At 47.8% G+C, this 143,613-nt stretch overlaps 2 protein-coding genes across 2 annotated transcripts; both read left to right on the top strand.

Annotated features, from left to right (window-relative positions):
- The first annotated feature begins 28,561 nt into the window (after window positions 1-28,561).
- On the top strand, window positions 28,562-120,500 carry LOC118086837 (immunoglobulin superfamily member 21). The gene is made up of 7 exons (XM_088670997.1): window positions 28,562-28,759; window positions 45,267-45,388; window positions 84,045-84,163; window positions 101,285-101,400; window positions 104,641-105,112; window positions 119,834-119,919; window positions 120,486-120,500. The coding sequence occupies exons 1-7, from the start codon at window positions 28,562-28,564 to the stop codon at window positions 120,498-120,500; spliced, it is 1,128 nt and encodes a 375-aa protein (XP_088527123.1).
- Window positions 120,501-123,160: 2,660 nt separating this feature from the next.
- LOC148685247 (immunoglobulin superfamily member 21-like) lies at window positions 123,161-129,982 on the top strand. The gene is made up of 3 exons (XM_088671533.1): window positions 123,161-125,063; window positions 128,070-128,108; window positions 129,621-129,982. Exons 1-3 carry the CDS (start codon window positions 124,892-124,894, stop codon window positions 129,692-129,694), a joined length of 285 nt encoding a protein of 94 aa, XP_088527659.1. The 5' UTR covers window positions 123,161-124,891; the 3' UTR covers window positions 129,695-129,982.
- The last annotated feature ends 13,631 nt before the right edge of the window (window positions 129,983-143,613 follow it).

Genomic DNA, 143,613 nt, shown 5'->3' with positions numbered 1-143,613 from the left:
AAACCAAATCCAGCCCTGACGTGGGCTATGGGGAGCTAAGCTGAGGAGGTACGGTATTGTGTTGCAGTAGGTGAACCGCCCTGTGACCCCCCAGGTATAGGGCGGTATATAAATAAAATAAATAAAATAAGAGCCTCTAGGTCAGTGTTTCCCAACCAGTGTGCCTCCAGATGTTTTGGGACTACAACTCCCATCATCCCTAGCTAGCAAGACCAGTGGTCAGGAATGATGGGAGTTGTAGTCCCAAAACATCTGGAGGCACACTGGTTGGGAAACACTGCTCTAGGTGAGGCCCAAAAGGGGTCCATCCAGCCTAGCATCCTGTTCTCACAGCGGCCAAATTATTTCCTTGTCCTCCAAGCCTTGGCCACCAAGGAATTTATGTGTTGTTGTTGTTGTTTTTCAGATAAGGGTAAACTCCACACATTTTTATACTAAAGCGACAGCCGCAGATCTTTTGTGGTTTTCATTCTGGGGGGCAACTGAGGTTCCGGCACCCGGCAGCATCGCCGTCGAGAGCTCCTGAGAGAGAGAGCAGAAACCTTTCAAGGTGGTCCTCGCCTTCTCACCTGTCTTCTTCCATCTTTCCTTGTGTCTCAGGTTACCTGACGGTCAGCATCGAGCCGCTCCCACCTGTGGTCGTTGGGGATGCTGTCACTTTGAAATGCAACTTCAAGACGGATGGCAGGATGCGGGAAATCGTGTGGTACCGGGTAAGCGAGCCAATCCTCCTTCATCCCCACGCCCCACCCCCACCCCAAAAGTCCCTTTGAGCTGTTGTTTCGGTTTGTTTTGTGAGAGTTTCCATCATTATTTACTCGCTCTGTTTCTACCTCGCCTCTAAGGAGCTCAGGGTGGAAAATGTAGCTCTCCCTCCTTCCCATTTTGCCCTCCCAGCAACCCTGTGAAGTAGGTTAGGCTGAGAGTGAGTGACTGGCCCCCAAGATCACACCCGGAAAGCTACACCTTTCATTTGTTTCCTTGTTTCGTAAAATTTACCCACTGCTCATGGGCGTACCCAGCGCGGGGCAGGAGGGGGCAGCTGCCCCCCTAGAAGCAGGGCCGGCGCATGAGAGCGGCGCTGCCGGCGGGGCTGGTGGGCAGAGGCGGAGCCCAGCCCCCTCCTCTGAATGCAGGATCCCGCTGACGCCGATCCTGTTGCTGAACTGCGTTCAGAGTAGGGGAAAAGAAGAAAGGAGAATGCTTCTGGGCATGCGGGACACCTTAAAAAACCACCACATTAGTGCCGCTTGGCAGAGCGGGCGCTAAGAAGCTTGCCCTCTTGTGCGCTGTTCCCTGGGAGCAAGTCCCCTTGAACTCAGCAGCTCCTGCTGCTGCCGCCGGCGGCCCCCTCACCCAGCAGCCATCGCGCTCTGGCTCCTCCCCCGCCCTGCCGTGCACGCTTCCTCCCTTCCCTCCCATGCCTTGGCCCCGCCCCTTGCCCCCCCAGTTTTGATCCTGGGTACGCCCCTGCCACTGCTTGATTGTAAAACAGGTGAACAAACAAACTCCCAAGAAGTTCACACAAGGGATAAAAACGTAAAATTATCAATAAAAATGGACAACAAATAATTTAAAACTTTCAGAATATGGCGAAGACGCCTGCTTGTTGTCAATAGGCAGGGAGTTCCCAAGTGTAGGTGCTGCCATACATATTTTAATTATGTATCTTGTGTGTTTTTTTTAGTGTGTTTAATGCTGTGAACAGCCCTGAGATCTGCAGATATAGGATGGCATACAAATTTTAATAATAATTAAGAGCCTTGGGATCCCTTCCAACCACAGGGCGTTGTGTATATTCAACATTTAATTGGAGCTGTTGAAGTTAATGGGCCTAGCTAACAAAAGCCTGTTAATTTAAAGGGATTCGCTCCTGAATATAAACTGAGTTAGTGGGACATTGCTTTCAAAGAAACATGCCTAGGATCTTTAGAAGGTTTTTAAGAGTGCAGTGCATCTTCCAGCTTGAAAGACTGGTGACTGGGAGTGGCCACCGAGACCATACGTTGGCTCCCAGTACGTTTCCGAACACAATTCAAAGTGTTGGTGCTGACCTTTAAAACCCTAAACAGCCTCGGCCCAGTAGACCTGAAGGAGCGTCTCCACCCCCATCATTCAGCCCAGACATGGAGGTCCAGCTCCGAGAGCCATCTGGTGATTCCCTCAATGCGAGAAGTGAGGCTACAGGGAACCATGCAGAGGGCCTTCTCAGTGGTGGCACCCACACTGTGGAAGGCCCTCCCATCAGATGTCAAGGAAATAAACAACTATCTGACTTTCAGAAGACATCTGAAGGGAGCCCTACTTTTTAATGTTTGATGTTTTATTGTGTTTTTAATCTTCTGTTGGGAGACACCCAGAGTGGCTGGGGAAACGCGGCCAGATGGGTAGGGGTAGAAATAATAAATAATAATAATAATAGTTGTTGTTGTTGTTGTTGTTGAACTCCAGCAACCTGACATTTTGTGGGGTGGTCCCAAAGTTGACATATTTAGGTACACAGCGGAGAGATGGAACGATCAACAGCTGAAGGGGTGGTGGTGGAACTGACCCAACGCACAGAAAGAAAAAGAGAGTAGGAGCTTGTGCATTAGCAGTCTGTGTCAAACGCCATTTAGTTTCAGGTCACCTGGGCAGCTGCAGGAGCCGTAGGTCCATTTATCTAGAAACCCATTAAGTCTTTTCTGGGGGTGGGGGGAAATGACAGGAGTTTAACCCTGCCCGAGAAGCTGATTGTCTTCCCTCTCCGACTGCTGCTCTCTCCACTCGCTCTGGGCCAACCTGCCCGTGGAAGACGGGAGAAAATTATCGGATATCTTGGGTTGGTTTGCCCCTGGTAGTGCTTCTATTTTAAAAGGAATGGGGGGGAGGAGAGAGACCTCTGCTCTTCCGCAATCTGGATTTGTATTTATTTTGGCCTCAGAAGTCTGCATCAGACTTGGAAGTGTGCATAAAAATGAGGTCACTATATTTGGGGTGGGGGGTTGTGTGTGTGGATTTTCAAGGGCAAGAGCAGTGATTCGAATGCAAGCTGCCGTGTTTTCTGATATCATCTCCCCAACTTGTTTTTCATTAAAAATAAAATAAAATAGTTTGCTTATTGCAATATGTATCGACTATACTTTCATAGACATACAGGAAGATGGCCTGCAGCATACAAAATCTAAAGATGTAAACATGGATGAATACTGGTTGGTTAAAATGGAATCAAAGAACAGTAGATCTGGAAGGGATCCCAAGGGTCATCTAGTCCAACCCTGTGCAGTGTGGTTGCTTTCGTTTGTTGTTATCCCACCTTTTCCCCAGATGGGTAGTCAAGGTAGCTTACACAAAATAAAGCACAGATCAAGTTCAGAAGGCTAAAAGCATCTAAAAGATAATATACATAGGTCATGTTTCCCTATCACTCACTATGCGAAAATTCGCTTATCAGAAGACGAGGAATTTGTACCCCAAACTTTGCTATACACACTGCAGATTCAGCATTTTTTACTTCTTTGTTTGCCTTTTGCTGGTTGGCTGAGGAACCTTAGCGATCTGAATTTTAGCAAGGTTTCAGAGGGTTTCTTCTTCCTCTTTTTGTGGCTCAAAATTCTGTAGGAACATATTGGAAATTTCCCCATAGGAATCAATGGAAATCTCCAACTTGTTATGTGAATGCTCACCTAATGATCAATTTCTAGGGAATGCATTGTGTTCGGAAAGCAAGACCTGCGTGTAGTTAAAAAGTAATTAGTGTATAATAGAATTGAGACAATATAAAAATGGGCCTACGTCAATCAAACAATGCTACTCCAGCAAAAAGAAACCTCCCAGCAGTATGAAGTAGGCAATAAAGGGGAGTGTCATAAATTATAGGCTCACCAAAAAAATTCCTCCTAAGCTCCCAGAACAGGCGACTAGCAGAGCCTGTACTGCATATGGGGGGACAGAGGGCATAGGATGACCAGCCTCATATAACTAAAATGCTTAAGTCTAATTAATGCACAAAAGGGTTAATGCCATAGAGTAAGCTGTCCTGCCAGGCTTAGCTAGGTCACTCCCCCTCACCTTGCTAGGGAGGAAATCAAGCCTATTGTTTCCCTCAGGCTACAATGTGAACTCTGACATGTAAAGAGATCTGAGCTAGTTGCTCCAAGCTCAGACCATATGGCTCTCTGCAAGCCATCCTTGTGTTCCTATACAATAAATTTAGGAAGTTCCCCACTTTGGAACTATCCTAAGTCTTACTGCCTGTGTTTTCCGACTGCTGTATGTAAAAGCACACAAATCTGACCTTTGAAGAGTTTGCAAGTAAATCATTTTTAACTTGCCAAACGCGGGGTCTTTCTCTATGCTAGGGGAGGTGGGAAACATTGGGAGGAACTTGGAAGGGCATATTGGAAGGGCGCTGGGAGGGTCGGAGTGAAGAGTTTGGGGGAGGAGCAGGCTTAAATAGCCATGCTCCCCATGCCAATTGGCTCAAATGAGCCACCTGACCACAGCAACTCCTCCCCTGGACCTAACCAACTTGAGTCTCCTTGGGGAGTTGGGGTGCAGCAAAACCCTCCCCCCATTGATGGGTGGGAGAAGCATTTCAAATCTTGAAAATTCAGTGGCCGTCTTTGATGATGATGATGAAGTGTGTGTGCGTGTGTGTGTGTGTAAATAACTTGCTTGACATCCCAAATTGATTTCCCCTGCTTCTTTTTTTGCGGCGCCCTCTTAGATCCAGCCAACAGGCCCCAATCTGCCTTGTAAGCAGCAAAAATGAATTGGGGATTCAATTCATTATCGTGCACGATAAAAATAAATAAATCCAGAGTGACTCGCCCACTGGTGAGGGCATCCCCTTTTCCTTCGGTTCTTTCCCCCACGCCAAGCCGATTTCAATGTCAGACACCCGAGGGGATTTAAGATAAACAATCATATGATGTGGGTGTTGAGTTTGAGGGGGAGAGATAAATCCCCCCCCCCCGCACATTGAACACACAGCAACATTTAAGATTCCCCGGCAATTCTCTGTTGGCCTTGTCTGACCCGGACGAGGAGCGAATCAGCTCTGATGGGAAGTGAAGGGCCTGGCTGGTGCGATGGTGCAGTTTGGCTTGTCGCTGCTGTCAAGAGGTTGAAAGCCGTGGAGAGGTCTTTGTGGGGCTGTTTGCAGGATGCGGGGGGTGGGCGGTCATGGCAGCAGCGGCTGATTTCCCCCAAGTCGCCTTGTGCAGCCAACACAGAGACCACAGAATCATAATTCTCCTCCAGCTCTTCCAAAGATCAGCACATAAAACAGCAACCTACAGGTGTCCACCCACCGGCCTCCTCTTGGCAGAGATCAGTGGGCATCATCCCCATGGCAGTTTTACGACGAGGAGAGTGGAGCAAACTAAGAGCGAGGGGATTAACCTAGAGGGTGCTAAATGGCGATTGGACAAATCCATGGAGGAGAGGGCTATTGGTGACTACCAGCCATGATGGCTATACGTTGCCTCCATGGTTTGGAGGCTTTAAGCCAGGCGTCCCCAGACTTCGGCCCTCCAGATGTTTTGGACTACAATTCCCATCATCCCTGACCACTGGTCCTGTTAGCTAGGGATCATGGGAGCTGTAGGCCAAAACATCTGGAGGGCCGCAGTTTGGGGGTGCCTGCTTTAAGCTTTTGAATCCCAGTTGCTGGAAATGACAGAAGCAGACCCTCTGAGTGTCCCTGTTTTCCAGGACAGTCCTGGATTTGCAGAAGCCGTCCGGCTTTCTGATTTTATCCCAAAATGCTCCGTTTTTCAGTAATAATAATATTATAATCATAATTTATTATTTATATCCCGCCCATCTGGCGGGATTTCCCCAGCCACTCTGGGCAGCTCCCAACAGAATAATAATAATAATAATAATAATAATAATAATAATAATAATAATATAATGACAAAACATCAAACATTAAAAGCTTCCCTAAACAGGGCTGCCTTCAGATGTCTTCTACAAGTCAGGTCATTGTTTATTGTTTATTTCCTTGACATCTAGTGGGAGGGTGTTCCACAGGGCGCGGGCGCCACTACCGAGACGTCCCTCTGTCTGGTTATAATAATAATAATATTATAATAATTTATTATTTGTACCCCGCCCACCTGGCTGAGTCTCCCCAGCTACTCTGGGGTTCCCTGTAACTTCACTTGTCTCAGGGAGGGAACCGCCAGAAGGCCCTCGGAGCTGGCTCTCCATGTCCGGGCTGAATGATGGGGGTGGAGACGCTCCTTCAGGTATACTGGGCTGAGGGCATCTATAGGATGTCCTTATTTTCATGGGAGAAATGTAGGAGGGTATGGAGTTATGTGACACTCCCCACAAAAAGCAAAGGAGAGAAGTAACTATACAACCTTTAGAAGACACCTGAAGGGAATTTTCTTTAATGTTTAATGTTTTATTATGTTTTTGTATATGTTGGAAGCCACCCAGAGTGGCTCGGGCAACCCAGTCAGATGAGGGGGGGTATAAATATTATTATTATTATTATTATTATTATTATTATTTAGGATGTCCATATTTACAACAGAGAAATGTTGGCAGGTATGCAGGAGGGGAGAAGGCTCTTGTGCTCAGGCCCTATTTGAGGGTTTCCCACAGGCAACTGTTCAGCCACTGTGTGAAGCAGATCTTCCACTAGATGGGCTGTTGGCCCGTTCTTACGCTCTCATGCCTACTTTGAGGAGAACTAACAATCGGAGACAATCGGAAGTTTCCAAACTGAAAGAAATTGAAAGAAAAAAATCCCCCGTCCTTCCAAGTTCTTCTACACCATTGTAGTATCATCTCCGTGTCTCGATTTCCCTATGTTGCATTTTTATGACAAATGAGCACAGGCCTAATTATCCACTCTACTTCTGGTAAAACTCACAGCTCATCCCCCTTCCCCCCAATCCCATAAGACTCATTGATCATTCCAATTATCCTCATTAGCACTTCCTCCATGTCTTCGTTATCTTCCGATAACAGCATCTAACTCCCTGGCACCCCCATTTTTTTTGCAGTCCTCCGGAACAGAACACCACAGGGGTCTCTTTTCATCCTGGGTCTATTCGTTAGCACATCCCATTTGAGAGAAGTTAGCAGACTTTCTTTGAACCTGAAGCCGAGAGCTTGCTCCAAAGCCATAAAATAGTTGTATGAGATCTGCAGCGTGTAGCCTTTGGAAATCCCAGTTTCGTGAGGCAGGCACTCGGAAACCATTTGCGGGTCTTGACTTCATGTTGCTGTCAAGGATGACCACCACTGGGATGGGAGATTTGGGGTTTATTTATGGCATTTGTACCTCCTCTTCAGCCAAACGTGCTTTCATTGCCATAGATATGCTTAGAGGGTTCATCTTAAGAACCTGGGAAGAGTTGGTTGAATCAGGCCAAAGGTTCTTCTCAACCAACATCTTGCTCTCACATTGGCCAACCAGAAGCCCCAGTGGTAAGCCCCAAAGCAGGATCTGAGCACATGATAACTCTCCCCTCTTGTGGTGAGGTTGGGCTGGGGGTATGGGGAAAAGGCTCCAGGCTTCGAACCCTGGAGAGCTGCTGCCAGTCAATCAACCAATCAATCTCCTTTATTGGCATAGAAAGTGTGTGTCGTGTACATGGATCAAAACACAACACTGACAATGAGTCATAGTAGGAGACACTTTAGGATAAAACGGTCCAGATGTCGTGAAATACAAAGGTGGCTCTTAGGACCTATGGTGATGAAGTTTCGTGGCGTCACTCAAAAATCTTGCCACAGTTATTCAGTAGAAAGGGCATCCTGGAATAGTCGGTGTGATGGGTAAAAAAGGTAAAGGACCCCTGGACGGTTAAGTCCAGTCAAAGGCAACTATGGGGTTGCGACGCTCATCTCGCTTTCAGGCCGAGGGAGCCGGCGTTTGTCCACAGACAGCTTTCTGGGTCATGTGGCCAGCAGGACTAAACCGATTCTGGTGCAATAGAACACCGTGATGGAAACCAGAGCACACGGAAATGCTGTTTACCTTCCTGCTGCAGTGATACCTATTTATATACTTGTACTGGCATGCTTTCGAACTGCTAGGTTGGCAGGAGCTGGGACAGCAACGGGAGCTCACCCTGTCATGGGGATTCAGACTGCTGACCTTCTGATCGGCAAGCCCAAGAGGCTCAGTGGTTTAGACCACAGTGCCACCTGCACCCCTCCTTCAATAAAGGGTCCAAATACTTATCACATATTTTTGCATAATATGGGCCATAAAATAAAACATGTATGAATAAAACCTGTTTTATGCCACAAGGGCAGTACCTTTCAGAATACAGTGGTACCTCGCAAGACGAGTGCTCTTCAAGATGAATTTTTCGCAAGACGAATGCGTATTGTGATCTGATAGTGACTCGCAAGACGAATTCGTTTTGCGAAAAATTCATCTTGCGAATCGCGGTTTCCCATAGGAATGCACTGAAATTTAATTAATGCATTCCTATGGGCAAAAAAAGAAATTTCAATGCATTCCTATGGGAAACCGCAATTTGCAAGATTAATTTTTCGCAAAACGAATTGACTCGCGGAACGAATTAAATTCGTCTTGCGAGGCACCACTGTATAGGATTTTCGAGGGTATGGAGTTATGTGACCCCCAGAGCCAAGGAGAGAAGTAACCATTCAACCTTTAGAAGACATCTGAAGGCAGCCCTATATAGGGAAGTGTTTTATTTTTTTAATGTTTAATGTTTTATTATGTGTGTATATACGTTGGAAGCCACCCAGAGTTGCTGGGGCAACCTAGTCAGATGAGTGAGGTATAAATAATAAAATTATTATTGTGGAACAGGAGCTCCCTGTTTTCGTTGGAGAAATGTTGGACGGTATGCCGTCATTCTAATATCTTCAGGTGCCAGGAGAAAATGCTTTCCTTCAAGCAGCACTTTGGCTGATTAAACAATATTGCAATTTAAAGAAGGGCAGGAATTTCCAGATGAAGGGCAATAGATTGATCGATATATTGGTAGCTTGGTAGGCAAGTAGGTAGGTAGGTACGTAGGTAGAATCCCTTAATTGGTTCTCCAAACCCTTAAGGTCGGGCTGTTTCTCTGATTCCAGACCCTTTTCCATTTGGAGCCAGCCTGCTTAACATACACCGGGATGTGTGTGTCGTTTTCTTTTGTGCACAGAGAAATCTCTCGCTCTCTCAATCTCCCCTCTCCCTCCCTGCCGTCTTCTCTCTTGATTTGCCGTACATCTCTGGCGTGCAAGCTGGATTGTAAAGGCAGCCAACCGTGGAAGCAGAATCAGGCGCGTTACAAAGAGATTAGGAGTCGGTCTTGCCGATGGGAGTGTGTAGCACAGGAAATAGTTGCCCATTAAAAGTTTTTTTTTTTAAAAAAAATCAAATAAAAAAACCTGACCCTGTGTGGAGCTATGACTAGGAATGCTAATGATGATGATAATTAGGGCTGCAGTGCTTAATAGATTAATCGGGCTGGTTAATTAATTAAAATTCTCTTCGGATTGCATTAAAAGGGGGGGGAAGGAAACAGGGACTCACCAATCAAGCAGATCTTCTTGAAAAAAATAAAATAAAATGCCAAACCCTGCAGGTTGTTATTTAAATATTTATTTGGCTATGCAAGGCTTTAACTGGCACTTGGCACACTGACCTCTGAGCAGTTCACATAAAGCAATACACAAAATATTCGTAAGAAATGCTGATGAAATCGACAAGCTTCAGAAAGGGTTTGAAATGATTGAAATCCAGTTTTAAACAATGGGTGTATCCAGTCTTCCTCAGGCTGGGTACATGCTTCCCTCATTTAAATTAATGGTGGTCAGTAAAAATCTATTCATTTCTCCGAATCTAGTCTGAGTATGAATAATGTTGAATACAACCGCACACAAACACACACAAATTAATGGAAGTGTTGGCAAAAACCCAAAGGTTGTAGGCATGTTATTCTTCCCTCTCTCACATTGCTTAGAACTCAGGGTCATCCAATGAAGCTGAATCTTGGCAGGTAAAAAGAAAGGGCTTCTTCAGGCACTACATAGCCTATGGAACTCACTGCCACAGGACCGGGGACGGCCACCAACTTGGATGGCTTCCAAAGAGAATTGGAGGAGAGGGATGTTGAAGGCTGCTAGCCATGATAGTTACAATGAATGCCAGTTTCTAGGAATCACAACCGAGGAGAGCGCTGTCCTGTTTCTGAGCTTCCCACTGGGGTTTCTGGTTGGTTATTGGAGAACAGTAGGCTGGTTGAAAGAGACCTTTGGCTTGATCCAGCAGGTTCTGCCGTTGTTCATAGATAAGGAAAATCCAGAGTTTTGCTGCAGATCTTACTGAGGGGGAAAAACAACCTTTTCCTGAGGGTCAGTCATGCCACATCTGCTCACCCTCATAGAGAGGGTGCTCAGCAAGAGATAATGGAGAGGCTATAGAGCAGGCATCCCCAGACTTCGGCCCTCCAGATGTTTTGGACTACAATTCCCATAATCCCTGACCACTGGTCCTGTTAGCTAGGGATCATGGGAGCTGTAGGCCAAAACATCTGGAGGGCCGAAGTTTGGGGATGCCTGCTATAGAGCAGGTATGGGATCTTTGGCCCTCCAGATGTTGCTGAACTACAACTCCCATCAGCTCCTGCAAGTGCGACCAATGGCCAGGGGCGATGGGAGTTGTAGTCCAGCAACATCTGGAGGGTCAGAGGTTGCACAACCCTGAATTAACATCTAAAAGCAGAGGTCTCTTCCGCGCACCTGCAAAGCTGCAGTGGTCAGAGATGAAGGGGATTGGAATTCAGCAACCCTCGACCCAGGCCCTGCCTCTCAGTCTAACCTACTTCACAGGGTTCATGCTGGGATTAAAGGGGGGGGACTGCGTAAGCCACCGCTTTGAGGTCCTTAGGGGGAAAGTGGGATATAAGAGCAATACAATTTAAAAGTGCAAATTTCAAACGGTGCTTCGGTTCGCATATGGGGAGAAGAAGAAAGAACAGAGCAGTTTCTCATTAAAACGGGAGCAAAATCAGATTTCTCCTTCCTTCCAAGCTAGTGGGGTAAATAGAGGACATGGTGGTCTCTCAAGTAACTGGCTTTGAGCAGTTCAGGGGCTTTTTGCACACATGTATACACATTGCACACCTCCCCCTCCAATCCAAAAATAAAAAATCACCGACCCTACATGCACATCCCCCTCGGTCCGTTTTCCAGTCCACTGCAGGCCTGCTCAGTAATATTGGATTAGCCCACTTTCCCCGAAAAGCTGATTTTCAATTTGCATAATCCTTCTTCCCGTTTGGAAGAGCATTGCGGTATCGCTGTGATAAGATGAGGTGGATGAATTGGGGGGGTTTACAAATTACTCTCTCCAGGCTGAGTGGTGATGGGCTGGGCAAGATGAGAGAAAGGTGGGATTAGCTATTTTTATCATTGCTTCTTTTCTTTTTTTTTAACGGAAAGGTTCAAGGAACATCTCCCAATAGAATCATAGAGTTGGAAGAGACCACAAGGGCCATCCAGTCCAACCCCCTGCCAAGCAAGAAACACCATCAAAGCATTCCTGACAGATGGCTGTCAAGCCTCCGCTTAAAGACCTCCAAAGAAGGAGACTCCTTGGCAGCAAATTCCACTGTCAAACAGCTCTTACTGTCAGGAAGTTCTTCCTAATGTTTAGGTGGAATCTTCTTTCTTGTAATTTGAATCCATTGCTCCGTGTCCGCTTCTCTGGAGCAGCAGAAAACAACCTTTCACCCTCTTTTTATATATTTGAACACGGCTATCATATCACCCCTTAACCTTCTCTTCTCCAGGCTAAACATACTCAGCCGTTCCTCATAAGGCATTGTTTCCAGGCCTTTGACCATTTTGGTTGGCCTCCTCTGGACACGTTCCAGCTTGTCAGTATCCTTCTTGAACTGTGGTGCCCAGAACTGGACACAGTATTCCAGGTGAGGTCTGACCAGACCATACAGTGGTACTATTACTTCCCTTGATCTAGATTCTATACTCCTATTGATGCAGCCCAGAATTGCATTGGCTTTTTTAGCTGCTGCATCACACTGTTGACTCATGTCAAGTTTGTGCTCTACCAAGACTCCTAGATCCTTTTCACATGTACTGCTCTCAAGCCAGGTGTCACCCATCCTGTATTTGTGTCTTTCATTTTTTCCCCCCTAGCGTAGTACTTTACATTTCTCCTTGTTAAAATTCATCTCGTTTGCTTTGGCCCAGTTCTCTAATCTGTTAAGGTCTTTCTGAAGTGTGATCCTGTCCACTGGGGTATTAGCCACCCCTCCCAATTTGGTGTCATCTGCAAACTTGCTCAGGATGCCCTCAAGCCCATCATCCAAGTCATTGATAAAGATGTTGAATAAGACTGGGCCCAAGACAGAACCCTGTGGCACCCCACTAGTCACTACTCTCCAGGATGAAGAGGAGCCATTGATGAGCACCCTTTGGGTTCGGTCAGTTTGCCTTCTCACTGGAGAAGAGATTTTCAAGAGGGAACTTGAAATGGGTAACCCAAAATGATCAAGGGGGGGTGGAGTGATGCGTTCGGGGCATTTTAGTTGTGAGAGGCAACATGATAGAAGTTTTATCAAATTATGCATGGCACAAAGAAAATGGATGGTGGAAAGCTTGGGACTCATGGATATCCAATGAAGATTGCAAGGCTCAGGACAGACAGAAGAAAGTCCTCCTTAGCTATGTAGTGCATAGTTAAACTGTGGAACTCTCTCCCACATGAAGCGGCGATAGCCACCAACCTGGATGGCTTTAAAAGAGGGTTGTACAAATTCGTGGAGGAGAAGGCTATCAATGGCTGGTAGCCACAATGGTCATGCTCTGCCTCTACAGTTGAAGGTATCTGTCTTGCCAGTTATCTTCCAGTTCGACTACTGCAATGCGCTCTACGTGGGGCTACCTTTGAAGGTGACCCGGAAACTACAACTAATGCAGAATGTGGCAGCTAGACTGGTGACTTGGAGCGGCCGCCGAGACCACATAACACCGGTCCTGAAAGACCTACATTGGCTCCCAGTATGTTTCCGAGCACAATTCAAAGTGTTGGTGCTGACCTTTAAAGCCCTAAACGGCCCCGGTCCAGTATACCTGAAGGAGCATCTCCACCCCCATCATTCAGCCCAGACACGGACACTGAGGTCCAGCTTTGAGGGCCTTCTGGTGGTTCCCTCCCTGTGAGAAGTGAGGTTACAGGGAACCAGACAGAGGGCCTTCTCGGTAGTGACACCTGCCCTGTGGAACGCCCTCCCATCAGATGTCAAGGAAATAAACAACTATCTCACTTTTAATGTTTGATATTCTATCACTTTTTAAATTATTATTATTAATATTCTGTTGGGAGCTGCCCAGAGTGGCTGGGGAAACCTAGGCAGATGGGTGGGGTATTAATAATAATAATCATCATCATCATCAATGCTTCTAAATGCCACTTTCTGGAAACCGCAGGAAGGGTGGTCTTGTGTTTTGAATCCTGCTTGTGAGCTTCTCTTTGGGGGCATCTGGTTGGCCACTTTGAGAACAGGATGCTGAACTACATGGGACCCCAGTGGCCTGATCCAGCAGGCTCTTATTAGGTTCTCATAACCATTAATGATTCTAGCCAATCCTGAATTGCACCGCTCTCTTTGTGAGAGCAGGGGGGTCGCCATTGGTCCACGCTTTGCACACTGATTTATTAGAGTTCTAAAATCTTAGGGGATGGAGGAGAAATTTCAATTTAGTTCACATTTCAGGGGAAAGCTACCTACTGTTCACTTTCCAAAATAATCTGAAACGCAGCCCCCTTTCAAAGCTTGCACTCCTTCTGATTTTGCAATGAGGTTCTCCTGCCAAGCCGTGTGTACAGAAATTCATATACTAGGGGAAAGGGTGCGTGAAAAAATGCACACAGAAAGACACACCGAAGATACAAGTTTCCATCTCCTCCTCTTCAAAGCTGAGCGGTGCTGCCTGCTGAAATGTTTGGGAGATACCGAGACTGTGGAAATTATATTTATACGATCTGTAAATGATTCTGACAGGCCTTGTTGGTGAGAGGAGAGGAACAGGTGTGTGGAATAGCTGCATGCCTGGTGACACTTTCTCTTCTTCTTCTCCCCCCTGAAGGGAGGAGAGGACCCACTTTTTCTCAGTCAGAGATGGGGAGCATCTGGGGCCCACCAGATATTGTTTGGCCTGGGATCCCAGCAGCTCCAGTGCCAGCAAGGCCAATGGCATCAGGGTTTAATGATGGGAATTTTAGTTCAGCAATATCTGGAGGCACCAGATATCCCCACTTTAAAAGAAGGTAGAGCTGTGGTGGAGGTAGCTGGGGGCAACAAAGGCAAGTGATGGTCCAGTTTAGGGATGGTGAACCCATGGTCCTCCCAGATGCCCTCAGGCTGGTATCTTGTGATTCTGTAGAGCTCAGGAGAAGGGGGGTAGGTCAATTGTTAGGGCACCTGCTTTGCACGCAGAAGGTCCCTGGTTCAATCCCCAATGGTAACATCTCTAGGTAGGGCTGGGAGACGACCCAGCCTGATAGCCCAGAGAGATACTACCAGTCAATGTGGATGATATTACCATCAATGGACCTTCCTACGCTCCTGTTGAAACCAGTCCTATGTTCAAAACTATGAGGACCAGAAGCTTGCTTTGTTTTAAGAAGAAGGGGACCATAGCTCAGTGACAGAGACCTGTTTTGTTCCAAGATAGCTGACGCCAGTCCGTGTCAACAACACTGAGCTAGATGGTCCATTGGTCCTCCTTAGTATGAGGCAGCTTCCTATCTTTCTAAGGCTATGTAACACCTTAGGGGCTTGACATGCTGTGAAACTGTTCTCCCACTCCTGATCGCTGGATAGCTCAGTAGGTTGAAGCATGGTATTGATAACACCAAGGTCACAAGTTCCATCCCCATATGGGACGGCTGCATGTTCCTGCATTGCAGGGGGTTGGTCTAGATCAGAGTTTCCCAAACTTGGGGCTCCATCTGTTTTTGGACTACAATTCCCATCATCCCTGACCACTGGTCCTGCTACCTAGGGATGGTGGGAGTTGTAGTCCAAAAACAGCTGGATACCCAAGTTTGGGAAACCCTGGTCTAGATGAGCCTGAGAGTCCCTTCGAACTCTTGTTGTTGTTTAGTCGTTTAGTCGTGTCCGACTCTTCGTGACCCCATGGACCATAGCACGCCAGGCACTCCTGTCTTGCACTGCCTCCCGCAGTTTGGTCAAACTCATGTTCGTAGCTTCGAGAACACTGTCCAACCATCTCGTCCTCTGTCGTCCCCTTCTCCTTGTGCCCTCCATCTTTCCCAACATCAGGGTCTTTTCCAAGGATTCTTCTCTTCTCATGAGGTGGCCAAAGTATTGGAGCCTCAGCTTCACGATCTGTCCTTCCAGGGAGCACTCAGGGCTGATTTCCTTAAGAATGGATAGGTTTGATCTTCTAGCAGTCCATGGGACTCTCAAGAGTCTCCTCCAGCACCATAATTCAAAAGCATCAATTCTTCGACGATCAGCCTTCTTTATGGTCCAGCTCTCACTTCCATACATCACTACTGGGAAAACCATAGCTTTAACTATACGGACCTTTGTCGGCAAAGTGATGTCTCTGCTTTTTAAGATGCTGTCTAGGTTTGTCATTGCTTTTCTCCCAAGAAGCAGGCGTCTTTTAATTTCGTGACTGCTGTCACCATCTGCAGTGATCAAGGAGCCCAAGAAAGTAAAATCTCTCACTGCCTCCATTTCTTCCCCTTCTATTTGCCAGGAGGTGATGGGACCAGTGGCCATGATCTTGGTTTTTTTGATGTTGAGCTTCAGACCATATTTTGCGCTCTCCTCTTTCACCCTCATTAAAAGGTTCTTTAATTCCTCCTCGCTTTCTGCCATCAAGGTTGTGTCATCTGCATATCTGAGGTTGTTGATATTTCTTCCGGCAATCTTAATTCCGGCTTGGGATTCATCTAGTCCAGCCTTTCGCATGATGAATTCTGCATATAAGTTAAATAAGCAGGGAGACAATATACAACCTTGTCGTACTCCTTTCCCAATTTTGAACCAATCAGTTGTTCCATATCCAGTTCTAACTGTAGCTTCTTGTCCCACATAGAGATTTCTCAGGAGACAGATGAGGTGATCAGGCACTCCCATTTCTTTAAGAACTTGCCATAGTTTGCTGTGGTCGACACAGTCGAAGGCTTTTGCATAGTCAATGAAGCAGAAGTAGACGTTTTTCTGGAACTCTCTAGCTTTCTCCATAATCCAGCGCATGTTTGTTATTTGGTCTCTGGTTCCTCTGCCCCTTCGAAATCCAGCTTGCACTTCTGGGAGTTCTCGGTCCACATACTGCCTAAGCCTGCCTTGTAGAATTTTAAGCATAACCTTGCTAGCGTGTGAAATGAGCGCAATTGTGCGGTAGTTGGAGCATTCTTTGGCACTGCCCTTCTTTGGAATTGGGATGTAGACTGATCTTCTCCAATCCTCTGGCCATTGCTGAGTTTTCCAAACTTGCTGGCATATTGGGTGTAGCACCTTAACAGCATCATCTTTTAAAATTTTAAATAGTTCAGCTGGAATATCATCACTTCCACTGGCCTTGTTATTAGCAGTGCTTTCTAAGGCCCATTTGACTTCACTCTCCAAGATGTCTGGCTCAAGGTCAGCAACCACACTACCTGGGGTGTACGAGACCTCCATATCTTTCTGGTATAATTCCTCTGTGTATTCCTGCCACCTCTTCTTGATGTCTTCTGCTTCTGTTAGGTCCTTACCACTTTTGTCCTTGATTATGGTAATCTTTGTACGAAATGTTCCTTTCATATCTCCAATTTTCTTGAACAGATCTCTGGTTTTCCCCATTCTATTGTTTTCCTCTATTTCTTTGCATTGCTCATTTAAGAAGACCCTCTTGTCTCTCCTTGCTGTTTTTTGGAAATCTGCATTCAGTTTCCTGTATCTTTCCCTATCTCCCTTGCATTTTGCTTGCCTCCTCTCCTCCGCTATTTGTAAGGCCTCGTTGGATAGCCATTTTGCTTTCTTGCATTTCCTTTTCCTTGGGATGGTTTTCGTTGCTGCCTCCTGTATAATGTTACGAGCCTCCATCCATAGTTCTTCAGGCACTCTGTCCACCAAATCTAAATCCTTAAACCTGTTCCTCACTTCCACTGTGTATTCATAAGGGATTTGATTCAGATTGTATCTTACTGGCCCAGTGCTTTTTCCTACTTTCTTCAGTTTAAGCTGGAATTTTGCTATAAGAAGCTGATGATCTGAGTTACAGTCAGCTCCAGGTCTTGTTTTTGCTGACTGTATAGAGCTTCTCCATCTTTGGCTGCAGAGAATATAATCAATCTGATTTCGATGCTGCCCATTTGGTGATATCCATGTGTAGAGTCGTCTCTTGTGTTGTTGGAAGAGAGTGTTTGTGATGACCAGCTTGTTCTCTTGACAGAACTCTATTAGCCTTTGCCCTGCTTCATTTTGAACTCCAAGGCCAAACTTGCCAGTTGTTCCTTTTATCTCTTGATTCCCTACTTTAGCATTCCAATCCCCTGTAATGAGAAGAACATCCTTCTTTGGTGTCATTTCTAGAAGTTGTTGTAGGTCTTCATAGAATTGGTCAATTTCACTTTCTTCAGCACCGGTAGTTGGTGCATAAACTTGGATTACTGTGATGTTAAAAGGTCTGCCTTGGATTCGTATCGAGATCATTCTGTCATTTTTGAGATTGCATCCCATTACAGCTTTTGCCACTCTTTTGTTGACTATGAGGGCCACTCCATTTCTGCTACAGGATTCTTGCCCACAGTAGTAGATATGATAGTCACCCGAACTGAATTCGCCCATTCCCTTCCATTTTAGTTCACTGATGCCCAGGATGTCGATATTTATTCTTGTCATCTCATTTTTGACCACATCCAGCTTACCTCCACTTCGAACTCTACAATACTACAATTCTGTGAGTTGTACAGACCGCAGAGGAGGCAGGGATATTCACCTGATGCCCATTACTCAATTTGTTACCCCGCGTCAAACTCATCTGAGCATGCTCCGTGGCTACCATAACTGTACACACCTCAGACATACAGATAGCACTGATATTTCTCCACCGTCTTCAGTGCTTTTCAAGATGGGGTGAGCAGAACTGGTTCCACCGAGCTCGGAGATGGTGGCAGCTGGAGGTTGCTATGGAGACCCCACCCCAGAAAGGTGGTTGCTTTCTTTTCTTAAAAAACAAAACAAAAAACATTAATACATTCTGTTCCCTGCTTGCAATGTCCTTTTCTTCTCAGCTGGTCTTATCAGGCAAAGCCAGAGATGAAGAGAGGGAATAAGCAGAGCTGCTGTTGCTGGCTGCATGACGTCTCCCTTGGTGTGGTTCTGGGGAGCGATAAAAAGAACAATGAAAGCTTGTGACTCAGGGATATTTTGGAGAGAGAGAGGCAGCCATTTCAGTGGACGGAAACCAGAGCAGAAAGGAACAGCCAGGATGCATCTCAGGTCTATTACTCTGGGGTTTCAAGATTGGCTTCTGCAATAACCCACACACCAACGTCTACAACCCTCCCTTCCCTGAAATGCTGTGTTGTTCAGAGTCAGACCAATGGTCCATCCAGCTCAGTGTTGTCCAAGTAGCTCTCCAGGATTCCAGGCAGAGGATCTTCTCCAGCCCTGCCTGGAGATGCTGCTGGGGACTGAATTTGGGACCTCCTGCATGCAAAGCAGGTGCTCTACCACCATAGCTGCCAAGTTTTCCCTTTTCTCGCGAGGAAGCCTATTCAGCATAAGGGAAAATCCCTGTAAAAAAGGGATAACTTGGCAGCTATGTCTACCACTGAGCCTTCCTATGGTTTGCCTGTGTTCTGTGTAAACCACTCTGAAATGTTTATGATTAAGTGGTACCGGTATATAAGTAATGTAGAACAAACGGAACCTTTTTTTTTTTAAAGGATGCTCTGCCCATGCTCAGGAGCAGCAATGCTTCTGGATAACAATGGCTGGAATCTGCAGAAGGGAAGGTGGTGGTTGTGCTCGGCTCCTGCTTTGGGGCTTTTCTTGGGGGCAACTGGTTGGCCCCTATGAGAACAAGAGGCTGGACTAGATGGGCCACGATTGGCCTAAACCAAGAGGCATTTCTTAGGTTCTTGTGTCCAGACTGTAGCAGCCAAACAAAGTGCCCGCCCCTCCCTCCCTCCCTCCCTCCCTCCCTCCCTCCCTCCTTCCTTCCTTCCTTCCTTCCTTCCTTCCTTCCTTCCTTCCTTCCTTCCTTCCTTCCTTCCTTCCTTTCATCTATCACCTTTCTTTCTGTCTTTCTGTCTTTCTGTCTTTCTGTCTTTCTTTCTTTCAGAATGTTGAGGGTGGCAGGAGAGGATATATTGTTTATTAATATCCTTCCTAACTTGTGCTAGCAAGTTTCTTCACTGAGCAGAGTGCATTCCCCTTCTTGCGCACAGCAGAAATCTGGTTGCAAACTCGTGTGAGTTTCTTAACACAACAAGCAATTCAATCTGGCTTGTCCAGCTTGAGATATGTCCTATCATTCCTGATAAGACCCCTTTTGAATCCCTCCTAAAAGAATTAAGGCACCACAGTCTTATTCATAAGTAACAAAAAGTAGTTTTGCTCCCGATCAGGCAGAGCACAGTGTGATCCCTGAAGGCAGGCTTTAGGCTTAAAGTTACAGACATGTACAAACCAGTTTACCTCATATGGGAGATAACCTGGGGAGACTGCTGCGGCAGCCAGCAGTACAGTCCAGGTGATACAGGAAGCAGGCAGGACGAACAGGACGGTCAAAAAGAGGGAAGGTAGCAGCGTGACTTGGCCTTTTACCAGGTCCCACCCACTAGTCACATGCAAGGAAGGATGCTCCAGGCCAGGAGGAACAGGAAGTTTTGACTGGCTGGACCAAACATTCCCTTGCATGTCCACTCTAGGAAAACAAGGAATGTTGTACTTGACTGTTCCCAGTGGATTACATCCCTTTCTTTCTTTCTTTCTTTCTTTCTTTCTTTCTTTCTTTCTTTCTTTCTTTCTTTCTTTCTTTCTTCTATCTATCTATCTATCTATCTATCTAATCTTCTACCATCTATCTATCTATCTATCTATCTATCTATCTATCTATCTATCTATCATCTATCATCTATCTATCTATCATCTTTTTGTAAACCACTTTTTTTCTATCAAGTGGTTTATAAATTTTATGAAATCCATCAGTCTGTCTATCCTTCCTGTCTGCCTCCCCATCTTATCTAGCAATCTATCTAGTCTATCCTCTTTTCTTTATTGGTCCAATGAGAAGAGCAATGCCAGATTCTTTTTCTTTTAGAAAATGGTTTTCTTTCTTTCTTAAAAAAAATAAAATCCTTTGTAGTCTGGGAAGCGAGATATTCCATTATCACGGTCTCACTGGCTTTCTGAGGCTTGCAGAAATCTCTCCTTATTCCCGGGAGAGTTGCGGGCGAGGGGGGGGGATGGGGCGGTCTATCAGTTCTTCCTGCACAGGCCCATCTAACAACTCTCTCACCTTTCGCACAAGGGAGATGGCGTCTGCCGCTGCATCTTCATGATAGCATCCGCCGGTGAGATGAGCTGTTCTTCATCTTGCAGTTTCTGCTTCTATGGAATGGGAGAGACGCTATCCGATGGTTCAGCCCCTGGGGAAATAGGGAGAGCATTCCCCTGGCGTGCCAGTTGCTTCCAGCAGCAGCTCTCTCAAGCCTGAACCCCCAGAGATACTTGGGTTTTCGAGTTTCCCTGCTACTGATATCACAGGCCACTGCAGAGGGAAGTCGGGGATTATGGAAAGTGATCTTGGAATGAGGAAAGTTGGTCTTTTTTAAAGGAAGTATCCTGCTCTTGATGGGGTTACACCCCCCTCTGAAGGAACAGGTACGCAGCTTGGGGCTACATGTGGATCCATGGCTGTCTCTTGAGGCTTAGGTGGTATGAAGTGCCTTCCATCAGCTTTGTCTAGTGGCCAAGCAGTGGCCCTACATGGACAAGGATAGCCTGCTATCTAAGCTCTGGTAACCTCTAGGTTAGATTTGCAACATGTTATACGCAGGGCTGCCTCTGAAGATGGTTCGGAAACTCCAGCTGGTGCAGAATTCAGTGGCCAGGTTGCTCACCGGGGCTAGATGGTTTGACCAGGTTGCACCAATCCTGGCCCATTGGCACTGGCTATCAGTTAGTTTCTGGGCCCAATTCAAAGTGCTGGTTTTTAGGTACGAACAGCTCGTGACTACAATACCCCCTCTCCTCATAGGAACTAACCCAGACCTGCGATCATCTTCTGAGGCCCTTATTCATGCGCCTCCTCCATGAGAGGTCAAGAGGGCAGCAACCTGAGAATGGGCCTTTTCTGTGGTGGCTCCCCGTTTGTGGGATGCTCTCCCTAGGAAGGCTTGCCGGGCACCTTCATTTCGTCGTACCTTTAGGCACCAGGCGAAAACATTCAACTTCAACCAGGCCTTTTTGCCTGATTCAACAATCCCAGGCATGTCAAACCTGCGGCCCTCCAGATGTTTTGGCCTACAACTCCCATGATCCCTAGCTAGCAGGACCAGTGGTTGGGGAAGATGGGAATTGTAGTCCAAAACATCTGGAGGGCCGCAGGTTTGACATGCCTGCATAGCCTTTAAACGTTTCTGTGTGGATGGGGTATTTCGTGTGTGTGTGTGATCATGATATATTGTATAATAATAATATAAAAACGAACAATTTAGCATCAAGAACAAACTTGGCCTCCTCCCTCATAACCCTAGATAATTTTGAACAAGTTAAAACGCGTAAGTCCTAAACCCCATGCATTGAAATGCCTGCACTAAAAGAAAGTCCTTCTTTACGCAGTGCGCAGATAAAACTGTGGAACTGTGGCTTTAAAGTAAGATCAGACCAATTCATGGAGCTGAAGGCTACTAATGGCTACAAGCCATGATGGCTGTGCTCTGCCTCCAAGGTTGGGGGCAGCAATGCTTCCAAAGACCAGTTGCTGGGAACCACAGGTAGGGAGAGTGCTCTTGCGGTCAGGTCCTGCATATGGGCTTCCCAGAAGGGACATCTGTTTGGCCCCTCTGAGAACAGGATGCTGAACTAGATGGGCCACTGGCCTGGTCCAGCAGGCTCCCCTTATGTTATTATGTTCCTATGGCTATATATATATATACAGTATGTCAGGCTGAAATCCGGATCAGGCCGTTGGGACTTTTCCCCTGCAGCCCTCCATGACTCAGATGTTCTTTTTATCAGGGCACATTTGCGAAGCTGATGGATGGGTCCTCTCTTGCCTTTGGTGTGGGCGGTAACGTATCACATGCCACCTCCACGGCGGCCAGAGTCTGACAGGCAACAAATATGGCAGGGGGGATTTGTGTGCGAGTCTGACAACGGCCATTCCTTACCTGTTTACAAGGGATGGATACATCATCCGTCAGCATGAGGGAGTGGGAGAAGCCTTTGCTGCACTGTTTGGCTCAGTAGGCACCACAGTGGGGTCTGAACTTCCTAGACGATGGAAGGGACGAGGGATTTGACAGGGTGGGTGACCTGTCCACGGTCAAACTTGTTGTGGACTTACAGATTGCTCTGGGGAAGTGGGGTGTCTGTGATACCACAAAATGATGTGTTTTGCTTGTATATTTATTTATTTACTTGCCTGTGATTCCTGCATTGCCGAGGGTTGGACTAGAAGACCCTTTGTGTCCCTTCCAACCCTATAATTCCATGATTACATTATCTCTATTAGAGCAGTGTTTCCCAACCAGTGTGCCTCCAGATGTTTTGGGACTACAACTCCCATCATTCCTGACCACTGGTCTTGCTAGCTAGGGATGATGGGAGTTGTAGTCCCAAAACACCTGGAGGCACACTGGTTGGGAAACACTGCATTAGAGTTCCTCACTACCATGGTAGAGGTTAAAGTGTGAGCCATGCAATACTCAAATATCTCCCAAGGCTCTTTTGGGTTAACAGCATAGGATTTTATTTCCCCACTAGCTGGCCCTGCCACACGTTGCTGTGGGTTATTTGTGTGATTTCCCCTACCCTGTGCCGATCCATGACGTATCCCTGTGATTCCCCCACTCCTCCCCTCACCCCCCCTCGGCTTATCCCTGTGAATCCCCCAACTCTGTCCTGATCCATGACCTATTATGCCCCCTCTTCCCCCCACCCCCGGCTTATCCCTGTGATTTTCCCCCTCTCCTCCCCCTAACCCCCCACTTACCCCTGTGATTTCCCTCCTCTCCTCCGTCCAACCCCCCTGTTATCCCTGTGACCTGTTCATTTTGCACACAATCATTTCCCCAATGCGCGTGTTCTGTAAAATTTTTGCCCTGTCCCAACCCTGACTCCCCTACCCACGTGTGTTATGTGAAATAACATTTATTCTACCCGAAGGCACGGCCCTGTAAAAGGCCCATATTCAGTTGATTCTATGCTGCAGCTTATTTGCCCCCCCCCATCTCCCACCCAGGCAGGCCCCTAAATCCACTCAGCCTTGTTTGCAAAGCTGAGGCGAGATACTGTGGAGAGGGCAGGTTTCATCCCCGTGTCTCCCCCCACCGTGTTCTGACCCATTACCTATCCCTGCCCCCTATTCACCACCCCACCCCACCCCCAGGCAGGCCCCTACCTCCACTTGGCAATGTTGGGCCTTGTTGCTGCAAAAGGCCTGTTTTCAGTTGGTTGCTGTGGAATTTTGTGATGTCATCTGGTGGTGCGGCTTTGGAGGCAGCAGTGGGCGATCTGCCTTTCTATTGGATGCTGCTGGAGTCTTCAGAGCTTCTGCTGGTGACATCTAATTTGGGTGCCACTTGTTTGTGTTTAATCATTATTTTAGGTATGAAAGGTTTGCTTTTTTGGGAAAAAAATTATGCCAGATCCCGCACTGATGGGCATGGAACGTTGTGGCCAAATTTGTTACATTACAGTTCAGCGGTTACGGAGAAAGGCTGTTACATCTGTGTGCAATGCCTACATTTTTATATATATAGAAGATTTGTTCCATTCATGATGAGCATAAGAAGAGCTGGTTGAGTCAGGCCAAAGGGCCATCTAGTCTAACATCCTGTTTTCACAGTGGCCAACCAGATGCCCATGGAAATCCTCATAACAATCTTGTAGGTTAGGCTGAGAGACAGTGGCTGGCACAGGGTCACCCAGTCTAGTGAGCTTCATGAACCCCAGTCTCTCTCAGATCTTAGTCCAGCACTCTAACTACTCCCCTACAATAGTTCTCTGATACATCCCATCCTAGGACTCCTTGGTAATGTGCATGTGTGTGTCAGGGGGTGTCTTTTCTAGCAAAGAACTAAGTGCCTGAGCAATGGGGAGCCATTTACACACGGGGGGTCCATCCAGCAATGAGAAGACAAAGGCAAGGTCGAGGTAATGCAATCCCAGATAGCAGGGCCTTCAGAGAGCTCCCCGGAGGTGCAGGTGTTCAACAAAGGAAGCTGCTTTTTACTGATTTCAAGGTTCACTTCCTGGAATCTCCAAGTCGAACTGCGAGAGGCACCTTATCTGAAACCTTGGGGACCTGCTGCCAGTCAGGGTAGACAGTACTGAGCTAAGAGGACCCCTGGTCTGACTTGGTAGAAGGCAGCTTCCTCTTGTGGTCATAGATGGCTTCCATTTCATAGAACCATAGAACTGTAGGGTTGGAAGGGACCCCAAAGGTCATCCTGTCCAACCCCTGCCATTGGGGAATTGTAGCTAGAGAATCCCAGAAAGGTGGCTTTCCACCCTCTTCTTAAAAACCTCCAGTGAAAGAGAGTCCATCGCCTTCTGTGGTAGTCTGTTTCACTGTTGAACAGCTCTTACCACCAGAAAGCTCTTCCTAAGGTTTAGTTGGAATCTCCTTTCTTGTCATTTGAATCCATTGGTTGGGATCCTACCCTCTGGGGCTGCAGAAGTCAAGCTTGCTCCATCTTCCATGGAACAGCCCTTCATATATTAATGGTTGGCTACCATATCATCTCTTAAGTCTTCTCTTCTCCATGCGAAACATACCCAGTTCCCTCAACCATTCCACCTAAGGCTTGGTTTCCAGACCCTTGGCCATCTTGATCGCCCTCCTCTGCACACATTCCAGCTTGTCAATATCCTTCTTAAATTGTGGCACCCAAAACTGGACACAGAACTCCAGGTGTGGGCAGAATAGAACAGTACCATTTCTTCCCTGGATTGGGAGACTTCTGTTGATGCAGCCTAAAAATGTATTCGCTTTAGGAAATCGCTCTCTTCTTTTTCTGACAATGTGAAAAGCATGTGATGGTTCATCAGTCGGTGCCAAGGATGGAACCAGCTTGAAATCCATACCCCGTCAGCCAACCTTCTGCTCTGCCTCTCTCCCTCCACAGACCCCCCCCCTTTGGCAGTGATGGCTCCCCAGCCCCGGCAAGGGGTGTGTGGGGACCGTGCCAGTGGCACAGCCTCCTTTCTCCTTGGTGCAGCTGTGCCCAAAGTCACCCTTCTCCTCGTCCTCTCGCCCACGCTCTTTGTCTCTTTTTTGACATTTGGGGGGAGGCAGGAAGTTGTGGGATTCTGCCAAGTGCGTTGGGATGGCAGAGCTTTTGTAAGCCTCCTTCACAGTCCAGGTGGCTGGATGCCTTTAAAAGAGGATTGGACAAATTCATGAAGGCTATCGATGGCTACTAGCCATGATGACTATGGTCTGACTCTGCGGTTGGGGCCAGTGATGCTTCTGTGCACCAGTTGCTGGAAACGGCAGGAAGGGAGAGTGTTCTTGTGCTTGTGGGCTTCCCTTTGGAGCATATAGTTGGCCACTGTGAGAACAGGAAGCTGGTCTGGATTGGCTGCTAGCCTGATCCAGCAGAGACTTTCCATGTTCTTAGGTTTAGGTCCAATCCTGCCCCAGGTTTCATCCTTACACCTTTGTTCTCATTTCCTCTCGTGCTTTGTCTTCGTTCCAGGCTGGTTTGGAGCTCTTGCTTATTTACCACCATCTATTTACCTGCTTATTTAGCGCCGTGAACGTCAGGGTCTTGCAGGGGCTGGAAATACCGAGTCGGTGAGCAAATGGCTGTTTAACATCATCAGCAGGCATTTCGCTTGTAATCATTCTTCGCAAGCAGCTGTTTCAACAGCTGAGCGAGCAGGAGGATGAGCCATGTAAGAAAGTAGGAAGCTGCCTTCCCCCAAGTGAGACCAATGGTCCATCTAGCCCCCTAACCAACATAGCCAGTGGCAAGGAGGATGGGAGCTGGAATCCGGCCACAACTGGAAGTCTACAGGTTCCCTGCCCCTGCCTTAAAAGGAGAAAGAGTTGTGATGGAAGTCAGTGGCGTAGCATGGGGGGGGCACAGAGAAGCGGTTGCCCCAAGCACAAAATTGTTAGGGGGCACAGAATTTCAACACCCAGTGCTGCCTCAATACGCCTTCGCACAGTTGTCACTTGGCTCTGTTGAAAACAGATTTGCTATGTGAACCAGGAAGTGCCCTCTCCGGATGACCAGATGACTCTTCTTTTCTTATCTCTGTGGCTGGGTGATCACCTGGGCGATGGCCATTAGGCAATTGAATGCACATGCGTCCATTTCCCTCTCTCCCACCCGCCCCCTCCTCACGGCCCTGGGCACCAGCAACCCACGCTACACCACTGATGGAGGCAGCAAGGGGCAGTAAAGGCAAGTGATGGTTTGGTCGGGGAATGCAGACTCCAACTCCCACCAGCCCCAAGCCAACATGGTCAATTAGTAAGGGAGAGTGGGAGTTGGGGTCCAGCAATTATTGGAGCTGCTGTATCAAAAGAAGGCAGAGTTTCAATGGAGGCAGCCAATGGCAATAAAGGCAAGTGGCGGTCTACTTCAGTTCCCACCAGCTCCCACCAGTTGGAGTCCAAGAGATTTGAAGGGCACCCTCTTGTGGAAGGCTGTGTTGGGACTTCCTACCCTTCCTTAGATGCCACACCATTGAGCTTGTGATGTGACTGTAGTTTTACTGCTGAATTGGCAGCATGCTGCCCAAGAAACATGGAGCCATTGAGCTGTTAGCTGGCTTCAGATGGCAGCTGGATTGAGAAGTTCACCGGAGACCTGATCGGTGTGGCTGCCAGCGGGGCTTTGCCAGTTTGCAGGGATGGAAGGAAATTTATTCTCTCGTGGTGCCAGGAGAGCAAAACAAAACTCCTCCTTCAACTTTCTGCCCAGGCTCCTGCAAACATGTTGATACAGAGCAAACCAGGCAGTGGTGAGGTCTTGGCTTGGCAGTGTGGCTAGCACTGTGAGGACAATATGATGAGCATGGAGAGGAGAGTATTGCACATTTTTAGCTCTGGAGACCCTGCAGGGAGGGACTTTTAGTGGAGAGGCTGTGGCAGGAGGGGATGTTTTGCATATATCAGGGTCTCCTCTCTGTGACTTTTAATGAGACCTGGTGGGTAAAAGGAACACGGGTGTCACTGAGGCTCTGGTTGATTTATTTATTATTTTTTGTTCCTTCAGTTTCCCCGGAGACCGCCTAAAATCCATTGTGAAAACCTGCATTTCTATAAGTGGCATACATGTGCCACTTATAACAGTATGCACCCCCAAGACATGTTGTTATTAAGTGACCCACAAGTTAGTTTGAACCTGTGCTACTGGTCTTTGGTTTTCTGGAGAAATTGTGAATGAAATGAAGCTCCGCTATTCTCCTGCTTTATGCTTTCATCCTCTTGCCAGTCTCAATTGGTTTTTCTGTAAGGGCAATATGCCGTCCTCTCTTGTACCAAGCATTTGTTTGCCCCTTTTAAATCCTTCTAGAATGTGGCTATGAGCATACAGTCGTACCTTGGATCCTGAACGCCTTGGTACTCGGATATTTTGTCTCCCAAACGCCGCAAACCCGGAAGTAAGTGTTCCAGTTTGCGAATGTTCTTTGGAACCCGAACATCTGACGGGGCTTCTGATTGGCTGCAGGAGCTTCTGGAGCCAATCAGAAGCTCCACTTTGGTTTCCAAACATTTTGGAAGTCGAACGGACTTCCGGAATGGATTCCGTTCGACTCCCGAGGTACAACTGTACTTCCTGCTACTAAGACAAATCCAGTTAATGGTGAAGAAAGCCTCTTGAGGGTCATGGCAAAGGGAGAGGTGGCAAGGCCTGGAGAGAGTTTTGAGGGCCAGATCAGGAGGTCATGAGGGCCGCATCTGGGTCACAGACCTGAGGTTGGTGTGGCATAGTGGTTAGAGTGTTGAACCAGGACCCGGAAGACTGGGGTTGTAGTCTCTCCATGTAGCTCGCTGAGAGAGTGTGGGCCAGTTGACATATCTCTCAGCTTAACCGACCTCACAGGGCTGTTGTGAGGATGAAATGAGGAAGTATGCCACCTTGAGTTCCTTGAAGGAGAAAGACAGGATCCAAATGCCATGTATAAATATTTCTTTTGCATTAGCAACAATAAGATCGCCACTGGTATGGGGCAATGCGGTTCCTTGGCGGCACTTTTCACGGGATGTTGGATGTCTTTCACCCCCCAGAATGCTCTGGGAATCCAGCTTGCTGAACCTCCTCTATATGCAAAGCTGGTTGTGTGTGCGTGGGGGCGGGGGCGTAAAGATCTTGTAGACTAATTAGCAGCCGTCCCTGGTGGCAATGATGCTCTTTCCGCCACCGCGGCTGTCAGCTCAATCCTCGTCCGGAGGAAAGCACTGTGCTCCGATGAGTGAAAAACCCGTCACCCGGGACAGGCTTGGGGTTGATGAATTACAGATGCTCGCCGCACTTCCCCAAGCCAGCCTGATTGACTCTGACAAGCCGGAGTCCCTGCTGGGGTCCCGCCTGCCACTTCCCGTTAAGAAAATGAGACGTTAAAACCCTGCCCGGCAACTTCCCGGGATGTCTGGGGGCAGAGGGGAACGGGGGGGCAGTCACGCCAAGGGTGGCTTGAGAGGAGCCATCTCTAATTCAGCCGGGCAGCAGGATCCTCGCCCACCCTTGTGTCCCCTGGAAAGCCAAGGCGATTGGGAGGGTGAGTGTTTACAGTGCCATGGCTTTGTGAAAGTTTTGGGATGATTGGCAGGTAGGTAGGCTGGCTGGCTGGCTGGTTTCCTTCAAGGGCAGTAGGGAGAGAACTGGAACATCACAAGAGCCTGCAGGATCAGGCCAATGACCCATCTAGTGCAGCATCCTGGTTTCACAGTGGCCAAACAAAGGCCTGCGGGAGATCCCCAAGCAGAATTCGAGCACAAGAGCCCTCTCTTCTTCTGTGGTGTCCAACAACTGGTATTCAGAAGCATTGCTGTCTCTGATGGGGGAGGCAGAGCAGAGCCATAATGCCTAGGAGCCATCTAAATTGGTGGTCGGTCCTGTGGGAGGGAGGGAGTTCCACGGTTTAACTCCTTTATTTTATCTGTCCAGCATTCGGCTTCATTGCATGCCCACAAGTTCTAGCTAGCATCATGAGAGAGGGAGAAAAACCTTTCTCTCTCCATTTTCTCTATTCCATAATTTCATATACTTCTGGCATGTCACCTCTGACTCACTTTTACTCTAAGCTAAGAAGCCCCAATCAAGGGACGCGGGTGGCGCTGTGGGTTAAACCACTGAGCCTAGGGCTTGCCAATCAGAAGGTCGGCGGTTCAAATCCCTGCGACGGGGTGAGCTCCTGTTGCTCGGTCCCAGCTTCTGCCAACCTAGCAATTTCGAAAGCATGTCAAAGTGCAAGTAGATAAATAGGTACCACTCCAAGCGGGAACGTAAATGGCAATTCCGTGCACTACTCTGGTTCGCCAGAAGTGGCTTAGACATGCTGGCCACATGACCCAGAAGCTCTCTCAGCCAATAAAGCGAGATGAGTGCCGCAACCCCAGAGTCGTCCGCCACTGGACCTAATGGTCAGGGGTCCCTTTACCTTTTAAGGAGCCCCAAACGCAGCAACCTTCCTTCCTAGAGGAGTCCCTCCATTCCTTTGTACAATTCCACAATATCCCTTTTGAGAGGAGGCCACCAGAACTGCACACAGCATTATGCCAAGTGAGGTCACACCATAGCTTTGAAAAACTAAGCCTCCTGGTGTGTATTTTACTCTAGGAGGTCAGAATTGAGTTTACACTTCCGGAGTTAATGCCAAATACATTACTTCTGGGAAATGAGGCACCACAGCTGCTAGAGGGCTGTCAAAATTGATTGATGTCCCGGACTTTTTAGACTCATCTTCCCATGTACTACCTGAAACCAAAGGGGCACATTGATTCCCCCCCCCAACCAGGTCTCTTAACCCATTATACAAACTTGAGTACTGTAGAAAAGCAACTTTTGTCACCCCTGCTTTTGTCTCTGGCCCCTCCTCCCATTGGCATGCGGCCCCTGGAAGGCTGGCAATCAGGAAATGCAGTTCTCAGGTTGGAAGAAAGCTTCCCTTGCTTCTAGCTCACGCTTTGCATTGCAGGGGTTGCGCTAGATGACCCATTGGGGCCCCTTCCAATTCTGCCTTTCCACATTTCTCCTGCAGCAGGGATAGTCAGTGAGCGGAAAGGTAGGATGCTGCGTTTTCTCCTTAATTATTTCTGCTGAGAGATGGAAACAGCTTGCTCCTGGAAAAACAAATTGAATGCTCTATTTGTTCCTAGGAAGCCTGTTTGCCGGAGTCAGTGGGGAGGCAGTGAAAGGAGGTTCTCCCTCTCTCCCCCCCCCACCCCCGGCAGTTCCCCCAATTTTATTTACTTATTTATTTATTGCATAGCAACCGCTGTAAATGCACATGGCTCTCTTTTCAGGCGAGATCTCCATCCAAGTCCTGTCAAGGTAGCAGAGTCCAGAGGCATTCCTGTTCCATGAAAGGGGGTGGGTGTTGTGTTTCCCCCCCAGGGAGGATTTAGCTGACTTTTACCTAGAACCACTTTCAGCTTTGAACTCAAGGGGTGGGGATCCTGAGAGGTGGGTCCATCTCTTCAGATGAAAACATGGTACACATGCAGACTTCTCAGGAGAAGAGACCACAATTCAGTGGCTTAGAGTACCTGCATGCAGAAAGTCCCGGGTTTAATCCCCAATTTCATCTCCAGATAGGATGGGGAGCTATCTGCTCCTTGAAACCCTGGAGGGCCTCTGCCAGTCAGTGTAGACAATACTGAGCTGGAAGAACCAAAGATCTGACTTGGTAGAAAGTCGTTACCAAATAAATAGTATTATTTTTAAAAAAGAAAATCATTTCTGATGTTCCTACAGCGAACACCTGCACATCCTCGGAGCTCTCCGAGGCCCTGAAGAGTCAGACCCTACTACCAGCGATTGCATAAACCAGTTTTACACACCCCGATCATAGCATACTAGAATTACAGAGTTGGAAGGCACCTCAGAGGTCTTCTAGATCAAGTCTCTGCAAAGCAGGAGTCACAGCTGAATAATCCCTGACTGATGGCCCATCCAAGCAGCGTTAGAACACCTCCCATGAAGGCTGATCAGTCCTTCATGCAGGTGAACAAGAGGGATGTTCAAAGCTCAAGGGCACATTTCCAGCCAGGCAGAAACACACAAGGAGAGTGCACATCAGGGGCAGGAGGGGGTGTGGCCTGGGGAGAAGGGGTGTGCTGAGCAAAGTCATGGGGGCCAAATGGAGAGGCCTGGAGGACTCCATTTGCCCACCAACCCTACAGCTCCTCATCCCTGGTCTAGAGGACCACGTCATATGCCCAGCTCACCAGCTTCAGGAGTCAGCCCTGGCAGAGCAGGCTTCCACATTGCCTTAAAACGTCTTGGTAATTGCCCATGATAGGAAAGATAGTTGGAGGGGAGCTTGTGTTGTCTAAAACTCTTTGCTTAAGGATGATCTATTTCCTGAAAGTCGCTCGGTTGTTCAAGCAGATGTTAAGAACACGGAATGGGAAACTGATCATATGGCTCCATCACGGGTAATTTGGATGGGGAGGGTGCAAGGTTTTGTTTTTCACTTACAGAAAACTCCTAACACAGCAGCAAATCCTGCCCTAAGATCCCAAATTAATTATCATACATTTAAAGGAGATTTTCACTCCAACCCCCCCCCCAAAAAAAACCAGTAACTGTACTTTGTTAACAGTGTTCAGGATTGCAGCTCTCTTGTTCTCACAGTGGCCAACCAAATGCCTGTGGGAAACTACTACTACTACTACTACTACTACTACTACTACTAGTAGTTGTTGTAATAATAATAATAATAATAATAATAATAATAATAATACCCCATCCATCCGGCCGGGCCTCCCCAGCCACTCTGGGCGGCTTCCAACAGAAATATTAAAATACACTAATTTCTTAAAGATTAAAAGCTTCCCTAAACAGGGTTGCCTTCAGATGTCCTCTAAAAGTCTGGTAGTTGTTTTTCTCTTTGACATCTGGCAAGCAGGATTCAGGCACAAGAGCAACTCTCCCTGTCTGTGGTTTCCGGCAACTGGTATTCAGAAGCATTACTGCTAGCCAAAGATAGCTTTCTTCTCCATGAATTTTTCTCATCCTCTTTTAAAGCCATCCCAGTTAGTCACCATCACTGCCTCCTTTGGGAGTGAGTTCCATAGTTTAACTATGGACTGCGTCAAGATGCCCTTTATTTTATCAGTCCACCCTGCAGCGTCAATGGATGCCCACATTCCAGCATTATGAGAGAGGTGGGGATGGGACCTTTTGTTCTCCATTTTCTCCATGCCAGGCTTAATTTCATAAACTTCTACCACGTTGCCTCTTACCTGCCCATTCTCCAGTCCCAAATGCTGCAACGTTTCTTCATAGGAGTGACCCATTGTGGACTCTCCATCCTTGGAGGTTTTTAAGCAGAGGTTGGATGGCCATTTGTCATGGATGCTTTAGCTGAGAATCCTGCATTGCAGATGGTTGGACCTCGGGGGTCCCTTCCAACTCTACACAGAGTCACCCAAGGTGGTACAGGTCACAGGGGAGGAGCTAGACAAAGAATGATCCAAGAAGTCCTCAGTGGCAGAACAGGCGGAAGATACCAAACAGTATGTTACCACGGCTGTGAAGGCGGATGAAGCCTGCAGCAGATAAGAATCTACAGGTCGTCATGATGCCATTGGAATAGAGCGGGGGTCGGCAACCTAAGACCCATGGGCCACAAGCGGCCCACGGGGGTTGTTTAACCGGTCCACAAGCTGCCCCCGAACCAAGCCGCCCCTCTTGGTGAGCCCCCACGTGCTGCGCTAAAATGGCACAGCGCGGTGTGGGGACTCACTTTCATGGCACCGAAAATCGCGTCTGCGCAGACGCCGAAAATCGTGGGCGGGCAGGCAATCTGGCCCATGGAGGGATCTTCGCTGGAGTGAACTGGCCCAGGCGAGGTAAACCTTGCCGACCCCTGGACTAGAGCCTTACCGCGAAGACTGTGTGTTGGTCAGCGTGCACTGATCTACACACAAAACAAATTCATTCATGCACAGGCATCTTTCAAAAACCCGTCCCAAACCCAAAACCCGTGTTTATGGAAGACAATCTTACTCGGCTACGAGTGATCACCAAAGAAGAAGAAGACAATTCTATGATTCTATGATCATGTGTTTTATGATCCTGACCCTCATCCTTATTTCTTACACACACACACACACACACCCTTACACCTCCCTTTTCAGATGGTGACACACTGGACATCAGAAGGGTCCAACAGGATCAGATAAACAGTTCATCTACTCCAGTGTCTTGTTCCTCACAGCGCCCAACAGCTTTAATCCAGTAGCCCTTCACCATCAGAATATTGTTACCCATTTCGTCTTTTAGCCCCAGCTGAGGTGCTGAGTCACCGTACGGCATCTCAAAGCGCTTGGCTGTACATGTACAGTGGTACCTCCAGTTACAAACTTAATTCGTTCCAGAGGTCCGTTCTTAACCCGAAACTGTCCTTAACCTGAGGCGTGCTTTCTCTAATGGGGCCTCCCGCTGCCGCCACGCCGCTGCCGCACGACTGCTGCTCGCATCCTGGGGCAAAGTTTGCTACCAGGAGCATCTACTTCCGAGTTAGCGGAGCTCGTTTCCCGCAGTGTTCATAAGGAGGATGGTACGTAACCTGAGGTTCGACTGTACTACCTGGCAAGCCAGGTGTCCCCCATCTTATATGTGTGCATCCGGTTATTCCTGCCTAAGTGTAAACATGCTCAACCGTTCCTCCTAAGATTTGATTTCCAGACCGTTGATCATCTTGGTTGCCCTCCTCTGCACACCTTCCAGCTTATCAATATCCTTCTTAAACTGGGGTGCCCAGAACTGGACACAGTATTCCAGGCCTAAATAAGGCAGAATAGATGATGTATATTCATAAACCCACACACAAAGACACTGAGATACTATTAGAGCTGATAATGCCAAGGTTTCACATTCGATCCCCTTATGGGACAGCGGCGTATTCCTGCATTGCAGGGAGTTGGACTAGATAATTCTAAGGGTCTCTTCCAACTATGATTCTATAAACATAAGTATAGGTGTAGATATAGATATAGATACAGATATAAACCCTCATGCCCTTGGAAACAGAGCAGGAAGCTGAAACCTTGTCTAGAAAACATCTGAGAATTTAAGATTTTTCTTCTGTTATCCTTTTGGATGCTCTCCTGTTATTCTCTCTGTGGATTTGTGTACCTCTTTACTTCCCAGAACTTGAGTTTTTTCCATGTGTCGTTCCATGCCAAAGGGCATAGTTGCAGACACCTGTTTGTTTGTTTTTGCACCGTTGAAAGGGACCCATCACATTTGAAGGGCCTAGCCGGAAGACGGGTAGATAATTTGAGCTGGCGTGAAATCCGTTTTCATGTTTGCCACTTCTCTCAGGTGGGTGCTGCCAATTAAAGGATTTTCAGCGGTGTTCGGGGAAAGAAATGTCCTCGGCGCACCATCTCCCCCCCCACACACACTCCAGTTTCATATTTTTTGATCGAGACGTCAGTTTCATGGCTAGCATATGTCAATTGTGACACCAAGCCAGGAGCTGACAACTATCAAAACTGACAAAGCCCCTCCACCCCCACCCTTCATTCCCTAGAACCAAGAGAGGATCTGTCCATCAGCTCACATTGGACGTCATACAGAAATTGTAGGCAGGATGGAGAAATCTGTCCCTTCTCCCCTTCCTTCTAAAAAAAAGAGAGAAGGGTGTTTTTGTTGTACAAATGCAGCAATTGACTGTTTGCAAGTTACAAGAGGATGTCCCTGTAATTTGGGATAGCTGCAGCCTGTTGTGGATTTGACCTCAGGTGAAGTTTCCCCATCCCCTGAAACCTCCCAAATTCTGACCATTTAGTCTGTAATGAGAGCTGAGCTGAAAGAGGAGCAATGATTGCAAAAACAAATTGAACCCACCCCCTCCCCCTGCAAACATGGGCAAAAGCAGGCATTCCCAAACTTCGGCCCTCCAGATGTTTTGGTCTACAATTCCCATCATCCCTGACCACTGGTCCTGTTAGCTAGGGATCATGGGAGTTGTAAGCCAAAACTTCTGGAGGGCTGCAGTTTGGGGATGCCTGGGCAAAAGTATCAAAAAATTGGCAATATGGCCACCCATTCCGAGTGAGGGCAGGAAGCTTTGCCCTTTCTCTGAATTAGCTTCATGGTGTTGCCTCCCAACCTGACGTGATTGGCTGGTATGGCACCAATACCCAATTTGCAGGATGCCTGATTGGCTTAGCTCACACAGGAGAAGAGAAAGGGGGGGTAATGTTACTGCGTTAGCAGATGGTCAAGGCACTGCAATATAAACAGGCCTAATTCCTCTTCAGAAGAACGAATGTTCCCTGCTACCCTTGGGAGGTACAGTCCAGCATCCAGTTCTTGCAGAGGCCAACCAGATGCCCCAAAGGGAAACCCACAAGCAGGTTCCAAGCACAAGAGCCCTCTCCTCTCTTGGGGTTCCCAGCAATTGGTATTCAGGAGCATTACTGAATCCAGCTGTGGAGGCAGATCAGAGCCATCATAGCTTGTAGCCATCAATAGCCTTAAAAAGGCATCCCCAAACTGTGCCCATCCAGATGTTTTGGCCTACAACTCCCATGATCCCTAGCTAGGTAACAGGACCAGTGGTCGGGGAAGATGGGAGTTGTAGTCCAAAACATCTGGAGGGCCGAAGTTTGGGGGTGCCTGCCTTAAACCCTCCGTGAATTTCATAGCTGTCAAGTTCTCCCTTTTTTAAAGGGAAATTCCCTTATGCTGAATGGGCTTCCTCGCGAGAAAAGGGAAAACTTGACATCTATAAAGGTAAAGGGACCCCTGACCATTAGGTCCAGTCGTGACCGACTCTGGGGTTGCGTGCTCATCTCGCATTATTGGCCGAGGGAGCCGGCGTACAGCTTCCAGGTCATGTGGCCAGCATGACAAAGCTGCTTCTGGCAAACCAGAGCAGCACATGGTCATGTGGCCAGCATGACAAAGCCGCTTCTGGCAAACCAGAGCAGCACATGGAAACACCGTTTACCTTCCCGCTGTAGCGGTTCCTATTTATCTACTTGCATTTTGACGTGCTTTCGAACTGCTAGGTTGGCAGGAGCTGGGACCAAGCAACGGGAGCTCACCCCGTCACAGGGATTCGAACCGCCGACCTTCTGATCAGCAAGCCCTAGGCTCAGTGGTTTAACCACAGCGCCACCTGGGTCCCTATGACATGGATGCGGTTTGCATCTGGGGCAGCTTCCTATGTTCATTTGGGAGAAATGATCCTTAGCGGTTTCTCCAGTTTGGGTTTGGGAAATTTGGAAAGCCATTTATAAGAACATTAAAAGATCCCAGTTGGATAAAGGCAAGGGCCCATCTAGCTCAGCATCCTGTTCTCACAGTGGCCATCTAGATACACCGTAGAAAGCCTGCGAACAAGATTTGAGCACAAATGCACTCTCTCCGTTTGGGGTTTCCAGCAACTGGTACTCAGGAGAATTGCTGCCTCTGACAATTAAGGCAGAGCACAGGCATTGCGACGGGCAGCCATTGATAGCTTCATCCTCCATGAAGCTGCCTCAACCTCTTTTAAAGTCATCCAAGTCAATGGCCATCACTCTCTCCTGTGGGAGGGAGTTCCAGAATTTAACTATTCACTGCATAATGAAGGACTTTCTTTTATCTGTCCTGAATCTTCCAGCATAGCTCAGTTGGTTAGAGCATGGTGCTGGTGACGCCAAGGTTGCGGGTTCGATCCCTGTATGGGACAGCTGCATATTCCTGCATTGCAGGGGGTTGGACTCGATGATCCTCAGGGTCCCTTTCAACTCCACAATTCTATGAACCTTCAAAACCCAACATGGTTGATCTTGGGGGCCACTTTGCTTTGTTCTCGCCATTGGTTTCTGATCTAAAGCCCCCATTTATTTGATATTCTTCCAGGCTTCTTGGAAGAGTTTTTAAATAAGGAAATCAAGAGCAACAATTAATAATATACCCGATGATATTAAGGAGCTGCTGATATGGTCTGTGTCCTTGAAAACGTCCACCATGCATCCCTACAAAGTGTGAAGGGATTTACGACCTGGATAATTCCCCCTCCAGTTCTTTATCTTGTGTATGTGAGAGTGTGTATTTTCTTTGCAATAAAACCTTGGCTGAGCAAATAAATTTGAGGAGACAGTTTTACTGACAGCTCCTCTCCCTCCCTCCTCACCCCGTTCTCCCCCCCCTCCCCAAATTCCTCTTGGTTCCTGCGCAATAAAAAAAAATTGGAGTGAAATTTCAGCAAGGAGGGACGACGCAGGGTGCATTTGAAGAGCTAGATGAAGGCCTGGCTCTCTGCTGTGTGGAAGGTGTTCAGGAAGGGTGTTTGCAAGAATTGGGTCTTCCACCTCTGAACTCTCCAGTCCAGTCCAGTCCAGGCTCTGATCCACAGAAGGAGAAGAATTATAAGGTGACTCCAGCGCTGTAGTCAACCGGTGCTGATTGCCAAAGGAATTGACCTGAAATTCTCTTTTTTTTAAAGAAAATGGTTCTTTGAAGCATGTTTAAAAATGAAAATGGTGACTTCTGATTTATTTTTCTGGCTGCCATGACAACCGACATCTGCATAATAAATTTCATAGTATCACAGAATTGTAGGGGGGGGGGTTTACCCCCGAGGGTCGTCTCATATAATGCAGGAATCTCAACTAAAGCATCCTTGACAGATGGCCAGCTTAAAAAACCTCCAAGGAGGGAGAGTCTGCCACCTTCCAAAGGAGTCCTTTCCACTGTTCACCAGCTCTTACCATCCACAACTTCCTTTGAATGTTTAGTCGGAATCTCCTTTCTTGCCATTTGAATCCTTTGTTTCGGGTCCTGTCCTCTGCAGAAGCAGCAGAGGCGTAGCGTGGGGGGGTGCAGTGGGTGCCATGGCACCAGGTGCAATTTTGAGAGGGGGCACAACAAGGCGCCCCCACAGCAGGCTCCTTCATCGGAGCCTGGCTCCGCGCCAGAAGGAGCTGAGCCCTGGCTGCAGTGCTTGTGCCTGGTGCAGCTCCGCCTCCTGGGTCAGGCCTAAGAGCAGGAGGAGAGTGGGCATCAGCTTCCGCACCCCTCTCTTACTCTGAACTGCGGAACCCAGAAGGGCCCTGACCGCCTCTAGGGCACACCCTGCATGCCCGCCCCAGGCAGCGCTGGCATACACTGCACCACTGAGAAGCAGGAAGAAAGATTGCTCCATCCTCCAAGTTGTGGGACTGTTCAGGGAGGCAGGAAGCAGGAGAGGATATATTGTTTATTAATATCCTTCCTAATTTGCACTAGCACATTCCTTTACTTAGCAAAGTGTCACATTCCCCTTTTTATTTTTTTTAAAAGCAATTTATTAGATTTTCCAAATAAACACAATAAACACATTAAACAAAACAAACATTCAAAAACAAATACAACACACACAATTATCTTTTTAACAATTCTTCCCAAATCTCTAATTCCCAATGCTCTGCTGAGCTTTGACTTCCCTCCCTCCCCTCATTTGGTTTTCTTTCCAACTCTTGTCTCGCAGTTCCTCATTTCTTATTTAAAGTCATTTCGTAGGATTTATTTCAGTCCTGCAAGTGTCTTTGAACTTCTACGGTTCTTTTCCATATGGTCTACAAATTTACTCCAGTCCTTTTGGAACTTTGTCTCCCCCTGGTTCCGAATCCTGCTAGTCAGTCTTTCTAGTTCCGCATAGTCTATCATTTTTGTCTGCCACTCTTCAATCGTCGGTAAATCCTGAGTTTTCCATTTTTGGGCTAATAAAGTCCTAGCCGTGGTTGTCGCATACAAAAATATTATGTAGTCCTCCTTTGCAATCTCCTGTCCAACAAGTCCTAATAAAAAAGCTTCATTTTTGGGGGGAAAGTATACTTAAAGATCTTTTTCATTTCATTGTATATCATTTCCCAAAATCTTTTAACTTTTTCGCATTTCCACCACATATGATAAAACTCTCCACCCCACATTCCCTTTTTTTAAATGCACAGCGGATAACTGGTTGCAGGCTAGTGTAGGCCTCTCACTATCATGCAATTCAGTATTGAATTGTATGTACCCGGTAAGTTCCCCTTTATCCCTCTTAAAAGAATGAACACACCACAATCTTGTGTAAAGTATGTAAAAGTAAAGTATATAAAACTTCTTATATAAGTTTACTCACACATTCAGTTCACAGGTGGATCCCTGAAGGCATACTTAGTTACAAAGTATATACATGTGGATCTACCCCATATGGGGATAATCCCAGTGCCCTCTGTTGACTCACCTATTATTGGAAGCCAACAGAGCATCTCTTGCTAAAAAGCTGCTCCAACGACAAAGGAAGTCAAAGAGAGGGGTGTGTGCAGCGTGCCTTGTCCTTTTGGATTACCTGGACAGGTAAGGTCACTCCTATCTCTAGCCACATGCAAAGGAAGTATGTCCCAGCCAGGAGGAAACAGGAAGCTTGTGACTGGCTGGACCAAACATTCCCCCGCATGTCCACTCTAAGAAAACAAGGAATGTTGTACTTGAATGCTACTTATGTATCACACCCCACACAAATAGTTACAGGTGGTTATTAGTGGTGTGCAGTGAAATTTTTCATAGGGGAACAGTTATGGCTAGAGGCACCAGCTTTGGAAGGCAATGGGGGGCGCGATGTTGTGTGCATGAGTTTCGTGCCTCCCTCCTTAAGCCCGGCAGAACCTTCCTGGGCTTTGAGAAGGAAGCACCAGGTCTCTGACAGGATGCTGGAGCCCTCTCACCTCCTTCCGAGAAGCCAGGAGGGCTTTGGGAAGGTGGCGGGAGGGATCTTGGATCCCATCAGAGCAGAGTTTTCCAAACTCTGTGTTGCGACACATTAGTGTCCCAGCTGCAGTGTGTAGGCGTGTCAAGCAAACGCCCCCTGTTCTCCTCCCAGGGCTGGAAAGGGGTTAGTTCAACTTCTGCTTTCTTAGTGAAACTGAATTATTGTGCCGCGAAATGATGCATGTCCAAAAAGTGTGTCGCCAACATGAAAAGTTTGGAAAGCTCTGCATCAGAGCATCGCACCTCCCTCCCTAAGCCAAGCGGAAGCTTCCTGGGCTTTGGGAATGAAGCTCCAGGGAAACATTTAAAGGACTAGTCTAGTCCCCCTAGTCCACTCACCGCACAGCACTGGTGGCTATCATATTGCCTATCATATTTACAGCACTGTTGTTCCAACTTTAACAGTTATGACTCACCAAAGTATCCTGGGAACTATAGTTTGTTGAGGGTGTTGAGAGTTGTTTGGAGACCCTCTGTTATTTCCAGTGTCCCCTGGGAAGAGGGGTTGATTTTAAGCGAAGCCCCTCTGGGATTTGTAGCTTTGTAACGGGAATAGGGGTGTTCTAACAACTCTCAGCATCCTTTGCAAACTACAGTTACCAGGATTATTTAGGGGGAAGCCAGGAGTGGCATAAAGTTAACCCCCATTCCTCACCTCCTTCCTCCTCTCCCATCACGTGCCAATAATGCCGTCTCTCCACGTATTTATTTATTTATTCCCCAGACATTGCTTCTGGAGTTTATTAGCACCATCTGCATTTTCACATTTCCCTTGGAAGAGACATTTTGACACTGCCTCCAGGTGCGTTATTTCATTAGCAGATTCGCGCCTTGTCGTGCATTATCTCCAAGACGAGGCGCAACTTGGATGGGAGCAGCCTCGGTGGAGGAGAGAGGAACGTTTGATCCAGGGGCCCTAATGAAATAGGTGGATCTCTCTCTCTCTCTCTCTCTCTCTCTCTCTCTCTTTCTCCCCCCCCCCTGCTGGGGAAACCAGGATATTCCATGGCAGCCGCAGAGAACATTTTCTCCATTCTCTCTGGTTAGGAAGGCCTTCTGGACCAGGCCAATGGCCCATCTAGTCCTGCATCCTGTTCCCACAGGGGCCACCCAGATGCCCCGATGGGAAGCCTACAAGCAGGACCCGAGCACAAGAGCACTTTGCCCTCTTGCAGTATCTATCAACTGCCATCCAGAAGCATTCCAGCTGCTGACCCAGGAGGTAGAGCACAGCCATCAGGACTCGTAGCCATCCATAGCCTCTTTGGATTTGCCTAGTCCTCTTTTCAAAAACAGTCTGAGCTGGTGACCATCACTGCCTCCTAGAATCCTAGAGTTGGAAGAGACCACAAGGGCCATCCAGTCCAACCCCCTGCCAAGCAGGAACAAACTGCTCTTTGGTCTCCATCACCCATCAGCCCCATGGAGTTGTAGTCAAAACTATCTAGGTGGCTGGGGAAAGCCTTATGACCTTGGCCTCTACTGCACAAGAGCCCTGCTGCTGGATGGAGCCAATGGCCCATCTAGTCCAACATCCTCTTGTCATGGAAATTCCACTCAATATTGAACCAGAGCAGAACTCCAGTGTGTGTATAGTTAGCAGAGTAAAAACTTAAACATGTTTCAGGATCCCCCCAAATAGACCACAGGCTATTGTATTTCATCCAGCAGAGCTTTACTGCTACTGAAGGCAAATGAGCATAATGGTCACAAATCCAATACGTTCAGGGTTGGCTCTGTCCATAAGAAATCCAGTTGCAGCAGACTTAACTTAAACTTACAATAACTTACAATAAGTCTAAATCTGAATGCTAAGCATACTGTGTACAGAACGCCACACCAGAAGGAAGAGAGATAGAAAGAGAAAGTGAAACCCAGGCTCCGTCTGGCCTTACTTTTATAGTCAGCGTGACCTTGACTGAAAGCGAGAAGAGACCCAGTTCAAGCCAGCTGTACTCAGCTTCTCTGAAGGAATAACCCAAACATCATGAACCTTCTGCTTGCTTCTTTCACACAGAGAAGCTTCCAGAACCCTCTGGAATTTAATAGAATAGGAAAGGACCTGAACACAACAGCTAATCTCCCTTCCTGCAGCTTTCAGCCAGTGGGATTCAGGAACAAGGCTACGTTCAACAAGGGCAGGGAGAACATAGCCATCCTGACTAGTCAGCATTGGTATCCCTCTCTTCCATGAATTCGTCCAATCCTCTTTGGAAGCCACCTAGGTTGGTAGCCATCTCTGCCTCCTGTGGGAGTGAATGCCATAGCTTAACTCTGTGCTCCTTTTCTTTTCTGCCCTGAGCAACATTAAGCTTCATTGGACAGCCATGAATTATGCCTCCTGTGGAGTTGAGCCATTGGGTCCATTGGGCTTGGTATTGCAGACCCTCCAAGTGCCCCTATTTTCAAGGGACAGTCCTGGATTGACAGCAGCCGTCCCAGTTTCTGATCTGATCTGATCCCAGAATGCCCCACCTTTCCTTAGGACGCCCCTATTTTCATCGGAGAAATGTTGGAGGGTATGGAATTATCTGACCCCAGAGCCAAGGAGATAAGTAACTATGCAACCTTGAGAAGACATCTGAGGGCAGCCCTGTATGGGAAAGTTTTTTTTAATGTTTAATGATTTATTATGTTTTTATATATGATGGAATCTACCTATGTCCATCTGGGGCGACGCAGTCAAATGTGCATAGTATAAATCAGCAGTGGCCAACTTCCAAGAGACTGTGATCTACTCACAGAGTTAAAAACAACTGGGAGTGATCTACCCCCTTTTTGGGTGGTTCAGGTCAAAGTTGTTGAGCTTCTTTAGGGAAGAGGAAAGCAACATTGAACTTTTTTTTAAGAAAGGAAAGCCCTGTTTTTCATGGTTCAGGTCATTTTAGGGGTGCAGGGCAAAGATGTTGAGCTTTTTTAGGGGAGCCAAAGTTTTTTAGCTTCTTTGGGGGGAGCCACTGATCTACCGATGATCTACCACAGACCTCCAGTGATCTACCGGTAGATCATGATCTACCTGTTCGACATGCCTGGTATAAATGATAAAATGATGATGATGATGATGGAATAAGATGTCTCTATTTTCATCGAAGAAATGTGGGAGTGTATGGAGTTGTCTGTTCTGACTGGCCAAAGGTTTCCAAGTTTCCAGGCCTGGAATTCTGGCCTGCATGGCTGGAAACTGGGCCAAACCACCTCTGTTCCATACCCTTCCCACATTTCTCCGATGAAAATAGGGACGTCCCATTCCGTAATGATAATTTTTCTATCTATACCTCACACATCTGACTGGGTTGCCCCAGCCACTCTGGGTGGCTTCCAACATGCATCAAAAGACGAAGAAGAAGAAGAATTTGGATTTGATATCCCGCTTTATCACTACCCTAAGGAGTCTCAAAGCGGCTAACATTCTCCTTTCCCTTCCTCCCCCACAACAAACACTCTGTGAGGTGGGTGGGGCTGAGAGACTTCAGAGAAGTGAGACTAGCCCAAGGTCACCCAGCAGCTGCATGTGGAGGAGCGGAGACGCGAACCCGGTCCCCCAGATTATGAGTCTACCGCTCTTAACCACTACACCACACTGGCTCTCCAGGATTGCCTTCAGACAACTTTGGGGGTTGGATAACTCCATACCCTCCAACATTTCTCCAATGAAAATAGGGATATCATAAGGAATTAGGGACATTCCAGGATCAAATCAGAAACTGGGGTGGCTTCTCTAAATCAGGGACGTCCTCGGGAAAATAGGGACACTTGGAGGGTCTGCAGTTCAGTGCGAACAGAATGGAGGGACTGTGAGAGTAGATTAGATCTGTAGCTAGCTTGCCCTCAGAATCCATCACAAGGTTATGGGGTGTGTGCATGTGTTTCACAAGATAATGTAAGAGTGGGGGGGGGGAAGAAATGCAACCCTGCAAAATGTGTGCTCAAATGTGCAGGAGATAAATAACCAAGCAAGATCTGAAGCCTTGGCTGGCCCCCCCCCCCGATGCTTGCTAAGACTTTAAAAGCTACGGCCTGATCTTCAGAGCTCGGCGGTGGCCCAACCTCGTTCCCTCGTCTTCCTCCAGGCCCTCCGGCATGTTTTCTGGTTTCATCTCCCCCGCTGCCGGTCTTTGAATGGCGATTGCTGAAGCTTGCGGATCAAAGTGGGCTGCTTTCTTTCCTAGTGTTTTTTTTCCCCCTTCCCTTTTTCAAATATATATCTTTTCTTCTTCTTCTCTTTTTTAGAGGGGAAAAATATTCCCTGGGTAATTCTTTTTTCTCGCCGCGTTTGTACTAATTTATCTTTAAACATGCCCTAACTGCAGCTAAGCAGAGAAGGAGAGGGAGAATAATGTTTTCTAATCTTTTGGCTGAAGGGTGGAAACAGGGAGGGGAGGGCGACGTTGAAGTATCTGGCTGGTCTGAGAGAAAGAGAGAGAAATAAGAATTAAATGTGGTGGCTGTTTTGTTGTTAATATTATTTATCACATTTATATTCCACCTCTCCCCCCCCCAAAGGAGCTCAAGATGATGCTTCTCCCCCTCCCCATTTAATCCTCAAAACAGCCCTGTGAGGTAGGTTTGGCTGAGAGGCAGTGGCTCCCACCAAGGTCCCTGCAGTGAGCTTTGTGACTGGGGGGGGGGTTCAAACCCTGGTCTCCTAGGTCCTCATTTAATCCCTGTGGGCTAGGTTAGGCTGAGAGAGAGTGACTTGTACCCAAGGCTGCAAAGTAAGCTTCAACGCCAGCAGGGATTTGAACCCTGGTCTCCCATGTCCCACTCGGGTACTCTAATCACTAGTCTCTGCAGTCAGTCTGAGAGTCCTTACCTTCCATGCCATCACCCTGGCATGTTTTCCAGCTGCTCCTCTGCAGGGAGGAAGATGGGATAGATAAGGGGTCTGGCTGCATAGCCATATCAGCAGTTGGGTAACTGATTCCTGGAAGGGAGGGAGGGAGGGAGGGAGGGAGGGAGGGAGGGAGGGAGGGAGGGAGGGAGGGAAGAAGTGAGTTGGACTAGATGACCCTTGGGGGCTCCAACTCTAAGCTTCCACGATTCATCAAATAACTCGCCCTGTTTCCGAAGAGTTTCGTTAGAAGCCTGTTAGTTACTTTCCCATTCTGGACCGCCTCCAACTGCGTTCTGTTCCCCTTGGCAGGTGACGGACGGTGGCACCATCAAACAGAAGATCTTCACCTTTGACGCAATGTTCTCCACCAACCAGTCGCACATGGAGAACTACCGTAAGAGGGAGGACCTGGTGTACCAGTCCACGGTGCGGTAAGTCGCTGTCAATGTCATTTAGAACCATAGAATCATAGAGTCGGAAGAGACCACAAGGGCCATCCAGTCCAACCCCCTGCCAAGCAGGAAACACCATCAAAGCATTCTTGACACCATCAAAGCATTCTTAAAGACCTCCAAAGAAGGAGACTCCACCACACTTCTTGGCAGCAAATTCCACTGTCGAACAGCTCTTACTAGGAGTGGATGGCGGGCAGCGCCACATATCTCGCCTCCGGGCACTGAAGTCACTGCTTCTTCCTGAGGTCCAGGAAGGAAGTCTGTGCTGCGTCGGCACATTGGCCTAGTGTCTAGTTCGGTCTGCTGACGTGTCCACACTGCGTTGACCACCCCACTGCCCAGCCCCTCTCCCTCCCGGTGAGCAGCAGAGCCCAGACAGTGCCCTAGCGGCAAATTTGTGATAGTCACAGCCATGTTCCCTCCGATCCACGCCCCCTTCTAAGATTATACGATAATTGTGCAAGTATAAAATACCAATAAATAGGCTGCATTGCAACAATCTGGGGAGATCTCCATGTGTTGCCTTTCTTTTCGCTAATACAGTGGTACCTCTACTTACAAATAACTCTACTTACGAATTTTTCTACTTACAAATGGAGCTCCATCCGCCATCTTGGACGCAGTTTAGATAGGATTTTTTCTACTTACGAATTTTTAGATAGGGTTGCTTCGACTTACGAATTTTTTCTCCCAATGCATTCCTATGGGATTCGACGTACAATTTTTTTTGACTTACAAATGTGTGTTCGGAACGCATTAAATTCATAAGTAGAGGTACCACTGTATTTTATTCTTCTTCCCATAGAGAAAGTTGTGTTTGTTACTCAGCAATTATATTCCAGTTCAACAAAACCAGCGACTCCCCGCTCACCGTCATCAATGTTTATAACTCAAATTGCATACAGTTTCGGTTTAAGGTTCCGTTTTATCTAATTTCCTCCTCTCTAACATGTTTCTTAATATATTCTGCTGTTTTCTTACACTTCAAACCCCACTGTGGCCTTTGCATATGGTAAATAACTTTTTATATAAACTAGAAATGGTTTTCGGTCTTCTTTAAAGGATTCTAAATTTGTATCTTTTATCAGTGGAGTCAGTTTTGCCCTCTCTGCGTATTCCAAGATTTTCATCAACCTTTGAGAGGATTCTCTCCTCCTTCTATTTCTGTGCATAGGGAATCCTTGCCACTATAGTCACATACATACTGTAAATACCCTTGAGGCTTCCTTTGGGATTTCGCTGTCTAATATCCCCAGCAGGAAGGATCCTGGGATCTTGGGGAAAGTCACTTGAAAATGTTTCTTAATTTCATTATATCTCATGTCCGTAAAGGCCTTTGGCTTCCTGCAGGCCCATCCCATATGATAGAATGACTGCTCATAGTCCTTACATTTCCAACATTTGTTTGATACATGTACATTTGTGTGCATTTGAGCTAACTTCTCAAAATACAGGACAGAACTTGCACACCATTCTCTTGAAACGTGTTTTTGGTGATTCCTAAATGTTCTGTAGCTCTGGAGCATACAGAACAGCAACTCCTTTGTGTTCCTCCACTGCCCCTTCTCCTGAGGCGACCCTAGGAGCCGATCTTCACTCCTACATTATGTAACTGGGATATTTGGGGGCCTTTCAGCCCCAAAGATTCCCAAAGAGGCTCACAGGAATAAGCAGATGCATGCAAATACAGTAACACAAACACAATGATACAGGGTCAAAACCTTTTAACGGCATTAAAAACCAGGCATATCTGTGTTCCTGTCTAAAAGGCGCAGAACATCCTCTACCAAAAAGAAAGTTAAGGGAAGACAAAAAACCAAACCATTTAAGCAGCATCTTTTCCTTATAAGAAGCGTTTCCACCTCCATCACTCTGCCTGGACACTGAGGTCCAGCGCCGAGGGCCTTCTGGCAGTTCCCTCGCTGTGAGAAGCCAAGTTACGGGGAACCAGGCAGAGGGCCTTCTCGGTAGTGGCACCCGCCCTGTGGAATGCCCTCCCACCAGATGTCAAAAAGAAAAACAACTACCAGACTTTTAGAGGACATCTGAAGGCAGCCCTGTTTAGGGAAGCTTTCAATCTTTAAGAAATTAGTGTACTTTAATGTTTCTGTTGGAAGCCGCCCAGAGTGGCTGGGGAAACCCAGCCAGATGGGCGGGGTTTAAATAAAAAAATTATTATTATTATTATTATTATTATTATTATTATTATTATTATTATTATTAATGTCCCAGACAGGGGGTGGGTGGGTTGGAAAAACTTGCCTTGATGGTTCCAGCAGACTCTCCCCTGTAGCCTCCTTTCCCTCTGATTGGATCCAGTCAACACAAAAGTGTGGAGGGACTTCTTGTTCTCAGTGGCTTAGAAGCTCCACTTGGGTGCTCTCAAATGCTGGAGACGGGGACCTTGCGGCAAAAATAGGAATGGGTCTTTGACACCCTCTTTCCCCAGGATGAGACACCTCTGAGGCTTTGTGGGCAGCACCAATGACCGCTTCTGTCCATTTCACCAGGATGCTCCCTGGAGTGGTCATCATTGTCCAAGGGCAATGATGCTGCGGTGGTGAAGGGCCCCCCGTGCTCATTCTGCATGCATTTCAGCGCTAATTGAATTGTTGCAGGCTACAGTTCTTTGCCTCTCACGGCCATTTGACCTGGCTGTTATACACCCGACAAGTGAAATTAGCGCTTCGTGCATTTGATGAAGTGGACTTGAGTCCAGGAGAGCTTGTGCTAGATGTCTTTGTCTTTAGGGTGCTACAAACTCCACATTAGCAGGATACCTTTATTCACAGCTGTCAACCCTCCCTTTTTTGCGGGAAACTCCCTTATTCCAAGCCACAGCTGTCAACCTTCCCTTTTTTTGCAGGAAACTCCCTTATTCCAGCGCCGTTTCCCGCTGCTATCCTGGATTGTTAGATATACCGTAGACTAGGCACAGGCAACCTTGGCTCTCAAGATGTTTTGGAACTACAACTCCCATGATCCCTAACTAACAGGGCCAGTGGTCAGGGATCATGGGAGTTGCAGTTCCAAAACATCTCGAGAGCCAAGGTTGCCTATGCCGGCCGTAGACTGTCCCCGGGACAGGTGAGGCTGCTGATCCCTTATTTTCAATTCTGAAAGTTGACAGCTATGCCTTTATTAGGCCAACACAACGGTTTAGAAGAGTGTGCAAACTTGGGTGAAGCTTTCACCCTGCTTTGTGATGTTACTGAAACCCTTTGGATTCCCCCCCTCATAGGACATCACTTTTTAAGGTGCTCTGATATATTTTAGCCAGACTCTGTATATTCTAGAACAGAGCTGAATGGAGAAGCTTCAATTTAATGAAGTCCTTCCTTGGAGTCTTACAGGCACTCCCCCATGGGGTGATTTTTTTTTGGGGGGGGGGGGTGACCCAGATTATTTATGATCCCTGATTGGCTAGGATCACCCATGTGACCTTATGGCAGTGTTGGGAAAACTGTGGCCCTCCAAGTTCCTCATCCCCGAACTACAGTAGACCATCACTAGACCATCACTGCCCCTAGCTTCCTCCATCACTACCCTGTCTTCTTTTGAGGCAGGTCTGAGGAATTTGTGGCCCTCCAGCTGTTACTGAACTACAACACCCATCATCATCCCTGACCACTGGCTAGGATTGATGGGACTGGGAAGCCCAGTAAGATCTGGAGAGTGACAAGTCCCCCACCCCTGGACTAGACCAGCAGTTACCTTTACTGCTTCCAGCTAACTCCATCACAACTCTGCAGAGATGAGTAACCTATGGTACCCAATGTTGCTGGACTACAACTCTCATCTCTCCTATCATTCCCTATATTGGGTGGGGCTGATGGGAGTTGGAGTCCATCAATACCTGGAGGGCCACAATTTCCTCATCCCTGAACTAGGCCATCACTTGCCTTTGCTGCCCCTACTCTACCTTTAATGCAAGCATCCCCAAACTTCGGCCCTCCAGATGTTTTGGACTACAATTCCCATCATCCCTCACCACTGGTCGTGTTAGCTAGGGGTCATGGGAGTTGGAGGCCAAAACATCTGGAGGGCCGCAGTTTGGGGATGCCTGCTTTAATGCAGTGATGGGGGACCACTGGCCATTCATTCTTGGACAGATGTGAGCTGAAGTCCATATACTTCTGGAGGGCCACTCTTTACTGCCTTAGAAAAGCATTGCTCTTATTCCAAATGGGCTATAATGTAACATCAGCAAGTGGCAAAATTTGATTGCTTACAAAGCACTGCAGCGTTCGTGTGGTCCCTGATTGCTCTGAGCCTGCTCGAGAAGGGATGAAATGGTGAATGGCGGCTGCTGTAGCCACAGCAAAAATAATTGGGGGGGGGGTCCTGTTCATCAGGGGTGCTGTAAACAGAGCTGTGATTAAAAGTTAAGGGATCACTTCTTCCGAGCTGAAAAATGAACCTGGAGAAGGTTCATCTTCATGGATCACACCAAGCGCAGGTATAATATATTGTTGTGAAACAATTTCATCGTTCACCCAAATTGCTGAGTGCCTCCACAATGGCAGAGCCCACATCTCTGAGGATTTTGGTTATATGAAGAAGAGCATCAGTGGATCAGACCAAGACCCCATCTGGTCTAGTGGCTTGCAAGGATAAGATGGAGCGGATATAGAAAAGTTCTCCCCCCACCTCCGGTAGCATTGGAACTTGTGGACATCCAATGTCGGAAGATTCGGGACAGATAAAAGGAAGGGCTGCTTCACGCAGCACAGGGTTAAACTGTGGGACTCCCTGCCACAGGAAGCACTGATGGCCACCAACGCAGGTGGAGGATTAGACAAATTCACGGAGAGGGATATCAATGGCTAGGAGGCATGGTGGACAGGCTCTGCGTCCACAGTCTGTGGCAGCAATTCTTATACATGCCAGAAACCATTGGAGGGGAGAGTGCACTTGGGTTCAAATCCTGCTTGCAGGCTTTCCACAGTCATCTGGGTGACCACTGTGAGAACAGGATGCTCCTTCCTAGGGTAATGCCCCATGGATTCCTCTTTCTAGGTCAGGGTGTGTGTGGCAGATTCACCCCCACTCAAGGGTGGGAGCAGTATTGCCACAGGACCAAGAGGGGTTTTCAGACCCAGAATGGGGAATGACCACCCTCCCAAATATCTCTCTCTGACCCTCAGATCTTTCTCTTTCTCTCTGCTGGTAGCCTCTAGACCAAGGTTCTTAGAATCCTAGAATTGTAGAGTTGGAAGAGACCCCAAGGGTCATCTAATCTAACCCCTTCAATCCAGGAAACACCTGTTTCATTCTTTCATTCTTACTTTATTCATATCCATCTCACCCTGTAAGTCCACCGTCTGCTTAAAAATAAATAAATGAAAATGAGGGGAGGTTTCTGTTTTGGAAATGAAGATGTCAAAACGCTCTGTAAGACCACGGAAATTCTGTTTCACACATACGGTCCAGCCTGGGGACAGGAGATAGGAGTGCTTCCATTATGGAGGGAAGGAGAAGAGAGATTTGAAATAAAAAATAATGGCAAGGGAAGGGAGCGAAAGTGACAATGATATTTGGGGTTGGGGTAGGGGGGAGTTGTCAGCCCAGCAACCCAAAAACCGTTGCATAAAGGCAAGAGCAGTTTGATGTGAAAACAGCCTGCACGCTGTTCCCGATTGGCTGGAGAGGCGTAAGGGATAAGGCACCCACATTTACATATAAATGAAGATATTTACAAATTAATGCATTTCAAGCAAGAGGAAGTCCCGCCACTTCAAGACGCCAGAGCGACAAGGCCTGCCGTGTCGCAGGGGAAGTGGAGAATGAGGCGAGGAAGATTTACCAGAGAGAAAAATGCAATCTTTTCTCAATTAAACAAAAAAAAAATGGGCAAGATTTATGCCAGAGGGCAGCTCCTTAAGAGGTTTCAGGCAGGCTGGTCAGTCGTAAACTCCCTCAGAAGATTAAGGTATTTTGTCAGGGTTCAGCTCTTGTCAGAGGTCAGACGAGCAAAGAGTTCGAGAACCTATGTGTGCAGGAAGTTCTTCTTCATGCAGGGCATAAAGTAGTTAATGCTTCTGAACACCAGTTTTTGGAAAATGCAGGAGGGGAGAGTTGATCTTGGATCCGGCTTGCAGGTTTCTGGTTGGCCAGTGTGAGAAGAGGTTTCTGGACTCCATTGGCCTCATCCTGCAGGCTCTTCTGGTTGGCCACTGTGAGAACAGGGTGCTGGACTGGATGGGTTTTGACTTGATCCAGCAGCCTCTTCTTACGTTTGACAGATCTCTACACTACCAGTAACCATGAGTAACTATCACATCCAGACATCCCTGAGCTGGGACCCCACACCAATTGCTTGGCTTCCTGGCCATCTCCACTGGATAGCTCAGTTGGTTAGAGCATGGTGCTGATAACGCCAAGGTCACAGGTTTGATCCCCATAGGGGACAGCGGCATATTCCTGCATTGTGGGAGGTTGGACTGGATGATCCTCAGGGACCCTTCCAACTTTATGATTATTTCTCCTCTCCCCCCCCCCCCTCGCACACATACACGCTCCATATCCCTCTGGACCTTGGCTCTCCTCTGCTCCTTAGGGAAGGGCGGTAACTCAGCAGTAAAGCACCTACTTTGCATGCAGGTTCAATCCCCAGTGGCATTTCCATGTAGGGCCAGGAGAGACCCTCTGCCTGAAACCCTGGAGAACCACTGCCGCTGGCCTGACTCAGAATATATGAATGGAGGGTAATGCTCTCAATGGCTACTAGCCATGATTGCTATGCTCCATCTCCAGTATGGTCGTGGATGCCATTGGCTGGGAATAATAATTATTATTATAAAGTGCTGCTGTTAATCTCTGGTCTTGCTTGTGGGTTGCCCATTAGGGCATCTGAGTGGCCACTATGAGAGCAGGACTCCTGACCAGATGGAAACCCCTTTGGCCTGAACCAGCTTCAGGGCTCTTCTGGGGTTCACAAGAGGGTGGACAATTCTCCACTGCCCGCAAACTGCTGGCTGGCATCCTTCCTTGGATCACCCCAATTCCCTTCATCTCTTTGTTGGAGGTTTTTAAGTAGAAGTTGGGTGGTCCTCCATCGGGGATGATTTAGCTGTGACTCCTGCATTGCTGGAGGTTGGAGTAGATGACCCTTGGGGTAACTACTTCCCACTTTACAGTTCTACAATTGCTTCCTTCCTTCCTTCCTTCCTTCCTTCCTTCCTTCCTTCCTTCCTTCCTTCCTTCCTTCCTTCCTTCCTTCCTTCCTTCCTTCTCCCTCTCCCTTGTTCTGCTGATGGCTCCCCCGTTCTGCCCCTCCCTTGCCAATCTTGCTAATTAATTACATCCTGCCACATCGCCTATTTTTAAAACTGTAGACCTAATCAGCACCCCATTCATCGTATTTTTTTGCAGCATGACATTGTAGTACCGCTTTGGGCAACCCTTCCAAGCCCTCCTCTCTCCCACCTCCACCCACAAGGTCTCCCTCCTCTCCCTCCCTGGTGAGCTTTACAATGCCCATGGGAAATTGTTTGGCTCCCTCTAGTGGCCCAGAGGTGCGATTTACCAACTCTATATTTTCCAAGTCTGTTGCTTCCAATAGATGGAGGCTCACTCGACACTGGATTTGTGGTGCTACCTAGCTCCTATTTAGCATCTGTTAGCAATGGTGCTGTGCTATGTGCTGTACAAAGTGATGTCTTCTTCTTCTTCTTCTTCTTCTTCTTCTTCTTCTTCTTCTTCTTCTTCTTCTTCTTCTTCTTCTTCTTCTTCTTCTTCTTGTCAATCACTCATAGCTGTGTATGATTGTCTTCCATAAACACTGTTTTAACAGTGAGTCCGTAAGTGACAGTGGAGGCCAATTCTGGATCCACACATCCTTCCACAGTGAGGACATAGGTTTCCAGGCGGGAGTTGGTCACGGTGAGAGTCTGCCAAATGAGCCTTCCTCTTAGCACGTTTCTCCCTTGCGTCCTGAGTTTGAGCATCTTCAAAGCCCATGACACCTTTGCTAAAGGCTGTTCTCCAATTGGAACGGCCGCAAGCCAGTGTTTCCCAGTTGTCAGTGTTTATACTACTTTTTTTAAGATTTGATTTGAGAGGGTCTTTAAATCTCTTTTGTTGACCACCAACATTACGCTTTCCATTTTTAAGTTCGGAATAGAGTACAGTGGTACCTTGGGTTAAGAACTTAATTTGTTCTGGAGATCTGTTCTTAACCTGAGGTACCACTTTAGCTAATGGGTCCTGCCGCACCACTGCCGTGCGATTTCTGTTCTCATCCTGAAGCAAAGTTATTAACCTAAGGTACTATTTCTGGGTTAGCGGAGTCTGTAACCTGAAGCGTCCGTAACCTCAGGGACCACTGTAGTTGTTTTGGAAGACGATAATCAGTCACCCACACAACATGACCAGTCCAACTAAGTTGATGTTGAAGAATCATTGCTTCAACACTGGTGATCTTTGCTTCTTCCAGTACACCTGTCATATCTACCTAAACACCTACCGGTATCTTTCTATCTCTATAAAGCCAGCATGGTTAGAGTTGTGTGTTTGGACTAGGATCTGGGAGACCATGATTCAAATCCCGACTTAGCCTATACTTCCATCCCTTGGCCAGTCCCTGCCTCTCAGACTAAGCAACCTCCCAAGTTGTGGGAATTAAATGAGGAGGAGCCTGAGAACTATGAACCTTGAATTCCTTAGATGAATAAATTAGGAAAGGAAACCACTCTGGGAGTCCTTATAGCACCCTGAGGCACCTGATTGGCTCTTTCAGGTCTACTGACACCATATCCAGTGTTGTGTAGTGGTTAGAGCATCAGACCATTGGTTAGAGGCCCCGTCTCATTGCCTTACTCATTTATGAAACCCACTGGGTGAACCTGGCCAGTCACTGCCTCTCTCAGCCCTACGTCACAGGTTGTTGTGGGGAATCAAATGAGAGGGGAGAAACCATATATAGGCCACCTTGAGCTCCTTGGAGAAGAAGGATATTCATGCAATAAATAAAGAATAAGCATGAATATCTCGAAATTTAACACAATGTAAAGGTGGCGGTAGTGGGGGGAATGTAATCAATTACATATCGATTGCCCATCAGAATCAACAGGCACAGTGAATGCCAATAGTATTTGCTGGATTGATTTCCGTTCTAGAAATTAGGCGGATAAGCGAAAATTGCCAAATTCTCCTCCGATTCCCTTGTTCACGCAGCACATAGTTAAAGCATGGAACTCACTTCTGCAGGAGACGGGGATAGCCGCAGACCTAGATGGCTTTAAAAGAGGACTGGGCAAATTCAAGTCTATCAATGGTTACCAGTCATGGTGGGTATGCTCTGCAACAATACTTGTGAATACCAGTTTCCAAGGACCCCAGGAGAGGAGAGAGCACTTGTGCTTTGGTCCTGCTTACTTGTTTCTGGTTGGCCCCTGTGAAAACAGGATGCTGAACTAGATGGGCCATTGGCCTGATCCAGCAGGCTTATGTTCTTAAGCAGGCATCCCCAAACTTCGGCCCTCCAGATGTTTTGGACTACAATTCCCATCTTCCCCGACCACTGGTCCTGTTAGCTAGGGATCATGGGAGTTGTAGGCCAAAACATCTGGAGGGCCGCAGTTTGGGGGTGCCTGTTCTTAAGCATACCTAATAATGTTGGTCGGGGATGATGGGAACTGTAGTCCAAAAACAGCTGGAGACCCAAGTTTGGGAAACCCTGGCCTGGAGGATAAAGCTATCAACAGCTACTAGCCACATTAGCTACATTCTCCCTCCACATGTAGCCCAGTTGGTTGAATGTGAAACTCTTAATCTCACGGTCATGGGTTCAAGCCCCACAATGGGTAAAAGATGCCTCCATTGCTGGAGGTTGGACTAGATGACCCTCATGGTCCTTCCCAACTCTACAATTCTATAATTCTATGTTTCTTAAGATTAATTGCTGGAAACCCCAGAAGGGGAGAGTTGCTGTTTTGCTTGGGTCCTGCTTGCAGACTTCCCTTTTGGGGCATCTGGTTGGCCACTGTGAGAACAGGATGCTGGACTGGATGGGCCATTGGCCTGATCCTGCAGGATCTCCTTACATTCTTATTCGTAAGTCACCCGGGCACCGTTGTCCTGTGGTCACCTTCTGATGCCGAACCTCACCTCTCCACTTGCTAAACCCATCGCAGGTTCCAGGTGTTGCATTTGTGATCCCCTGTGGCGTTCGTAAATGGACGGTTCTGCCTTTTCCACACGGGGAAGATCCGGTATCTGCCGTCCCTTTGGCCCTTTTCCAGCTCCCTGCCTTCTGATCTCCCATCCCCTCGAGCATACCAGATGCTGCGGAGAGGGGCATGCAGTCCCATTCGCCTGACACTTGGCAGTGACAGGCTTAGCCTGGCTTTCTTGGAAGCCCTGCCTGTTCTGCCACCGGGTGGGATGGAATCGTGTGGAGATGGGTTGACATAAATTCAGACAAAAATGGATCCAGGCTCTGCGTGCATGTAGAGCGGGAGTGCGGGGTGGGGAAATAAATAAATAAATGCTGCTACCCCTCAAAAGCAAGAAATCACTCTTTGTGTGTTTGGATTTATTACTCATTATGCCGTTGGCTTTACGGGCAGGCTTATAAAATCCCAAACTGGGGCATAAAAATGCTAAAGAGAGGCTTAATTTAAGGAGAAAGGCTGGGATATCGCATCTCGTTACGTTGGGCGCTATTTCTTCAGAATTGGTCTGAGCATATTTCAGGACTTGTGTTTTAATTTTCCTGAGCACCGGGGGACGTAAACCATTGAGGATAACGATCCACCCGCATGCCGGTGATCTCATTCGCTTGGCTCCCTTGCAGCTTTGGCTGACTCCTGCATTCGATCTTGAAAACTCTGATTTTGTCCTTTCTGGAGATGCCAGGAACGTGTACTGCACCCTATCCTGAACTACTTGAGGGTTTGCCATTGGGGCATCTGTTTGGCCGCTGTGAGAACAGGGTGCTAGGCTAGATAGAGAAGGGTTTGGGGAAGGGCCATCGCTCAGGGGTAGAGCATCTGCCTTGCAAGCAGAAGGTCACAGGTTCAACCCCTGGCTTCTTCAGTTAGAGTAGCGGGAGACTCCTGCCAGTCAGTGTAGACAATTCTAAGCAAGATTGAACAAGGTGCACTTGGTAAAAGGCAGCTTCCGTTACTCATAACTGAACTCCATTCCTCATCTTTGATGGTAGCTTCTTTAATCTAAGGCAAGGTTTCCCAAACTTGGGTCTTAAGCTGTTTTTGGACTACAGTTCCCATCATCCCTGACAGCTGGTCCTGCTAGCTAAGGATGATGGGAGTTGCAGTCCAAAAACAGCTGGAGATCCAGGTTTGGGAAACCCTGATCTGAGCAATTGGAGGCCGTTCCATTTGACTGTTGCCCCACCAAACTCAGTCTGCCCTCATCCAGCCCACACCAGCCTCCTTCCTTATACCCAACCCCAGGGGGAGGTGGGTAGCCCTGCCTGCCTGCTTCCTCCTCTTCCTTGGCTCAGTGTTCCCCTTGTAAAACTCAGCAGGATGGAGGAGGGGTGGGGCCCGGGGAGAAACAAGAACAAATTGGCCCTGCCTTTCAATGGCTCTACGCCACCTACTGTTGGGCTCCCTTGCCAAATGATCTCAGTGATGTGGGAATGTTCAGGGAGGCAGGAGAGGATATATTGTTTATTAATATTCTTCCTAACTTGCTCTAGCAAGTTCTATAACTTAGCAGAGTTGTAAATATTCCCCTTTAAACGCACAGCGGGTAGCTGCTTGCAAGCTTGTTTAAGCTTCTCAATACAGTGGTACCTTGGGTTAAGAACTTAATTCGTTCTGGAGGTCTGTTCTTAACCTGAAACTGTTCTTAACCTGACGTACCACTTTACCGCCTGCTGCCGCTGTGCCTCCACCGCGTGATTTCTGTTCTCATCCTGAAGCAAAGTTATTAACCCGAGGTACTATTTCTGGGTTAGCAGAGTCTGTAACCTGAAGCGTCTGTAACCCGAGCTACCACTGTATAGATTCCTGGTAAGATCCCTTATTTTCCCTCTTAAAAGAATGAACACATGACAATCTTATTTAAAGATATAAAAGCAGTTTGCGCACAGCATCATCAGTTCACAGATGGATCCCTGAAGGCAGACTTCGTTACAGTTAATATATATGTGAGTCTATCCCATATGGAGATAGTCTCTTTGTCCTCTGTTGGCTGAAAGCCAACAGGGCATCTCTAGCTAAAAAGAGCTGTTGGTCCTCCTGAGGAGGAAGTCAAAGAGAGAGAGAGATGGCTGCATGCCTTGTACTTTTCTTTACCTGCACAGGTAAGGTCACGCCCACCTCATGCAAGAGAAAGTATGTCCCGGCCCAGGAGGAAACGGGAAGTTCCGACTGGCTAGAGCAAACATCCCCTTTCGTGTCCGCTCTAGGAATGTTGTACTTGGCTGCTATCTATGTGTCACATCCCACAAGTGACCCATTTGGAACATACAGGGATAAGGTATTCTGCGCCTGAGTTGTTCACGGCTTTGTACACCAGTACCAAAACCTGTCCCAGTAGCAGATGGGAAGTCGGTGCAAGTCTTTCAACACCAGTAGCACGCATTGGCAGTAGTCTTTACCCATTGCCAGCCAAGCCATCAGCTGAAGTTTCTGCACCAGACCCACATCAGTGCCCATTGAGACTGGTAGGGAGGAAGGCAGGGAGCTGAACAGTAGGGGATGTCAGAGCCAGTGACTCTGTGGATTCTGGCTTTGGCTCCACCTATCACCACAGCTGTCAATCTTCCCTTTTTTTGCTGGAAATTCCCTTATTCCAGCGCTGTTTCACGCTGCTATCCTGGATTGTTAGATATACCGTAGACCAGGGGTCAGCAACCTTTTTCAGCCATGGGCCGGTCCACCATCCCTCAGACCATGTGGTGAGCCGGGCTATATATTTTTTTTGGGGGGGGGAATGAATCAATTCCTATGCCCCACAAACAACCCAGAGATGCATTTTAAATTAAAGGACACATTCTACTCGGTCCCGTATACCTGAAGGAGCGTCTCCACCCCCACCGTTCTGCCCGGACACTGAGGTCCAGCGCCGAGGGTCTTCTGATGGTTCCCTCGCTACGAGAAGCCAAGTTACAGGGAACCAGGCAGAGGGCCTTCTCGGTAGTGGCACCCACCCTGTGGAATGCCCTCCCATCAGAGGTCAAAGAGAACAACAATTACCAGACCTTTAGAAGGCATCTCAAGGCAGCCCTGTTTAGGGAAGCTTTTAATGTTTGATTTCTGTATTTTAATCTTTTGTTGGAAGCCGCCCAGAGTGGCTGGGGGAACCCGGCCAGATGGGTGGGGTATAAATAAATTATTATTATTATTATTATTATTAATGTAAAAACATGCCGATTCCTGGACCGTCCACGGACCGGAATGAGAAGGTGATTGGGCCGCATCCGGCCCACAGGCCTTAGGTTGCCTACCCCTGCCGTGGACTGTCCCCGGGACAGGTGAGGCTGCTGATCCCTTATTTTCAAATCCGAAAGTTGACAGCTATGCCTATCACTGGCTCTGTCAGGCTCCCTCCTTCCCCGCCCCCCGCCCCACCAATCCCAGTGACCAGCAGTGGCCACTGGGAAGGAATGATGAGAATTGCAATTCAGAACTTCTGCAGGGCACCACCATGTTGGCTCATCCTGTAACCGCCATCTATTTCTCCTTCAGAGTTTTTGGATGTTGACAAATATAAAAGCGGCGGGGGGGGGGGGGAGGGTTGGCAGTTATGTGGATGAAGTTCCACAATGCTGGCTAGCATGTGCAATCCACAGCAAAGTGGATCGCGCTTATCTCTCCTTCTCTTCCTTTTAATCCTGACTTTTGTTTCCTTGGCAGCCCGTGTTCTGCTCAGCCACCAGTTTAATTGTTGTGGAATTTTTCTGACATGACTAATTATTGTTTTGCAAGTATTTCTGGGGCTTTACTAATTGATTACATATTCCCTGACTTGACAATTTCCTTCTCCTCTTGGAATGCAAAATGTTCTCTCTCTTTCTCTCCCTCCCTCCCTCCCTCTCTCTTCCCCCCTGCTTGTAAGAGTATTGTTCCTTTTCTCATCTTTATTGACTTTGTTCTCTTTCCATATCAGAGAAAGTGCTTCCCCCCCCCTCCTCGCCCCAACAGTGAGAGAACTCACAGAGGGGATTGCATTGGAACTTTTTAGTTCCATCCTGTGATCTTGACCTCAAAACTTGTTTCTGCAGTACATTTATAAAGAGAATGTTTGTGTGAGAGAGGGGGGGAGAGAGAGGGAGGAGGGAGAAATGGCCAATTATCTGAATACATGCATACCCTCCAACATTTCTCTGATGAAAATAGGGAGCTCCTATTCAATTACGATGATGATGATGATGATGATGATGATTTTACTATTCATGTTTAAGAGTGTTGCCCCAACCACTCTGGGTGGCTCCCAACATATATAAAAACATAATAAAACATTAAACATTTAAAAACTTTCCTAAACAGGTCTGCCTTCAGATTGCTCGTAGGTCAGATAACACCATACCCTCCAACATTTCTCTGATGAAAATAGGGATGTCCTAAGGAAAAGGGGGACATTCCAGCATCAAATCAAAAACTGGGATGGCTTCTGTAAATCCGGGACTGTCCCTGGAAAATAGGGGCTCTTGGAGGGTCTTCACATGTAGTGAAGAAATAGACCCTGCTGACTACGCTGGATAAAATCTTCACATACAGATGAAGCATGCCTCTAAATACTACCGGTAGGTGCATGGAACAAACTGTTGTAAGAAAGAAAGAAAAACTGCTGCCTTTCCCTTATGGGGTATCTAAGAGCCTGTAGCTGGAGTCAGTCCTACCCTCCCAGGACAGGTGGGAAAAGGCAGGGAGCTGCGCGCTGTGAGGGCGGGGGCGCCAGAGCGATGTCTGCGCCTCAGCGCCAGGGCGCCCGACCTGCTTGAGACGGCCCTGCTGACACATAACACCACATATGTTAAGTAAAATAGAAACTTCACCACCCGACCCCACCCCCACTCATCTCCCCCCCTCCACCTCTTTCCCCCTTTTCTTCCTAATGTCTTGACAAATGAAACCGATTTGTAAAAAATGTTACATGGGGGGGGGGGGAATAAGAGAGAGAGAGACATCACACATACTTTTGTAAATCAAGAAAATCTTTAATAAAAATGCACAAATGAAAAAAACACGCTGTTAACGAAATCTCCGCAGATTCAGGAAGCAACAGTTTTCTGTTGACATGCCCTTGCATGATTTCCTTTTCTGACCTCAGTCCGAGGTGCAGAATTGCAGCAATTATGCCTCCCATTTCCATGTGCAACAGAACACTCCAACACAAAATACCTGAAGGGCTGTCATACGGACGACGGAGCAGGCTTGTTTTCTCCTGCTTCGGAGGGTAGGACTTGAACCAATGTATTCAAAGGACTAGAAAGTGGATTCTGACTAAACATTAGGAAGAACTTTCTGGCCCTAAGAGTTCTTTGACTATGGAAGGGACTCCCTCGGAAGGTGATGGACTCTCCTTCACTGGAAGTTTTTAAACAGAAGTCAGATGGCCATCTGTCCGGAAATCCTGCTTTGTGGGAGATTGGGCCAGATCAGGGGTCAGCAAATTTTTTCAGCAGGGGGCCGGTCCACTGTCCCTCAGACCTTGTGGGCGGCCGGACTATATTTTGAAAAAAAAATTAAACGAATTCCTATGCCCCACAAATAACCCACAAATAACCCAGAGATGCATTTTAAATAAAAGGACACATTCTACTCATGTAAAACCACCAGGCTGGCCCCACAAATAACCCATAGATGCATTTTAAATAAAAGGACACATTCTACTCATGTAAAAACATGCTGATTCCCAGACCGTCCGTGGGCCGGATTTAGAAGGCGATTGGGCCGCATCCGGCCCCCAGGCCTTAGTTTGGGGACCCCTGGGCTAAATTGCCCATGGGGTTGCCTTCCAACTCTATAACTTTTTGATCCCTGACTCAGAGCTCCTTCGGGGGAAATGCTTGTCCTTTCTTTAAGACGAAAGGGCCCCAAAGGAGAAGGGACTTGCCTTGTTTTGATCAGCGCAACTTCCTTCTTGGCAGATCTTTCCACACCCCTCCCAAGAAAAAAGAAAAAACACAAGAAGGGGAGAAAATTGCTTGTTCCCGTTCCTCTCTGCTGCTCACACATCTCCAAATCCGAGCCCTCTAAGCTGTCAACGGGGCCCTTATCTCCTCCAGAAGGGACTTCGCTCAGCTGCCTTCCTCTCCTCCCAGTGAACGTTGTAGAACTAACACAATTTGCAGGCAGAACCATTTTCTGCCGGCCCAGCGCTGAGCACTTAAAAGCCTCTGTAATTCTCAGCCAGCCTCGCTCAAATTGTCTGAATTACCGTGGTGTGGCGTTTGTTTGCAGTAAAAAGAGTGTTTTCAGATTTCACCTTTGGGGGGAAAAAATGAGAAAGGGGAGGAAAACAGCCCATTGTTTCCTTGAGGAGGTGGAAGAGGTGGAGGAATACGGATTTGTCTACAAGATGTAAAAGGAGGGCGTTTTCTGAATTGCTGGCATTGGGCGGTTGCTGTCAGGAAAACATACCTGTGTGTTTGTTGGCTCCTCTGGAACTTCCCATGGAAGCGTTTGCTTCCGAGTGGGTCAGAAGGATGGGAAAGCAAGAAGCTACAATAACCCTCCATTGTAGATTACCAGTTAATAGGGAAAGGGAGCCCTGACCAGTCACAGACGACTCTGGGGTTGCGGCGCTCATCTCGCTCTATAGGCCGAGGGAGCCAGCGCTTGTCTGCAGATAGCTTCCAGGTCATGTGGTCAGCATGACTAAGCCGCTTCTGGCGAACCAGAGCAGTGCACGGACGGAACGGTACCTATTTATCTCCTTGCACTTTGACGTGCTTTCGAACTGCTCGGTGGGCAGGAGCTGGGACCGAACAACGGGAGCTCACCCCGTTGCAGGGATTCGAACCACCAACCTTCTGATCGGCAAGCCCTAGGCTCTGTGGTTTAGACCACAGCGCCACCCGCGTCCCATTTAAGAAAAGCATAATAGCATATCCTACAAGTGTCCTGATTTTCCAGGAAAAGTCCCGGAATTACAGACGCCGTCCCAGTTTCTGATTTGAACCCAGAATATCCTGGTTTTCCTTTTTCCTCCTCTCCATGTCTCGGAGAACAATTTAAAGTCATGTGTGTGTGTTTGTGTGTGCTGTTTCTACTGGAAATAGAATTCCCATGCCAAATGAAGGAAATGGTAAAGTTGGCATACTTCCTATAATTTTGAAGGAAAAGGTCACCAATCCACATTTTTAAAAATAATAATAATTGCAGTGCTTCAGCTGCTTGCAGTTTTTTTTTTTTTTAGGAAACACATGGAGTATTTATTCCTTTATTGTAAATGGAGCCTTACACTGTCTACTCAGAGGTAAGTCCCACTGTATTCATTGGAGCTTACTCCCAGGTAACTGGGTAGACAGGGCCGGTGCTAGGGTTTTTTTGTACCCTAGGCGAGATCACCTTCTGCCCCCCCATTAATAAAAAATAAAAATAAAATAAAAAACAGCTGAGAGGCGTGGTGAGGCGGCCCCAGGCTCGCACTCCCCATGCGCCTCCGGAGCTTCACGCGGGGAGCGCAAGCCTGGGGCCCCCTCCACTGCGCCTGTCAGCTGTTGTTGAGCAGCTTCAGGCCGCTCTCTGGAGGCGCGCGCACGCCTCAGGATAGCTGCCTGAAGCCGCTCAACAGGTGACAGGCGCAGTGGAGGCGGCACCATCGGCGGCGGGCGGCGGGCAGGCTGGCCAGCACCCCCTCCATTTTAGCGCCCTAGGCAGCTGCCCAGTTCACCTAAATGGACGCGCCGGCCCTGTGGGTAGAAACTGCACAGACTTACACTGCAATCTGAAGTATTTTTTTACTCAGAACTCAGTGCCACTGAGTTCAATGGGATTTACTCTCCGGTATGTTCCTGATCATTCTCACAGTTTCCATTATTATTATTATTATTATTATTATTATTATTATTATTATTATCCCACCTTTTCCCCTGAAAGGGAATCAAGGCAGCTTACAACTAAAAAATATTTTCACTCCATTTATCTGTGGAAGCTGTTGTACACGATCCCTTCCCTCGCACATTTTTTTCTTTACAACAATCCTGTGAGGTAGGTACAGTGGACAGGTTGTCATTGGTTCAAGGTGACAGAAGTATGGAAGAAGATCTCTGCTGGATTAGACAAATGGCCCATCTAGTCCAGCATCCTTTTCTCACAATGACCAACCAGATGGCCATTATGGGATGCTGGCAATCAGGACCCGAATGCAAAAAGCACTCTCCCCAGTTGCAGTTTCCAGCAACTGGTGTTCAGAAGCATGAAGGCCTCTTGACCATTGAGGCAGAGTATAACCATTCTGGCAAGTAGCTATTGATAGACTCTATCCTCCCATGAATGTGTTCAATTCTCTTTTAAAGCCATCCAAGTTAGTTGCCATCACTGCCTCCTTAATAGATCATAGAATTGTAGAGTTGGAAGGGACCCTGAGGGTCATCCAGTCCAGCCCCCTGCAATGCAGGAATCTCAACGAAATCATCCGTGGCAGATGGCCGTCCAATCTCTGCTTTAAAACCTCCAGTCATGCAGAGGAGGGATGGTGAGTTCTGTAGTAGACAACGCATTGTGTGTGTGGGAATGTTCAGGAATGTGGATGAGGAAATATTATTAAATATATCCTCTCCCAGTTGTGTTAACAAGCTCCAAACTTAGCAGAGTAACATTCCCTTTCAATGCACGGTCGTGCTTAAACCTCTAGAATAAAGTATATTTCCTGGATTTCCCACTTTATCCCTCTTAAAAGAAAAGACATGACACAGTGCTCTTTTAAAAGTATAAAAAGAGTTTACTTACAAGCTTCTTGAGATACAGCACAACTCAAGAGGTAGACTAGCTTAGATAAAAGTAGTATACACATGTGAAGTTCACTTATATGAAGTGAGACTCCATTTCCTCTCTCTCTTGGCTGGAAGCCTAGAGAGAGTCTCCTCACTAAGATGTTGCTTGCTCGAAGTGTGTGGTCCAAGAGAGGCGAAATGGCTACTGCCCAGTGAATTTATCTGCCACCTTTCCCATCTCATTTGCATGTGTGGAGGAACAGGAAACTGACCTGGTCAGGTGTTCCTCCATGTGGACACTCTAGGGACTGTTGTGAGTTGACTGCACCTGTTTACATCCCACAGTGTGAAGAGGTACCTTTTATAATATCTCCTGAAGCTTCCAACACTTAGCTTAATTGCATGCCCATGACTTCTTATGAGAGAGGGAGAAAAACATTTCTCTCTCCACTTTCCCCAGGCCATGCATCATTTTATAAACTTCCAGCTTACTTTTGTTTTCTCTAAATTGAGAAGTTCCCAAAACTGCAGCCTTTCCACATAGGAGAGTTCCTCCATCTTAGGGTTGCCATGTTTCAAAAAGTGAAAATCTGGACACAAAAGTTATTGAGCTCTATATAGGTGGGTTTTTTGTGTTTGCTTTTTTGCCTTTTGTTTGTTGTGGCAAAATTACAAAGAAAATTGAAGCTTTTGAGCTGTTTTTAAGGAAAATCACCCAAAACGTCACTGCCGACATGGGTTGCCATATGCCGGATTTTCCCAGACATTTTGGCAATTTCCACCCGGACACTGCTTCCGGTTGCTGTATTCTGGCTATGTCCTGGAAATTCTGGACGTATGGCAACCCTACTCCATCTCCCCTTGATCATTTTGGCTGCCCCTTGCTGAAAATAATAATATATATTAATATATGAGGGTAAAGTGTGGATAAAATTGCATATACAGTGGTACCTCTACTTACGAATAACTCTACTTACGAATGGAGCTCCGTCATCTTGGGTGCAGTTTAGATAGGATTTTTTCTACTTACAAATTTTTAGATGGGGTTGCTTCAACTTACGATTTTTTTCTCTCAATGCATTCCTATGGGATTCGACTTACAATTTTTTTCGACTTGCAAATGTGTGTTCGGAATGCATTAAATTCGTAAGTAGAGGTACCACTGTATTGGTGAAAATATCTTACAAAGATACATTGTGTTGAGGGAGACTGCTTGTAAATATGTGTATATTAGGGAAAATACCCACAAGTTTCTAAATATATAAGATTGCAAACTGATAGAAACACAGGAAGCTGGTTCCCCTAGCTCAACATTGTCTACACTGATCAGCACTGGCTCTCCAGAGTTTTAGACAGGCAGCATCTTTAGCCCTACTTGGAGATTCTGGGGTTTGAACTTGGGACCTTCGGAATGGCAACAAGATGCTCCACCCTGAGCATGCCACCCCTAATGTGGAAATGGGGCTAGCTGAACTTACGGCTGGAAAAATGAGAAATCTGAATTGACAGGTCCATCCACCCTGACACAACACTGTGGAGCCAATTGAATTTGGCTGCTTGGTGGCGTTGGAGAGGGCAGGGCACCAGCGCTCAACTTCCTCCTTGTTGATCGCCACAGCTGTCTGAGAAATCTTTTGTTTCCCCTGCTTGCCTGCAAAACAACACTTGCTTGCTCGCCCTCTCCCCCTGCTTTCGTCTCGCATCATCTTCTCCTTGTTCCAGAGCATGACAGCTAAGCATGGAAGGGGAGAGAGAAGCAAACTCCCAGGGACAGCCATGACTTTTGCACTGATGCTGTCCAGTGCAGAGAAATGTCAGGACAGGGAGAGTGTGAAGCTGACACTGAGAGTGTGAATTGCAAGCAAACTCAGGCCTCGGAGAGGGAGCTGAGAGAAAAGAAATATAAATTTCTTCGCATTCTTTTGACTCCACATTACAGTTTATTGGGTGCCAAGGAACAGCCTCTGCAAGAAAAAATTAATCAATACATGCAGAATTTCAAGCAACGAGATGATAGCAGCATATAAAATTATGCATTGCAGAGAGAAAAAAACTTTTTCTCCTCTCATCATGCTGAGAGCTGAAGGACATAAGAAGAGCCTGCTGGATCAGGCCAGAGGCCCAACTAGTCCAGCATCCTGTTCTCGCAGTGGCCAACCAGAGGCCCCAAGGGAAAACCAACAAGCAGAACCTGAGTGGGAGATCCCTCTCCCCTCCTGTGGTTTCTAACAACTGGTACTCAGAAGCATTACTGTCTTCAACTGTGGAGCCAAAGCACAGCCATCAATAGCCTTCGAATCCTCTTTTAATGCCATCCAAGTTGGTGACCAACACTGAGTCCTATGGGAGCAAGTTCCATAGATTAGCTATGTGCTAAGAAGTATTTTAGAAGAACACTAGAACTTTGTGCCCTCCAACATTTCTCTGATGAAAATAGGGACGTCCTAAAGAAAACCTAAAGCATCCATGACAGATGGTCATCCAACCTCTGCTTTAAAACATTGATGGAAGGAGAGTCCACAACTTCCTGTGGGAGACCATTCCGCTGTCAAATAGCTCCTCCTGCCAGAAAGCTCTTCCTGATGGTCAGTCGGAATCTCCTTTCTTGTAACTTGAAGCCATTGGTTCGAGTCCTACCCTCCAGAGCAGGAGGAAACAAGCTTGTTCCATCTTCCATGTGATAACCCTTGAGATATCTGAAGTTGGCTATCAATGTTGCTCTCAGCCTCCTCTTTTGAAATTAAGCTAAACGCCTCTTTAACCTTTCCGACACATCAGAGTGGTGGAATGGACATCCTAGGGCTGAAGATGGGCTACATGTAAGAAGATAAGAGGCCTCTGGATCAGACCAAGGTGCTCCTTCATCCAGCATCCTGTTCTTACAGCGACCAACAAAATGCCTCTTCTGGAAAACCTGCAAGCAAGACCCAAATGTGGTCCTTTCCCAAGCTGTGATTACCAGCGACTTATGTGCCTAATCCTCTTTCAAAGTCACCCATGACTCTTACATTCTCCCAGTGTCCGTTTCAATACAGTTTTGCCCTCCTTTCCACCATCACGTCTATAACCGAGTCTCCATGCCAATATTTAGGTGGGGTGTCTGCCAACAGCATGCCTTTGCTTACTATATTTGGGTCAAACCGAGCAGATCATGCTCCCTCTGTTGACAGCGACCCTGAGATTCCTTCCAACCTTTCCAATGTGTGTTCGGTGAACCGGATGCGCTGGCAGAACATCTTGTGGAGAGAGGCATGCTTGTATCAATGAATCACCTTGATGGCATCATTCCCTTCTTCCCAATCCCCTGTCCTTGCAGGACCGCTGCCCCCCCCCTTCCCAGATCTACCTTGGTAACTGGATTCCTGCCTGTCAGCTAAGAAAATATTCATGCGTGCTTTATTTGGACTGCAGAATCATTGCTGCCGCCGCTGCTGCTGCTGCTGCTGTTAGAAGAGCCTGCAGGATCAGGCCAGTTGCTCATCTAGTCCAGTATCCTGTTCTCAAGGTGGCCGACCAGATGCCCTCTCCCCTTCTGTGGCTTCCAGCAACTGTGATTCAGAAGCATTGTTGCCTCTGACTGTGGAGACACAACACAGCCATCATGAATAGTAGCCATCAATAGCCCTCTCCTCCATGATTTTTTCTAATGCTCTTTTAAAGCCCATTGCGGCTTCATGTGGCAGAGTGTTCCACAGTTTAACCCTGCATTGTCTAATGAAATCCTTTCTTTTATCTTTCCTGAAGCTCTTAGCATTCAGCTTTTTTGGATGCTCATCAGTTCTAGCATTATGAGAGAGGGAGAACTTCTATCCACTTTCTCCATGCCTTGAAAACTTCTATCTGTTACCAGGAAATTGGGGGGGGGGGGTCACACACACACACACCCATGAGCCTTGCCTCTCCACACTACAAGACAAAGACAAAGGGCCTCCGCTGCATATTACCAAATGCAGCAATTCACTGATAAATGTATCTATGTACTGACTCAATGGGAAAACTTTAGAAATTCATAAGAAGTCACTTTGTTGTATCAATTTTCTCAGTTCCAATGGCATTTAGGACCCAGGGAAGTGATGTACCTGTATAAGGGGAGATGTTGGTGAGCCAGCCATAATCCCTGAGGTGTACAGATGTCCAGGGCCTTCCCAAGGAGTCATGACCGGTGATATCCTGCCCCAAGAGCGTCAGACAGATAACCATCTCAATCACAATGCCTACCCACCCCATAGTGGGATGAAGCCCCACAAGACAAAGGGGTGTATTTGACTTGACTCAGGGACCAGGGAACTGTAAAGGCTTTCCTTTGTACTAAAATAAAAAAATTCCTTCAGTAGCACCTTAAAGACCAACTAAGTTTTTATTTTGGTATGAGCTTTCGTGTGCATGCACACATCTTCAGATACACTTTTTTCAGTGTATCTGAAGAAGTGTGCATGCACATGAAAGCTCATACCAAAATAAAAACTTAGTTGGTCTTTAAGGTGCTACTGAAGGAATTTTTATATTTTACTTCGACCCAGACCAACACGGCTACCTTCCTTTGTACTGTGATGGAGTATATGAAAGACTGTATTTGAGTGACAGGGGCATGCCTGGAGAGACCACACCTTTTTCTGTGACATATCTATGATGTCTTGATGATACTTCTGGAAATGTATTATGGGAAACTTTGGGAAACTTTAAAATACTGATGTAATCATTGCTCAGAGCTTCTCTCTGCTTCTTCGGTGTGGTAGTTTGAAGTCTTGTTGCAACAATAGAAAAATAGCACTGATAATCATCATCAACATCAACAAATCATAATTTTTGTAACTGTATGCAGAACTCTACACTGGGTCAAACTTCAGGCAGGCACCCCGCCAATGGTTTAAGAGACCAGCCATAGAGTCCTAAGTCAGCCTCCAGATTGGCAGGAAAGTCTTCCCTAGCGAGAATGATATGCTTGGAGTGAACAGGCGGAGACAGGGCACTTAGTTCTGGTCAGTGCAGATGGTTTCCGTGCTGCAAGCGAAGGATCGCTGCTAAGCAGCTGCTGCTTTCCTTGGGGGTGAAAAATGGGCCGTGTTAGCAAACGGTCCTTTCTGATTCTGCTGGAACTGAACAAGTGGGTTGTCCTCTTTTAGAGATGGAAGGAGGGGCACCTCCGATTTAGTGAAAACTGGCTCTTTCCAAGGTTTATAGAGGATGCTAAGATACAGGGGTGCTGTGCTTAGCCTTATTCGCCTCATCTCCTGCCCCCCACCCCACCCCCTTTTAACTGTTGATGACTACCAGGGACGCCAGGTTCTGCCCCACTTTGTGGGTTCCTGGCATGGGCCTGTGACATCACATGGCAGGACCCCCCCCCATGGGACCTGTTGTAGCCTCCAGAAAGCCTGACAAGGCCCATCACATCTTCCAGAAGGCCTGATGGGGCCTGACACGGCTTCCGGAAGTCCTGCCGGGGCCCAGTTTCCAGCTTCCTCCCCCTTTAGAGACTCAGTGTTGCCCTTGTAGAACTCAGCAGGGAAGATGGGGACAAAACTAGATTGGGTTGTCAGTGGCTCTGGTTCCACCTTCTCTTGGGCTTCCTGCCTTCTACCCTGGCAGTGCCAGTGGGCACCAGCAGTCACTGAGGATGCTGTGCCCACAAAAAGATGTGATCACCCCATAGCTCAGTTAGCCCTGGCAGAATGAGCCAGAGAGGTTAAAAGCAACAAAAAGGGCTTTTATGGGTATGTCCGTAGCAAAAGGAAGAACAAGGAAACAGTGGGGTCACTTAGAGGAGAAGATGGTGAAATGCAAACAGGGGACAGAGAAAGGGCAGAACTCCTCAATGCCTTCTTTGCCTCAGTCTTCTCCAAAAAAGAAAACAATGCCCGACCTGAAGAATATGGAGCAGATGATTCAGCAGGGGAAACACAGCCCAGAACAAGTAAGGAGGTAGTACAAGAATACTTGGCTAGTTTAGATGTATTCAAGTCTCCAGGGCCAGATGAACTACATCCAAGAGTATTAAAAGAACTGGCAGAGGTGATTTCAGAACCACTGGCAATAATCTTTGATAATTCCTGGAGAACAGGCGAAGTTCCAGCAGACTGGAGGAGGGCAAATGTTGTCCCTATTTTCAAAAAGGGGGAAAGAGAGGACCCAAACAATTACAGCCCAGTAAGCCTGACATCAATACCAGGAAAGATTCTAGAGCAGATCATCAAGCAAACAGTCTGTGAGCACCTAGAAAGAAACTCTGTTATCACTAAAAGTCAGCATGGGTTTCTGAAAAATAAGTCATGTCAGACTAATCTGATCTCATTTTTTGACAAAATTACAAGCCTGTTAGATGAAGGGAACGCTGTGGATGTAGCCTATCTTGATTTCAGCAAGGCCTTTGACAAGGTGCCCCATGATATTCTTGTAAAGAAGCTGGTAAAATGCGGGCTAGACAATGCTACCATTCAGTGGATTTGTAACTGGCTGACTGACCGAACCCAAAGGGTGCTCATCAATGGCTCCTCCTCATCCTGGAGAGTAGTGACTAGTGGGGTGCCACAGGGTTCTGTCTTGGGCCCAGTCTTATTCAACATCTTTATCAATGACTTGGATGATGGGCTTGAGGGCATCCTGAGCAAGTTTGCAGATGACACCAAATTGGGAGCGATGGCTAATACCCAAGAGGACAGGATCACACTTCAAAATGACCTTAACAGATTAGACAACTGGGCCAAAGCAAACAAGATGAATTTTAACAAGGAGAAATGTAAGGTACTACACTTGGGCAAAAAAAAAAAAGCACAAATACAGGATGGGTGACACCTGGCTTGAGAGCAGTACATGTGAAAAGGATCTAGGAGTCTTGGTAGACCACAGACTTGACATGAGTCAGCAGTGTGATGCAGCAGCTAAAAAAAACAATGCAATTCTGGGCTGCATCAATAGGAGTATAGCATCTAGATCTAGGGAAGTAATAGTACCACTGTATTCTGCTCTGGTCAGACCTCACCTGGAGTACTGTGTCCAGTTCTGGGCACCACAGTTCAAGAAGGATACTGACAAGCTGGAACGTGTCCAGAAGAGGGCAACCAAAATGGTCAAAGGCCTGGAAACGATGCCTTATGAGGAACGGCTTAGGGAGCTGGGTATGTTTAGCCTGGAGAAGAGAAGGTTAAGGGGTGATATGATAGCCATGTTCAAATATATGAAAGGATGTCATATGGAGGAAGGAGAAGGATTGTTTTCTGCTGCTCTAGAGAAGCGGACACGGAGCAATGGATTAAAACTTCAAGAAAGATGATTCCACCTAAACATTAGGAAGAACTTCCTGACAGTAAGAGCTGTTCGGCAGTGGAATTTGCTACCAAGGAGTGTGGTGGAGTCTCCTTCTTTGGAGGTCTTTAAGCAGAGGCTTGACAGCCATATGTCAAGAATGCTTTGATGGTGTTTCCTGCTTGGCAGGGGGTTGGACTGGATGGCCCTCGTGGTCTCTTCCAATTCTATGATTCTATGATTCTATGAGTTTCTCTGGCACTTTTAAAGTCAGCCTCGATATTCATCTATATGATACTTAATGCAAATTTGTGTCTTGGGTTTGTGTTCAGAGACTTTTGAAGACCCCCAAACACCCTGAGCTTAGGAAATCTCAGGAGAGTGATCAGAGAATTCTCTAACATATAGAAGGTTATAGAATTTCCCCCAGTCACATACTACAGCCTGTTTTCCTCCACCTCAAACTCCCAGATGTCCATTAAAAAACCCTTTTAAAATTTGGGACATAGGAAGTTGCCTTATACCAAGTCAGAATCTCCTTTCTTGTAACTGGAAGCCATTGGTTTGAGTCCTGCCCTCCAGAGCAGAAGACAAGCTTGCTCACTCTTTCATGTGACAGCCCTTTAGAGCAGAGCTTTCCAAACTGTGTGTCGTGACATGTTAGTGTGTCGGCTACAATGTGCAGGTGTGTCACACGAACATTCCCTGTGCTCCTCCAGGGGCTGGAATGGGTTAGTTTAACCTCTGGTTTGCTAGTAAAAGTGAATTACTGTGTCATGAAACGATGCATATCTAAAGTGTGCTAGCAACTTGAAAGGTTCAGAACGCTCTGCTTTAGATATTTGAAGATGACTATCTGGCGCTGTGGGTTAAACCACAGAGTCTAGTGTTTGCCAATCAGAAGGTCGGCGGTTCGAATCCCTGCAAGGGGTGAGCTCCTGTTGCTCGGTCCCAGCTCCTGCCCACCTAGCAGTTCGAAAGCACATCAAAGTGCAAGTAGATAAATAGGGACCGCTCCAGCGGGAAGGTAAACGGCGTTTCCATGCACTGCTCTGGTTCGCCAGAAGCAGCTTTGCCATGCTGGCCACATGACCCGGAAGCTGTTTGCGGACAAACGCTGGCTCCCTTGGCCTATAGAGTGAGATGAGTGCCACAACCCGAGAGTCGGACACGACTGGACCTGTTTGTCAGGGGCCCCTTTACCTTTTTATCTAAGCTCCTTATTTCCAGGCTAAACCTATCCAACTCCTTCCACAGTTCCAGACCCTTGATCATCTTGGTCGCCCTCCTCTGCACACATTCCAGCTTGCTAGAGTCCAGAGTGCATGCCCAACTGCAGATCATACCTAGAACCTTCTCCTGTAATGCAGGTGCTCTATCACTTGAGCTACAGTCCTTCCTACTTCCAGGTGCAGTGAAGAGATGAAATGGAGAAGAGAAGGCTGCCTTTTTTGGTCTTCATTGGATCCCAATGTCTTCCTCCATAGGATGCTCCTAGGACAAGGTTTTCTAAGAATCAGTTTTCCAAAAACACAACAACGGCCAGATGGTCTCTTAGCAAGGACCTGGAAGTTCTGTCCAACTACAGTTGGACTGAGAGCCCTTGTTGCTTGAGTGCCAGGAGCTCACCCATAAGTGTTCTAATAGGATCTAAGCAGGCAGATTCCTCAAGACAGGGCTGGGGATCTGAATGTGGCCTTCCAAACCTGTCCATCTGGTCTTCTCCTCTGGACACTTCATATCCTCCCTGAGTCTTTCTGTGTTGCTGGAATATGTCCTTGAACTTGGATGATGCTTCTTGCATCCCTGGATGGAGCATTAGAGCGGATAGAGTGGGATGTTCAGAAGTAGCATTTCCATCCATTGTCGCTGGCCCCCCACCAATAATAATAATAATAATAATAATAATAATAATAATAATAATAATAATAATTTATTTATACCCCGCCCATCTGGCCGGGTCTCCCCAGCCACTCTGGGCGGCTTCCAACAAAACAATAAAACACAATAATCTATTAAACATTAAAAGCCTCCCTGAACAGGGCTGCCTTCAGATGTCTTCTAAAAGTCTGGTAGTTGTTTTCCTTTTTGACATCTGTTGGGAGGGCGTTCCACAGGGCAGGCGCCACCACCGAGAAGGCCTTCTGCCTAGTGCCCTGCAACTTGGCTTCTCGTAACGAGGGAACTGCCAGAAGGCCCTCGGTGCTGGACCTCAGTGTCCGGGCATTTCCTCTGGCATGTGGCCATTAAGTTATTGTAGTAGATGAGGTTTGTGAGCATACAGAGAAGTGCACACAAAAAAGAGGCGGTATTAGGCGAATTCCCTGTGAGGTCACCTGTAGGCATCACAGGACTCTAATTACACTCCTTCCCATGGATCTTTCCATCTTATCCCCCTTCCCCCTTCACTGTTCATCCTTTCCCCTTTTCACCTGTTTCTAAGAAATAGTGTATAACTTCCTCTCTTCGTTTTTGAGTGCTCAGGTAATTAAGGGCAGGAACAGATGGCAACAGCTTTAACAGGAAAATGGCGTGCCCATTAAAATAAGCTACCGGTTGACAGTTCCCTTTAAGGGTGCGGGGGTGGGAGGAGGGTGCTAATTTGAACAAACTGCTGGTGAAAAGTCCTTCCTGGCTGATCTCAAGACATCAAGAGCTACGCAGGCACCAGCTTGTCCTGTGTGCAATACACCCTCCCTGGTTCAGTAATTAAATTAAATCATTGTCTTTCTATCACATTGAAGTGGTTGAATTGAAAACCAAGGGCTGGAGATGGATTGCTCATTATTGAATATTATTGTAGAACCGCTGTAATGTCGTGATCTGAGTGCTGGACTAGGACCTGGGAGAGACTTGGGTTCGAATCTCTCACTCAGCCGTGAAGCTCACCAGGTTACCTTGCGGCAGCTGAACCTGATTTTCTAGATCTGTTTCAATCAGGGTGTGAGGCCCAGTTTTGGCACCGAAACTGCTTTGGTTGTCCTGTGTGCTGACCTCTGTTGAGAGGGAGAGAGGGGGGATGTGTCCCTGTTAAGACTCCTCAATTGCTCCGCAGCTTTCAGTACCGTTGACCATTGTATCATTCTGACCGAATTAGGAGTGCGAGTGGCAACATGTTGTGGTGGTTCTGGTCCTACTTGGATGGACTTTTTAGAGGGTGATGTTTGGAGAGTGTTCTACCGGCCCTGTGGATCCTACAGTATGGGGTTCCTCAGAGTTCAGTTTTATCCCCTATGCTTTTTAACATCTTCATGAAACCACTGAGTGGGGTTATCCAGAGTTTTTGGAGTACATTGTCAGCAATATGTTGATGACACACAGCTCTACTTCTCTTTTACATCTGCCAGTGTGGCATTGGATGTGTTGGACTGCGTTGCCTTGCCTTGATAATGGACTGGATGAGAGACAACAAGCTCAATCCAGATAAGGCTGAGGCACTCCCCAAGGATTGTTCACCTGGTGGCACCTTCATTATACACCTTTAGGCACCAGGAAAAAGCTTTCCTCTTCAACCAGGTCTTTAACTCACATCCTATATCCTTTTAAACATGTTTGTGGAGGGGGGTTGGGGGGATCACTGGTTATTTTTCTTGATTTTATTACAGATTTTGTGTTTTTATCTTGTGTTTTTTACAACGTGAGCTACCCAGAGATCAACCAATGAAGGGTGGCATACAAATTTAATAATAAAATACCCATTGCAGGGCTGCTGTTAGGAGACACACGGAGAGCCCAACGTAACTGGGACATTGTTTCTTTCCCCTGTGTGCCATCTCTCATGCAAGTGGCAGCAACACTCTCTTAAACCGCCAGGTTTCTTTTACTGGGAGGAGAGGAAGTGCAGTTCAGCCATCCAAGAGGAAGCTTTAAACTGGAAATTGTTTTGCGGTGGTTGAAGTCTCCCCAACCCAATTTTGGATTTATGGACACACGATGTAGTCTCCCCCTCCCTCCCCCTCTCTTTCTCTCCCCCTGCCTTTCCTTGGCATGCTGTGTTGATAACGTATGCTCCCGGATCTCATTAAGCACACTCAACTCAGCTTACCCGCAAAACTCCCAGCCCAAGTTGCAGCGAGAGAAAAATCCATTCCCCCCTCGGTGCCATTGAGATAAACTATGCTTGGCTCACCGCTAACGAAACGTCGGCAGAATAAACGTAGCTCTGGGCAGGGTTCCTTTGCCATGGCTGTGTTTTCCCTTTTAAGGTGTAGATGTTGCTCTATAAACAAATCAAGTCCACACAAAAAAGGAAATCAAAGCTCCAGAGAACTATTAGGAGAAAAAGGAGAGAGGAGTGCAACGTTTGCAAACTTCTTTCTTCACCCTAAGGCCCAGATTCCTACTCTGAGGGAGGGAGAGGGAGAGGGAGAGAGAGGGGGGGTTGTTAGGCCAGCGTGGGACAATGGCCAAAGGCATTCCCAATCTCATTTGTTTATTACATTTATATCCCACTTTCTCCATACCCTGAAAGTATCCCGATTTTCCAGGGGCAGTCCCGGAAATACAGAAGCCATCCCGGTTTCTGATTTGATCCCGGAATGTCCTGGTTTTCCTTTTTCCTCCCCTGCACATCTCGGAAAACAATTAAAAGTGAGGTGTGTGTAAATTGAGACTTAGCCTGTCTACTCACAAGTAAGTCCCACTGTATTCAATGAAGCTTGCTCCCAAGTAACGGAGTAGAGACTGTGCAGCCTTACGCTACAATCCGAAGCATTTACCCTCAGAGCCAAGTCCCACTGTCTAGTGTAAGAAACCAGAGGGAACGGCAACAAAAAGTTGCAGAATGAAGTGCTTCTGTGTGGTTGTTGGTGGAAGGCAGAGATCCCCCTTTACAAGCCAAGTTCCTGCAGGAAAGCCACTGAGAAAGAAGCACCCGTGACCCACAGGATCGGTGATTAGCCAAACTATGAAACTCGCCCGTAGGAGGCAGTGATGGCCCTCAATCTAAAGGGCTTTAAAAATAATTAGACGAATTCATGAAGGAGGAGAGGGCTATTGATGGCTACTAGCCAGGATTGCTATGCTGTTACCTCCACAGTTGGAGGCAGCAATGCTTCTGAATACCAGTTGCTGGAAGCCACAAAAGGGGAGAGGGCTCTTGTGCTCACGTTCTGCTTGTGGGGTTTCCCACAGGCATCTGGTTAGCCACTGTGAGAACAGGATGATAGATAAGATGGATCATTGGCCTGATCCAGCAGCCTCTTATGCACCCATTCAGGCCCTGCAATCATAATCTAAGGTCTTTCTTTGTGTGCCTCCTCCGCGAAAGGTGCGGAGCCTGGCAACATGAGAACAGGCCTTTTTTGTGGTGGCCCCCCATTTGTGGAATGCACTCCCCAGGGAGGCTTGCCTAGCTCCTTTGTTGCATATCTTGCGGTGTCAGGCAAAAACAATCCTCTTCTCTCTGGCCTTGGGCCAATTAAACAATCTATGGCTTTTTAAATGCGCCTGGTATGTTTATTTGACTGTTACATTACGGATAGCTCAGTTGGTTAGAGGATGGTGCGGCTAACGACCAAGTTCAAAGGTTCGATCCCTGTATGAGACAGCTGCATATTATTGTATTGCAGGGGGTTGGACTAGATGATCCTCAGCCTCACTTCCAACCCTACAGTTCTATGATTGTGTTATGTGTTTTGTGTTTTTATGCTGTAAACTGCCCTGGGATCTTTGGAAAAGGGCAGTATATGAATTTAATAAATGGCAATGCATAATTATTAGTATGGGCCCCCTTTGGCCTGATCCAGCCCCACTGGGCTCTCCTGATGTTCTTCTGCAATGAAAGCCATTGCAGCAATGCATGGTGGCAACTCGCTCCCCTCGGGAGAGATGAGGTTGCCTTGAAATGGAGGAACAGAGTTGAGCAGAACCCCCTTGATGCACAGCCGGCAGGAACCTGTCCTCCATCCCAACGGGTCACTGGAACTCTGCCACCGATGCAACGAGGTGTTAATAATGAACTGTGCAGCGCAGCTAATTATAACAACATTAACTCGGGAGTGCCATAATTGCCAGCCAAGAGCTCCTTCGCTTCGGAGATTGGGGCGTGTTGCCTGTTTGTTTGTTTTTAGCAGGATGTGACCCTGCGTGTCATTTCCATCCTCCGCGATGAGGGTCTTTACCCCTCCCTCCCCTCCCCCTCCCCAAATTGCCAACCTTTCCAGCATGTTGAATCCGAGCGGCTCATCTTGTCCAATCTGCGTTTCTTATTCAACCGTCCTTTGATCTCCCCCATCTCTGGATGTGTTCATCCCACGGAATGATTTTATGATTGCATCCGTCTTGGAAGCCGAGAGGAGAAGGGGATGGGGTGGTGGTAGTGGTGGTTGGAAGCTCTTAATGGCTTTTTAAAGGCTTTGGGCCGGGGGGGGGGGAGAGTTCAACACCCACTAAATGGAGCAATAAAGCCTTCTCGGCTCTGCAGCGAGACATGCTCCGATTCCGGCAAACGGGCTCCCCTCTCCCTGCCTTCCTTCCCCCAGAATCTCATCTCCGCCTTCATCTGGTGGATTAATTGGCCACGGCCAGAGATGCCTGGATCAACCCAACATATTTAAATCAGATACAGTGGCTGATTTGCATCCCATGGAGCTGGGAGCAGGGACCGAAAAAAACGCCAGCTGTTTTGAAAACCTCACAGGCCTTGCCAAAGAGAAGGGGAAGGGGAAAACAGGAGTGGCATTGTAGCTGCAAAAGGCTTGAGATTCATGAGGGTACACCAGCTTGCCTGGTGTGGCTGTTGAATGAGGTGCTGTGATGTCACGAAATGTGCTTGCAGACGAAATGTGCTTGCCTGACGTCAAATGCACTTACTTTTTCAATGCATTCTTCCATAAAGCATTGATCCCCCCCCCACACACACACATGCATCTTTTCTGTAACGTACATAGAATCATAGAATCATAGTGTTCCGATTTTTCCAGCCACTTTGGGAGAATTGGCTTGGGCCAATTTGCTGTGAAAAGCAGACGGAACGAAATTCTCAGTCTGACTCTAGCCCATCCTCAGCCGTGGCTCAAATTCAAAGGAGTAACTTTCAAAGTAGCTTAAGTAACACACACCATCCGCAGCTCTGATTTTGCAAGGCTAACTAAGAGTGGGGGGGGGGGGTGCAGGACGAGGCTGTCTAGCGACGGGTGTCGCTTTGATCTGACAACTTATTGAGATCAGACTTCCAAAGGGAGAAAGAGAGAAAGGCTGCAGCTCAGTAGGAAAGCATACGATTTGCATGAAGAACACTTGAAATTTCAATCACTGGTAGTGCCTCTTCAGCGAAAGACTTATGGGGGGATGAGGACAACCCCCCCCCCACTTTGCCTTGGGTCTTCAGATGTTGTTGGAATTCAACCCCCATCATCCGCAACCAGTTTAAGCAATCATACAGGGATGGCGGCAGTCGCAACTCAATAATAGCTAGGGCACCGAAGCTGGAAGGATAGACAATTTCAGATGTCCGGGAGCTGACAAGGAGAACAGGTCATTCACAGATCAGCGAAAGACAGTGAAACACTGGCTAACTTATAGTTTGTTTCTTTATTAAGGAAGCAGAACAGAGAACACACTGAGATGTCTAAGGGTTGCTCCTGTCTAGATGAAGCAGTTGCCCGGACTGGCTTGTAGCTCCCCCTTCACTCCCTACCCCTCTATGTCAAGCCCCTCCCTCTGCCTACAGCAAGCCCCAAGGGACCCTCTCTGTTTCTGCCTGGCTTTCTGCTCGGTAACATGCAATAGGTGCCTTTTTCTGGGAGTGAGGGGGGCTTGCAGGCTGTCAGCAGAGAAGCTGTTGGCATAGCTGCCAAGTTCCGGCCTGAGAAATAAGGGACTGGACCGGAAGTAGCAGACCGGAAGTAGCGCTGTCGCCATTTTGGAACTGGGCGGAGCATGCTCAGAAGCTACTTTACTTTTGATGCTGCTCTGCCCTGTTCCAAAATGGCCGCCGCACCAGAAGTCGCGCTGCAGCCATTTTGGAACTGGGCAAAGCAGCATCAAAAGTCGCTTCTGAGCATGCTCCGCCCAGTTCCAAAATGACCGTCGCGCCAGAATAAACCGGAAAAAAACAAAAAAAATCCGTTTTTTTGACTGGGAACAGCTGGAAAAACGGGGGTTTCCCGGGGAATGCGGGAGACTTGGCAGCTATGGCTGTTGGTGTGGCTTTGTGGTGGAGGTTCCAAGTCTGATTCCTGTCTCTGCCCTGAGCTGGGGCACCAGCCTGTTTCCTCCTCTTCATCATCCTCCAAGCTCCCTGCCTCCCCTCCTTTGGGGTGTGATCAGTTTCCCACCACCGGGAGCCAGGATCCAAATACTCCCCCTCTCTGCTTTCCCAGGGAGGATCTTGGTCAGGCGGCTTCCACCATTCCTTCTCATCCAACCAGTCCCTGACATCAGACTAGATGGACTTTGGTCATTTGGCTTAGTTTGAGGTCGACTCTTCAGGAAGGGCAAAGCTCCCCTGACCTGACTCAAAGCCCATGGGGGAACCTGTGACCTTCCAAACATTCAGCCTCAGCCAGCATCATCAATGGTGGTGGTGGAGGAGGAGAGTTGTAGATGAAGAACATCAAGGGTTAGAGGGCACAGCTTCCCCATCCCTGAATTAAATAAAAACAGACTTTTGAGGGGGGCAGAAGAGGCAAGTGGTGGTCTGGTTCAGGGATGGGGAGCCTGTGGCCTTCCAGATGCAGCTGGACTCCTGACCTCCATCAGTCACTTGGGGATGATGGGAGTCAGAATCTAGCAGCTTCCACAAGGCCACAGTTCTCCATCCCTGCATTGAAAGAAGGCAGAGCTAAGATGGTGCAACTGGAGGCAGTAAAGCCAAGAGAGTCTAGTTCTGGTATGGGGGTGTTGTGGCCTTCCAAATGTTACTGGAGCCCAACTCCCATCAGACCCAGCCAACATGGAGAAAGATCAGGGATGGTGGAAGCTGAAGTCCAGCAACATCTAAATATCTGCAGGTTCTCAATCTCCGCATTAAAATAAGACAAGTGTTATGATGGAAGCTGCTAGGGGCAATGAGAGCAAGTGATGGTCTCGTTCAGGGATAAGGAACCTGTGGCTCCCTAAGTGTCACTGGACTCCGACACTCACCAGCCTCAACCAGCATGGTCATGATGGGAATTGTGGTCCAATAACATTTGAGAGGGCACAGGTTCCCCAGCCCATTTTTAAAAGTCTGAGGTCTCCAGTGCCAAAGCTGGCCTGTTCACAAAGGCCTGGTGGACAAATGGAATGGGAGTGGGGAGGGAGGGAGAAGTATTGAATCTTGAGCTCCAAAACTTTTCAGCTGAAACTCTGTCCCCCCACAAATGCTAGGTGGTTGGTTGTTGTTGGTTGGTCCTGCTGTGGTGTCTGCATCTGTCTCCATCCCTGGCCCACCAGTGGCCTTGGTTCCTCCACCTCTTCCCCCTGTGCCTCTTCTCCCCTCCTTCCAATAACACAATTACTTACCCTTCTGAAGCGCTGTCAGTGTTGGTAAACTCCAGCTGCTAAACTGCATTACACAGATCTCTCCTTAAAACCTTCTGCAGTTTATTAATAGTTTATTGATCCCTGAGCCCCATCGCCAGTGGAAAAAAGAAGCCTCGTTCCAGCCCCCCCTGACATCTCTCTCTCTCTCCCCCTCCCTCAGTTATCTGAATACTGACTACTAACCAGACAGCCAATCGATGGTACTCAATTCCCAGGGAAAAAAATGTTCTCCTGCCTACTTAATCCACTTTAGCAAGGAGGCAGCTCTGTGGGGAGGCAAGAATAATGTCAAGTGAAGGCCAGTGGAATTCATGGCTCAAGTTTTCAGAGGTGGCCCACACGGGGGGGGGGAGAATGGAATGGCATCTCCTCTTGGGGAACCCAAAAATACTTATGAACGTACGGCCCAGTGTGCATCAGCTGTAAAAATTAAAAAAAAAGTTCAATCCCACGCTAGGGATTGTTAGAAAAGGATCTGCGAATGAAACTACCAATTTCATTAATGGCATTTACAAATCTATGGTGTGACCCCCGTTGGGAATATTATGTCCAGCTCTGGGTGCCTCACCTCAAAAAGGATATAGCAGAGTTGGGGGTTGGGGGTTGGAAAAGGGTATCCAAAATGATCAGGGGGGGTGGTGGAGGAAAGGTCATAGCATTTGGGACTTTTTAGTTCAGAAAAAAAAAGGTCAGTAAGAGGGGGTGTGATAGATAAATTCATAGAGGAGAGGGCTATTGATGGCTACTAGCCACAATGGCTATGCTCTTCCTCTACAGCTGGAGGCAGCCATGCTCCTGAATCCCAGTTGCTGGAAAGCGCAGGAGGTGGGGGGGGGAGCTCTTGTGCTTGAATCTGCCTAAGGGCTTCCCAGAATGGGCATCTGGTTGGTGTGAGAGCTGGATGTTGGACTAAATGGGCCATTGGCCTGATCCAGCAGGCTCTTCTCAAGTTCTTATGAAGAGTTCTGGAGATCTGATCAAAGGCCCATCTAGCCCAACATCGTGTTTTCATGCCAACTGTGGTGTACAGTGTAAAAACACTATGGTTAAGACCTTAGAAGGTGGTGGACTCTCCTTCATTGTCTACACCAGTGTTTCTCAACCAGTGTGCCTCCAGATGTTTTGGGACTACAACTCCCATCATCCCTAGCTAGCAAGACCAGTGGTCAGGAATGATGGGAGTTGTAGTCCCAAAACATCTGGAGGCACACTGGTTGAGAAACACTGGTCTACACCGACTGGCATCAGCCCTCCGGAACTTCAATCAGGAGACATTCCCAGTCCTACCTAAGGACTGGACCTGGGGGACCTTCTGCATGCAACACAGATGCTCCACTCCACCCGGGGCCACATCCCTTCATTATCAAGGTACCGGTGCTCAGTTTTCAAGCTCTCCACCCTGGCCAACACTTTCTCCCTCCTCCTCCTCCATTCTCTCTCTCAGTTCTGCCCAAGATCTTTCTGGTCTCCTTAGCCCTCTCTCACCCTGTGCCAAGAAAGCCACCGGTTCCCTCTTCTTGTGAGGTTGTAATTGGAGTTCTGCATTTGCCCTCCCGAAACCTCGGCCTCCCCAGTGTGCCAGCATCCTTTGATTAACTCATAATATCGGGGGCCCACCAGAAGCCCGATCCCATCAATCTGTCTTTTTCCAACCAAGGAGCCCTTCATGATTGCTGTCCGTGGAGGCTCGTTCTTTAGCTCCCGTTCCAAATTGGACTCTGCGACAAGGTAGGGACACTTTGATTTTCTGTTGCTCTCCCCCTGATGGCCGTCTCTGCCCCCCCCCACTACTTCTTCCCCTCCCCTCTCTTCAGACCCGTTTTTAATTTAAAGTTATGTCACATGATGAATTTAATACTGGAGCAGAGAAGTGTCAGGCGCCAGAGCATCGAGGTGAAGAGAGATCAATGATTCTCTCAGCTTAACCCCTGCTCCCAACTTCCACAGAGAATTCTCTTGCATTCAAGAGTTTGCCCTAATTTCTTGCTCTCTCTTCTGTTTGCATTCAGAAGCCTGCAAGAGAGAGTTTTTTCCCTCTGTCTCTCTCTTTTGCAAATGTTACTTGGCAAAACAGTTGCAGGCGGAGGTGGAGATGAAGAAGGGCCATGGGGGAAGAAAAGGATGTGTCTCGGTGGGGAAAAACTTTTGTGTTGCATTGCAGAAGGTCCCAGGTTCAATCCACAACAACATTTCCCTGCAGGGCTGGGAATATCTCTTGCCTGAAATCCTGGAGAACTGCTGCCAGTCTGTGTAGATAACAGCAAACTGTTGGCTGGAGTGGAGAGCTTGAAAATTGTGCACTGATACCTTGACAATGAAGACAATCCAGCCACCTGCCCACCCCGGGAATCATCCAATCCACTTTCTGGCTTACTGGAATCACAATATCAAGAGCACAGCTGGGGGAGGGGAGGAGGCAAGAGCATCTCTTGTGTTCACGTCCTAAGACATTATGCTGTAGAATTAGCCACTGCTTTACTGGGGCTGTGCATTGGTGAGAAGTCAGAAATATGCAGCTTCAGATCACTCCCAGTCAAGTCAGATTGGTCCAGTGTTTTCTGTGACTGTCTCAGTGAGTGTGGCATCAGGCTAGAAGGCAGGATGCAAAAAATGGACAAGACCTTCCTGACTAAGTGTGCATCTTCCCAGGAGAAGCTAGACCTAAGCCACATCTCTCCTTCCTGCCTGACATCTCACCATACAGGATTAGTACCTCTGCTCAACAGCCGTTGAGGGGAGGCATTGATCCTGCAGGATGTGGATGCCCCTTTGCAATCAACTCCTCCTGCTTAGCAACTGCTCCCTTGTGCTCACAGAAGCAACTCGTGAAGGAGCAGCAACCAGCACCCCTAACCTTTAAGAGGAATTTTGATAATTTAAATACCCCTTAAAAAAACCAAAAACCCAGCCCTGCACCCAAGTTGTTTTGGGGGTGGATCTGGGGTAGGGCTGGCAGAGGGTCTCCTCCGGGGACCACAGGACAGATCGGAAGGTCTGTACATAGCCCTATAATTTGCACTGTTTCTTCACTCCTTTGTCCTTCCTTCTTCTTTGTAATTCCAGGCTCCCTGAAGTCCGTATCTCAGACAATGGCCCCTATGAGTGCCACGTGGGGATTTACGACAGAGCAACGCGTGAGAAAGTGGTGCTAGCATCTGGAAACATCTTCCTCAATGTGATGTGTAAGTGCTGAACCCTCTTCTTAACAACTCACTAGACACACTATTTATAGGATCGTAGAACTGTAGAGTTGAGAGGGTTATCTCGTCCGCCATGCAGGAATCACAGCTTAAGCATCCACAACAGATGTTCACCCAACATCTGCTTAAAAACCTCCAAGGAAGGAGAGCCCACCACCTTCCAAGGGAGTCCACCCCACTGTTGAACAACCCCTACCCTCCTAAAGCTCTTCCAAACATTTAGTTGTAGTCTCCTTTCTTGTCATTTGGATCTACTGGTTTGGGTCCCACCCTCTGGAGCAGGAGAAAACAAGCTTGCTCCATCCTCCATGGACTAGCCCTTCAGATGCTTAAACATGGCTCTCCTATTACTTCTCCTTTGTCTCAGGCAGAATAGAGCCATGCTATTACTTCCCTTGATCTGGACATGAGACTTCTGTTGATTCAGACAAGAATTGCATTTGCTGTTTAGTTTAGTTTCTGCTGCTGCTGAATCACACTGTTGACTTGTGTCCAGCTTGTGGTCGACGAAGAACCTGTAGATCCTTTTCACATGCACCGCTGTCAAGCCAGGGGCTTCCCCCATCCTACGTCTGTGCATCTGACTATTCCTGCCTAAGCACAGAACCTTATGTTTATCCCTACTGAAATCCATTTTGTTAGTTTTGGCCCGGCTCTCAAATCTCTTAAGGTCACCTTCCAGCTTGTCAATACCTTCCTTGAACCATGGCATGGCCAGAACAGGACTCCAGGCAGGACAGAGTGGTGCGATGACTTCCCTTGATCTTGCAACTACATGCAGCTATATATGAAATGGCAATGCCTTCCTACAGGCACAGGGTTAACCTCCCTGTTAATGTTGCCAGTGTGCTGTGCCACGGGTCCAAACGCCTGTTTAAAAATAAACATAAGTTCGCCGCAGAAGCACACACCACAATACAAACACCAGCTGTCCCTTGCAGCCCTGATCCAGACCTTGGTACCACAGGGAGGCTGCCGGATGGCAATGGAGTTGTCAGCAGGTTCTGTTGTCTGTAGCCAAGAGGCCGAGCCTCCATCTTTGTCGCTTGCTCCGAGTGTGTGTGTGTGTTTGTTTGTGTGTGTGTGTGTGTGTGTGCTATTTCAGGGAGGGGTAGGACGGGTGGGTGAGTGAGATCTGTGCCAAGGAGCAGCATGGAACAGATGTTGCGATTTATATTTACTGAGCGTGGCTCCGTTTGCAGCGGAGGAACCCGGAGTTGACAAATGAGCTTCTCTGTCGTTGGGGGGGGGGAGGAAGGCTGCGCTCAGCACCAGCTGCTACCACGTTTCGTGCAGTTGCCTGTCTGTTGAAATCTTCTCAGGCCTGGAACGGTGCAGCAGGCATGTCCTACCGCCTCTCCCCCTCCCTCCCCTCTCTTCGAATCAGCAACCCTTATAACGAGGAACATTAAAAAGGAAAAGAAAAAGTCCTACGTGAAGATCAGTCAAGGACGAAAGACCTGGAAATAAGGAACATAAGCAGAGCCCTGTAGGATCAGGCAAAAGACCTATCTAATTGGGTATCTTGTTTCTTGCAGTAGCTATGAAACCCATGGGCCAGGCAGGAGAACAACAGCCCTCCCTCCCCACTCCGTTAAACATAAGAACAAGGTGCCCCCTTATCCAACATCCTGTTTCCGCAGCAGCCAATCAGATGCTTGTGGAAAGCCCAAAATTGAGACCTGAAGGGCTGTTCCATGGTCATGGGGATGGGATCTGTGGTCTGGGGCCTTACTAGATTGAATGGAACCTTTTCTCATGACACAAGAACTCATGGCCATCCAATCAAGCTGAATATGGAAAGATTCAGGAGAGATAAAAGGAAGGACTTACTCACCTAGTGGATTCACCTAGTTCAGCTGTGGAACTCACTCCCGTGGGAGGCAGTGATGGCCACCAACCAAGGTGGCTTTAAAAGAGGATTAGATGAATTAATGGAGAAGAAGAGGGCTATCGATGGCTACTAGCCACAGCGGCTGTGCTCTGCTTCCACAGTTGAAGGCAGCAATGCTTCTGAACACCAGTTGCTGGAGACCACAAGGGAGGAGATTGCTGTTGTGCTTGAATCTTGCATGTATTCTCACTGGGGCATCTGGTTGGCCACTGTGATAACAGGACGCTGGACTAGATGGGCCATTGACCTGATCCATCCAGCTCTTCTTATGTTCTTTTTTATGTTTATTTATGCGTTTTTGATTTTAAAGTTTCTTCTTATGTTCTTAAGTCCCATGTTTATGAGCCTCCCCTTCGGAGAGGGATGTGTAGGGGAAGTGGGGGGTTTGGGAGGAGGAGGAGGAGGAGGAGGAGAGGACTAGCTCGTAGATTGTATGTAATTGCAGTGATGTGGGATGCCTCCCAAGCCCTGGGCTTTCAAATGTGAAATCAGCTTCTGAAGGAGCGTTTTCTCTCGAGCGGATGACCCTTCCGTTTCTCGAGGTCTTTAAGAAAAGCCCAGTGCAGTGCGCAGTGGTATCCATGGCGACCAGCCGCCGGGCTAAACACTCTTTCTCTTCCATTCCCCCCCAACCTAACCCTTCTGTTGTTCTCTTCTTTCCGTTGTAGTAATTATATCTCTGGTCAGAGTCTTCTGACAGTTACTTAATAGCTGGGAAAACATCACTCCTTCATTGGTCTGTAATATTTAATGGTGGCTATGCCTCAGGCCTCAGATCTCTCATGGGCATACTTAAGGAAATGGCTGTGAATATAGTGCCCCCCCATCTAGATCCAGAGAGGAGCACCTCCACCCCACCCCAAGGCAAGCACCTCAGAAATTTCAAGAGTTTCAGGACCACGGAGAGCTCAGAGTGAGCCAGTTGCTCTGACTGGGAATGAACTGAGCTCTTTGGAGAAAAAGGTGGGATATGCATGCAATATGGCTAGACAGACAGACAGACAGACAGATATAGATTAACTTTCAGATGGCATTCAGAAGCACTCCTGCTTACCCATACTGAAAAATCTTGCTGCTAGCATCCCCCCCGCCCCGATCTTTGGATGGAAGGATGTTTTTCACTGTAATTGCTTTTAGAATATTTCTTAATTGAAAATGCTTTTAGACGTTTTCAGTTGTGTAATTGTCTTTAGAATGTTTCGACTGTTTTGCAGTGTTTCAGCTTTGTTTTTAAATTGTGTAACTGCTTGCCACCTTAGGCTCCTTGGGAAGGACAGGGAATAATTCCAATCATCATCATCATTAATAGATAGGATTTGCTTTGATGTTTTCTTTAGGCAAAAACCAGCTGTGCACCTACGAGACATGCAGCACCTTTCCACAGTAAAACCGTGCTAGTTTTACTGTTAACTTTAAAAAATAAAAAGGCTTGCGGCAGCTTTAAAGATTAACTAATTCATTGCAGCATAAGCTTTTCATGGGCCAGAACCCCAATCATCACATGCATATTTTTTTTAAATAATAATAATAATAATAATAATAATAATAATAATAATAATAATATGGTGGAACTCAGGAGCTGCAACCTGTGACATTTCCATGCAAAGCCCAAATGTATACAACAGCGGGAGTGTTGCAAGAATGTGTTATCGTTAATTGCCTGCTGTGGCAAAGGGTCACAAAGCTTATCTTGTACGCATTTGAGCTTTGCATGGAAATGCCAAAGGCTGTACCTGTTATATTGCATCTCTTTTGACCCAAGGATTTAAACTCTCTTTGCCGGGGGGGGGGGGAGAGGGACTTTGCAGGCTCCCCATAGGCATCAGGGCTGGATTAGAGGAGCCTTTGGTTTGATCCAGCTGCAGGGAGAAAGTGGGTATAGAATAGTTTAGACTGAAAGGGATAGAGAAAGCTTTTCTCCCTCTTTCTTCACAACACTAGAACATATCCAATGAAGCTGAACGTTGGAAGATTCAGGGCAGATAAAAGGAAGTCCTTGGCACAGCGCATAATTGATCTTCGGAACTCCTGCAGGGTTTTCACTGCTAAATGCTGCCAAAAAAGCAGCAACAACACGGCCCTGCAAAAGTTTGCCACAGGTTTGGAGGAAATTCCAAATTTTGCGGTTCGTAGTTAGGTTGTCCGATGCAGCTCGGCTGTTTCCTTCATGCTCTGCCTGTGAGACTGGCTGAGGCGTGGCATCCACACCTTGCCTTAAAACACCAGGAACTGCCTGACCCTGAGCCAAACCAAAGGTATTGTCAGGAATGAGCCAGCTCCAAGTGAAGGTTTGCAGCCAACTGCAGAAAGCAGCCAGGAACAGAGAGGCTTAGATGTTAGGCAGGCAGGGCCGTCTTAAGCATATCCAGCGCCGTGGTGCAAAGATCCTTCTGGCGCCCCCCCCCCATTTCCTAGAGTTGTCGGCCTTTTTTAAAGGGGGGGACTCCAAAGTTGTTGACCTTTTTTAGGAAAGGTTCCCCAGAGTTGTTATTTTTTAGGGAGCTGACACCACGCTTACACATTATCTCTAACAAGCCCTTAGAAGAAAATAAAATGAAAAGGCAGAAGAAAATCTAATGAAATCCTCAATTCCAAAGCAAGACTCATTCAAGACTCAGCAGTTCTTCTAATTCATCCTCATGATTCAAATCACCACATATCAAAAAGTTAAAGCAATCACCAGTTTGTTGTTCTTTAAATAAATTGATAAAGACACAGAGAATGAAGTTCCCGGCCAATTAGTGTTTAAGTACAAAGCTGACATTTTCAAATATTGTGGGGGGTGGGTGTAAAACAGTGACATCCTGAACCTAAAAAGGATCAAAAACTTGGGTCACAAAGGCTGCAGCCCTAACTGCACTTACCTGAGAGTAAGCCCTGCTGAATCTATTAGGACCTTAAAACCCGTCCCTGTCTTTAAAGGACTTTTTGTTGGTGTTTGTTTTTAACCACTAACTGCATGGAGAGCACGCTCTTGAGTCCATCCTTACCTCCGAAACGGAGTCCTAATGATAGTGTGCCCCCCCCCTCAGCTTTTCCCTCCCACAACCCCAAATCTGAATGAATCCCTCCTCCACCTTTTTCCCTCGGCGGAAGGGGCAGGGGGCGACATTCTCAGTGCCCCTCCCCGTCCTCCCCGCCCCCTGCGCTGGGCAGCTCGAGGCTCGCTTGCCGCACAGGCTTCCTCAGCAGTCCCTCTACTGCCGTTAGGTGGGCAGGAGGGAGAAGGGCACCGCGTAGCTTTGCGCACCGCTGCCACTGCCTCCTCTCCCAGGCAGAAAGCGAGAGAGCATGGCTGGCTGTAGGAAGAATCACCGCCGCCACCCAGCATGCCCTCGCAGCTGTTCCCAGTCGGTCCCGGACTCCTGCTGCTGGCTGCCCCTGATGGGCGGGTGCCGTGGCACAGGGTAAGGCAGCCTGCAGGCAGGGGAGAGCCGGCAGCTGCAGACTTCAGCTCTTCCAGACCTTGACGGGCAGGCTGACAAGGCAGTAGCTGAGAGCAGGCTAGAACACAGCCAAAGCTCGCAGGAGCGAATAGATTCAGAGACAACCTCTCAGAACAGGAAGAGGTTGGAGCTGATCCACTAAGTCCGAAGAATCGGTGAATGGGAGGGCTGCTAGATTGGAAGCAAAACAAGAGACGCAAGGGTTGTAAGTTCAATATCTTCTGTTGACTCCGGAAGTAGTCTTCAGAAGGGTCATCTTGAGTAATGATGCCAAAGGCTTTGTCAGAGCCGCCCGGAGCTATCTGTTTGTTTTTGCAATAAATCCTCCTTTTTAATTACCTACACTTACTGTGTTATCAAGCTGGGAACCTGGACTCCTGACAGGTATATCTAGCACAGCAGTATCTTCACTGACTAGAAGTGGCTCTGCCAGCCCTTCCTGGAACTATTGCCTGGTCCATGAATCCCTGTGACCTTGAAATGTTTGCCTGTGGTGGGTGAGGCTCAGAGACTGTGCATTGTAAACGAAGTGCACACTCTAGATATGCACAGAGGCATGACCTTTGCATTGCTAGGATTTATAGCTCTGGAATTGAAAACAAGGTCTAACCTGACTTTACTCTGGGTAGAAACAAATGCCCCAATATGAACTCTGCCATTACAAATGTGGGGAGGGAGGGCTGTGGGTTGTTTGCTGTTTTGTATTATTGGGGGTCGGGAAGCAGGTGGGTATTTTGCCAAGTAAGATGCATGTCTAAGGGGGCATTGGCTGTTTAAAAATAAGCCATGTACATGACCTTTAGAGATAGGAACAGGTCTCTGTCTCCCACATGGCTTCTTAAGTAAAAGTCTTCAACCTTGTAGAAAGACATGGCAATAAATGAGGTCACACTTTCCCCATGGGCGGCTTGTCCACCTCCTCAGAGGCATTTGAACCTACAAATCGGCTTTAATAGAAGTGAAGATATATCGGGGGGAACAGCCTGCCGTAACCTTTAGCGAAGTCTACTACAAGGAGCACGTTCCGTCTCCGAGACAACTGTGTGTTCGCCTCTGCACACGGTGGGAAATAATTGGAGGTGCTATCTGGCCACAGGCAAATTTTGATGTCAAGCTGCACCCCTGACAAACTGTCTGGCTGCAATTCTGGGGGGATTTCTTTGCATTTTGCCACTAGGAGCCGCTAAATGCCTGTCAGATGTGCTGGGCACATGGCACCTAGCGGTGGTAAACGAGCATTACAGCCTGCTGTTAGCATTGCCCCATTTTACCTCTCTACAGTGGTGCCTCGCAAGACGAATTTAATTCGTTCCGCAAGTCAATTCGTTTTGCGAAAAATTCGTCTTGCGAATCGCGGTTTCCCATAGGAATGCATTGAAATTTCTTTTTTTGCCCATAGGAACGCATCAATAAAATTTCAATGCATTCCTATGGGAAACCGCGATTCGCAAGACAGATTTTTCACAAAACGAATTCGTCTTGCGAAAAATTCGTCTTGCAGGGCATTCGTCTTGCGAGGCACCACTGTATTCCACTTTCATCAGATGCCACCTGGAGTCATGTGTCCATTTCTGGGCACCACAATGTAAGAAGGATATTGGTGAGCTGGAACACGCGCGGAGGAGGGTGATAATCAAGGATATGGAAACCGAGCTAGATGAGGAATGGTTGAGGGAGCTGGGTATGTTTAGCCTGGAGAAGGGAAGGCTGGTGTAACACAATAGCCATCTTCACATTTGCAAAAAGCTTGTCACATGGAAGGCAGAGCCAGCTTGTTTTCCGCTGCTCCAGAGGGTAGGACACAAACCAATGAATTCAAATGACAAGGAAGGAGATTCCAGCTAAACATTGTTGTTGTTGTTGTTTAGTCGTTTAGTCGTGTCCGACTCTTCGTGACCCCATGGACCATAGCACGCCAGGCACTCCTGTCTTGCACTGCCTCCCGCAGTTTGGTCAAACTCATGTTCGTAGCTTCGAGAACACTGTCCAACCATCTTGTCCTCTGTCGTCCCCTTCTCCTTGTGCCCTCCATCTTTCCCAGCATCAAGGTCTTTTCCAAGGATTCTTCTCTTCTCATGAGGTGGCCAAAGTATTGGAGCCTCAGCTTCACGATCTGTCCTTCCAGGGAGCACTCAGGGCTGATTTCCTTAAGAATGGATAGGTTTGATCTTCTAGCAGTCCATGGGACTCTCAAGAGTCTCCTCCAGCACCATAATTCAAAAGCATCAATTCTTCGGCGATCAGCCTTCTTTATGGTCCAGCTCTCACTTCCATATATCACTACTGGGAAAACCATAGCTTTAACTATACGGACCTTTGTCGGCAAGGTGATGTCTCTGCTTTTTAAGATGCTGTCTAGGTTTGTCATTGCTTTTCTCCCAAGAAGCAGGCGTCTTTTAATTTCGTGACTGCTGTCACCATCTGCAGTGATCAAGGAGCCCAAGAAAGTAAAATCTCTCACTGCCTCCATTTCTTCCCCTTCTATTTGCCAGGAGGTGATGGGACCAGTGGCCATGATCTTGGTTTTTTTGATGTTGAGCTTCAGACCATATTTTGCGCTCTCCTCTTTCACCCTCATTAAAAGGTTCTTTAATTCCTCCTCACTTTCTGCCATCAAGGTTGTGTCATCTGCATATCTGAGGTTGTTGATATTTCTTCCGGCAATCTAACATTAGGAAGATTTTATGACAGTGAGAGCTGTTTGAGAGTGGAACAGACTCGCTTAGAATCATAGAATTGTAGAGTTGGAAGGGACCCCCAAGGGTCCTCTAGTCCCACCCCCAGCAATGCAGGAATGCTGCCCACAGGAATGCTCACAGGAGTGCTTCTCACAACCATCCCTGCGTGGACTCGAACCATCAACCTTCTGATTAACGGCCAGACATGCTGACCGACTGCACCACATGGAGGTGGTAGCCTCTCCTTCCTTGGAGGTTTCTAAGCGGAGATTGGATGGCCATCTGTCGGGGGTTCTTTAACTGCAGTTCCTGCATTGCAGGGGGCAGGACTAGATGACCCTTGGGTGCCCCTTCTGACTTGACAGCCAAATGATTCCATAAGTGGTAGTGCTGCAGTATGCAATTCTGCTGGATATGTAGGTCAGCTCATAGGGTGGGCTGTCAGTATAAATAGAAAGAAAGTGCAGCCTCGCATCTCAGGCATTCTGAGACATGTTGGGTGGGTGGGGGGTTTCTTTCAAGCCATTCCACAAATCAGGAAATGCTCATTTCCTCTTCCCCCTCCTCACTACCTCCCTGGTACTGTGAGTGTCCACAGTCATTCTCTACCACCACCCCTCTTCTCCTTTGATGGCTCTCCCTCCCTCCCACATCATCTCAATTGCCCTTGGGTTTCAAAGGGAGGCTGGTGACCCCATTCTCCCCATGCCGGATCTCGCCAGCTGCCTCAGCAGGAAAAGAGAATAATTCATCCCACAATGGAAAGCCAGGTCTGGACCGAATGAGGTAATTAACCAAGGAGCTCCTGGGAGAGACCTTTCTGTCTTAAAACATCCTCATAAAATAGAGCAGGGGCCGCAGAAGTTGTACTGTGTTGAAACTTAGCCATGCCCTTCCTGAGTTGCTTCTGCAGTGGAAGAGTCTGAAGTGCAGGATCTCACCGTGGCTGCCCCTGTGCCTATCCCAACCCGAACCCCGAATCACAGCCTGCTGCCTTGATGCATACAGAGGTAGACAGAGCAGCTATGCCCAATTCAATACCCAGTTTATTAGGAACAATGGGTTGTCATAAAATGATATAATAATAATAATAATAATAATAATAATAATAATAATAATAATAATATATTATTTATACCCCGCCCATCTGGCTGGGCTTCCCCTGCCACTTTGGACGGCTTCCAACAAACATTAAACTATATCAAATATCACAGATTAAAAACTTAATCCTAAACAGGGCTGCCTTTAGGTATTTTCTAAATGTCAGGTCGTTGTTTATCTCTCTGACCTCTGATGGGAGGGTGTTCCACAGGGCAGGTGCCACTACCGAGAAGGCCCTCGGCGCTGGACCTCAGTGTCCAGGCAGAACGATGGGGGTGGAAACGCTCCTTCAGGTCTACTGGACCGAGGCCGTTTAGGGCTTTAAAGCTCAGCACCAACACTTTGAATTGTGCTCGGAAACGTACTGGGATAAGCTGGGGTCATTCTCTGTGCTAATATTTTGCAAACAAGGGGGGAACTTGAAAGCCTTGCTATCTCCTCTTGGCTTGCCGGAGCAGGGGAGAGCCATCAATTGCCTTGTTGTTCCCTCCACTCTTCTGCTCTGTTTGGAGGGAGGAGAGTGAGTCCTGGAGTTGTTCTCCCTTCTTAACCCCCTCCACTACATTGCTGTGTTTCCATTAGGGATGGGGCAGGTCCCACCCTGGCTTCAAAGGAACTGAGAGCTTAAAGCAAACTCCCAAACCTTCCTTTGCTGGACCAAGGCATACTCACATTGCCCATCGGCTGCTATGATCCTTGTTTCTGGATCATAGAATTACAGCAGGGGTCAGCAAACTTGGGGTCAGACCTTGTGAGGGTCCGGACTATATTGGGGGGGGGGAATGAACGAATTCCTATGCCCCACAAATAACCCAGAGATGCATTTTAAATAAAAGCACACATTCTACTCATGTAAAAACACACAGATTCCCAGACTGCCCACAGGCCGGATTTAGAAGATGATTGGGCCGCATCTGGCCCCCGGGCCTTAGTTTGCCTAGACATGAACTATAGACTTGGAAGGGACACCATGGGTCATCTAGTCCAACCCCCTGCAATGCAGGAATCTCAGCTAAAGCATCCATGGCAGGCAGCCATCCAACCTCTGCTTAAAAACCTCCAAGGAAAGAGAGTCCACCACTTCCCAAGGGAGACTGCCAAAAAGTTTTTTCCCCTGATGTTTAGTCGGAATCTCCTTTCTTGTAACTTGAAGCCATTGGTTTGAGTCCAACCCTCCAGAGCGGGAGGAAACAACCTTGCAGCGGGTTGGACTACATGACCCTTGGAGACCCCTTCTAGCTCTACAATTCTAGGACAGGTAGTCAAATCTCACTTCTTCCTTTTTATATATAAATATTTTTATTAAATGTAAACAAAACAAATTATCAAACAATGTAACCAATTACTCCCCCCTTTTTTTATTCCCTCCCATCCCTCCCTCTCCTACCAAATCTCACTTCCACCCCAGCTATCCACCACCAAGCATCTTTTTGCACCCAAGTGGTTTATGTGCAGGTTATGTACAGGTTCCGCTCCTTCATGGCTCATTCCCCTGGATTCCTCTCATCCTCCTCCCCCCCCTCTACCCAGCTCTGTTAATTTGTTCCTCTACTCTTTCTGCCTCCTGGCCCTGGATCCTCCATTAAATCACCTGGGAAGAAGGAGACGGCTCTCTGCCTGCAGATTAGCCCCAAAGCCTCCTATTAAAGCGGAAACCCTCCCAGGCACTGCCTCTTGTTCAATCTCTGCAGCTTTAAACTTACAAGCCTCTTGGTAATGAGGCAAGAGGCCCTGTTGGGAAGGGTGGGGCGGGAAGGAGGGGGATTCACAGAAGCCAGATTGCCAGCTGTTAAGAACAGTGTTTTCTGCAGCAAATGTTGAATCATAGAATTGTAGCCTAGGAAGGGTCCCTGAGGATCATCTAGTCCAACCCCCTGCAATGCAGGAAAATGCAGCTGTCCCATATGAGGATCAAACCTGCAACCTCGGTGTTATCAGCACCATGCTCTAACCAGCTGAGCTATGCAGCTGAAGGCAGGGTTTATTTTTATTTCGTGCGATTTATACACCACTTCATTGCAAAAGTGAAACCCCAACCCCTCTGTACCTGGAGATGCCATTGGAGATTGAACCTGGGACCTTCTGCATGCAAAGCAGATGCTCTACCACTGAGCTATGGCCTTTCCCAGGCAACCCAAGCCGAGATTGCTTTTATTTGCCTTCCTGGGGACTGAATGGAATGGGCAAGCCTCTCCTGGTCAATGCCAAATAAGATTTTACATTTGGTTAAAGGAGTAGGGGGCTATTGCTTTCTTCAGTCGAATTTGAAGGGATTGGGTTCAGAGGTCAGTGTGGCGATGCCACGCCTGGCTTCCGAAACGACCCCTGGAATGTTTAATGCCTGCTCATAACATTTGTAACTGTGCAAGTTAAGAGACATTAAGAGCAATCAAATCTTATGCTTCAGGGAATAAAATCATCACCCACTGTGGATTTTCCAACGGCGCCACACCTTCCCCTCCACAGGCAACATCACGTTGCTGCATTAGATGTTTATTTTTGCTTCCCACGTTGCATCTTCCCCCTTGTAAATGCTGCAGAGGGCTTGGTTGTGTCTTAATGGAGGTGCCCTCCTTAAATCTACCAGTGCTCGCTGGAATGGAGCTGGTTTGGCAGAAGGCATGGAGCCCAACAGCAGGTGGCGCTAGAGTCAATGGCAGGCAGATGCAATGAACACAAGCTTTGTCCCCACCCTCTTCCTCCTCCTGGGTGATCTCTAGGGCAACATTGAGACCGAAGCCATATTCACACCATCCCTTTAAAGCACTGTGATGTCAATTTTAAACAGTCATAGCTTCCCCCAGAGAATTCTGGGAACTGTGGGATGTTTAGGGTGCTGAGATTTGTCAAGAGCCTCCCCCCCCCAGAACTAAAATTACCAGAGTTCCCTGTGAAGAGGGATTGTCTGTGTGGCATAGTGGTTGGAGTGTCAGACTAGGACCTAGGAGACCGGGGTTCGAATCCCTACTTGGCCATGCAGCTCACTGAGTGATCGTGGGCCAGTCACTCTCCCTCTCCCCTAATCTAACTCACAGGGTTGTTGTGGGGATTAAATGAAAAGAAAGGGAGAACTATGTACTGGAGCTCCTTGGAGGGGGGGGGAGTGGGCTATAAATAAAACAAACAAGCTAACAAACCAATCTGGGAATCGTAACTATGTGGCCGAGTGGGGATTCGGATCCTAGTCTCTCCAAGTTCCTCATTTGACATTCTAACCCAGGGGTAGGCAACCAAAGGCCCATGGGCCACAAACGGGGGGTCATTTAACCAGCCCACGAGCCACCCCCGAACCAAGCCGCCTGCTAGGCGAGTCCCCACATGCTGCCTTAAACCGGCGCAGCGTGGCGCGGGGACTCGCTTCCACGGTGCCAGAAATCGCGTCTGCACATGCTCAGACGCCTAAAAATCGCATCTGCGCAGACGCCGGAAATCATGTCTGCGCAGACGCATGCACGATCCAGCCCACCTTGCCGACCCCTGCTCTAACCACTAGACCCTGCTGACTTTCTACACACTTCCTACACAAGCTGCAGCTCCCAGAATTCTTTGGGGTAAGTCATGGCTCTTTAAAGTGGTACTGTAATGCTTTAAATGGATGGTGCAGTTGTGGTCTAAGGAGTAGGAAGCTGTCAGGCAGCCCCCGTCTTTCCCCAGACTGGTTGTAAGTAAGAAGGCAGGCAGGTGGGGACATTTGCCCCATTTCCCCTAATGCACTGCCCCTCCCCTGGGTCTCCATGCAAGGTCTGCCTTGCATATCTAAGGGAAGATGAAAGTATGCGAATGGGATTCCTGGAGCATATCCAGGGAGTTTCATGCTTTGCCAAGATGGGATGCAAAATCTGCATGACAGCTGAGAAGAAAGCTGTGCAGAGAGAGTATGTAGTAGAATATATATGATGATGACTTGTAGCAGGACCCTCACTGCTGTGTGAACTTGACTTAGCAATTTTATCGACAGGAGTGAGGTTCGGCCACCAGCTTCCCAAAAAAGCGGGTGGGCTGCCCCTCTGTAATTTTGAAAAGAATCATATCTCTATTATCTATTCATCCTTGTCTTAATGGAGACTTGAAAGCTGCTTTGGAGCTGGGTGGGTGGGTGGGTGTCATTTTTGGGGTGACATCCCAGGTGCTAGCCAGTCAGTGCAGAACAGCTTCAGTTGTAGGTTTTCTGGAGCCCCACGCTAAATCAGAGTTGGAAAAAGGCACATGTGAATTGAGGGCAGTCCCAGACAAGCCTTATTGCTCTAAAGGTGTTACATCCATCTTCACTGAAAGTCATCTGTCTTCTTTCCAAAACATCAGCTGAGATAGGAAGATGTCTGCTTGGCAGCTACTCTGATCCCAAACCTCCAGTACCAGCTCTCCAATTTACCATGGGACAGGAGCCTATTCTAGAGTGGGTTCGTGGAAATTTAGCCTCCGCAATTAAAGGCCAGGTGCTGCTGAAAACTTTGGTGGCAGCGTTCATTGACGCAGGGAACCACGGGGAATACAATTTCCCCGTGCTTCCCGATATCAGCGGCTGCTCCTGAGAGCATATATCACAGTTTCTCCTGCAGATCTTTCCTTTGAAATCTTGTAGGGAAGATGTTAAATTGGAATTGGCATTTGTGGTTGGACGGGAGGGAAGAGAGAAAGAAAGGTAACGCTCCATTTGATAGACAACACTGACTTTTCTTGTCTGCTGACTTTCTCCTCTGTCTGCCCTGATTGGTGCTGGGGAGGGGGGAACCTTGCAGTGACATAATTAGATTCTGACATCTCCTAGGTCAGGCGGGATGGTTTACACCTCCCCTGTTGGTTGGCTCTAAATTTAGCAGTCTTCGGCATTAGGTAAAGTTTCCTTCCTCCAGACGGCACCTTTAATTGGTCATGATGTGTGACTTCATGGTCCAGGGAGCGCGGGTGTGCTCAAGGGATGATTTAGGGGAGCGGCGAAGGTTACTGGCATCACATCAGGAGTGGATAGTGCTGCCGGGCATTCATTGGGGAGGCTGCGGTGTCCAGACAGAAGGGCTCGTGCAATAATTGTCTTGGCTAACATGACACATCGTCTGTCCCTTATGGATGGTGTCAGTGGCGGATGATGAGCTAAACAGGATGTCACTTTGCTCATTAGAAACTGCCTGGGATACAGTAAGACCCTAAAAGAGAGAGGCTCGCAGGGGAGCAATAGCTTCAGCTGCTAAGAAATTAATAGCATAAGAAGAACCTGCAGGGTCAGGCCAATGGCCCATCTAGTCCAGCATCCTGTTCTCACAGTGGTCAACTATGGGAGGCCCATAAGCAGAACTCTCCCCTCCTGGAGTTTCCAGCTTCTGGTATTCAGAAGCATTGCTGTCTCGGACGTTAGAGGCAGAGCATGGCCATCATGGCTAGTAGCCACTGATAGCCCTCTCCTGCATGAATTTATCTAATCCTCTTCGAAAGCCGTCCAAGTGGTGCCCGTAGGTAGATGATGTGTGAGCCTCGACCCCCCTCTGCTCTTTCTGAAGCAAGACTGCAGAAAATGCGTCCCAGAGATGACAGGAGCACAAATCTTCTGAGCCATGCATCTGTTGCGTTCCATGTAGCTGTCGCTCCCTCCTGTTATTTAAACCCCCAGCCGGCTTTTTCTGTGTTGGCATCTATTTTTTTTCCCTCCTCCACTTTACCATAACTCTCTCTTCCTCCATTTATCCATCTCTCATCTCTAACTCTTTCTCCCCACCCCCCAAACCCTCTCCTGCAAAATGATTTCTGGGATAATTTCTCTTCCCGTCCCTCCCAGTCTATCTTTCTTGCATTGTGACACAGATATACAGCCTGACATTTGGGGACTTGCTTCTCGCTTATGCTGGGGGAGGAGGAGAGTATATATATAAAATTGCGGGGGCCTTCGGGAGAAAGAGATACAATGTGGCCAAGCATGGTGATTTGAGAATCCCTCATGAGTAGTGGGTTAAAACTCTGTGTTAGGGGTGTGGAAACTTTTGCAGCCTGAAGCAAGACCTGCAGAGAACTCCAAGGATCAGATGGAGAAGTTTGGAGGGCCACATATGATCCTATTTGCCCCTAAACTATGGAGGAAAAATAGCTCAGTTGGTTAAAGCAAGGTTTATTCGTATTTATTGAATTTATATACCACCCTATACCGGGTGGTCTCAGGGCGGTTCACAGAATAAAATCACAATCTATAAAATCAAAATAAGAACAATAACCCAATAGCACACACACAAAGAGAGAAAGAGCCACATTTTAAAAGGGCATAGGATGTCAAATAGATCAATCAAAGGCCTGGTTAAAAAAGAACGTTTTTGCCTGGCCCCTAAAGGTGTGTGATGAAGGCACCAGGTGAACTTCCCTGGCGAGAGCATTCTACAGACGGGGAGCCACTGCAGAGAAGGCCCCGTTCTCGTGTTTCTACCCTCCGGACCTCTCAAGGAGGAGGCGCACAAAGGAGGGCCTCAGAAGATGATCTCAGGGTCTGGGTTGGTTCATATGGGAAGAGGCGATCCTTGAGGTATTGCGGTCCTGAGCTGTTAAAGGCTTTATAGGTCAAAACCAGCACTTTGAATTGGGTCCGGAAACTCATTGGTAGCCAGTGCAGTCGGACCAGGATCAGTGTAATATGCTCAAACCATCTTGCTCCGGTGAGCAACATGGCCGCTGAATTCTGCACTAGCTGAAGTTTCCGAATCATTTCCAGGGGTGGCCCTACGTATAACACATTGCAGTAATCTAGCTTTGAGGTTACCAGAGCATAGACAACAGTAGTTAGGCCATCTCTGTCCAGATAGGGGCGTAGCTGGGCCACCAGCCGAAGTTGATGGAAGGCACTCCGGGCCACTGAGGCCACCTGAGGTTGCAGGTTCAGTCCCCGTATGGGACATCTGCATATTCCTGCACCGCAGAGGGTGGGACGAGATGATCCTCTGGGTCCCTTCCAACTCTATGCTTCTATGTAGATGTGAAAATATTCAATGAAATGTAGGGTCGAGTCTTTAAATGCTCCTAGAAATATTCCCAGGAAAACCCTCCTGTGGATCCTACGTTTTCCAGCTCAACAAGTGGAGCACAAGAGGTGAGGTGCAGTCTGTAAAATGACATACAACAGAAGCATTTATTTGTGCCCACGTTGACAAGGGTGATCGCCTGAGCATTTTCATTAGAGCTGGGGAGACTTTATAAAGTGTTTTCAAATACAACTGCTGTACAGATCCCCCCCGGGAGACGTCTGTAGGGAGATGGCCAAGTGGAACGAAGTACGTGCCTGCTCTCTCCAAGGTTGTTCGATATTTTTGAGGTGGAAGCAGGCGGAAGCACATGCCCAAAAGCCCTCTGCTCCAAGCTGAAGGCTCCGATTTGCCAGGCAACACTGTGTTGCAGCTTGGGAAATCCCGCCGGAGCGCCAGAGTGCGGGATGGAGTTCACGGATTGTCGCCCGGCATAAATCAACCACTCGCTCTCTCAATTTTGGCGTAACGGCTGCAGCGGTGTTTGCCAGCTGGGGCTCCCAACCCACAGAGCTGAGCTGCTTTCCGCCATCGGGGATGGGATTTCTTTGCAACTGGCTGGCAAAACTTACAAACATCAGGACAGAATAAGAGCCTGCTGTCCAACATCCTCTTCTCACAGTGGCCAACAAGATGCCTGGGGAAAATAGAGAAATATGATTTGAGCACAAGAGCAATTATCACTTCCTGTGGTTTCCAATAAAGGGCATTCAGAAGCAGGGCTGCCTCCAAACATAGAGGCAGAGCCATCGTGGCTAGTGGCCATTGCTAGCCCTCTCCTCCTCCAGGATTTTATCTCATCCTGTTTTATAGCCATCTAGGTTCCTGCAGAAGTGAGTTCCATAGCTTAACTATGCTCTTTGTGATGAACTGCTTCCTTTCGTCTTTCCTGAATCTTCCCAAGTGCGGGTGGCTGGATCTTTTTGGTGGGGTATGATACCAAGGAACAATTGAACTAACTATCAACTGTCTTCCTCTCGCTCCGACAGCCCCTCCCATGTCTATCTCGGTCATTGCTGCAGACACGCCAGCTCCCTTCAGCCGCTACCAGGCTCAGAACTTCACTTTGGTCTGCATCGTCTCTGGTGGGAAGCCTGCCCCAATGGTGAGTTTTGGCAAGAGCAGTGAATTGGGGGGGGGCAGAGCATTCAAGGAGGTTGGCCCACATGACCCTCGGGGGCCTTTTCAACTACAATTCTCCGATTCTACCATTTTATCAGCCTTTAGCTGTGATTGTAGCACTGCGGGGATTCGGACTAGATTTGGATTCGGGGGTCCCTTCCAACTTACAATTCTACAATTCTAGGAACTTGCATGCCCTCTGTGGGCCATAGGATCAGCTTCGCATCAGTTTCATGCTAAAGTTGTGGACCAGGTTCGTAGAATTGTAGAGTTGGAAAGACCTCCAAAGGTCCTGTAGTCCAACCCCCTGCGATGCAGGGATCACAACTGAGGCCCAAGCTAAAAGGGGGCCCATTTGGAGGGATTTGGGCATTGTCCAAGTCTGGTTAAGCCAGCCATGGATCGCTGAGGGTCAAGTTGGCGGGTCCAGTGCTATCAGTCAGGGCTTTTGTCAGACAGGAAGGAGTGGCAGGCGCTGGGTGGGAACACCTCATGAAGAGGCCAAGATTCCCCTAATCGCTGGCTGTGTCTCCCCAGGAGAAGGTAGGAGCCTGACAATGCCCGGCTCTCCTTCCTGCAGGAAGCAGTACCCAACAGGATCAATGCCTCCACTGAACAGCTGCTGGGGGACAAGCCCTTTTGGGAGCCCTGAATATTGGGGGGGGTGCCCCATGTTAAAAAAATGCACAGTGACAAAGCTTGGAACTGAGTGTGGCATGGCTCCAGTGGTTGGCACCTTCCTGAAGGTTGATGCAGCCTCTCCCCCCCCCCCGGTGGCTCCAGGAAGAAGTAGAGAAGGAGCTGCCAGCCATTGCAGCCATGTGACCCCCCCCCCATTGCCCTTGCGAGCTGGCGCTCTGCATGGAGGAGAGTTGCTTGTGAATCAGTCCCCTGCAGGATCGATGCCTCTGCACAACTGTTGTTTAGCAGAGGCATCGACCTGTGGCTGTAGGGTGCTCATTCCCTGCAGAGAAGCCCACAGGAAGGAACAGCCCACAGAATTGCCCCCCCCCCCTTGCTGTTGGTCAGAGGCAAGAGGACAGATTCCCCCCCCCTTTCTTGGAGGAGCTCTCTTTTAGGAATCCCTCTCAAGAGAGACCAAACTGGCTCCCTCCTTGCTGCCCTTCCTCTGGCAGATGGAGACGGTTCTATTCCCACAGACTCTTGGGAACTGACTGGTGTTTTTTTAAGGAAAGGGATTTCAAACAGAGCCGTGCTGCTTTTATCATCTGCATTCTAATATATTTGTGGGGGGTTTTATTCTTTTAATTCTATTGGAGTTTAATTGCTTTTTAACTGCTGTATGCTTTTAGCTTTTTTGCATTTTATGTGTGTTGTTTTAAGCTATGCAAGCTGCCCTGTGTCCCAGTTTGGGGAAACAATGGGATATAAATAAATACAGTTCTACTACTATTAATCATCATCATCATCATCACACACACACACACACACACACACACCCGCAATGTCAAGCTAGATGGAACCAACAACTCAGTGGCAGGGCACGTGTCAGCCTAGATAGCTCAGCTCCTTAGAACGTGGTGCTGATAATGCCAAGGTTACAGGTTCGATCCCCGTATGAAATAGCTGCATATTCCTACAATGCAGGGGGTTGGACTAGATGACCATCAGGGTCCCTTCCAACTCTATGATTCTGTGTTTGGCACGTTGAAGGCCCCTGGTTTGGCCCCTGACACCTTCTGGCAAACATCCCTGGAGAAGCTGCTTCTAATCCAATGGTGTGATTCCGTATGAGACGGCTTCCTGGGTTCAGAAGTGAGACTTGGCTTCCCATTTCCGATCTGTAAAATGTGGATGGGGGAAGCAAAGGTGGCCAACCTTTTCAGGCTGTTGTGAAGCAGAACGAGATCTGTCCTGTGCATCAGTTTGCATGCTGTTAAAGGAGTTTGAGAAATGATATCTTCCTGTGCAGTCCCTCTGGAGATGTCTTGAATTTGTCAGCTGCCTTTTTTATTTTCCTCCCAGACTCATCTCTCCCCTTGTGGATTCTCTTTTATTTAAACACACGCAGGAGATTTAAAGTGGGGAGGCAGTGGGAGAAGTGGGGGGGGAGAGAAAGAGAGTTGAGGATCTAAGGACCCCAAGACTTATTTCTGCTTATTCATTCCGATGTTTGAAGCATCTGAATTTTTTAAAAGGGAGAGAGAGGTGAGAGGAAGCCTTTTTTCAAAAAACGTATACTTAAAAATAAAATACAAACCACACACTTATCTGCAAACATTCCTGCGGCCGTTTCATTACCACCATGACATCCGCAGCTTGAAAGGAGCTTTTGATAAAGGAATACAATCTTCTCTTCAGAGAGAGACGTTCAGAAATATTTTAACAGCCGTTGCGTCTGCAGAGAAACCGTCCTCCAAGCTACACAAACACTCTCTCTCTCATGCACCTCTGCAGACTGACACCCTCTTTGTGTGCACACCTGTGTGATCATATAGCCACAGATCGCGGTAAGCTAATGTGGATGCCACCCTACGGATGCTGTGGGTCTCTACCATCAGCATCAGCACCATCCAGGACAGTTCAGGGATGCCAGGGGTCCAGCAGCATCTGGTACCTAAATGCATTCTGGGAGGTGGCCACAGGATTCTGCTGGGGCAAGGGGCTCCTGGGCCTAGGAGCCACTAGGGTGAAGGTCCTCTCTGGGGCCTCAAATAAAACTCAAATGTCCATTGTCCTCTCCTGTGACTTAGGGAGGTTGGCAGAAACAGAAACGGGAATGGAAATTTGATATCCACTTCCTTGTCCCATGTCTGGAACAGAAATCGATGCAGCCGATGTGATTGGTATTTGCTATTGTCGCTTTCCATCTGTAAACGAGACGTAATTGATTATGCTCCTCCCTCCCAGTTTCTATTGTGTTTCCTTTGCACCGGAATTCACAGTGTGGAATAACGTCATGACAGCGCAATATACACTAGTTATTTAATTTCGCCACAGTGAGATGAATAGGGAAGGCTCTGGTGGAAAGTCAACGGCAGCAGAATGGAAACAGGGCTGCAGGGCTGTGTGAGAGAAATGTGGGCGGGGAGGGGTCTCCTGACAAATTCTCAGCTTCTGTAACAAACTACAACTCCCATGATTCTTTGAGGGAAGCCGTGGCTGTTTCAAAGTGATTTAATGGTGTGGTGTGAATGTGGCCTGTATTTCTGCTCTTGATAAGGAACTGGCTGCGATCTCTTCCCAAATTTCCCCTCTCCAGGTGTACTTCAAGAGAGACGGGGAGCTGATCGAGGTGGTGCCCCTCACAGAAGCCCCCATTAATGCCGCCGGGTTGCAAGACGGCCGGGCCTCCCGGAACCTCTTCCACCGAGACATGGACGACACCAAGATGCAGAAGTCGCTCTCCCTCCTGGATGTGGAGGACCGGGGTGGGAGGCCCTACACGGAGGACCCCTTGAAAGGCCTCACCCCAAACCAGGGACTTTTGTTCAGCCCAGCTACGGAGGTCATCCCAGAGACTGTGGTGAGCCGGGAGTTTCCTCGGTGGATCCAGAATGTGGAGCCCATCTACTACTTCCACCACACCCACATCCCCATCAGTGATGGCACCGTGGAGGTGCGGGCCATGCTCATGTGGACGCTTAACCCCCAGATAGACAATGATGCACTCTTCAGTTGTGAGGTCAAGCACCCTGCCCTCTCTATGCCCATGCAATCCGAAGTGACGCTAGGTAAGATGGTTGGCCACCATGGTTGGTGGGAGAAAGTGGGGTGGGCACCTGGGAGTGGGTCAAACCATCGGGAAGTGAACCTGGAATGGGCACTTGGGAGTGGGCCGGTCCACCTGGAGGTGGATGTGAGATGTACATGTGGGAGTCAATTGAGGCATCTGGAGATGAATGTGGGATAGGCACTTGGGAGTGGATTGACCGATCTAGAGGTGATTATGGCATAGCTCCAGTGTTGGTGTAGTGGTTAAGAGCGGTGGACTCGTAATCTGGGGAACCGGGTTCGCGTCTCCGCTCCTCCACATGCAGCTGCTGGGTGACCTTGGGCTAGTCACACTTCTCTGAATTCTCTCAGCCCCACCCACCTCACAGAGTGTCTGTTGTGGGGGAGGAAGGGAAAGGAGATTGTTAGCCGCTTTGGGACTCCTTTGGGTAGTGATAAAGCAGGATATCAAATCCAAACTACTCTTCTTCTTCTTCTTCTTCTTCTTCTTCTTCTTCTTCTTCTTCTTCTTCTTCTTCTTCTTCTTCTTCTTCTTCTTCTTCTTCTTCTTCTTCTTCTTCTCCATCATCTCTGATCTGCGCTGGTCCGCTGAGGACTAGGTCTAATGGGCTCCACTTGCAGGAGGGTAGACTTTGATTGGACCTATGGAGAAATATATCTGTTGCAACAGTGGTTTGAAAATGGCATCAATTGCCTAGGCTAGGGAAGCGGGGCCTTTGCTGGACATTTTCAAGCAGAGGTTGGGCAGGTATTTGTTGGGGATGAGCAAACTCTGGATTCCTTGCAGATGTGTGGATGTAATGGTGTGCATCCGCAAGGGCTGACACATGGAAGAGGGAACGAGCTTGTTTTCTACAGCTATGGAAGGTAGAAGTTAACCAATGGCTTCAAATTACAAGAAAGGAGATTCTGGCTAAACATCAGGAAAAAAATTCTGACAGTAAGAGCTGTTCAACAGTTGAACGGTCTCCTTTGGGAGGTGATGGACTCTCCTTCCTTGGAGGCTTTTAAGCAGAGGTCATGGATGCTTTAGCTGAGATTCCTGCATGGCAGGGTCCCTACCAACTCTGGTAGGGCTGCCATATGTCCGGGTTTTCCTGGACATGTCTGGAAATTGCTCAGCAAAATGGCGTCCATGTGGATTTTTGCTGAACTGGCAAAATGTCCAGGAAAGCTCCAAAATGCTCAACAACTTTCTCTCGATTTTCATTATTGGCAACCCTAATCTCTACTATTCTATGATTCCATGTAATGTCCTCATATAACATAAGAATGTAAAAAGAGCCTGCTGGTTCAGTCCAATGGCCCATCTAGTCCTGCACCTTGTTCTGACAGTCCCCAGCCAGATGCCCACCAGCAGAACCTAAGCCAACCACAACTCTCCCTACTTGCGATTCCTACCGCCTGGATGACAGAGGCATATTGTCTCCAACAGAGCAGGGAGAAGATTCAGGAGAGATTTTTTAAAAATTGCAGAGTGCCTATTTAAACTTTGGAACTCGCTCCCATGGGAGGCAATGATGGTCACCAATTTGGATGGCTTTAAAAGACTGATTCATGGAGGAGAGAGCTATCAATGGCTCCCTGCCATGATGGCTGTGCTGTGTCTCCACAGTCAGTGGCAGGAATGCTTCTGAATATCAGTTGTTGGAAAGGGCAGGAAGAGAGATTGTTCTTGCATTCAGGTCCTGCTTTTCAGTTTCCCATTGGGGGCATCTCGTTGGTCATTGCAAGAACAGGATACAGGACTGGCCTGAGCCAGTTGCCAGCTGCAGAGCTATTCTGATTATCTATTTCTTAGTACTTAACCCCAGACGGTTAAGTCCAGTCAAAGGCGATTATGGGGTGCGGCACCCATCTCACTTTCAGGCTGAGGGAGCCAGTGTTTGTCCACAGAGAGCTTTCTGGGTCATGTGGCCAGCATGACTAAACTGCTACTGGTGCAACATAACACCATGACAGAAGCCAGAATGCACGGAAACGTCATTTACCTTTCCGACGCAGCAGTACCTATTTATCTACTTGCACTAGTGTGCTTTCAAACTGCTAGGTTGGCAAGAGCTGGGACAAAGCAAAGGGAGCTCCCTTCATTGTGGGGATTTGAACCACCAAGCTTCTGATCAGCAAGCCCAAGAGGCTTGATGGTTTAGACCACAGCACTACTTGCGTCCCTTATATAACATAACAACAGACAAAACAATAATGCTCCACACACAGAGAGAGAGAGATAATGCCATAGAAAGTTGAATGAGCCCCAAACCTGGGTGAAGAGGAACATTTTCACCTGGCGCCCTGGGGAGAACATTCCACAAATGGGGATCCATCAAAGAAAAGGCCTATTCTCATGTTTGCTCTCGTGGAAGGAGCAAATAAAGATGATTGCAGGGTCCAGATTGGTTCATTTGGGGAGAGGTGGCCCTTGAGGCACGGTGATCCTGGACCATTTAAGGCACTTTGAATTGGGACCAAAAACTAATTGGTAGCCTGTGCATTATATGCTGAAACCATCTTACGCCAGTGAGCAACCTGGCTGATAAAATTATGCACCAGCTGAAGTTTCCAAACCACCTCCAGAGGCAGCCCTGTGTATAATGCAGACATAGGCAAACTCAGCCCTCTAGATGTTTTGGGACTACAACTCCCATCATCCCTAGCTAACAGGACCAGTGGTCAGCGATGATGGGAGCTGTAGTCCCAAAACATCTGGAGGGTCGAGTTTGCCTATGCCTGGTATAATGTGTTGCAGTTTTCTAACCTAGAGGTTACCAGAGCATAGGCAACAGAAGTTGGCTATCCTCGCATGTTGGGCCACCAGCCAAAGCTGATGGAAGGGACTCTGCACCACTGAGGCCACCTGAGCTTCAAGTTACAGCAATGGATCCAGAAGGACCGCCCCCCACCCCCCAAGCTACATACCTGCCCCTTCAGAGGGAATGTAACCTTATGGCCGACTTTTTAAAGGTATTAGACTGATTCATGGAGCATAAGGCTATCAACGGCTACCAGTAATGATGGATGTATATTGCTTCCAGGATCAGAGGCCTTTAATAATAATAATAATAATAATAATAATAATAATAATAATATATTATTTATACCCATCTGGCCGGGTTCCCTCCGCCACTCTGGGCGGCTTCCAACACACATTAAAATACAGGGCTGCCTTTAGGTATTTTCTAAATGTCAGGTCGTTGTTTATCTCTCTGACCTCTGATGGGAGGGTGATCCACAGGGCGGGTGCCACTACTGAGAAGGCCCTCTGCCTAGTTCCCTGTAGCTTTGCCTCTCGCAGTGAGGGAACCGCCAGAAGGCCCTCGGTGCTGGATCTCTTTTCATTTAAGTCGCTGGGGATCGCAAAAGGAGAGAGCTGCTGTTGGACTCAGGCCCTGTGTGTAGGCTTCCCTTTGGGGAATCTGGGTACCCACTGTGATAACAGGATTCCAGTTTAGGTAGGCCGTTGGCCTGATCTAACAGGTTCTCCTTTTGTTCTTATAACATCCTTTTCAATGAGGTATGAGGAAATTTTATTAAGATAAGCGCCAGCGCACATCCCCACTGTGAAATTTCACACGAATTCCCCCTCCCACCTCACACACAGGCCAAAATTATTGGCCCAACTCTCGTTGAGAATGAGCGTATTTCCAAGGGAAGCAAATTGGTGTGGCACCAGGAAGGCTCTCTCTCTCAAAAAAGGGTCCTTCCAAGCGTACAATCCTGGATCTGTTCCTTTTAAATTAATGAAATTGCCTGCCTTCCTCCACCACCCTGCAGCTCCACCTGCTTGTACTTTCCTTAGGTCTAATGGGCTCTTCAGACCATTATCAGCCATCTGAGATTGCCTCATCCAGCTGAGATCTCTTGTCGGGCATAAATGATGGTCCCCTCCTCCCTTCCATCCTACACATTTCGTTCCTTCGTTCTCTCTTTCCTTCTCATTAAAAAAGAAGGCAGTTATCTAGAGTGTGAGCACAGACCTTCGCTCTCCACCTCCTTTGTTCTTGCCCATCATTAGTGAGCAAGATTTGAGCTAACGAGCCTTGGTGGACCTGCAAGCCGTGCTGAAGGAACACCAGGGGGAATTTTCTCCTTCCTCCGTTTCATCGAGTGGCTTAGCTCTGCTCGGAAGGTGTATGTACGTCTGGTAATTCACCCTTCAACCTGGTGGCTCTGGGGGTGGTGATTAGCTGTGACTCCTGCATCACAGGGGGTTGGGCTAGATGACTTTAGAGGTCTCTTCCCAACCCTACCCTACAATTCCATGAGATGAAGAGTCGCCCAGAAGTAGAATTACCCACAGAAATTACACACATCTCCATCTTCAAACTAAGCCACCACTCTCCTTTACTGCCCCTAGGTACCGCCATTACAACTTTGCCATCTACGGAGCGAGTGATGGACCACAGCTCTGACTAGGTATTTGTTGTTGTTTAGTCGTTTAGTCGTGTCCAACTCTTCGTGACCCCATGGACCATAGCACGCCAGGCACTCCTGTCCTGCACCGCCTCCCGCAGTTTGGTCAAACTCATGTTCGTAGCTTCGAGAACACTGTCCAACCATCTTGTCCTCTGACGTCCCCTTCTCCTAGTGCCCTCAATCTTTCCCAACATCAGGGTCTTTTCCAAGGATTCTTCTCTTCTCATGAGGTAGCCAAAGTATTGGAGCCTCAGCTTCACGATCTGTCCTTCCAGGGAGCACTCAGGGCTGATTTCCTTAAGAATGGATAGGTTTGATCTTCTTGCAGTCCATGGGACTCTCAAGAGTCTCCTCCAGCACCACAATTCAAAAGCATCAATTCTTCGGTGATCAGCCTTCTTTATGGTCCAGCTCTAGGTATAAGCCAGCTTAATTTGCTCCTATTTAAGCCATCCTGGGAGGACCTCTGCCCGAAATTCTGAGAGAGCTGCTGACACTCAGTGTAGATAATTCAGAGCTAGAGGGACCCGTGGTCCTACTCAGCACAAGGAAACTTCAATATGATCATATGAGCATGGCTCTCCTAGCTGACGACCTTAGATCTGATAGGAGGGCGTCTTGCCTGGCATATATCTATGTACATCTCTTCAGAATGTGCTCCAGGCTGAGAAACTGTATCACACTTGGAACTCCTGGTTGTTGAAGGAGTTCAGAGAGGGAGCACGGATGAAAGTCAGATAAGGATCGGGCTGCCATTCCTTCATCGCAAAGAATCTCACAACCACTTCTGAGAAAAGCATTGATATCCTAGCTGAAAGGGAGCCTGCCAGTGTCATAATGCCATTATACAAATCTATGGTGTGACCACATTTGGAATATGTGTGCAGCTCTGGATGCCTGACCTCAAGAGGGATGCCGTTGAGTTGGAAAAGGCTCAGAAAAGGGCAACCAAATTAATCAAGGCGGTGGGGGGGGGGTGACTCCCCTATGAAGAAAGATTGCAGCGTTCTGGACTTTTTATCTTAGGGAAATGGTGAGAAAGAGGTGACATGATGGAAGTACAGTCATACCTCGGTTTACGTTCGCCTCGGTTTGAGTATTTTCAGTTAAAGTACTCCGCGGACCTGTCTGGAACGGATTAATCCACTTTCCATTACTTTCAATGGGAAAGTTTGCTTCAGATTAAGTACACTTCAGGTTAAGTACGGACTTCCGGAGCCAATTACACTCATACGTTGGGTTAAGTACGCTTCAGGTTGAGTACTCCACGGACCCATCTGGAACAGATTAATCCACTTTCCATTACTTTCAATGGGAAAGTTCGCTTCAGGTTAAGTACAGACTTCCGGAACCAATTGTGTTTGTAAACCGAGATACCACTGTACTCTACATGAAATGCTGAATGGCCTGGAGAAAGTGGATTGAGGGAAATTCTCCTTCTCTCATAACACAAGAACTTGTGGACATTCGGTGAAGCTGAATGTTGGAAGAAACAGGGCAGATAAAAGAAAGACCTTCATGCAGTGGAATGCAATGTAGCACCAAGGGGGATATCCACACAAGGAATTAAGTCCACTTGCACAATGGGACATTCACCCCTCTCCTCCCCCCCCACACACCCCAACCTGTTTCTAGGGGTCCCTCCATCCCTCCAGAGCAGATTTTGTGTTGTGCAAGCAAACCTCATTCCATGTATGCCACAACTTAGTTGAATCTTCTGCAAGTGGTGGCTTGCTTGCTGTGGAAAACCCATCTATCTCCCTTGCCAAGGTTTGAGGCATGTGGGTCAGTTTTAGCTTGTGGACCACCTTCCTTCCAGATCCAGACCCATTCTTTCCCTGCTGGATCAGTAGCACAGAAACATTTCATGGGATGGCATCCCATCCCATATGTTACAGCAACTGGCATCTGGTTGGCCAATGTGTGAACAGGATGTTGACAAGCCGGAGCGTGTGCAGAAGTGGGCAGGCAAGATGATCCAGGGGTATAGAAGCCAAGCCTTATGAGGAATGGTTGAAGGAGATGGGTATGTTTAGCCTGGAAAAGAGGGAACTGAGAGGAGATCTGAGAGCTATCTTCACATATCTCAAGGGCTATTACATGGAAGATGGAGCAATCTTCTTTTCTCCTGCTCTGGAGGGTAGGATTCGAACCAACGGCTTCAAAACATCAGCAAGAACTTTCTGACAGTAAGAGCTGTTTGACAGGGGAACAGATTCCCTCAGGAGGTTGTGGACTCTCCTTCCTTGGAGGTTTTTAAGCAGAGGTTGCATGGCCATCTGTCATAGGTGCTTTAGCTGAGATTCCTGCATTGCAGGGGGTTGGACTAGATGACCCTTGGGGTTCCTTCCAACTCTGCAATTCTATGCTTCTATGAGTAGATGGATCAGTGCCCTGATCCATCAGGGCTCTTCTTACTTTCTTACATCATCCATTGTTGATCAGTCAGCCTTAGGGGCCTGATCCACAGACCTTAGCAGGAGAAACCCATCATCAAAAGAGAGAGGGTGGACCCTTAATCACTTCAGAGAAGTCATTAACCCTTCCCAATTTTACTTGATCCAGCTCCGCTTGCTGTCCCCTCCCCTCCCCTCCTCGGCTAGAGGAGGAAGATTAGCCAATGTTCTGTAAGGAGCTAATCCTGGGGAGAGTGTCCTGATCAAACATTCCATTGAGCCTTGTCTTTGTGAGAGCTCCTCTCCTCCTGTCAAACCCGACATTTACATATTAAAGACAAAATACCTTTTATGTTAATCCCCAGTGGAGAAGCTGCCTTTGGCTGAGAGAGACATAAATCTTACACTTCCAGGATAATGGGACTCGGGGCAAGGAGATCCTGTGCTCAGTGCAGAGGCATTTGAAAGATGCTCCTCCTCCCACCCCCATCTTAGAGTCTGTGTCTGTGACAAGAGTAGAGCAAGTGATTGTCGAGTCAGCTGTCTTGGTGTTTCACCATGGGTCGACAAACTATGGCCCACAGGCCGTATCAGGCCCAATTGCCTTCTAGATCCAGCCTGCGGACGGTCCGGGAATCCAGGCAGCTGGCATAGTGCGCACACATGGTGGTTTTTGCCATTCAGCCAGGCTTGGGGGTCAAAAGTGAGGTGGGCAGCTGCTCGAGACAAGCCCCTTCTCCGTCCGTCGTGTGCGCTCAGCAATATTTTCTTCTGGGGTGGGGGAGCCACAGTTCAGATTTCTACCATGGAGCTGCCAGCGACTGACCTCAGGAAGGGCAGTTGCGGTGGCAGGGGCTCAGAGGCGCCTCGGGAGTGACGCCCGCCGGTGTCTGTGGCGGCGGTGCTCCCCACCGGAGGAAGCAGGGAGCGCCTAGGCGGCTGCACTCCAAAATACTTCGGCGCTCTGCTGGGGAGGCCGCTTGTTAACTACATGGTGTGAGCCATGGAAAGGTAAATAGCCGTTGCCTCGTCTTCCCTCATGCGGGGAAAAGAACGTTTTGTTCTTGAGCAGCACTGGCCTGACTTAGCGAGGCCAACAGCTTTTCCCGTCACCCACACATGCGCACACACTCTTCAGGGCTGACAGGAATGGCGCACTTACCTCAGCCCCCCACCCCGCCATACGAGAGAAATAATAACTGTCAATGCATAAAATGCAAAGGATGCGGTGTGGGTGTATGAGGGAACACCCCCCCAAAAAAAAACACATTTGGGCAACATTGGAGTTGGTCCTAATAAGGGGTTTTGTCAAAAATGTGGGTCATAATCATGGCAACATATAGTCTGAGGGACAGTGGACCGGCCCCCTGCTGAAATGTTTGCTGACCCCTGGTCTACATTGAACTGGGGGTTGTGGGTGACGCTGTGGTCTAAACCACTGAGTCTCTTGGGCTTGCTGAGGTCAGCAGTTCAAGTCCACTCAATAAGGTGAGCTCCCGTTACTGTCCCAGCTCCTGCCAACCCAGCAGTTTGAATGCATACTTGTGCAAGTAGATAAATAGGTACGGCTGCGACGGGAAAGTAAATGCTCTGGTTTCCATCATGGTCTCCCATGCACCAGAAGTGTTTTTGTCCTGCTGGCCACATGGCCTGGAAAAGCTGTCTGTGGACAAACGCCTGCTCGATCGCCCTGAGAGGGCAGATGAGTGCCACACCCCATCGTCAAATTTGATTGGATGTAACCGCCCAGGGGTCCTGGTCCTTTATCTTTGAACTGACACAAGGATCCATCCAGCAGTGTGGCAAGGTCCCAGACAGTAGGGTCCGACTCTTCAGGACCTTGGAGAGTTCCCAGGAGGTGCAGGTGTTCAATGCAGGAATGCTAAGAAGTAACCTTCTGCTTTGATTGAACCCACAGACTTCTGCCTACAGAGCAGGTGCTCTGACCACAGAGCTCCTGTCTCCCACTAAAAACAAAACAAGATTCTAGTCCTCATGCTTCTGACAATGGACTGGTTTAAATAGGAGGAAAGTGAGCTGCCTTATACACAGTCAGGGCATTGCTCCATCTAGCTCATGGGTAGGCAAACTAAGGCCTGGGGGCCGGATCCAGCCCAATCGCCTTCTAAATCCGGCCTGCAGACGTTCCGGGAATCAGCATGTTTTTACATGAGTAGAATGTGTGCTTTTATTTAAAATGCATCTCTGGGTTATTTGTGGGCCCTGCCTGGTGTTTTTACATGAGTAGAATGTGTACTTTTATTTAAAATACATCTCTGGGTTATTTGTGGGGCATAGGAATTGGTTCATTTTTTTGTTTTTTCAAAATATAGTCCGGCCCCCCACAAGGTCTGAGGGACAGTGGACTGGCTCCCTGCTGAAAAAGTTTTCTGACCCCTGATCTGGCTCAATATTGTCCACGCTGAGTAGGAAAGGGCTAATCTTCATGTTGTGCATTCAGGCTTCGCGTTGAAGCATCTGGCTGGCCCCTCTGAGAAGATGATGCTGGCGAAGTGGGCCATTGGCTCTTCTTCTTTGTCTCATCTCAGGAAAAGTTTCCTGGACTTCTGGGGAATTATTTACCCCTTGCAAAGAAGATTTTCTTGCTGGGAAGGCTATACAGAGGCTCTGGCCCACTGCCAATGTCCCTGACTATCTAGCACTGCCCTGTCAGCCTGGGGCAATGCTAACCAGCAAGGAAGGCAGACGGGGCTTAGTGGCATTGGTAAATAATAGAGGAAGGAGTGAATAATTGACAGGGAAATGGTTTGATCTCGAGGCAGCCTCTGCATGCTTGAAGGCATTTGGGGTACTGGGCTGCAGAGATGCTACTATTTTTAACACAGAAAAGATCTGTGATAATTCTCTCCCCACCCCCATTTGTATTAAAAATGGGGGATCCAGAAGAAGCACAACTATTGCAACAGTGCCCCGTTAGATACCCCAAAGGGAAGCCTGCAAGCAACAGCAATGCTCTTCCTGCTTGTGATTTCCAGCAACTGGTGTTCAGAGGCATACAGCCTCCAACAGTGGAGGTAGAAGATAGTAATCATGGCTAGTAGCCATGGGTGGCCTTTCCCTCCAGGAATTTGTCCAACCTTTTTTTAAAAAAAATCCCTCCAAGTTGGCGGCCATCATGACTTCTTGTGGGAGTGAGTTCCATAGTTTAGCTATGAACATCAGAAGAGCCCTGTTGGGTCAAGCGAGTGGCCCATCTAACCAACCAGATGCCTACAAATGTTGACCCGAGTGCAACACGTCTCTCTCCACTTGTGATTCCCTGCAACAGATATTCAGAGGGGTTGTGGGTATCTTTTTGTGAAACAATCCTCACTGCAAGGAGTGAAGAATTCCCACGGACGGTCAGGAAGCTTCCTGTAGGATCTAAGGAAGAACTTCGAATCTAAATTAGAACTTCAGGATCTAAGGAACTTCAGAAGAGCCTGGCTGCTGGAACAGGCCAGGCTGGATCAGTCCCCATCTGGTCCAGCATCCTGTTCTCACAGTGGTCACCATACCTGCCAAGTTGCTGTCAGAGAAATAAGGGACCGGGCCGGAAATAGCAGACCGGAAGTAGCGCTGCCGCCATTTTGGGACTGGGCGGAGCATGCTCAGAAGTGACTTTTGATGCTGCTTTGCCCAGTTCCAAAATGGACGCCGCGCCAGAAGTCGCACTGCAGCCATTTTGGAACTGGGCAGAGCAGCATCAAAAGTCGCTTCTGAGCATGCTCTGCCCAGTTCCAAAATGGCCGCCGCGCCAGAATAAACCGGGAAAAAACAAAAAACCCAATTTTTTTCAGCTAGGAACAGCTGGAAAAACAGGGATTTCCCGGGGAAAACGGGAGACTTGGCAGCTATGGTGGTCACCCAATTGGAAGCCCACAAGGATGGATGTAATTGAGCACAATCAAAGGCACACTCTTCCGTTGTCTCTTGAGACAGATGGATTGCCAACAACCAAAGAGCCCTCATGCTGAAACAGCTGATAGACACATGTTGACCCCCTCACCTATTGCTTGGGAGTTCTGGGCCAACCTGCTGTGCTCCACCCACTCATTGTCACTGCCCAGCACTGCAGAATGACTAGAGCAGCCTTTTTCAACATCTTGGGTCCCCAGATGTTGTTGGGCTACAACTCCCATCATCCCTGACCACTGATCCTGCTAGCTAGGGATGATGGGAGTTGTAGTTCAAGGTTGAGAAAGGCTGGCTGAGAAAGGCCCTCCATTCCTCTTCCATCAAAGCATGAAATTTGATCACCTCCTTTATTAAGAGGCATAACTGCCATTTGTTGTTGTTTAGTCATTTAGTCGTGTCCGGCTCTTCGTGACCCCATAGTGGTGTTTATTAATAGTTGTAAAAAAATGGTTGACTCTCCTTGAAATGGCGGTGGGGAAGGAATACCCCAGGCCCTGGATGTGAGTGGAGAGTTTTTGTTGCCTTGGTGGATTCAGGCTGTGCAAAGAAACCTTTCTGTTTTATTTCCTGCTTGTTAATTTAAGTGACTTGGTTTGGTACTGAGGAACAGGGTGTGAAAACGGATTAGGGGAGGGGGAAGATGCAAGCAGGCTGCTCTTACTCTGGTTCTTCGTGAGCTGAAGGGAAGGGCAGGGTTACATCCTTTGTGACCTGCTACCACCATCTGAAATTTGCCACATCCCCATCCCAGATAGAACCATGCTTTGCTGTTTTCTCTAAGAACCTAGATGGCTTCGAAAGAGGATTCCTGAAATTCACAGAGGAAGAGGAAGCTATCAATGGCGACCAGCCAGGATGCCTGTGCTCTGGCTGCGCAGTTGGGGGCATCATTAGAATTGTAGAACCGAAAGGGATCCCGTGGGTCATCTAGCCCAACCCCCTGCAGCACAGGAATTTCAGCTAACCCATGACAGCTGGCCATCAAATGCTTCCTAACACCAGTTGCTGGAAACTGCAAGAGGAAAAAGGGCTCTTGCACTCAGATCCTGCTTGTGGGTTTCCCAGGAGAGGCATTTGGTTGAGAGAACAGGATACTCGGCTAGATCCAGCCAGAGTCAGATTTAGGACATATGGGGCACTGAGCCTAGGGGGTGCCGCGGGGCATCACAACTATGAAGTAGAACTATGACCAACCCACCCACCCCATAAAAAGCTCAACAACTTTGGTCAAGTCTCCCCTTTAAAAAGCTCAACAACTCCTGACAATCACAATGGGTAGATCACAGCCGGTCTTTTTATACTGTGAGTATTGCAGTCTCTTGGGAGTTGGATATGCCTGACATAGAGGATTGAGCAGAACAGAGGGAGCGAGAGGCAGAGGGCGTCAAATTTTGTCTGAAAGGCCAAAGCCCATCCCTGATACAGCAGAGTCTTCTTATGTTCTTAAATGTTACGTCCTTCCTTTTATCTGTCCTAAATCTTCACAGATTCAGCTTCATTGGAAGTCCATGAGTTCTAATGTTATGAGAGAGGAAGGAAAACATTTATTGATTGCATTGATTGCATTTATAACCCACCTGTTTCTCCCAGAAGGTAGTGTGTATGGCTCTCTCTCTCTCTTCCTCATTCAATCCCCACAGCAACCTTGCGAGGGAGGTTAGGCTGAGAGACAGTTACTGCCCCCACCCACCCCAGTGTGCTTCATGAATGAGTGAGGATTCAAACTCCTTTCCAGGTCTTAGTGCGGCACTCTAACCACTACACCACACTGTCTCTCTCGCCACTGTCTCGTGCCTCGCATAATTTTATAAATTTCTGTCACATCACCACTCACTCATGTGGAAACATGGAAGACTGAATATAAGATGGGGAAATGCCGACTGACAGGTGTCAAACTGATGAGAAAGACTAGGCCAGCCTGGGATTGGCAGCTCCTTCCTACTGTGGCACAAAGAACACAACTGATGCCTCTCCAAATGCAGAAAATGTAGAAACCCCCTAGAACACTTTCCACATGTCCCCCTTGGGGGGGGGGGAGTCGCCCCAGTCTTAGTGTAAGCCAAGGGAATTTAGATCTTTCGTTGCCAAGGTAACCTTCCTTGTTTCATCCAATCAGCTTTGACCCTTACCAATTCCAGCACATCTCCACACATCCTTTGAAGAGAGTGGAGTGCCCGGCGAATCTCATTTACTCATGCAGCTTCATCGCTTAATCTCCGCAAAAAGACACAACTCGGGGCAGTTTTTCTGCCTCCTAGATATGTGACCCCCACATAGCCAGCAGCTTGTTAAGGACAACCGATGCAAATTATATTCTGATTTGTTCAGAAGGGAGGTTAGCGGGATGATGCTTGCGAATTCTGTGCAGAAGGTTGTTAGGAAAGGTATTGAAGATAAAATGGCCCATCCCATGGTGCAACAGGAATTGGAATGACTGTGAACAGTCCTAGTCCCCACACTTCGAAAAGGATTTTGTAGAGCTAGGAAAGGTGCAGAAAAGGGGAACCCAAAAGATAGTGGGGCCATAGCAGGTCTCCTGTGAGGTATTGTTACATATGGGGGAATTTTCATTTACAAAAAGTGTGTGTGTGTGCAGTGACATGAGAGAAGCATAAGAACATGCAAAGAGCCCTGCTGGAGGGAGTTCCAGAGGGCAGAGTATGCCACCCTCAATGCCCAGTCTCTAGTAAAAGCTGACCAAACCTTGTTAGTCATAATATGGATAGAACCTCCATGTGCAGGGGCAGTCAACCTCTGGCTATCAGGTGCTAGGGACAAGGGATGGCCAATACCTTCCCATCTTGCCTCTGTGCTTCCTGGAATCATTTGGTTGGCTGATGCGGGAAACAGAAAGCTGGACCAGGTGGACCAAGGGGGTCTAGTCCAGGAGCGATCCTCTCCTCCATGGGGAAGAAGGGAACTCTCAAACAGCCCCCCAGCTCAGACCTTTTAGATGCAAACTCCTGCCAACCTTGCTTCATATTGAATTTTGCCTCCCATCTTTAATGGTCAGCAAGTTTGTGAAATTGTGAAGAAGTCAGGCCATGAACAAGCAGAGGCGGTTCTAGGGGAGCGCGGCTGGTGTGGTCGCACTGGGCGCCAAACATCTGGGGTGTCACAGCAGGTGCCACCACTCTTACATCCTGGTGGGAAGGTGCCAGATTTTGGCATCACACAAGGCATCAGTGAAATTTGAGATGCCAAGGTCTGCTGCTGGAACAAGGAGCCCAAGTTGGTGGGAGAGGGAGGATTTGAGTGTCTGCTCAGATTTCTTGGATTTGCATTCGGATCTCAGAGTTTTGAGGTCAAAGGTGGGGAAAAGATTGGGGTGTGAAATTCAGCCAGGAAAAGCCAGGAAATGTATGCATGAAGTTGCCAACCAACCAGGGGAGAGAGCCTTGTTGCTCCTGTTCTACTGGAGGTTTCTAAGCAGAGGTTGGATGGCCATCTGTCAAGGATGCTTTAGCCGTGATTTCTGCATTGAAAGAGGTTGGACTAGGTGACTCATGGGGTCCCTTCCCACTCCATAATTCTATGATTCTAAGAGGCTATAGAAATGGGCGGGTAAGGTAAGAGCAGGTAAACTAAGTCATACTCGGAGCAGACACATAGAAATGAATAAACCTAAGACATGTCTTTTAACTTCATTTGATTTCCTTTGAGTTGGGCTAGTGGTGGATGAAGCTCATTTATTTTCTTCCTTATATTTATATCCCACCATTCCTCCAAGGATCTCAAGGTAGCATGGGTGGCTACCCAAGCTGGGTGGGATTTGAACCCAGGTCTCAGTACCACGCTCTAGTGTCAGCACCACACTCTAACCATCTCTTGGGTGGGATGGAGCTAAACACAACACTCTGTTCTTTGCTGTGGACCTGGCTTCTGTCAAAAAGGCAGAGGAGCTGGGACTAGTTAAAAAGTTGGCAGTGCTCATGATGGGGATGTTTGGAAATGCAACAGATTGGGGTACCCACCTGTTTTCTTTTCCCACAGTGGCTCCCAAGGGCCCAAAGATCATGATGACCCCAACAAGAGCCCGAGTAGGAGACACAGTACGAATCCTGGTGCAAGGTTTTCAAGTGAGTATGAACCTGAAGGGCGTCACTGAGAGTTATTGGCATCTGGTACAGTTCAGATGAGTTTGGGTTGTTCATATCTAAGGATGGGGAAGATGTTTGATTCAGCTCACCTTTTAATCTTGTTGGTTTGTTTACATTTATGGTCCACGTTTTTCCTCCAAGGAGCTCAAGGTGGTGTACATGCTTCTCTTCCTCCCCATTTTATCCCCACAAGAACCCTGTGAGGTAGGCTAGCCTGAGAGGCAGTGACTGGCCCCCAAAGTCACACCCAGTGAGTCTCATGGCCCAGTGAGGGGATCTGAACTCTGGTCTCCTGGAACCTAGTCCGACACTTTAACCACTACACCTCACAACAACCCTGTGATGTAAGATAGGTTGAGAGAAGCAGTGACAGGCATCAAGGTCACACCTGCATCATGGCTGAGTGGGAATTTGAACCCTGGTCTCTACCAGGTCTGACACTCTAACCCCATATGAACCTACCGAATATTACCACTTCGTAAACTAACACAGAGAGATCAAACCACAGTTGTCCTTTGACATCTGCTCTTCTCTAAATTTTGCAGCATGCAGCAAGTTGAGTACGAAGACATCCAGATTAGTGGAGATAATGTAGAAAGGTATGCTATATTAGGTGAAGGAACTTATAGAGCCACTGCCAGTCAGAGTTAGCAATATTAGGCTAGATGAGTCAATGGTCTGAATCAGTATTCAGCAGCTATGTATGAGTGTGGGTCCATTACTCATAGGAATGTCAAACCTGCACCTTGGACCAGCCTGCAGTGAAAAGAGAATTGCAGGATCTGGATAATACCATCATAGATGGTAGATTCTGACCTTTCAGGACCTTGGAGAGCGCCTACGATGGGCATGTGTTCAACAGAAGAGTGCAGGAAGCTGCCTTCTGCTTGGAGTGAACTTGGGGCTTTTTGCCTACTAACCACAGACTGGCAGCAGCTCTCCAGGATTTCAGGCAGGGGACAATCCCATCCCTACTTGGAGATGCCACTGGAGATTCATCCTGGGACCTTCTGCATGCTAAGCAGTTGCTCTGTCACTGGGCCACAGCCCTCATCAGATGAGACTGCAGACCTTGGTTCAATCCCTAGCACCTGCGGCAGAAAGATTTCCAGCTTGCCCAAACTGAGAATGTTTTTGGAGACAAGTTCTCCATTTGGAGTAGGCGATGGAAGCCTGGATACAGATGAAACTCGAAAAATTAGAATATTGTCGAAAAGTGCATTTATTTCAGTAACGCAACTTAAAAGGTGAAACCAATATATGAGATAGATGCATGACATGCAAAGCAAGATATGTCAAGCCTTTATTTGTTGTAATTGTAATTATTTGTCATCAGGCGGGTCAATTATAAATGGAATGGAATTAATGAAATGTAATAGTGATGTTTATTTTTGTATTATAGTAACTATTTGTTTTATTACTGTGGAATTTCCAAAAGAAAGCATTTGTAAAAAAGAAAGAAAGAAAGGAAAAATAATTAAATTAAATTAAAATAATTAAATTAAAAGAAAAATAAAAAATAATAAGTTGCATTGCTGAAATATAATAAATAAATAATAAGTTGCATTACTGAAATAATTTTCTGAGTTTCACCTGTAAAACATTTGCATGGTGACCGGAAAAAATAAAATTAGCAAAAGGAGGAGAAGGGCCATAGCTTGGTGGTAGAGCATCTGCTTTGCATGCAGAAGGTCCCAGGTTCAATCCCTAAGTAGGGACGAGAGAGAACCCTGTCTATTATTCCCGGAGAGCTACCACCAAACTGTGTAGACAGTAATGAGCTAGATGGGCCCAATGGTCTGACTTAGTATAAGGCAGCTTGCTGTATTCCTGTGTGTCAAAATCTCTAATATGTTTTGCACCCTCCCTTGCAAACCACAAAGCTGATGAGATTTAGATATCACCTCTGCCCTGCACTGTTTTCTCTCACCCCATTAACTCGGAGTTTCTCCATGAGGATTTGCAAGCTGTTTAATGCCATCTCAGCTGCGCCTCTGCTTGTTGTCATTACCAGGTGATTTCAGGGTGTTAAAGGGGGATAACTGTTCCCTAATCCAGGCGCTGAGCTGAACCAATTGAAGACACTAAGTGGGACTTTTCGGGAGAGTGAAGCCAATCCATATTCACAGCTGCATGTGTGCACAGGGTTGGGCTTGGGCAGGGGGGAGGTAGAAGACCCACGTGGAGTCCAGTGGCTGCTCTACCTCCTGGGTGGAAGCAATAAGAACTGTCTATACCCCACCCTGGAGTCCAGTGCCAATTCTGAGCACCACCATTTAAGAAGGATATTGACAAGCTGGAATGTGGGCTGAGGAGGGCAACCAAGATGATAAAATGGTCTGCAAACCAAGCCTTAGGAGGAATGGCTGAGGGAGCTGGGGATGTTTGGCCTGGATAAGAGGAGAGGTGATATGAGAGTCATCTTCAGATACCTTGAAGGGCTGTCACATAGAAGATGGAGCAAGCCTGTTTTCTCCTGCTCCAGAGGACGGTACCTGAACCAATGGATTCAAGTTACAAGAAAGGAGATTCTGACACTCTAACCACTACACAACACTGTCTGAGTAGGACTGGTATTGGACAGGAACCGTTTTTTAAATAACTTTTTTATTGAATTTTGCTTCTTACATACATCCACGAGAAAAACAACAACAACAATCCAATATTGGAACCACATATAAAGATAACCAAAAACATAAAAATACAGATTTTTCCTCCACCAATAATTGAGATTCTACATTATCAATCATTAACAGTCTATTCTTCTGAGATGACTTCTGCCCACCTCAATTTGAGTCATACTTTTCCCACATTTAACTGCCTTCTTTAAATGTTTCTCATTTCTTGGTACTACAATTATAGACAATGTGTTGTGTTTTGCAAAAATTAATCAAAGCATAATAAAGGTTTTACTTGCAAAAAATGTTTTTTTAAGTAGATTTTACAGCACTCCCATTCCTTACTGAACTGGTTTGTTCGATTCCTAATTAATTCTGTCATTTTAGCAAGCTCAGTGTATTCAAATAATTTTATCTGCCACTCTTCCTTTGTTGGAATTTCCACTCCCTTCCATTTTCTGGCAATAAGTATTCCTGCCGCTTTTGTGCCATATATAAATGTCCTTTTTTATTGCTTGGGACATTTGGTGTTATTAAACCCAAGAGAAATGCTTCCGGCTTTTTAACAAATGTTTGTTTAAACTTTTTTTTTTCAATTCTTCATAGATACTGTCCCAAAAGTTTCTAATTTTCTTACATCCCCACCACATATGCAACATTGTCCCTTCTGTCTGCTTACACCTCCAACATTTATTTGAGTTTGTTTTGTACATCTTTGCTAATTTAGTAGGTGTCAAATACCACCTGTAAAATAGACACCTGTAAAATAGACACCTTTCCTGCCTAACTCAAGTTAGATTGAGCCACCCGTCACCCCCACATTAACCCCAAAATGCAAGAAAAGGCTCTACTTGTATAGCAAGCCAATCGATCCTCCAAAGTCAACCATCCATCCAGCCTCTCAATTCATGAAACTCCCCTTTCTCCTTCCCTTGAAATAGTGTTCATCCATCCATAACAAGCGCTGCTGCAGTGGTTCCTGGGAAATGTAGTTTGCATTGCACTCCGTTGTGTTCAAGGTGAGCTGCAAAGAGTTCTTCTCCAGTTTACTGTAGATTGCAATTCCAAATCCAGGGACCTTGCGACATTCAGCCTCCTCTTTCTTTAAGATGAGCCTTACAAGTCTTCAAAGTTCCTATCTGGTCATTGTTGCAGAGAAACTAGACTTTGCAGCTCTTGTTGTTGTTGTTGTTGTTGTTGTTGTTGTTTAGCCGTTTAGTCATGTCCGACTCTTCGTGACCCCATGGACCAGAGCACGCCAGGCACTCCTGTCTTCCACTGCCTCCCGCAGTTTGGTCAAACTCATGTTCGTAGCTTCGAGAACACTGTCCAACCATCTCGTCCTCTGTCGTCCCCTTCTCCTTGTGCCCTCCATCTTTCCCAACATCAGGGTCTTTTCCAGGGAGTCTTCTCATGAGGTGGCCAAAGTATTGGAGCCTCAGCTTCACGATTTGTCCTTCCAGTGAGCACTCAGGGCTGATTTCCTTCAGAATGGATAGGTTTGATCTTCTTGCAGTCCATGGGACTCTCAAGAGTCTCCTCCAGCACCATAATTCAAAAGCATCATTTCTTCGGCGATCGGCCTTCTTTATGGTCCAGCTCTCACTTCCATACATCAGTACTGGGAAAACCATAGCTTTAACTCTACAGACTTTTGTTGGCAAGGTGATGTCTCTGCCTTTTAAGATGCTGTCACCATCTGCAGTGATCATGGAGCCCAAGAAAGTAAAATATCTCACTGCCTCCACCTCTTCCCCTTGTATTTGCCAGGAGGTGATGGGACCAGTGGCCATGATCTTAGCTTTTTTGATGTTGAGCTTCAGACCATATTTTGCACTCTCCTGTTCCACCCTCATTAAAAAGTTCTTTAATTCCTCCTCACTTTCTGCCATCAAGGTTGTGTCATCTGCATATCTGAGGTTGTTGATATTTCTCCTGGCAATCTTAATTCCGGCTTGGGATTCATCCAGTCCAGCCTTTCGCATGATGAATTCTGCATATAAGTTTAATAAGCAGGGAGACAATATGCAGCCTTGTCGTACTTCTTTCCCAATTTTGAACCACTCAGTTGTTCCATATCCAGTTCTAACTGTAGCTTCTTGTCCCACATAGAGATTTCTCAGGAGACAGATGAGGTGATCAGGCACTCCCATTTCTTTAAGAACTTGCCATAGTTTGCTGTGGTTGACACAGTCAAAGGCTTTTGCGTAGTCAATGAAGCAGAAGTAGATGTTCCTATCTGGTAATTGCTGCGGAGAAACTAGACTTTGAAGCTCTACTGATGCATTTGTTGGGCATTGCTTGGCTTTCAGAACGAAGTCTTCCCCGAACCCATGTTCACTTGGACCCGCGTTGGGAGCAGGCTCCTGGACGGCAGTGCGGAGCACGATGGCAAGGAGCTGATCTTGGAGCGAGTGCCAGCAGAACTGAATGGCTCCATGTACCGCTGCACAGCTCAGAACCCACTTGGATCCACGGACACCCACACCAGGCTGATAGTCTTTGGTATGCGGAAGGTTGCTGTTCTCCCATTCACAGCCCTTGGGAAATCATTCTCCATGGGTTTGGGGTCCTCCACACAGTATCCCCTTCCTACTACCATCAGGCCCAGATCCTCCTCCTCACTATTCATAGAAGCCCCTGGGTACGCAGTCTCTATGGCCTGTGAACCGCCCCCGAGATCTTACAATGAAGTACAGTACTGTATTGGCCCGAATATAAGCCACACTTTTTTTTCAAAATTCTGACAGTGAAAAGTTAAAGTGTGGCTTATATTTGTGACCTCCCCTTTCCCCCGCCTGCTGCTCCCAAGCTTCCCCCAAGCCACCAGAAATAAAGGGGGAGGGGGGAGGCTGGTGGCAAATTGGTGTGGCTCCCCCCCCCAGAAGCATTCTGGGCATAGCTGCCAAGTCTCCCACTTTCCCCGGGAAACCCCCGTTTTTAAAGCCGTTTCCCACTGTCATCCCGAATGGCGAAATATCCCGTAATACCCCCGGATTTCTTCCGGTATCACTCTGCCCATGTCTGGGCACCGGAAATCGGGCGGCGCCAGCACCAGAAGTTGCTTCTATGCGTGTCTGGACTTGCTGGCACTGCCTGATTTCTGGTGCACAGACATGGGCAGAGCAGCACCGGAAGAAATCCGGGGGTATTACGGGATATTTCACCATTTGGGATGACAGCCAGTGCCGGCGCTGCTGATCCCGTATTTTTCCATCGGGGACTTGGCAGCTATGATTCTGGGAGCGCGGGGGAATGTCTTTTTTTCCCTTGAATTTTGAAGGTGTGGCTTATTTGTGGGTGTGGTTTATATTCAGGCCAATACAGTATATAAAATCTAATAAATATATAAAATTAAATGGAGAACTGCTCACTCTGGGGTCAAAATGCAGCCCCCAGGCCTCTGGCTGGCTGGCTTTTGGGACTCTCCACAGGCCATGTCCTCTCCTAAGCCACACCCTCCACCCCAAGCCACATCTCCTTGAGATTTTTTTGGGGGGGGGGATGGTTGCCTGGCTGGAAGCGCATCCTTGAACTCTGAGAATCCCCTTTGTTTGATTGGATGGAGAAGAGCGAGGGGTGAGCAAGTGGATGTAGACACTAGGTGACTGTGCCTAGTTACATTTCTTGGGATGTGAATAGATGCTAGGGGATAGTATAATTATTAGGTATTATCCTTCCTTCCTCATGTTTGTGAGTGCAGCAGAGTGCCAACCCATTGCAACTTAAAAGGAAGCTTTGATGGGATAGTTTTTAGCCTTTTAGTTTAAGTAATCTGGGATGCTTTAAGGCAGACTGGATTCCCACCCCACCCCTTTTCTCCCCTTTAAAACAATAATCACACAAGCAATCTTGTAAAAGGTTAAAAAATAACATTTACTCACTCAGAATACTTGTTGAAGAGTTACAGCAGCTTTGTTCAGGCAGGCTTAAAATGGTAACTCGGTTACAAAGACATACAGTGGTACCTCTACTTACGAATAACTCTACTTACGAATGTTTCTACTTACGAACGGAGCTCTGTCCGCCATCTTGGATGCGGTTTAGATAGGATTTTTTTCTACTTACGAAAAAACTAACAAATTTTTTCTCCCAATGCATTCCTATGGGATTCGACTTACAAATTTTTTTCGACTTACAAATGTTCGTTCGGAACGCATTAAATTCGTACGTAGAGGTACCACTGTACTTAAGTCTAGCTTAAAATGGTGCCTTGGAGCTTGGACATGGCCAGTGTTCTCACATTGCTGGCAGAGCAGAAAGAGATGAAAAGAGAACATGCTCAGGCAGGCAGGCAGAATATATAGCTATGCCCTCTCCCTATCAGGGCACAATGGGAGTGTTCTCTCTAGCACGTTTCCAGGAAAACTGTGAGCTGCAGCTCCTATCATGTGCTTATCTAGCAAAATGTGAATTGTTGGCTGGACTGCATTTTAAATATCACACAAGATTTGCATTCCTTGCTACACCCACCGGCACACACCTCCCACCACCCACCACCACCACCACCCAAAGAAACGTGGCCTTTGAGCTGCAAAAAGGCCCCCCACCCTCCTCTATGGCTTGTCCCTCTACACATCGTCCCCTTCCTGGCACCTTCATTTTCCCAGAGTGTCTTTCTCCTGATTCTTGGAGAAGCTCACAACTGCCACATTTCGTTTTGATGCCACGTTTATTTTGTGTGCATGTGTGCAATTGTGTCACCCCTAACAGTTGGCAGGTGGGACAGGCAATGCCCCCTCTGCCATCCTGATTTTGTACAGCTCATCTCAGGCACCCTGGATTCCCCATCTTGCTTCCATCTGTGAAGCCACCAATGCCCTGGCTGTGGGAATGTTCAGGGAGGCAGGAGAGGATATATTGTTTATTAATATCCTTTCTAACTTGCGCTAGCAAGTCCTTTAACTTAGGAGAGTTTCACATTCCACTTTTAAATGCACAGCAGGTAGCTGGTTGCAGGCTTGTTTAAACCACTTACTATTAGACTCCTAGTAAGTTCCCTTTGAATCCTTCCTAAAAGAATAAACACACCACAATCTTGTGTAAAGTATATACCGGTAAATGAAGTTACTCACATCATCAGTTCCACAGGTGGATCCCTGAAGGCAGACTTAGTTACAAAGTATATACATGTAGATCGACCCCATATGGGGGTTTAATCCCAGGGACTGCAGACTGGCAGTCACTGCAGTTCACATGACGAAAGGAAGGTGGAAAAGAGAGGGAGGAGGGTTGCGTGCCTTGTGCTTTTGTTCCCTACACAGGTAAGGTCACGCCCACCTCTAGTCACATGCAAAAGGAGGAAGTATGTTCTAGTCCAGGAGGAAACAGGAAGTTCCGACTGGCTGAACCAAACATCTCCTTACATGTCCACTCTAGGAAAACAAGGAATGTTGTATTTGACTGCTACTTATGCATCACATCCCACACTGGCAATATCTGGCAATTGCGCAATGTTCTCGTGGCCACCTAATTATTCTCCATTTTTGTCCCTTTTCTTTCTCCTTTTAGAAAACCCAAATATCCCAAGAGGAACAGAAGACTCCAATGGTAAGAGATAACCCCTTCTGCTTTTATTTAGGGAGCAATCCTAAGTCCCTGCCCGGTGGACCTGGGAGATAAGGCAACTAGCCATCTTCTCCCTCCACTGTCAGAAGCAGTGAATCACCAGTTGCTGGAGATCACAAGAAAGGACTTCTTCATGCAATACACAGCTAAACTAAGGAACTCCCACAGGAGGCAATGATTGCAAGGATGTGAATAGAAACTAGGAAGAGGATATATTTCTTAGATATTATCCATCCTTACGTTTATGAGTACATCCCTTTGTCAGCAAAACCAAGGAAGCTGTTGATAAGCTAGCTTTAGCATTTTAATTTAAGTAATCCAGGATGCTTTACTGCAGACGGGATTTCCTGGTATTTCCCCCTTTTCTCCCATTAGAACAACAACCATGCAAAACACTCTTCTTCTAAGTAAAGGTAGATTTCCTCACAAGGTTTCACATTAACAGCTTTGAGGCAGGCTTAAAATGTAGTTACAGATATACATTGTTGTTTAGGTTAGAACAGGTGTCTGAGCTGTGACTCAGACTCAGCATGTGCCCTGCATCCCTAGTCATCGAAGAAGCATCGAAGAGATCAGAGAGATCGGAGATCAGGGATGAGAGAGAGAGAGAGAGAGAGAGAGAGAGAGAGAGAGCAGGCTGGGGACGAGACCAGCTTATATAGGCTTTACCCGGCTTTACACAGTGAAAGTGGCTCTCGCAAGGAAGAATTTCCTGTAGGCTCTTGTGAGATCCAATTGTATGTGTGCCTTTCTAGCAATCAGAAGTAGCTGGTTCTAACTGCCTCATTTTAGATATTGCCACAATGATGGCCACCAATTTGGATGGCTTTGAACTTTTTGGAGGAGAGGCCTTATCGATGGCTACAACCATGGGTAGGCAAACTAAGGCCCGGGGGCCGGATCCGGCCCAATCGCCTTCTAAATCCGGCCCACGGACGGTCCAGGAATCAGCGTGTTTTTACATGGGTAGAATGTGTGCTTTTATTTTAAATGCATCTCTGGTTTATTTGTGGGCCGTGCCTGGTGTTTTTTCAGGAGTAGAATGTGTGCTTTTATTTAAAATGCATCTCTGGGTTATTTGTGGGGCATAGGAATTCGTTCATTATTACTTTTTTCTTCAAAATATAGTCTGGCCCCCCCACAAGGTCTGAGGGACAGTGGACCGGCCCCCTGCTGAAAAATTTTGCTGACCCCCGCTACAAGCCATGAGGGCTAGGCTCTGCCTCCAAGATCAGAGGCAGCAATGCTTTTGAATACCAGTTGCCAGAAACTGCAGAAGGGGATGGTGCTCTTATGCTTGGACCCTGCCTTTGGAGCACCTGGTTGGCCCTTGTGAGAACAGAATGCTGGGCTAGATGGGCCCATTGCCTGATCTGGCAGCCTCTTCTGATTTTATGATGAAGTCAAAATGAAATGATGTCCAGGTCTGTGCATCCAGATGCGTACAAAAGAAGCCCCTCAAAAAATTGTCGTCTTCTTTTTTTGTCTACTTAGGTTCACCAGACAGCCACAGCAGCTCTAAATTCCTTCTGGCCACCATCTTAACAGTTACTTTGGAACTAACGTGAAAGCCTTTGATGCAGAGACCCTTCGTTTCTCCTCCTCCACCCAGAATTCACATCTCCGTTGACCAGACTTCTGTTCTCTATCTCTCTTTCTCTCTTCTACTTTGCTTTCTGTCTTTCTTTTCTTCCTCCTCCTCCTCCCCCCTTCTTTTTTTCTAAAACTATTTACGGTCTCGTTATCGGTCTTCTTCTGTCTGTGTCTTGGCTTTGTCATCCAATTTAATTAAAAAGAAAACAATGACAGAAAAAAAACCCCTCACCACTGCCCAATAATAATAATATCCTGGGAGTAAGACTAATGCTGATTATTTTCTTCATCCGTTGTATGCAGGTGACTTAAAAAAATAATAATGTAAAAGCTAGCTAGCCAGCCAGAATCCATGTGAAGCCATGATAATTGCACACGAAAGGACTTTCAAGGGCAGAGCAACAGGGCTAAGGTGGGAGTTTTTCCCACCCAACACCAAATGGATTTGAGCACCTCAATGTATCCCAGGCTACATGTGCTCTAGGGAACGGGTCAGTGGCAGAGCACCTGCTTTGCATGAAGAAGGTCTGAGGTTCAATGCCCAACAGTATCTCCAGAGAGGACTGAGACTGTCCTCTGCCTGAAACTCAGGAGAACCACTGCCAGTCAGTGTAGACAGTCTTGTTCTAGGTGTACCAAGGTTCCGAATCATTGTAAGGCAGCTTACGTTGTTCCTATTTAAATCAGCACTTTCTCATGAGGACTAGAATCTTACTGGGAATGTAGCTTCCCCTTCTCCTTTTAAAAAAAGAAGGAAACCTAGAGAGCTGCAGCACATCATTCAGCTTCAGAAGCTCCGTTCTCAACATAGTTCAGTATTTAACACACTCAAGTTCCCAGGCCGTATGAAGAATTGGCTGGGAAAGCCAGCCAAAAGACACACACACACACACACACACACACACACACACACACACAAACCAGGGAAATCTCCAAAGCCAGTGTGGGAATTGGGTTTTCGACCGGTCTGCAGAGATGCCGGAGGTCTGCTCTCTTTGCACGACTGTTCTGAAGAATCGATTACATAACAAAATAGTTTAAGACGTGGTGGTGGGATGTGGAATGAATTGTGCGAAATGAGATGAATGGTGCTTAGTCGCTGGGATGGCTGCTGGTTGTAGAATTTGTCTTCTTTTGCCCACTCACCTCCAGCTCCAGACCTCCTTCTCCCACCCTCCTTGCAGCTGCACACATTCCAGGAAGCCTTGGGCTGAACAACAACTATGCAAGATTTTCCCATGAGTGGAGCAGGCTCTTGCATCCTCTGAAATATTAACATGGAAGACAGCCAGGCATTGAGACTGTGGGGATGCTAAGGAAGGTAGGAGAGGATATATTGTTTTGATATTATCCCTCCTCACTCATGCTAGTGAGTAAACAGCAGAGCACATTCCCTTTGCAACTTATTCGAAGCAAGTTGAGGATTCGTTAATTAAGCAATCCAGTCTGGATTGTTCCTGGTAAGTTCCCCCTTCATTTCCCTCTTAAAATAAGAACACAACACAACACAGTCTTCTTTAAGAGTAAGAATAAAGTTTTACTCACATTCAGTTTACTCACATTCAGGTTTAATTTCCAAGCAAAGGGTCTGCTGGTTTCTCTTTAAGGTTTCCAGACTCAAAAGAGAGCAGGGCAATTAAAGGCACAGAAGTCCTGTCCTCTATTGAGTCTGGCAACCCTATTCAGTTCACAGCAGTAAGCTGAAGGCAGGCTTTACCTTGTGGCTTCAGCACAAAGAAGTCTGACTTGCTGCTTGTGGGCTCCATCCTATGTGAAGGTTGAGCCATGCGCTGGCTAAGAGCCAGGAGAATCCAAGACAGGGCCGGCCCTACGGCTAGGCTGGGTGGCGCAGGGCCGCCAGGGGAGGTGCCGGAGGGATCTGTCGCACCAGGGTGCCAGATATGCTTAAGACGGCCCTGATCCAAGAGCAAGAGTCCAAGAGAGAGATGATTGAATGACCAGACCTTTTATCTGGTCAGCTAGGATCATGCCCATCTACCTGGTCACACACAGGGGGAGGAAGCTCCAGAGCAGGTATGACAGGAAGTCCTCCCTGTCTGGAGCCACATTCCCCTGTGTGTCCATTCTAGGCAACAGGAAAACGTTCTACTTGACTGCTCTAGTACGGTAATAATACATCCCAGAGAGAGACTTTCTGAAAAAGAGCAAGGAAATCATGGGCCACTCTCTCTTCTCCCCCCCCCAAACACCCCCTCTGCTACTATCCTGCTTTAATAAGCAAACCAAACACCTTAATTAGGTTCCCGGATCATTTATTCAAGTTGCCTCCTTTGGCCCAGCAGTACAGGTGCATGGTAATCGAAGCTTCTTTACCTATTTCGACACCTGAGAGATTTTGAGAGGGGAGGCTGTGTGGCAGGAGAGAAAGAGGGAGAAAGGGAGAGAGATGTTGGAGAGGGAAGCTTATGGCCTGCGGAGCCGAGAATTTTTAAAAGAAGAGAAAAATGGCGGGATATTCCTTCTCAATAGGTAGAGAGGGCCGATTGGTGTTTTCTCAGCCTATTTTCTCAGGCAGAGGGTCTTCTCTGTAGTGGCACCACACGCCCTCCCATCAGATGTCAAGGAAATAAACAGAGGTTGGATGGCTATCTGTCAGGGATGCTTTAGTTTTGATTCCTGCCTTGCAGGGGGAAGAACTAGATGATCCTAGGGGTTCTCTTCCAATTCTGCAATGCTAAGGTGAGGGGGAGGACATTGGATCAGTGACGGAACATCTTGCCTTACACATAGAAGGTCTAAGGTTCAATCCCTGGTACCTCCAGGTCAGCTTGAGAATGCCTATGTCTGAAGCTCTAGAGAGCTGCTGCCAATCAGAGTTGACAATACTAAGCTTGGTGGGCCAATGAGCTGACCGTATAAGACAGGTGCCTGTTTGTTAAGGGAAGGTCTGCAGTTCATAGGTACAGCCGCTGCTTTGTATGCCAGAAGGTCCCAGGTTCAATCCCCAACATTTACAGGTAAGGCTGGGAAAGGATGCTCTTTGCAACCCTGGAGAGCTGCTGCCAGTCAGTGTAGACAACACTGAGCTCTCAGATGGGTCTGTAGTCTGGATTCATTCATTGTATTTGTATGCCATCTTTCCACAAAAGAAATCACACTCAAAGTGGCTTACAAGAAAGCAACAAGAATGCAATTCAAACAAACGCTACAAAACAATTTCATAATAACATAGGAATGATTTCATAATAACATAGCAAAATAATAGCAAATATGCTAACATACAAAAAAACCACATTTCAATATGATAAATATAACAAGAATACCAAAATAACATGCAGTATTCAATAGCAAGAAAACAAAAACAAAAGAGCTTTGAAGTTTCACCTTAGTCATAGAAGCACCCCTCCTTTGATGTCAGGTTTCTGTGTTTCTGAACTAGAGCTAAGGGCCGGAACGTAATTATACTTTGGATTTTCCACTCCTCTGAATTTTGAAATGCAGTTCTCAGCCCAATGTTCATACCACTTGACGGAAACAGCAGGAAGGTAGAAGGTTGTTGTGCTTGAGTCGTCCTTGCAGACTTCCCCTGGGGATATCTGGTTGGCCTTTGAGAGAACAGGGTGCTGGGCTAAATGGGACACTGGCCTGTTCATATGGTGTTGAGGCACCAGAGTTTGCTGGATCAAGCCAGCGGCCCATCTAGTCCTGTGTCTTGCTCTCACAGTGGCCTTCCGGATTCCTGCAAAAGCAGTTTCCCCTCCTATGTGCTCAGAAGCATCACTGCCTTCTGCTATAGAGGCAGAACATAGCAGTTCTGGTTGCTTCACCTCAAAAAGGATATTATAGAGTTGGGAAAAAATTCAGCAAGTAGCAACCCAAATAAGGGGACGGAGTGTTCTTTCCTATGAAGAAAAGTCGCAGGGTTTGGGACTTCTTAGTTTAGAGAAAAGGGAGAGAAAACACGATAGAAGTTTATTATAATTATTCATTGCGAAAGCCGATAAAAGTTTTTCTGATTCTCTCATAACACTATAACTCATACACATATATAATGAAGCTGAGTGTTGAAAGATTTAGGATGGATAAACGAATTTCTTTGCACAACACATAGTTCAACTATGGAACTCCCTCCCACCAGAGACCTGGATGGCTTTAACAGAGGATTAGACAAACTAATGGAGGAAGGAAAGGCTGGCAATGGCCACTAGGCATGTTGGCTGTGCTTTGCTTCCATAGTTGTGATGCTTCTTGTGTACCAGTTGCTGGAAACTACAGGAGGGGAGAGGGTCCTTGTTCCAGAATCCTGCTTGTTGATTTCCCACAGGCAACTGTTCAGCCACTGTGAGACCTAGATGCAGTGGCATAGCATGGGTTGCTAGCACCCAGGGCCATGCAGAGGGGAACGGACAGAGTACGCATGCACATTCAACTGCCCAATGGTGTCTGCATCACCCAGGAGATTGCAGCTGCGGGTATAGAGAAGTCATTCTGTTCTCTGGAGAGGTCACTTCCTGGTTCGAATGGAGAAGCTGTTTTCAATGGAGCCCAGCTACGGAAGTGCTCAGCTGTATTGAGGCAGCACCAGGTGTTGAAATTTTGTGACCCTAACAATTTTGCACTTGGGGAAACCACACACACACTATGCCACTGCCTAGATGGGCCATTGGCCTGATCCGGAAGGGCTCTTCTTATGGAGAGGTTTAGAGAAGCTGGCTCAAAAGAAAAAGGGACTAGCCAGTGCCCTCATCCCACCCCACTCCCGACACAGAATCTTCCGGCATCCTTTTTGTAACGCCATTCTCCAAAGACGCAAGTGTAACATGGGTGTTAACGGGGCCCATCGGAGGCTGCTCTTTCCTGACCATTCATCAGAAGCCTCCGGTGCCAGTTTCTAAATCGCAACCTTTGATGGATCCCCCGAGTGCCCCTGTGACGCGCGGCATCCCACGGAGCCTCTCATCTGTCACCTGCCTGCTGCCTTGGTGTTGGTGATTTTGTCAGGAGAAAGAGCTTCCTCGGGGGCAATAGCTCAAGGCGGGCGCAGAGAACGTCTGGGCTGAGTGGCTGCTTGGGGACACAAACCTCCCCTTATTTATGGACCTCCCAGCCTCCGGGCCATGCATTCGAAATGCAATGCCTTCCCATGACAGCTCTCCAAAGGTTGTGAAGATGACTGATGCGGGGCGGTCACCATGGTGACGGATGAGGGACACCAGCCGAGGACCACGAGTAAAGAGGTATGGCCAGTGGTGGCAATAGCTCAGTGAACATCTTCTCGCTGCTGGAAATCCCTATTTTCTGATCTAATGGAGGATGCCTCAGTGGGTTTTTTATTAAGCCAAATTACACAGCAGAGGGTTGGACTATTTAGTGGGGAACCTGTGACATTCCAGATGTTGTTGGCCTACAGCTCCCTTCATCACCCCTGACCACTTGCTGATTGGGCTGGTGGAATTTGAGAGTCCAGCAACATCTGGGGGATCTGAGGTTCCCGTTCCTAAGCTAGGCTGTCATTTGCCTTCACAGCCCCTAGCTTCCTCCAACACCACTCCCATCATCCCTGACCATTAGGCACAATGGGAGGGATCCAGCAACATCTGGAGGGCCCAAGGTTCCCCATTCCTAAACTAGACCATCACTTGCCTTCACTGCCCCTAGCTACCTCCATCACCACCCAGCCTCCTTTCAAAGCAGGGATAGGTAACCCTTGGCCCATTATTAATAATAATAATAATAATAATAATAATAATAATAATAATAATAATTTGTTTCATCCCTGTACATCCGGCTGGGTCTCCCCAGCCACTCTGGGCAGCTTCTAAACAGAAGGTTTATCTGTACATTAAGTACAGGTATTGCTGGACACCACTCCCATCATCCTTGGCCATTGGCCAGGCATCCCCAAACTGCAGCCCTCCAGATGTTTTGGCCTACAACTCCCATGATCCCTAGCTAACAGGACCAGTGGTCAGGGATGATGGGAATTGTAGCCCAAAACATCTGGAGGGCTGAAGTTTGGGGATGCCTGCCATTGGCCATGATGGGCGGATTCTACTAACATTGGGAGGGCCAAACGTTCCCCATATTCCTGAACTACTCCATTACTTGCCTTCACTGCCCCTTCTCCACAACTCTGCCTCCTCTTAACGCAGGGCAGTGGAGACTGCAAGCGGTCTGGGTACTGTTGGACTCCAATGCCCACCTCCTCTAACCATTTGCCACACCACCCGGGCCTCCTGGCAGTTAAAAGAGTCCAGCCAACTCTTTCTAGCTGCTCAAGTTCTGCTCGGCAGACAGCATAGTTCTTTCTCGAGAGAGAGGAAATTAAAAGGTGATGATGGGAGGGAAAGAGACAGCGGGAGGCGGGTGGGTGTCCACAGGGAGAAGGACATGAAACACATCATCCGAAGGAGAAAAAGCACATAAAGGAGAGGTTGCCTTAGTGGACAGCCTGTCAAGAGGCACTTAGCACTATTAATCAACACTGTCCAGACAGCTGCTGACCCTCCTGGGGTTGGAGAGGGGCAGGAGAGGGGCGTGAAATCTGTGGCACGTTGTGAGCCCCCTTCCAACAGGCAAAACCTTTTTTGTGTTTCGCCGCGAGAGGGAATTGCTGCTGACAGGGCGGCCCCACAAGCTCCAACACCAAAATGTCAACGGGAACGCCGGGATAAACTCACCACTGAGGTCTCTCCGACCTTGGGGGATCTCTCCCCCAGAGGAGGCTTCGCAAACTAGGTTATTCAACCACAGGACTTCTACGCTTTCTGTAGACATCAGGGGCTGCCTTATAGAAAGCTGAACCAATGCCTTGTCTGGCTTAGCAGCAGAATATCTCCAGGTTTTCTAGCAAAGGGCATTCTGGGCCCTACTTGGATACTGAACTTGGGGCCTTTTCGCAAGTCGACTCATAGAGTCATGGGAGCGTAAAGTCGGAAGGGACCCCAAGGGCCCAAAGCCCTGGAGAAGAGAAGACTGAGGAGGGACATGACTGCCACCTTCAAATATCTAAAGGGCTGTCATGTGGAAGATAGAGCAAGCTTGTCTTCTGCTGCTGCGGAAGGTAAGACCCAGACAAATGAATTCAAATGGCAAGGAATGAGATTCCAGCTGGACATCAGGAAGAACTTACTGGCAGTAAGAGCTGTTTGACAGTGGAACAGACTCCTTTGGAAGGTGGTGAGCTCTCCTTCCTTGGAGGTTTTTAAGCAGAGGTTGGGTGGCCATCTGTCATGGATGCTTTAGCATTGCAGGGGGTTGGCCTAGATGACCCTCAAGGCCCCTTCCAGCTCTACAATTCTACGAGTCTATAATCCACCATAAAACAATGCAGTGTGGAGTACTCCTGACTAAGGGTTCTGTGCCCTTTTCAAGGATACTCCGTTTCCCCTCCCCCCAGGCCCCCACCATTGATTCTCTGTTCTGCCACTCCCCCAAGCAGTTAGTTTGCATTCCAGGCCCACTTAGCATACTCAGCCCTAATTTATTCTAAATCTGGGGTAGGGTGGGATCCCTTTACAATATTTTTATCCGAATCTTGGGCTATTCCTCCCTTACCCACTCCCCGCCAGCCTGCAGGTATCTCCACGTCTCACAGGGGCAGCTTCCTGTTGGCTACAATACGAGTTTCCTATTATTACATGGGAAAAAGCTGTACTCTACGAATTTTTTCTGCTCCCGTTTTCATATTATTTAGTTTGAGTTTGTTCAACCCTTCTCCCTCCGCCACCCCTGCCGTTTTGCATCTGAAATATACACTTAATATGTTTAAGAATTTTCTTCTCCTTGAACTCATTCATCTCCTTTTCTTATTATTATACAGACACATTAAAATATATATCTAAAACTATGTGTCTCTCTCTCTCTCATACACACACTCACATACCTTCCTTGTTCTCCAGGGGCTATTAACTACGAATAATTTATCCTGGAAATTTGTTATGTTAGAATTACCAATTAGATATGATTATAACTTACCGGGGATAAAGCTCCACCGCTGTTGAAAAAAACCTGAATCCCATTAAAATCAAATTAGCATATATTAGGTGAAAGATGGGTTTTACTGCAGTGCACTCAAGTTTTCTTTAAAAAAAAGATCTGAAATGCGGCGCCATTCGTGCAGTTCAAAGCCGCCGATCATTTGCAAAAGCACTGAGCCATTGGCTGGTGATGGTGAGCTGGTGGGGCCAACAAGTGGACTTTCCGGAAGTCCTAGCCAAAGAAAAAGTCTCCCATAAAAAAATCAGAGATGCCACTCTTATTTTGGGGAGCTATATATATAGGGACCCAGATGGCGCTGTGGTTAAACCACTGAGCCTAGGGCTTGCTGATCAGAAGGTTGGCGGTTCGAATCCCTGTGACGGGGTGAGCTCCCATTGCTCGGTCCCAGCTCCTGCCAACCTAGCAGTTCGAAAGCACATCAAAGTGCAAGTAGATAAATAGGAACCGCTATAGCGGGAAGGTAAACGGCGTTTCCATGTGCTGCTCTGGTTTGCCAGAAGCGGCTTTGTCATGCTGGCCACATGACCTGGAAGCTGTACGCCGGCTCCCTCGGCCAATAATGCGAGATGAGCACGCAACCCCAGAGTCGGTCACGACTGGACTTAATGGTCAGGGGTCCCTTTACCTATCTATCTATCTATCTATCTATCTATCTATCTATCTATCTATCTATCTATCATCTATCTATCTATCCATCTATCCATCTATCCATCTATCCATCTATCCATCTATCTATCATCTATCTATCTATACACACACACACACACACACACACACACACACACACACACACACGAAGGTTTTGTAATGCTGGTAATACAAGCCAGTTACAAAGCCAGTTCTGAGCACCTGCTGCTCTAGCATGGCCGACTAGCTTGCTTTCTGGGAGACCTTGCCAAAGGAAACAGCTCCTGTTCAGAACAGAGATGTCATGTGGGATTCAGAAATATGAAGCTCCAGAAGGCTCACAGTGCTGGGAAGAAGAAGAAGAAGAAGAAGAAGAAGAAGAAGAAGAAGAAGAAGAAGAAGAAGAAGAAGAAGAAGAAGAAGAAGAAGAAGAAGAAGAAGAAGAAGAAGAGGAGGAGGAGGAAGAAGAAGCAGCCAATTCTGAGCCAAATACAAGCCAATCATGAGCACCTGGTTTTTATCCAGCTCAGGACTTGCTCTTCCCCTGTCTCTCCCACCCACCTTGTTCCCAACGCTCTCTCAACCACTGGACCCCTTCTCCCCTTGCTGCAGCTGATGAGCTGGAGGTGTAAGGGGTCCTTGGGACAGCTCCATTTCCCAGAGCCACATGCTTCCCCCCCCCCAAAAAAAACCACTGCCTAGCAGCTCACTAAAATTTGAGAGAGGTGGGTGAAAGGAAGCTTGTGGTTGAATCCTGACAAGACAGAAGTACTGTTTGTGGGGGACAGGAGGCGGGCAGGTGTGGAGGACTCCCTGGTCCTGATTGGGGTAACTGTGCCCCTGAAGGACCAGGTACGCAGCCTGGGAGTCATTCTGGACTCACAGCTGTCCATGGAGGCGCAGGTCAATTCTGTGTCCAGGGCAGCTGTCTATCAGCTCCATCTGGTACGCAGGCTGAATACCTACCTGCCTGCAGACTGTCTCGCCAGAGTGGTGCACGCTCTAGTTATCTCCCGCTTGGACTACTGCAATGCGCTCTACTTGGGGCTACCTTTGAAGGTGACCCGGAAACTACAACTAATCCAGAATGCAGCAGCTAAACTGGTGACTGGGAGCGGCCGCCGAGACCACATAACACCGGTCTTGAAAGACCTACATTGGCTCCCAGTACGTTTCCGAGCACAGTTCTAAGTGTTGGTGCTGACCTTTAAAGCCCTAAATGGCCTCGGTCCAGTATACCTGAAGGAGCGTCTCCACCCCCATCGTTCTGCCCAGACACTGAGGTCCAGCTCCGAGGGCCTTCTGGCAGTTCCCTCGTTGCGAGAAGTCAAGTTGCAGGGAACCAGGCAGAGGGCCTTCTCGGTGGTGGCGCCCGCCCTGTGGAACGCCCTCCCATCAAATGTCAAAGAGAAAAACAGCTACTAGATTTTTAGAAGACATCTGAAGGCAGCCCTCTTTAGGGAGGCTTTTAATGTTTAATTGATTGTTTTATTTCATTTTTCTGTTGGAAGCCGCCCAGAGTGGCTGGGGAAACCCAGCCAGATGGGCGGGGTATATAATAATTATTATTATTATTATTATTATTATTATTATTATTATTATTATTATTACTGTGATCCTAAAAGAAACAGCAGGAGAGAGAGAGAGAGATCTCAGCATTTCAAAGCTGAGCTAAACTTGGACTGGTTTATTTTATTTATTATACTCATATCCTCTCTCTTTTCCAAGGAGCCAAAGGTGGTGGAGCTAGCTGCTCGGGTGCCTGGTGCGAGGGCATGTCCTGCAGCCAGGGGCGGGGCGATCCGCCCATGAGGGCGGGGCGAGCCTTTCTGACCATTGAGCCTCTCCACCGCTATAGGGTGGCTGAGGGAGAAGGAGTAGGCAGACACAAGTCCCACGCTGCCGTTTCAGGCAGGGCCGAGCCTGCAGGCACTTAAGCCACCATGTCACTCCTAAAAGAAACAAACTCATTTTGTCACACACACCCTCAGTGATGACACCTGGGGAGGGCTGCACCCCCCGCACCCCCTTCCTCTGCCACGGGGTGGAACACATAGTTCTCCTCCTTGTTTTACCGTCACAACAACCCTGCGAGGTAGACTAGGTGGAGAGTGAAACGAATGGACCAAGGTCACACCCAGTGAACTTCATGACTGAGTGAGGATCTGGACCCTGATCTTCCATGTCCCAGCCCAGCACTCTAACCACTACACCACTCTGCCTCTCATTTTCAAGCTCTGAACAAAGGTTCTTCGGGGAGATTCCCCTGAATCAAAATTGGAAGCCAAATTGAGCATCCACAATATTTTGAGGGAACAACACAGGAACATGGGAGCATAATAAATTGCCTCATTCTGAGTTAGATAATAATAATAATAATAATAATAATAATAATAATAATAATAATAACAACAACAATAATAATAAATTTTATTTATACCCCACCCATCTGGCTGGATTTCCCCAGCCACTCTGGGCGGCTTCCAGCAAAAGATTAAAAACACATTAAAACATCAGTCATTAAAAACTTCCCTAAACAGGGCTTATCGTGCTCTGTTGCCTACAATGGACTCTCCTAGCCATACCTGGAGATGCCAGAGATCGAAATCAGGGTCTTTCGCAAGTGCTTTGACACTGAGCTATGGTCCTTCATTTAAAAATGACATTCATTCCTTCATTTAAAAATGCTAGTCCTCATGGTTCTGAATAAAGAGATGATTTTAAAAAAAGCTGTATTATACTGACTCAGACCATTGGTCTATCTAGGTTGCTGTTGCTGGTAGTTATTAGACTTCTTAGTCACTTGCTACCACAAAAATCAATATAAATATGTCGTACTGTTTTAAAAAATCATAACAAAACAACCCGCTTAAGAGACTTGGGGAGTTTTAATAGTGGACTAGTAACAGAAAAACATCATCTCTGCTGTCACAGTGGCCGGAGTAGGCTACTTCAGAGTAACGACGCTACGCAGCTCTGCATTTTATTCTTTTATTGGTGCTGCGTATTTACAGTGCTGAAGTCATTGCTATTTACACGGAGTGATGTGGTCAGTCGGTTTCAGAACCTCCGAATGACTTTTGGCGCGTCTTTCCCCAACACAAAAGCCTTGGAAGCCCCATCCTCTTGCCCCTCCTCTTTCTGCGTAGTTCCGGAGTTGGGGGGATGGGTCTCCCCCCCTTATTTGCCCCTTCCTGTCCCACCTGGGACCCTGGCTCCGCTACCTTGCCTGAGCCTCGGACCCGACTTCCTGCTTCCCCACTGGAATCGGAGCTCCCTCTGCTTTCCCCTGTGCTCGGGGATGGGCTCGAACTCAGGAGGGGAGGGACTTCGCGATATCCCCTGTCCCTCACATCCACCCCCCTCCCAAGCTCCCCTTCTCCCCTCCTCAGGTCCCCCCCCCCCGTTGTCGGTGACGACTGGAAGCCTAAGAACTCAGTGCTTTCAGAGCCCGTTGGTGTGAACACCTCCCCCCAGTCCTGCGAGCCCCCCCCTTCCGCCTGGGAGGACTGGAATCCCAAAAAGTCCGTGGCGTCCGAGCTGGTGGGGGTAAAAATGTGCTGCCAATCTGCTTCTGCCTCTGACTGGGTGGATCTCGGTGACACCCATACCTCGTCTCCCGGTTCCTCAAACTCCGCTTCCCAGCGCCATGGTGAGCTGCTCTCCCGTGCCTCCTCCTCCTCCCCCTCCCTTTCCATGTGCCAGGGCTTGGGTCTGTGGGGAAAGAGGGCGTGAAATTCTTCCACCAAGAATTCCTCCTGTATCTGAGTGGCCGGGACCCATTCATTCTGGGACGGTGGAGCATCCTCCCATGCCATGAGGTACTCCAGGCCCCCCACCCCTCTCCGTGAATCAAGGATGGCCGTGGCCTCATTGAGTTGCTCCCTGCCTCCCCTCTCCCCCCCTCCCTCGGGGGTTTGTTCGCTGTCTCGGAGCCTGCTGCTTTCCCTGTACGGCGACAGCAGCGATCTATGAAACACTGGATGCACCCTCATGTCCTCTGGCAGTGCCAGCCTGTATGCCACCGGGTTGACCTGTTGCGTGACCGTGAAGGGGCCCAGCCGTCTGGGCAAGGGCGTACCCACCATGCGGCAAGTTAGGGCAGCTGCCCTACTCTAGAAGCAGGGCTGGTGGGCAGAGGCGGAGCACAGCCCGGCGGAGCGCGAGTTCGCCATTCCCGCCGCGCCGCGCCGCACCCTCCCTCCAGCTCCCCGGCGCGCCCTCAGGCAAGGCCAAGCGCGGCGGGGAACCAGGGAGCGTGGCGCGGTGGGCGGGAACGCCGAACTCGCGCTCCGCTGGGCTGGGCTCCGCCTCCGCCCACCAGCCCTGCTGCTAGGGAGGGGCACAGCCCGGCGGAGCGCGAGTTCGGCGTTCCCGCCCACTTTGTGGCCCCTCCCCTTCCGTGCCTTGGCCCCTCCCCTTGCCCCCCCTAGTTTTGATCCTGGGTACGCCCATGCGTCTGGGTGCCAGCTTTTTGCACCTCCCTCTGGTGGGAAGGCCCTCCGAGGACAACCAAACCTTGACCCCCACCCTGATGACCTCCCCTTGTCGCCTGTGGCGATCTGCCCCCTTTTTGTACGCTTCCTTGGCCCTCTCCAAGTGTTCTCTGAGCTGCTGGTGCACCGTCTCCAGTTCCTCTGCCCAATCCTCAGCCTGTGGGCCCTCCTCCTCCTCCTCCCCCTCCCTCTCTGGGAAAGATCTGAGGTCGCGCCCGTAATTGGCCTTAAAGGGCGACACCCCTGTTGAGACGTGCACCGCATTGTTGTAGGCAAATTCTGCCAGTGGCAGGCGATCCACCCAGTCCGTTTGCCGCTGGCTGACGTAGCATCTCAGGTACTGCTGCAGAATGGCGTTGACCCTCTCCGCCTGTCCATTGGTCTGCGGGTGTCTAGCCGTCGACAAGCTGACCTCCACCTGCAGGAGGTTCATGAGCCGCCGCCAGAACCTGGAAACAAATTGGCGGCCACGATCCGAAATAACCCTTAAAGGTAATCCATGCAGTCTGAATACGTGATCAACAAACAGTTTGGTTGTCTCTTCTGCAGAGACCGCGCTGGCACACGGTATAAAGTGGCACATTTTGGACATGAGGTCCACCACCACCAACACTGCGGTCTTGCCCCTGGAAGAAGGCAGATCTGTGATGAAGTCCATGGACACCACTTCCCACGGCCTGTGTGGCGTGGCTAAGGGCTCCAGCAATCCTGGTGGCGCTGCTCTGACCACCTTTGCCCGCTGGCAGGTGTCACAGCCCCGTACATAGTCTCGAACATCTTCCCGCACCCCTGGCCACCAGAAGTGTCTC

The sequence above is a fragment of the Zootoca vivipara genome, chromosome 6 (assembly GCF_965207765.1).
Source record: "Zootoca vivipara chromosome 6, rZooViv2.hap1.1, whole genome shotgun sequence".
Taxonomy (NCBI): Eukaryota; Metazoa; Chordata; class Lepidosauria; order Squamata; family Lacertidae; genus Zootoca; species Zootoca vivipara.
Note: the sequence above shows the minus strand (reverse complement) of the source record. Positions and strands in the feature narration are given on the sequence as shown.

Excerpts from the sequence above, each read along its gene's own strand:
- LOC118086837 (XM_088670997.1), top strand. The coding sequence starts at position 28,562 with ATGATGCTCTTTCCGCCACCGCGGCTGTCAGCTCAATCCTCGTCCGGA. Across the intron at positions 28,760-45,266 it reads GGTCCCGCCTGCCACTTCCC|GTGACGGACGGTGGCACCAT; the intron begins GTTAAGAAAATG and ends TCCCCTTGGCAG. Across the intron at positions 105,113-119,833 it reads GCAATCCGAAGTGACGCTAG|TGGCTCCCAAGGGCCCAAAG; the intron begins GTAAGATGGTTG and ends CTTTTCCCACAG.
- LOC148685247 (XM_088671533.1), top strand. The coding sequence starts at position 124,892 with ATGTTCACTTGGACCCGCGTTGGGAGCAGGCTCCTGGACGGCAGTGCG. Across the intron at positions 125,064-128,069 it reads CACCAGGCTGATAGTCTTTG|AAAACCCAAATATCCCAAGA; the intron begins GTATGCGGAAGG and ends TTCTCCTTTTAG. Across the intron at positions 128,109-129,620 it reads AGGAACAGAAGACTCCAATG|GTTCACCAGACAGCCACAGC; the intron begins GTAAGAGATAAC and ends TTGTCTACTTAG.